At 45.2% G+C, this 144,179-nt stretch overlaps 1 protein-coding gene across 9 annotated transcripts; it reads left to right on the top strand.

Annotated features, from left to right (window-relative positions):
• The first annotated feature begins 47,867 nt into the window (after window positions 1-47,867).
• Window positions 47,868-142,407, top strand: scel (sciellin). Of its 9 annotated transcripts, none has more exons than XM_070891378.1 (27): window positions 47,869-48,050; window positions 75,921-76,045; window positions 77,682-77,781; window positions 79,224-79,295; window positions 80,679-80,738; window positions 86,146-86,220; window positions 87,870-87,926; window positions 89,248-89,319; window positions 96,349-96,414; window positions 105,873-105,908; window positions 106,786-106,833; window positions 107,238-107,297; window positions 109,034-109,123; window positions 116,533-116,598; window positions 117,865-117,942; window positions 120,252-120,329; window positions 120,819-120,896; window positions 121,808-121,879; window positions 122,560-122,640; window positions 124,428-124,505; window positions 125,863-125,949; window positions 126,792-126,869; window positions 130,316-130,402; window positions 131,482-131,553; window positions 134,461-134,569; window positions 136,620-136,722; window positions 140,388-142,407. In XM_070891378.1, the coding sequence occupies exons 2-27, from the start codon at window positions 75,982-75,984 to the stop codon at window positions 140,402-140,404; spliced, it is 1,884 nt and encodes a 627-aa protein (XP_070747479.1). In that variant the 5' UTR covers window positions 47,869-48,050; window positions 75,921-75,981; the 3' UTR covers window positions 140,405-142,407. The 9 variants fall into 9 exon arrangements, with proteins under 9 accessions (XP_070747484.1, XP_070747479.1, XP_070747478.1 ...); XM_070891377.1 differs by having other exon boundaries at window positions 89,245-89,319; XM_070891383.1 differs by lacking the exon at window positions 109,034-109,123 and having other exon boundaries at window positions 47,868-48,050; window positions 89,245-89,319.
• The last annotated feature ends 1,772 nt before the right edge of the window (window positions 142,408-144,179 follow it).

Genomic DNA, 144,179 nt, shown 5'->3' with positions numbered 1-144,179 from the left:
ACTTCGATGGGGAGGCCCTCACACAAAGGGTGATGGCCATGCACTCATCATAGGTGTAAAGTCCTGTCCCTGCAGTACAGATTCACACGAGGCACATACTGAAGTCAAGGTCACTCAGGTCCTGCACCTTTATTACACAGCTCTCGAATGCCACACTTGCCTGAGACCTGTCCTTATATACCTGTCTGGGACAGGTATCCAATGTCTCCTGCAAGTGCACCCCTGGTGGTAAGGTAAGATTGTGGTTACAGGTCATCTCTAGTTACAGTCATGTACAGCATGGTAAGATACAGTTATGTACAGTAGTGTGAGATACATGACATCACCCTCCCCCAAGGTCTTATTGTCTTTATAGGTTCAGTCTCTCAGGTGGTCTACGCTCTCGCGTGGAGCGTCTTAGTTGTGGTTCAGTTGTTTGCCTTGGTGCCTGTTTTTCTTTCGGTGTGATTGCTGGTATCTCGCCTGGGCTGTCTGTTACGTTCAGTATGATTGTTGGTGTCTCACCTGGGCTGTCTGTTGGGATTGCCCTTTCCTCAGGTTGTTCCCTCTGTCTGTCCACCAGGTGTGGTGTGAGTTCCACATTGTAGTCTGCCTCTGGTTCAGCAGTGTTGTTGGTAAATCTACTTTTGACTTGGTCTACATGCCTCCGGCAGGTTTGGCCATTGTCCATTTGTACAACCAGTAGCCTGTTTCCTTCCTTGCCTGTTACTGTTCCTGCAAGCCATTTGGGACCCGTGCCATAGTTTAGCACAAACACTTTGTCCCCTATCTCATTTCACCTCCCCCTCGAATTTCGGTCATGGTTCTCAGTTAGCTTACGGCGCTTTGCCTCAATGATTTCATGCATGTCTAGCAGGATTAATGAAAGCCTTGTCTTTAAGGTCTGTTTCATTAATAGTTATGCGGGGGGAACTCCAGTCAATGAATGCGGACGAGATCTGTATGCCAGCAGCAGTCGCGACAGACGGCTCTGCAGCGTGCGACCTTGGCTTTTAAGCATGCCTTGTTTAATGATCAGCACTGCTCGCTCCGCCTGGCCATTGGAGGCCGGCTTGAACGGTGCCGTCTTAACGTGATTTATGCCGTGGTCACTTATAAAATCTTGGAATTCTGTGCTGGTGAAGCACAGACCATTATCACTGACCAATATGTCAGGAATGCCATGCGTTGCGAACATGGTTCCAAGGCTCTCCACAGTGGTGGAGGTGGTGCTCGAGTTTAAAATGGTGCATTCGATCCACTTAGAAAATGCATCTACAACTACGAGGAACATTTTGCCCATGAATGGGCCCGCATAGTCTACGTGCACCACGACCACGGTTTGGTGGGCCAGGGCCAGGGACTCAGGGGGGCCTCCCTGGGGGCATTACTGAGTTGGGCACAAATGGTGCACCGTCGGACGCAGAGCTCCAAGTCCGCGTCAATGCCAGGCCACCAGACGTGGGATCTGGCTATGGCCTTCATGAGAACGATCCCCGGTTGCTCGCGGTGGAGCTCCCGGACAAATGCCTCTCTGCCTCGCAGAGGCATAACTACTCGGCTGCCCCACATCAGGCAGTCTGCTTGTAATGACAGCTCATGCATGCGCCTATGGAAAGGTTTGATCTCCTCGGGGCAGGCATCGCGAGCCTCTGCCCAGTCACCAGTTAAGACACGTCTTTTTACTAGGGATAACGTGGGGTCGCTAGTTGTCCAGGCTCTGATTTGGCGAGCCATCATGGGCGAACCTGTGGACTCAAAGGCATTGATTGCCATGACTATCTCACAGTCCTGTTCGTCAGACCATTCCATGGTCGCCAGGAGTAGCCTGCTAAGCACGTCGGCACAGTTGTCTGTGCCTGGTCTGTGCCTTATGGTGTAATCGTAAGACGCCAGCATGAGTGCCCACCGTTGAATGCGCGCCGAGGCGTTGGCATTTATTGCCTTGCTCTCGGATAGGAGGGACTTGAGAGGCTTGTGGTTGGTTTCTAACGCGAACTTGGCCCGAAAAGGTATTGGTGCATCTTTGTGACACCGTACACGCACACGAGCGCCTCCTTCTCCACCATACCGTACCCGCGCTCCGCCCGCGAAAGTGACCTGGAGGCATAAGCTATGGGTTGTAATTTACCCACACTATTGACATGTTGTAAAACGCACCCGACCCCGTACGCTGACGCATCACATGTAAGAACTAAATTTTTACCTGGATCAAAGAAAGCCAAAACACTGTTGAAACACAGAAGGTTGCATGCCTTATTGAAGGCGCGTTCCTGCGCGTCCCCCCAAAACCAATCGCACCCCTTTCTGAGTAGCACGTGGAGAGGCTCCAGCAGCGTGCTTATGTTCTGCATAAAGCTCCCAAAGTAATTGAGTAGCCCGAGAAAGGCGCGCAGTTCTGAGACATTCTGGGGCCTGGGTGCCAGGCGAATTGCTTCGGTTTTGGACTCTGTTGGGCGGATTCCATCAGCGGCAATCCCAAAAATTCAACCTCGGGCGCGAGAAACAGACTTGGATTTCTTAACTCTTTGGCCTACCCGATCCAACCGCTTTAGTACTTCCTCCAAATTGCGGAGATGGGAGTCGGTGTCCCTGCCCGTGATAAGTATGTCGTCTTGAAATACAACTGTCCCCGGGATGGTCTTGAGCAGACTCTCCATGTTGCGCTGGAATATGGCAGCTGCCGACCTGATGCCGATGGGCATCGATTGTACATGAAAAGGCCTCGATGTGTGTTGATGGTGGTGAGTAGCTTGGACTCGTCGGTCAATTCTTGCGTCATATACGCGGATGTGAGATCTAGTTTTGAGAAAAGTTTTCCTCCAGCCAATGTGGCAAATAAGTCCTCCGCTCTGGGCAGCGGGTATTGGTCCTGTAGGGAGACTCTGTTTATGGTAGATTTGTAGTCCCCACAGATTCGTACGGATCCATCAGACTTCATAACTGGGATGATGGGACTTGCCCAGTCGCTAAATTCCACGGGTGAGATAATGCCTTCCTGCACAAGCCTGTCCAGTTCATGTTCAATCTTTTCCTTCATCACATAGGGCACAGCTCTAGCCTTGTGATGGACCGGTCTAGCACCCTGTGTGATGTAGATTTTGACTTTAGCCCCTTTGAGGGTGCCCACACCTGGCTGAAAGAGATGTTCAAATCACTTTAGAACTGTTGAGCAGGAGGTTCGTTCCTCTGACGACATGGCATGAACATCATCCCATTTCCAGTTTAGTTTTGCCAGCCAGCTTCTCCCCAGCGGTGTTGGGAGATCTCCGGGGACAATCCACAGGGGAAGTCGGTTCACTGTCCCTTTGTGTGTGACTGAGAGCATGGTGCTGCCGAGGACTGGTACGATTTCTTTGGTATAGGTCCTTAGTTTGGTATCGATCCTTGTGAGTTTTGGTCTGTCTCTTTTGTGCGGCCACAGCTGTTCAAATTGTTGAGCGCTCATGAGAGATTGACTCGCTCCCGTATCCAGCTCCATGTTGACGGGTATCCCGTTGAGTAGGACCCTCATCATTATTGGAGGCGTCTTGTTGTAGGAGCAGTGGCCATTGATCGTGTTGACCCGCTGTACATCGGTGTCCCGGGTACTGTCCCCTCCGCTTTCCGACCCTTCCGATTCGTATACCAGCCAAGCTGCTGTTTTCCTGCACATGCGGGCTAGATGCCCTGTATAATTGCAGTTTCTGCAAACAGCATGCTGAAATCGACACCCCCTTGATGAGTGCCTTCCCCCACATCTCCAGCACAGAAGATGGGCTCTTCCCTTGTCTGCCTTATCGTCGCCTGGCCAGTCTTTGGTTCCAAAGCTTTGCTGGAGCCTTTCTATAAAGTCCTCCCAATTATCTCCAGCATTGTATTTTTCATCTGAGCTGTTGGTCGCCATTCTGTGGATTCTGTAATCCCGTAACTCATCGCCACTGTATAGGCCTGTCCCTGCAGTACAGATTCACACGAGGCACATACTGAAGTCAAAGTCACTCAGGACCTGCACCTTTATTACACAGCTCTCGAATGCCACACTTGCCTGAGACCTGTCCTTATATACCTGTCTGGGACAGGTATCCAGTGTCTCCTGCAAGTGCACCCCTGGTGGTAAGGTAAGCTTGTGGTTACAGGTCATCTCTAGTTACAGTCATGTATAGCATGGTAAGATACAGTTATGTACAGTAGTGTGAGATACATGACAATAGGTGCAATTATAAGGGTGCCCGAGAGCCTCTTGGCAGTGGTAAGGAGCATGAAGGAGTCCGTCTCCCACATTATACACAGCTCTGCACACACCATGGAGCCCATCATTTCCAGTGTGCAGACAATGGTGGACTCACAGAGAGACCGTGCGGATCCAGACCTCGTGACGCGATGTGGCAGCTTCCTTTGCAATATAGACAGTAGCAACTCAACGTCTAAGTGCTGTAATGCAGATATTGCTTGGTGGCATGGAAGCTCAGACTCATCTCATGCAGTCTCAGCTTGATGCCACGCAATGCCTTGGGACTGTCATGCAGTCAATGACTGCTGGCATCAAGTCTCAGACTGCTCTCACGCAGTCTCAGCTGGATGCCCGCATGCTGTGACTGCTGCCATCGTCACTGGGTCCACCACAGTCCACCGGGGATCTCACGGTGTCGCAGCAGACCACCAATCTGTGCTCCAGCGGACTGGTGGGAATGCTGAGGTGCTGCCCTGGGGGAGTGGCAGTGGAGTCGGACATTCCTGAGCCCACCACTGCCATTCCGTCATTGCGTTTGTCAGCCAGCCCAGACTGCCGCTGCCCAGCCTGAGGTAGTGCAGTCTACAGCCGGGCTTTCCAGGCCCAGAGCTGTTCGAGGGCGTCCTGCAAGACCATCTGTAGTCTCTGGCCCTGACACACAGCAGCTTCCACCAGCCGTGCTGCAGCCACAGGGGACACACTGTGGAGGAGCACTAGATTAGTTAAAGCAAAGAGGGGATAGAAGGAAATGCACAAGGGTGATTCTTAAATACATTATGAAGGCATTTTTTTGGTGTGATATAAATTTGGGGAATGTTGAATCTGCAAAGTCTTTACTCAATGGCACAAAACCCACACGAGGCACATTTTATGGACAAGGTCACTCTATGACCTGAACCTTTATTCACAGGACCAAGAAGTGATGATCCTGCGTGGGACCTCCCTTTATATACCTGGATGACCAGGTAAGGAGTGTCTCCCACAAGTTCACTCCCTGTGGTCAAGGTGTGCATTGCTTAAGTATATACAGTATTGCAGTGGTGTTAGATGGAGGTTACATACATGACATCGCTTCCCCCCCAAAATCTTATTGGGATCATAGGTTAAGTCTTTCAGGTGGTCTACGCTCCCTTGTGGAGCGCCGCAGTTGGGGCTCTGGTTGTTGAGCCTTGGCGTGAGTGTCTGTCACCTGTGGTGATTCCGGCCTATCCGGGCTGACCGCTGGGACTGTGCATGCTGCTGAATGTTCTTGTTGCTCGTTCACTGGCGGTGGTGTGAGTACCATCTCATGATCTTCCTTGGGTTCCTCAGTGTCTATGCTGAACCTTTTCTTTTACTTGGTCCAGATGCTTACGGCATATCTTCCCATTGTTAAGTTTAACCATGATGACCCTGTTCCCCTCTTTGTCTATTACAGTACCCTCAAGCCATTTGGGCCCCACGGTGTGATTGAGGACAAATACGGTGTTATTTATTTCTATACATCTCCCCCTTGAGTTTCGGTCATGTACTCGTTTTGGGACTGGCACTTGCACTCAACTATGTCGGTCAGGACTGGGTGAATGAGGGACAACCGAGTTTTGAGTGTTCATTTCATGAGTAGCTCAGCGGGCGGGACCCCCGTGAGCGAGTGCGGTCAGGACCTATAGGCCAGCAGGAGGCGCGATAGGCAGCATTGAAGGGAGGGTCCTTGAATCCTGAGTATGCCTTGTTTAATGATTTGGACCGCACGTTCCTCCTGGCCATTGGAGGCCGGCTTGAATGGTGCTGTCCTGACATGGTTGATGCCATTGCCCGACACGAACTCCCAGAATTCGTAGCTCGTGAAACATGGGCCATTATCGCTAACAAGGATGTCCGGCAAGCCGTGGGTTGCAAAGACCGCACGTCGACTTTCCACAGTAGTGGATGTCGTGCACAAATTCAAAATGATGCACTCGATCCATTTCGAGTACGCATCTACCACAATGAGAAACATTTTTCCTATGAACGGGCCCGCGTAGTCTACATGAATACGTGACCATGGCCTGGTGGGCCAGGGCCACAGGCTGAGTGGGGCCTCCCTGGGGGCATTACCCAGCTGGGCACATGTCGTGCACCTGCGAACACAGTGTTCCAGGTCTGAATCAATTCCCGGCCGCCAAACATGTGACTGGGCAATGGCCTTCATCAGAACGATGCCAGGATGCTCACTGTAGAGTTCTCTGATGAATGCCTCCCTGCTCCTCTGGGGCATGACTATCCGGCTGCCCCATAGTAGGCAGTCAGCTTGGATGGAGAGCTCATCCATCCGCCTGTTAAACGGTCTGACCTCCTCAGGGCATGCTCCGTGTGCGGGCACCCAATCCCCAGTCAGGACACATTTCTTAATCAGAGATAGGAGGGGATCTCTGTTTGTCTAGATTTTGATCTGGTGGGCTGTGATGGGGGAGCCTGCGCTGTCAAAGGCATCAACGGCCATGACCATCTCAGCACTTTGCTCCGCTGCCCCCTCAGTGGTGGCCAGTGGAAGCCTGCTGAGCGCATCAACGCAGTTTTCGATGCCAGGCCGGTGCCGGATGGAGTAGTCATAAGCAGCCAGTGTGAGAGCCCATCGCTGTATGCGAGCTGACACATTGGCATTGACAGCCTTGCTGTCTGACGACAGGGATGTTAACGGCTTGTGGTCCATTTCTAATTCGAACCTCCTGCCAAAAAGATACTGATGCATTTTTTTTACTCCATTGACACAAGCGAGTGCCTCTTTCTCAACCATCCCATATCCCCGTTCTGCTTGAGAGAGCGACCTGGAAGCATAAGCCGCAGGTTGTAGTTGGCCCTCAGCATTACTCTGCTGCAACATGCACCCGACCCCAGAGGATGATGCATCACATGTCAGAACCAATTTCTTACAGGGGTTGTACAGGGTCAATAACTTAGTTGAACAAAATAGGTTCCACGCCTGATTGAAAGCCTGTTCTTGACAGTCCCCCCAAAACCAATCACAACTCTTATGCAGAAGCACGTGAAGCGGTTCCAACAACGTGCTTAAGTTCGGCAGAAAGTTCCAGAAATAGTTCAAGAGTCCCAGATATGAACGCAACTCCGATGTGTTGCCGGGCCTGGGCGCTCGTCGAATTGCCTCTATTTTGGATTCGGTGGGCCGAAACCCATCTGCAGCAACCCTCCTGTCCAGGAACTCAACCTCAGGAGCCAAAAACACACATTTAGACTTCTTGAGTCGCAGGCCTTCCCGGTCCAGTCGGCGTAGCACCTCCTCCAGGTTGTGGAGATGTTCCTCGGTGTCACAACCCGTGATGAGGATGTCACCCTGAAATACGATTGTTCTAGGAATGGATTTGAGCAGGCTTTCCATGTTTCCTTGAAAATTTGCGGCCGCTGATCGAATGCCAAACGGGCACCTGTTGGAAACGAACAGTCCCTTGTGCGTAGTGTTGGTGGTCAGTAGTTTAGATTTGTCGGCCAGTTCCTGGGTCATATAGGCTGAAGTGAGGTCCAATTTGGTAAACAGCTTTCCGCCTGCCAGCGTGGCGAAAAGATCCTCCGCTCTCAGGAGCGGGTATTGGTCTTGTCGGGACACCCGATTGTTAGTGGCCTTGTAGTCGCCACAGATCCTGACAGAACCATCTGCTTTTAGGACGGAAACGATGGGGTTCGCCCAGTCACTGAATTCAATGGACAAGATGATGTCCTCCCTCAGCAAACGGTCCAATTCGCTCTCAATTTTCTCCCGCATCACATACGGCACAGCTCTGGCTTTGTGGTGCACTGGTCTGGTGTCCGGGGTGATGCGTATTACTACTTTGGTACTTTTGAACGTCCTGACGCCAGGTTGTAATAGTGACTCAAATTGTTGTAGGACTTGTGAGCACGAGCTTCGCTCCACAGATGACATTGCGTGCACATCCCCCCATTTCCAGTTCATCTCAGCTTACCACTCCTTCCCAACAGTGCGGGACCATTGCCCGGGACAATCCAGAGCGGCAGCTGGTTCACCGATCCATTGTGTGTGACCGCCAACATTGCACTGCCTAGTACTGGAATGATTTCTTTGGTATACGTCCGAGGTTGTGTCTCAATGCATTCTAGTTTGGGTCTACTGGCTTTGTGTGACCATAGCTTTTCGAATTGTTGAATGCTCATGAGTGACTGCCTGGCCCCCGTGTCCAGCTCCATGCGTACAGGGATGCCATTTAATAAAACCTTCATCATCATTGGTGGCGTTTTGGTATATGAGCTGTGAATGTTTTGCCACATGAATCCGCTGAACTTCAGCATCCATTGATTTGCCCCAAGAGTCATCCTGCATCACAGACCCCTCTTCTGGTCCATCCGCCTCGTAAATTAGCCTGATTACAGGCTTCCTGCACATTCGAGCTAAATGGCCACTGAGGTTGCAATTTCTCCAGACAAATTGTTGAAACCTGCAAGTCCTGGCAGTGTTTGCTCTCACACCTCCAGCATGAGCTGAGATTCCCATTGTTGTGAACAAAGGAGCTATGACCCGGCATTCCTTGCTGATTGTCCCTTTGACTGCCCTTGAGTACCCTGTTAGTGGGTGTCAATGGTCCCATCCCGGACCGCATTGTCCACTGTGATGGCGTAAATGTCCGTTCAGCCTGCATTGTTCTGTTGAAAACCTACTCTGGGGTCTATTGCTGCCTGGGGTGTGTCGAACTGCCTTTGCCTGCCTGCGGGGCTCTGAGTCGCATTTATGATATTGACTCCCTGATCCCCCGCCGCATTGGAGGCAGAATTGCATGCGTATATTATTCTGGTTTCCTCATCCCCCGCCATGAAAGTCTGAACCATCAACGCCGCCGCTTTCAAAGTCAAGTCCTTGGTCTCAATTAACTTTCGGAAAATCCCCGCATGACCGATGCCCTCAATAAAGAAATCCCTTAACATCTCCCCCCTGCAGGCGTCTGTGAATTTACAGAGGCTAGCCAAGCACCAGAGGTCCGCAACGAAGTCCGGTATGCTCTGTCCTTCACGACGTTGGTGGGTATAGAATCTGTGTCGGGCCATGTGTATGCTGGTCGCCGGTTTGAGGTGCTCAATGATTAGTTTGCTGAGCTCTTCAAAGGTTTTGTCCGCTGGCTTTTCGGGTGCTGGTAGGTCCTTCATGAGCACGTAAGTCTTAGGTCCGCAGCTGGTCAGCAGATGGGCCCTTCGCTTGTCGGCCGCTGCATCTCCCAGCCATTCTTTCGTGACAAAGTTTTGTTGGAGCCTCTCAATGAAATTGTCCCAGTCCTCACCAACACAGTACCGTTCCTCTGTGCTACCGGTGGCCATTCTCGTGGGTTGTTGATTCCCGTTTCTCGTCGCCAATGTAAAGTCCTTACTCAATGGCACAAAACCCACATGAGGCACATTTTATGGACAAGGTCACTCTATGACCTGAACCTTTATTCACAGGACCAAGAAGTGATGATCCTGCGTGGGACCTCCCTTTATATATCTGGGTGACCAGGTAAGGAGTGTCTCCCACAAGTTCACTCCCTGTGGTCAATGTTGCGTTGCTTAAGTATATACAGTATTGCAGTGTTGTTACATAGAGGTTACATACATGACAGAATCTTTGCTGCTGTGTCTCATTTCAGTTATTGGGCTTTGGTAGGGAAAGAAAAATATATATGATGATGGGGACGTCCAGAGGATGGAATGGAATTCACTGGAACCTAGCTCTGATGAGACGGTCGCGGGCCGCCCTTGCAGAATTGCGATAGACTCGATGCCTCCTCTGTCGCTGCTGTTGCTACTGCTGCTCCTCATCCTCCTCCTCCTCCTGCTCCTGCTCCTCCTCTTGCTCCTGCTCCTGCTCCTGCGGCTATGCCGGGTGGCAATGGCTGTGCCCTCATGATGGCCAAGTTGTGCAGCATGCAGCAGACAATGATGAATAGACACCACACTCAGGCGATTACTGGAGAACTCCTCCTGAGCGGTCCAGGCAGCGGAACCATTGCTTCAGCACTCCGTTGGCCCGCTCAATGATGTTCCTGGTGGCGGCATGGCTCTCATTGCATGAGTGCTGGTCAGGAGTGTTGGGGTGATGGAGGGGAGTCCTGAGCCAGCAGGAGAGCGGATAACCCTTGTCTCTGAGCAGTCAGCCGCGAGCTTGATGTGACGGCTGGAAGAGAGTTGGCACACCTGGTGCAGGATAACGGCATCATGGCTGTTACCAAGATGGCGGGCATTCATGGTGAGGATTCTGCATGTGTGGTCGCACACCAGCTGCTCATTCAGTGAGAGGAAGCCTTTGTGGTTATGGAAGCCCACTATCTTGACAAAGCCACATGCACGCTTCAGCTGCTTCTGTCTGGTCATGGGGAAGGAAATCTTGTCCCTTCTCATTCTGAAGAGAGCATCTGCGACCTTACAGATGGGGAAATGGACGGCAAACTGGGAGATGTTGGAGATGTCTCCTGTCGTTCACTGGAAAGATCCATTGAGAGCAATGGTGACCTTGACTGCCACTGAGAGAGTCGCCCTCATCCTGGTCTGAGGCACGAGGTCTGTTTGCAGCAGATGGCAGCGCTCTGTGACCACATCCTTGCTGAAGCGCAGCCTTCGAACACACTGCTCCTCAGTGAAACTGATGTAGGACAACTGCTGCCGGAATACCCTGGGAGGGCAAAGTATCCTGTTGCCAGTCCCATTGGGCCTCCTTCCTTGGCCACCTCTTGCTGTGCCTTTCTCTCCGCCTTTATCCCTGCCTAAGTAGCCCCCGCAGGAGGTCGAGTGCCAACTCAGCCCCAATGAAACAAGATCAATGTTGTGGTTCTAAATCTGCCCTCAATGATACAAGGGAATCGTTAGGAAGAAGAACAGTCCTTGAAGTCAAAATCACTGCAATCTGTCCACCAGCCAATCTGCCTGTGTGTTTGCAAGTTGCAAAGAGTAATGGCTGCCAAAAATTGTTTTTCAAGGTGGCGCCTAAAAATAGCACTCCTCCAGTCGACTCCTGATTCCAACTTGACAGCTGAAGTTGTCGTTGTCATTGATACGTCCTTACTATACAGTATAAATGCACACGAGGCCCATGCTTGAGAGAAGGTCAGTCTGTGACCTGTCCTTTATTCCTTAGCACTCAAGTGCAGGAAGTGGGTGGAGCTTCCCCTTTTATATCTGAAGGTCTAGGTTACGAGTGTCTCCCACAAGTTCACCATCTAGTGGTCATTGTTCTCAGTGTACAACTTAGGTCGGATTATACATGGGTTATAATGCTGGTTGAATACATGACATCACCTCCCCCCCAAAGTCTTATTGGGATCACAGGTTGAGTCTCTCTGGTGGTTTACGCTCTCTTGTAGAGCGCCTGAGTTGGGGCTTCGGTTGTTGGGCGCTGGCCTGAGTGTCTGCTGTTTGCGGTGCCTCAGGCCTATACGGACTGCCCACAGTGACTGGGCTCTCCTCCCTTTGGTCCCTATGTTCGGTCACCTGTGAAGGAGTGAACTCTATATTGTGTTCTTCCTCTGCTTCTTCTATGGGGTTGCTGAACCTCCTTTTTGTTTGATCGACATGTTTGCGCAGATTTGTCCATTGGTAAGTTTAACTACCAGAATCCTATTTCCCTCTTTGGCAATCACAGTGCCTGCGAGCCATTTGTGCCCTGCAGCGTAGTTGAGGACAAAAACAGGGTCATTGACATCAATACATCGCGCCCTCGCATTCCTGTCATGGCAGTCATATTGTGACTGGCGCCTGCTCTCGACAATTTCTTTTATGGTGGGGTATATAAGGGATAACCGTGTTTTGAGCATCCTTTTCATTAGCAGCTCTGCGGGTGGAACCCCTGTGAGCGAGTGTGGTCGGGATCTGTAGGCCAACAGGAAGTGTGATAAGCGGCATTGTAGGGAACCCCCTTGGATTCTGAGCATCCCCTGTTTGATTATCTGCACTGCTCATTCTGCCTGGCCGTTTGAGGCCGGCTTGAACGGTGCCGTTCTGACATGGTTAATTCCATTGCCTGCCATGAAGTCCTGGAATTCAGTGCTTGTGAAGCACGGGCTGTTGTCGATGACCAAGATGTCCGGTAGACCGTGGGCGGCGAACATTGCCCGTAGACTTTCTACCGTGGCAGAGGATGTGCTTAAATTTAAAATGTCACACTCGATCCATTTGGAGTAGGCGTCTACTGCAACCAAAAATATTTTTCCCATGAATGGACCTGCGTAGTCCACATGGATGCGTGACCAACGCTTGGCGGACCATGGCTAGGGGCTAAGGGGGGCTTCCCTGGGTGCATTGCCCAGCTGGGCACACGTGTTGCACCTGTGAACACAAAGTTCCAGATCTGCGTCTATCCCTGGCCATCAAACTTGTTACCTGGCAATTGCCTTCATTATGACAATGCCCGGGTGCTCATTGTGGAGTTCTCTGATGAACACCTCTCTGCCCATCTGGTGCATGACTACGCGGTTTCCCCACAGTAGGCAATCGGCCTGAATCGAGAGTTCATCCCTGCGCCTGTGAAATGGTTTAAATTCCTCAGGGCATGCCCTGTATATGGCTGCCCAGTCCCCATTCAGGACACATTTCTTGACTAGAGACAATAGCGGGTCTCTATTTGTCCAGACTTTAATCTGACGGGCTGTCACGGGTGAGCCTTCGCTTCCGAAAGCTTCAACAGCCATGACCATCTCAGCAGTATGCTCGGTAGCCCCCTCAGTGGTGGCTAGTGGGAGCCTGCTTAGTGCATCAGTGCAGTTTTCGGTGCACGGTCTGTGCCGAATTGTATAGTCATAGGCGGCTAACGTGAGTGCCCACCTCTGTATGCGGGCCGATGCGTTTGCATTTATGCCTTGTTGTCGGCCAAAAGGGACGTTAGGGGTTTGTGATCTGTCTCCAGCTCAAATTTCCTGCCAAACAGGTACTGGTGCATTTTCTTTACCGCATATACACATGCGAGCGCCTCCTTTTCTACCATCCCGTAGCCCCTTTCTGCCTGGGACAGACTTCTGGAGGCATAAGCTACCATCTGTAACTGACCCTTGGCATTGACATGCTGCAACACACACCCGACACCATAGGACGACGCATCGCACGTTAACACAAGTTTCTTACATGGGTCATATAGCGTTAACAGATTGTTGGAACATAACAAATTGCACACTCTATTAAAAGCCCTTTTCTGGCTGTCCCCCCAGACCCATTCGCGACCTTTGTGTAGGAGCACATATAGCGGCTCTAGCAGCGTGCTCAATTTGGGAAGAAAGTTACCAAAATAGTTCAGGAGCCCCAGGAACGAACGCAGCTCTGTCGTGTTACGGGGTCTGGGTGCTCTCTGGATCGCTTCTGTCTTGGACTCAGTAGGGCTGATCCCATCTGCTGCTACCCTCATCCCCAGGAATTCTACCTCTGGAGCTAGGAAGATGCACTTCGCCTTTTTCAGTCGCAGCCCTACCCGGTCCAGTCTGCGTAGCACCTCCTCCACGTTGTGGAGGTGTTCTTCAGTATCGTAACCCGTGATGAGGATGTTGTCCTGAAAAACTACCGTCCTTGGATTTGACTTGAGGAGGCTTTCCATATTTCGTTGGAAGATCGCCATGGGACCCGAACGGACATCTGTTGTACTCAAACAACCCCTTGTGTGTCGTGATGGTGGTCAGCTTCTTCAACTCACTCGCCAGCTCCTGGGTCATGTAAGCTGAGGTCAGGTCCAATTTTGAAAAAGGTTTGCCACCGGATAGCGTTGCAAAGAGGTCCTCCACTCTCGGTAGCGGGTACTGGTCTTGGAGTGACACCCGATTGATGGTGGGGCTTGTAATCCCCACATATCCTGACCGACCCATCCGCCTTGAGCACCGGCACAATCGGGCTCGCCCAGTCACTGAATTCGACTGGCGAGATGATGCCTTCCCTCAGCAGGTGGTCCAATTCGCCTTCTATCTTTTCCCGCATCACGTACGGCACCACTCTGGCCTTGTGGTGTACTGGCCTGGCATCCGGGTTTATGCAAATCACTACCTTGGACCCTATGAAAATGCCAATGCCGGGTTGAAATAATGAGTCAAATTTGTCCAGGATCTGTGAGCATGATACTCGCTCCACAGGAGAAATTGCATTGACATCGCCCCATTTCCAGTTCATGACAGCAAGCCAACTCCTCCCCAGTAGTGCGGGACTGTCCCCGGGACAACCCAGAGTGGCAACCTGTTCTCCGAATCTTTGTGGGTCACGACTACCGTGGCGCTCCCGAACACCAGAATGTTCTCCTTTGTGTATGTCTGTAGCTGTGCGTCAATCGATGATAATTTTGGCCTCCTGGCCTTGGACGCCCACAACTTTTCGAACTGTTTGATACCCATCAGGGACTGGCTGGCCCCCGTGTCTAGCTCTATTGATACTGGGATGCCATTGAGGAGCACTTTCATCATTATTGGTGGCGTTCTGGTGTATGAATTGTATACGTGTTCCACATGAACTCGTTGAACTTCAGCTTCCAGCGATTTCCCTCAGCGTTCATTTCTGCAATTTCTGCAGGTATTTTGCTCATCTCTGCAAACTCCGGCTGAGTGTGTGCCTCCACGCCTCCAACATGAGCTGCTGTTGGAAACAAAAGGTCCCTTGCCAGTCGATCGTCCCTGACTGCCCCTGTTATTGTCCTTGAGTGCGCCATTAACAGGTGTTGATAGCCCCATTACTGGTCGCATTGTCCCTTGCAATGGCGTGAATCGCCGTTCAGCTTGCCATTGTCTCTGTCGAACTCCCCCTCTGGGTTCGACTACATGTTGGGGCATGCCCGACTGCCCTTGTCTGTCTGGAGAACTGTATGCTGCTATAATAATGTTGAATCTCTGTCCCAACCATTCCTTAACACAGTACCTCTCGTCTGTTCTGCTAGTGGCCATGCTCGCGTGGTTTAAATCCCATCATCGTTGCCATTGATACGCCCTTACTACACAGTATAAATGCACACGAGGCCCATGCTTGAGAGAAGGTCAGTCTGTGACCTGTCCTTTATTCCTCAGCACTCAAGTGCAGGAAGTGGGTGAAGCTTCCCCTTTTATATCTGAAGGTCCAAGTTAGGAGTGTCTCCCACAAGTTCACCACCTAGTGGTCATTGTTCTCACAGTGTACAACTTAGGTCAGATTATACATGGGTTACATTGCTGGTTGAATACATGACAGTCACCACCAGGCGAATTTCACTTCTGGGGCGGTAACATGGCATTGCACACGGTGCTGACATCATCATCGCCGGATGCTCCCGGCAGGAGCGAGGCTTTACCTAGCAGCGTCTCCGCAAAACGCACACCCAATTCCGCGAAGGCGCTGTTCTCACCGAGCCCAGGCGAAAAAACCGGAGGCGCTAACGGCAGGTGCACAAGAGTCCAATTTCGGCACCCAGGTCTTTCTACTCGAAACATTTCTAACCACCATGACCCAAACATTGCAGAAAGTCAACCCATAGAAACCCCAAACTATTTAAAATGTCGAAGTCTTTGAATACCAGACACCACCTATTATTATTGTGGGCTATTGGAGGGTGTTTCTTGTTCAAAATCCACATGTGTAGCTCAGAATCAGTAGAAATAAAACTGCAAATACTTAGTTGTCACTCTTTCAGTCTTTTTATGCACACAGAATGAAGGTCCTGTTCGTGCCTCCTCCCATCTCATTCTTTTCATTTTTCACCTGTTTGTCGCAAGGACAACATTGTTAATTTAAAAGGCACACCTTCATAACTTGTAGTGCTCATGGTTAAATAGGGAAGTGGTGAGGTATTCAAACAAGAAGGAGGGGGCCTGGAATCATCTAATAATGAAGAGAGAAATAGTTGAGGATAATATTCATGCAGAAAACATGAGGGATATAGAGTAGAGGAATAAAATCAAATGGACCAGTTGTAAATGGGGAAAAGGCCAGTGTAATGTAGACAAAAAGGAACAGGAGTGATGTTAAAAAAAAGGTTAATGTGCTTGTACACCTGTATTGCAATGCACCAAGTGTGGGAAATAAACTGTGGGAATGGGAAGCAATTATTTTTCATAAAGATCTAGACTTAATAGTATTAGCAGAAATATGATTCAACTGGACATGAATGGAAAATAAATAGGCTATAATATATTTAGGACAGCTAGAGAAGATAAGGAGGTGAAGTTTAACAAAAGATTTGTCGGATGTGGGCGTTGCTGGCAAGGTCGGCATTTATTGCCCATCCCTAGTTGCTCTGCACAACTTACTTGGCCACTTCAGAGTCAACTCCGTCGATGTAGGTCAGAAGGGACAAGGATAGCCGTTGAGTGCATTAGTGGGATTTTACAACAATCTGACAACTTCATAGTTACTTTTACTGATACTAGCTTTTTTCCCCCCAGATTTAACAGAATCCAAACGGCCAGGGTGGGATTTGAGCTCACGTTCTCGGGACTATTAGTTTAGGCCTCTGGATTACTAATCCAGTGACATCATCATCCATCATAGGCAGTCCCTCAGAATCGAGGAAGATTTTCTTCCACTCTAAAAATGAGTCCTTCGGTGACTGAACAGTCCAATACGAGAACCACAGTCCCTGTCACAGGTGGGACAGATAGCCATTGAGGGAAGGAGTGGCTGGGACTGGTTTGCCACACGCTCTTTCCGCTGCCTGCGCATGATTTCTGCATACTCTCAGCGATGAGACTCGAGGAGCTCAGCGCCCTCCCGGATGCACTTCCTCCACTTAGGGCGGTCTTTGGCCAGGGACTCCCAGGTGTCAGTGGGGATGTTGCACTTTTTCAGGGAGGCTTTGAGGTTGTTCTTGTAGCATTTCCTCTGCTCACCTTTGACTCGTTTGCCGTGAAGGATACTGTGAGCTCAAAGTAAAGTGTGACCTTATTCTTTTATTGCAGGTCTCCAGAGTGCCTCTCTCCAGCCTGTGAGGCCTCGGGATGCTCCCAAGGGATTGTGGGATCCCTTGGGACTCCAGGGGATGAGCCCCCTGGTGGCTACACAAGGTATTTACAGGTTTGCATGTATAACAGTTACCACTTGCCAACCCTCCAGGCTTGGCCTGGAGTCTCCAGAATTTGAAAATTAATCTGCAGGACACTGCCACAAGCTATCCAGGAGGAAAACAATCATAGGGGCATTAAAAAAAAGTGTATTTTATTTTCTCTGCACACTTCTGTTTATTAGTTATAAAATATTTGAGATGGGAAAAAAGTCTGTTTGATTGACAATCACAAATCATCCATCCAATCGAATAAAGAAGAGTCCTTTTGCTTTCCAATTGACGCGAGAAGGCGGAGGTTCCATGAGGATGGACAGCTGGGCGACCAATGGCGGGAGTGTGGTGGCCAGGAGGTCATGTGATGAAATCCTAGCTTGGGAACATGGGGGGGGTGGTGGGCAGAGCCTGAAGTAGCAGCGGCGCAAATTATTTTTATTTTTTGCAACTCAGCTTGGAGAACCAACACTTCTGGCTTGACAGCTTCCACTGAACAGAAGGCCCACAGTGGAGGGCCCAAGGTAGAGTGCCCATGGCGGAGGGCCCACAGCGGAGGGCCTGCAGTGGAGGGTTGCCCAGTAGGCTACGAAAATGTCTTCAGAGGCCTCACTATATAATAGAATCCTGATTAGCATAAATTCATGAGGCTCCCGCTCAAGTCAAAGATAGTCGCAAGCTGGAAAAAGAATGGTTAGTGGACCGCTTTGATTTTAACTCCAGTACTACCTGGTTTCTGCTGGGTGGAGGGAGTTAAAATCTCCCCTTGCATTCCAGGGCTCCAGTGAATGTGGATGTATGCCAGAGGACTGGAGAGTGGCTGATGCAGTACCCATTGTTTTAAAAAAGGAAAACGTCGCTAAGCTGGATAATTAGAGCCCAGTTAGCTTAACATCTGTGGTAGGAAGGCAATTTAGAGTTTATAATGAAGGATAACATTGCCACATATCTCGGTAAAGAGAAAATAGTTAGCAGTATCCAACACATGCTTCACAAACCTCAGAATTCATTGAAGAGGTAACAGACATGGTGGATGAGGGAAATACAGTGGATGTAGTGTACATCATCATTGTCATCTTCAAAGACTCCATCCCGCAGCATGCTACCCGTCACCACCTCAGTAAGACCCCAACACTGCACGAGGTAGAAAAAGCCATAAGACAGTTTAAAAACAACAAGACTACGGGTGCAGATGGAATCTCTGTTGAGGCACTGAAGTATGGCGGAGAGGCACTGCTGGCACGAACACACGACCTCATCTCTCTCACCTGGAGGGAGGAGAGCATGCCGGGGGATCTCAGAGCTGCAGTAATCATGATCATCTTTAAAAAAGGGGACAAGTCCGACCTGCAACAACAGAGGAATCTCCCTGCTATCAGCCACTGGGAAAGTCGTCGCTAGAGTCCTCTTCAACCGTCTTCTTCCTGTGGCCGAGGAACTCCTCCCGGAGTCACAGTGCGGATTTTGTCCCCTATGGGGCACAACAGACATGTTTTTTGCATCGCGGCAGCTACAGGAAAAATGCAGGGAACAGCGCCAGCCCTTATGCATGGCCTTCTTCGACCTTACAAAGGTCTTTGACACTGTCAACCACGAGGGTCTATGGAGCGTCCTCCTCCATTTCGGATGCCTCCAAAAGCTCGTCACCATCCTCCGCCTGCTCCATGACGACATGCAGGCCGTGATCCTTACCAACGGATTCATCACAGATCCAATCCACATCTGGACCAAGGTCAAACAGGGCTGCATCATCGCCTCAACTATTGTGTTCCTAACTCAGATGAGACTGCACACAGGGAGGTTAAAGTAACAGTGACCTCAGTTTTTATTAAGACACTCCAGAGTGAGTAACAGGCCTTAGGGGCTGGCTTATATACAGTGCTCCCAAGAGATGCTGGGATCCCTTGAGACTTCAGGGGATGCACTTCCTGGTGGCGGAACATGGGAGTGCATGATTTACAGATACACAACATCACTCCCCGCTCAAAGTCAAAGTGAAAACTATTTACAAGGTGAGGCGGTCGGGAGCCTTTCTTTCCCTGGTGGACCGCCTCGGTACAAATGTCTGTTCTGGTGTGTTGGCTGTGCCCTCGCTGGGCTGGCGTGTTGTTGGCCCTGCAGGGCTGCTGGGTGAGCCTGGCTTTGCTGGGTTGTTGAGCGTGATGGGTTCGATTTCCTGGTCCAGGGTGGTATCGTTGATCCTTTGGGTGTGTGTTGTGGGCACGGAAATGGTGGTGTCTGCTGTGGGTTGTTCAGGGCAGTCTGTGAACCGCAGCCTCGTTTGGTCCAGGTGCTTTCTGCAAATGTGTCCATTGTCTAGTTTGACTACAAACATCCTACTCGCTTCTTTAGCTATCACCGTGCCCACGATCCACTTGGTACCATGTCCATAGTTTAGCACATACACAGGGTCATTCTGATCAATATCCCGTGAGACAGTGGCGCGACCATCGTTTACATTTTGTTGCTGCCGCCTGCTCTCTACCTGATCATGCAGGTTGGGGTGAACCAGCGAGAGTCTGGTTTTAAGTGTCCTTTTCATGAGTAGCTTAGCCGGGGGCACCGCAGTGAGTGAGTGGGGTCTCATGCGGGAGCTGAGCAGTACTCAGGACAGGCGGATTTGGAGTGAGCCTTCTGTGACTTGTTTGAGACTCTGTTTGATAGTTTGTACTGCCCACTCTGCCTGCCCATTGGAGGCTGGTTTAAACAGGGCTGAGGTGACATGTTTGATCCCATTGCAGGTCATGAATTCTTTAAATTCGGCACTGGTGAAACATGGCCCGTTGTCACTGACCAGTATGACAGGCAGGCCGTTGGTGGCAAACATGGCCCTCAGGCTTTCAATGGTGGTGGTGGCAGTGCTTCCCGACATTATTTCACATTCAATCCATTTTGAAAAAGCATCCACCACCACCAGGAACATTTTACCGAGAAACGGTCCCACATAGTCGACATGGATCCTCGACCATGATCTGGAGGGCCAGGACCACAAACTTAGTGGTGTCTCTCTGGGCGCGTTGCTCAACTGAGCACACACGCTGCATTGCCGTACACAGGACTCTAAGTCAGATTCGATACCGGGCCACCACACGTGGGATCTGGCTATCGCTTTCATCATTACTATACCCGGGTGTGTGCTATGGAGATCCGAGATGAACGTCTCCCTGCCCTTTTTTGGTAGCACTACGCGGTTATCCCACAACAGGCAGTCTGCCTGAATGGACAGCTCATCCTTTCGCCGCCGCTCTTGCATTTCAACGGGGATGCTGGCCCAGCTCCCATGCAGTACACAGTTTTTTACTAGGGACAGCAGAGGATCTAAGTCCTAATCTGGCGGGCCGTGAAAGGAGATTTATCATTGAAACGCTTCCATGACCATCAACAAGTCTGCGGGCTGCGCCACCATCAACAAGTTTGCAGGCTGCACCATTTCCACACACGTGGTGGGCAAAGGTAGCTGACTGAGAGCATCCACACAGTTCTCGGTGCCTGGCCTGTGGCGGATGGTATAGTTATACGCTGAGAGCATGAGTGCCCACCTTTGTATGTGGGCTGAGGCATTAGTATTTATTCCCTTGTTTTTAGCGAACAGGGATGTGAGGGGCTTGTGATTGGTTTCCAGCTCAAATTTTAGGCCAAACAGATACTGATGCATTTTCTTTACCCCGAACACACACACTAATGCCTCTTTCTCAATCATGCTGTAGGCCCTCTCAGCTTTAGACAAGCTCCAGGAGGCATAGGCGACAGATTGCAACTTCCCCGCAATGTTAGCTTATTGTCATACACACCCGACTCCGTACAACGATGCATCACATGCTAGCACATGTCTTTTACACGGTTTGTACAATACAAGCAGCTTGTTGGAGCATAAAATGTTTCTGGTTTTCTCAAAAGCAAATACTTGTTTTTTTCCCCATACCCAGTTCTCACCTTTACGCAATAACACATGTAGGGGCTCTAAGAGGGTGCTTAACCCCGGTCGGAAGTTACCAAAATAGTTGAGGAGTCCCAGAAACGACTGCAGCTCCATGACGTTCTGTGGCCTGGGCGTGTTCCTGATAGCCTCTGTCTTGGCGTCTGTGAGCCGAATGCCGTCCGCCGCGATCTTTCTCCCCAAAAACTCCACTTCTGTTGCCATGAAGATGCATTTCGACCTCTTCAGCCACAGCCCTACGCAATCCAGTCGCTGGAGGATCTCCTCCAGGTTTTGTAGATGCTCGATGGTGTCCCGACCCGTGACCAATATGTCGTCCTGAAAAACCACCGTGCGTGGTACCGACTTGAGTAGGCTCTCCATGTTTCTCTGGAAGATTGCTGCAGCCGACCGAATTCCAAACGGGCATCTGTTGCAGATGAACAGTCCCTTGTGTGTGTTGATGCAGGTGAGGCCCTGTGAAGACTCCTCCAGCTCCTGCGTCATGTAGGCCGAAGTCAGGTCGAGCTTGGTGATCGTCTTGCCTCCTGCCAGCATCGCAAATAGGTGGTCTGCCTTACGTAGCGGATATTGGTCCTGTAGCGAGAAACGATTAATAGTTACTTTATAATTGCCACAAATTCTGACCGTGCTATCACTTTTGAGTACTGGAACAATTGGGCTGGCCCACTCGCTGAATTCCACTGGGGAGATGATGCCCTCGCGTTGCAGCGTGTCCAGCTCGATTTCCACTCTCTCCCTCATCATGTGAGTCACCGCTCGCGCCTTGTGGTGAATAGGTCGTGCCTCTGGGACCAAGTGGATCCGCACCTTCACCCCGGAAAAGTTTCCAATGCCTGGCTCAACAAGAGAAGGAAATTTGTTAAGAACCTGATTACATGAGGCCTCATCAACATGTGATAGCGCTCGGATGTCATCCCAGTTCGAACGGATTTTGCCCAGCCAGCTCCTTCCAAGCAATGTGGGGCTATCGCCTGGGACAATCCAGATGGCAGTTCGTGCACCGTGCCCTCGTAGCTGACCTTGACCATGGCGCTGCCCAGGCCAGTGATAAGCTCTTTGGTGTATGTTCTCAGTTTCGTGTGGATGGGGCTCAGGGCTGGTCTGAGTGCCTTGTTGCACCACACTCTCTCAAACATCTTCTTATTCATGATGGATTGGCTAGCGCCAGTGTCCAGTTCCATAGCTACGGGTAAGCCATTCAGTTTTACATTTAGCATTATAGGTGGACATTTCATCGAAAATGTGTGCACCCCGTGTACTTCAGCATCTGCCTCCTCTCTCTGAGGCTCGAAATTGCTTTGATCCACCATGGACCAATCTTCCTCTGCCACGGGGTGGTTAGCAGGTTTTGCAGAGCTTGCAGCAAGCTTGTTGGAGGTGCCCCATTGTTCCACAGCTCTTGCAAACTTACCCTTTGAAGTGGCATGAATAGGCTGAATGGAAGGCTCCACAACGCCAACAAGGTGTGAATTGCCTTGCATTCATCCTTTGTTGCGGACTCTGAGTCATCTGGGTCACCTGAGGCCTGCTGGCAGTTGCAGACTCGTGGTTTCTGCCCTATACATTTCTGCTCGCAAACACAGTTCCAGTTAATTTATGAAAATTGCTAGCACTTGTGTGCTGAGAGATTTGTTTGGTGTTATCACTGGTGATCATAAATGCCTGTGCTATCGCAATGGCCTTACTGAGGGTCGGTGTCTCTAAAGTCAAAAGTTTTCGTAGGATGGTCTTGTGGCCCATGCCCAGTACAAAAAAGCCTCTGAGCATTTGCTCAGGTAGCCATCAATCTCACATTGTCCTGCAAGTTGCCTTAGCTCGGCTACGTAGCTTACCACTTCCTGACCTTCAGATCACTGGCACGTGTAATACCTCGCCATCAGCACTCTCTCCCTCGGGTTAAGGTGCTCCCGAACCAGTGTACACAGCTCCTCATACGACTTATCTGTGGGTTTCACCAGAGCCAGAAGATTCTTCATGAGGCTATAGGTCGGTGCCCCATAGACCGCGAGGAGGACCGCTCTCCTTTTTGCAGCGCTTCCTTCTCCGTCCAGCTTGTTGGCTACAAAGTACTGGTCTAGCCGTTCAACACAGACTTCCCAGTCCTCACCCTCCGAGAACTTCTCCAGGATGCCCACAGTTTGCTACATATTTGCGTTGGATTCGTATACTCATCGCCAGTTATTGTGTTCCTAACACAGATGAGACTGCACACAGGGAGGTTAAAGTAACAGTGACCTCAGTCTTTATTAAGACACCCCAGAGTGAGGAACAGGCCTTAGGGGCGGCTTATATACAGTGCTCCCAAGGGACGCTGGGATCCCTTGGAACTTCAGGGGATGCGCTCCCTGTTGGCGGAACATGGGAGTGCATGCTTTACAGATACACAATACCAATCCTCTTCTCCAAAGACACTGGTTTGCCGCACGCTCTTTCCGCTGCCTGTGCTTGATTTCTGCATGCTCCCGGCGATGAGACTCAAGGTGCTCAATGCCCTCCTGATTCACTTCCTCCACTTAGGGCAGTCTTTAGCCAGGTGTCAGTGGGGACGTTGCACTTTATCAGGGAGGTTTTGAGGGTGTCCTTGTAACGTTTCCTCTGCCCACCTTTAGCTCGTTTGCCGTGAAGGAGTTCTGAGTAGAGCGCTTGCTTTGTGAGTCTTGTGTCTGGCATGTGAACAATGTGGTCTTCCCAGCGGAGCTGATCAAGTGTGGTCAGTGCTTCAATGCTGGGGATGTTGGCCTGGTCGCTGGCACTAATGTTGGTGCGTCTGTCCTCCCAGGGGATTTGTAGGATCTTGCGGAGACATCGTTGGTGGTATTTCTCCAGCGACTTGAGGTGTCTACTGTGCATGGTCCATGTCTCTGAGCCATACAGGAGGTTGGGTATTACTACAGTCCTGTAGACCATGAGCTTGATGGCAGTTTTGAGGGCCTGCTCTTCAACACGCTTTTCCTCTTTTCCTCAGGCGGCCGAAGGCTGCACTGGTGCACTGGTTGAATCTTGTCGTCAATGTCTGCTCTTGTTGATAAGAGGCTTCCGAGGTATGGGAAATGGTCGAGGTATGGGAAATGAGGGAAATACAGTGGATGTAGTGTACATAGACTGCATGAAAGCCTTTGACAAGGTACCGCATGCAAGATTAAGGGATATGGAAAGGGGGGATGATAGCTATCAGGATTAAAACTTGATTAGAATGTAGAAAGCATAGGTTCAGTTCACTGTGCACACCAATAACTTAGATATAGGCTTAGGATGTGTGGAATCAAAATTTGCAGATGATACCAAAACACAAGGTATAGTTAATTTTTAGAAGACCAAAGGAAGCTGCGAAGTGATAGCGATAAGATAAAGCGATGGGTTAAAAAGTGACAAATGGAATTTAATATCAGTCGGTGTGAGGTGATGCACTTTGGTTTAAAAAAACAAGAGCAGCAACTATACTTTGAATAGAAGTAGACTCAATGCTGTGGAAGAGTACAGGACATTAAAGCCCTCAGTTGATAAGTCGTAAAAAGCTGATGGAATTCTCGGCTTTATTACAAGAGGTATAGCATATAAAAGTCAAGAGGTAATGATAAGCCTTGATAAGATCTCAGTTAGAGTACTGTGCACAGTATTGCGCTCCACACTATAGGGGGGATATTGAGGCTTCAGAGAGACGACAACACTGATTCACTTGGAGGCTTCCAGCTTTGAGGAAATACAAATGTGAGGAAAGTCTTGAAAAATTGGGTCTCTTTCATGAGATAAATGCAGATTGCACGGCGATATGACAGAACTTAAAATGATAAAAGTACGGGGTAATTAGGGTAGAATCAGATTGTTTCCAATATTTGAGGGGTCAAGAACGAGTTGCCGTGGATACAAGGCAACAGATTTAGAACAAAAAGCAGGAGAAACCTCTTTAGCCAGAGAGTTGCGAGGCTATGGAATTCTCTTCCAGGGTTAGTGGTTGAGGCTGAAGCTAAATCAACACTGAAGATTAGATTGGATCGGTGGATGAAGTACAAGGGATTAAAGCGATATGGGAACAGGGTAGGCAAAGGTGATGAGAACTATTTGCTCATGTGGAGGGTGATGGACTCGGTGGGCCGAATGGCCTGTTTCAACGTTGCAACTTTGATATACGAGTTCAAATGTGCAACACAACCTGAAGGCATAGCAACTAACACGATGTGCTAAACTTAACACTTAAAACCATAAAAAAAGTAAGAAGCAAAAACTATAAATCCCATCCAACTCACCCAGTCATAAAAGACCTTTCTTCAAGACACTCATAAACCATCTTTATCTTTCTATCACTATCTTTATGGCAAATTTATATTCCTCCACTCGCTATTATATCAGGAATCTGATCTTATTAAATGTTAACTTTCATCGCACTGGGCAGCAGTCCACTCGATATGTGAAATTATATTTAGGTTCCTGATAGAGCGAGGAGGCAGAGCAGCATTGGTGAGGCCTACAAAAGGCCAACGGGGAGTCCGGGGACCAGCGTGGTGAGTCAGGAGGCGGAACATTGTTGGTGAGGCCTACAAAAGGCCAGCAGGGAGTCCGGGGACCAGCACGGTGAGCCGGGAGGTGGAACATCGTTGGTGAGGCCTACAAAAGGCCAGCAGGGAGTCCGAGGACCAGCGCGGTGAGTTGGGAGGTGGAACATCGTTGGTGAGGCCTACAAAAGGCCAGCAGGGAGTACGGGAACCAGCGTGGTGAGTCGGGAGGCAGAGCAGCATTGGTGAGGCCTACAAAAGGCCAGCCGGTGCAGCTACAGCAGGGAGAGAAGGCAAAAAATAAGTAGAAAGAAATCGAAAGGTGACGTCACAGCCAAGGGGGTAAGTGATTGGCTGGTGATTGGAAGTAGTTTTTCTTTTTCTTTTCTTTATCAGTAAGTAACCTTTAGCATTGTTGTTGCCAAATTAAGTTTATCTAGGGGTTAAGTCATAGCAGGAGTGCTCGTTCACGTGTTATGCTCCTCCTGTACTATGTGGGAAGTCAGGGACGCTTCAGGTGTCCCTGACGACTACGTGTGCGGAAAGTGTATCCGGCTGCAGCTCCTGACGGACTGCATTGCAGCACTGGAGCTGCGGATGGATTCACTCTGGAGCATGCACGATGCTGAGAATGATGTGAATAGCAGGTTTAGTGAGTTGGTCATACCGCAGGTAAAGTGTACACAACCAGATAGGGTATGGTTGACCAACAGGAAGAGCAGTGCAAGGAAGGTAGTGCAGGGGTCCCCTGCGGTCATCCCCCTGCAAAACAGATACACCGCTTTGGGTACGGCTGGGGGGGAATGACTCACCAGGGAGGGCAGCAGCAGCCAAGTTCATGGCACTGTGGGTGGCTCTGCTGCACAGGAGGGCAGGAAAAAGAGTGGGAGAGCTATAGTGATAGGGGATTCAATTGTAAGGGGAACAGATAGACGTTTCTGCGGCCGCAATCGAGACTCCAGGATGGTATGTTGCCTCCCTGGTGCAAGAGTCAAGGATGTCTCGGAGTGGGTGCAGGGCATTCTGAAAAGGGAGGGTGAACAGCCAGTTGTCGTGGTGCATATAGGTACCAATGTTGTCGGTAAAAATTGGGATGAGGTCCTACAAGACGAATTTAGGGAGCGAGGAGCTAAATTAAAAAGTGGGACCTCAAAAATAGTAATCCCAGGATTGCTACCAGTGCTACGTGCTAGTCAGAGTAGGAATCGCAGGATAGCACAGATGAATATGTGGCTTGAGGAGTGGTGCAGAAGGGAGGGATTCATATTCCTGGGACATTGGAACCGATTCTGGGGGAGGTGGGACCAGTACCAACTGGACAGTCTGCACCTGGGCAGGACCGGAACCAATGTCTTTGGGGGAGAGTTTGCTAGTGCTTTTGGGGAGGAGTTAAACTAATATGGCAGGGGTGTGGGAACTTATGCAGGGGGACAGAGGAAAGTAGAATGGGAGCAGAAGCAAAAGATAGAAAGAAGAAAAGTAAAAGTGGAAGGCAGAGTAACCTAAGGCAAAAAGCAAAAAGGGCCACATTACAGCAAAATTCTAAAGGGGCAAAGTGGTTAAAAAGACAAGCCTGAAGGCTCTGTGCCTCAATGCGAGGAGTATTCAAAATAAGGTGGACGAATTAACTGCGAAGATAGCAGTTAACGGATATGATGTAATTGGCATCGCGGAGACATGGCTCCAGGGTGACCAAGGCTGGGAACTCAACATCCGGCGGTATTCAACATTTAGGAAGGATAGACAGAAAGGAAAAGGAGGCAGGGTGGCATTGCTGGTTAAAGAGGAAATTATTGCAATAGTAAGAAAGGACATGAGCTTGGATGATGTGGAATTGGTATGGGTGGAGCTACGGAATACCAAGGGGCAGAAAACGTTAGTGGGAGTTGTGTCCAGACCACCAAACAGTAGTAGTGAAGTTGGGGACAGCATCAAACAAGAAATTAGGGATGCATGCAATAAAGGTACAGCAGTTATCATGTGACTTTAATCTACATATTGATTGGGCTAACAAAACTGGAAACAATATGGTGGAGGAGGATTTCCTCGAGTGTATTAGAGATGGTTTTCTAGACCAAGATGTTGAGGAACCAATCAGGGAACTGGGTGATGTGTAATGAGAAAGGACTAATTAGCAATCTTGTTGTGCGAGACCCGTTGGGGAAGAGTGACCATAATATGGTAGAATTCTTTATTAGGATGGAGAGTGACACAGTTAATTCAGAAACTAGGGCCCTGAACTTAAGGAAAGGTAACTTCGATGGTTTGAGGCGTGAATTGGCTAGAATAGACTGACAAAGGATACTCAAAGGGTTGACGGTGGATAGGCAATGGCAAACATTTAAAGATCACATGGATGAACTTCAGTAATTGTACATCCCTGTCTGGAGTAAAAATAAAACGGGGAAGGTGACTCAACCGTGACTAACAAGGGAAATTAAGGATAATGTTAAATCCAATGAAGAGGGATATAAATTGGCCAGAAGAAGCAGCAAACCTGAGGACTGCGAGAAATTTAGAATTCAGCTGAGGAGGACAAAGGGTTTACTTAAGAGGGGGAAAATAGAGTACGAGAAGAAGCTTGCCGGGAACATAAAACTGACTCAAAAGCTTCTATAGATATGTGAAGAGAAAAAGATTAGTGAAGACAAACATAGGTCCCTTGCAGTCGGATTCTCGTGAATTTATAATGGGGAATTAAGAAATGGCAGACCAATTGAACAAATACTTTGGTTCTGTCCTCACGAAGGAAGACACAAATAACCTTCCGTTAGTACTAGGGGACCGAGGGTCTAGTGAGAAGGAGAAACTGAAAGGATATCCTTATTAAGCGGGAAATTGTGTTAGGGAAATTGATGGGATTGAAGGCCAATAAATGAAGGCCTGATAGTCTGCATCCCAGAGTACTTAAGGAAGTGGCCCTAGAAATAGTGGATGCATTGGTGATCATTTTCGAACAGTCTATCGACTCTGGATCAGTTCCAATGGACTGGAGGGTAGCTAATGTAACACCACTTTTTAAAAAGGGAGGGAGAGAGAAAACGGGTAATTATAGACTGGTTAGCCTAACATCAGTAGTGGGGAAAATGTTGGAATCAATTATTAAGGATGAATTAGCAGCGCATTTGGAAAGCAGTGACAGGATCGGTCCAAGTCAACATAGATTTATGAAGGGGATATCATGCTTGACAAATCTTCTAGAATTTTTTGAGGAAGTAACTAGTAGAGTGGACAAAGGAAAACCAGTGAATGTGGTGTATTTGGACTTTCAAAAGGCTTTTGACAAGGTCCCACACAAGAGATTGGTGTGCAAAATCAAAGCACATGGTATTGGGGGTAATGTACTATCGTGGATAGAGAACTGGTTGGCAGACAGGAAGCAGAGAGTCGGGATAAACGGGTCCTTTTCAGAATGGCAGGCAGTGCCGCAGGGCTCAGTGCTGGGACCCCAGCTCTTTACAATATACATCATTGATTTGGATGAAGGAATTGAGTGTAATATCTCCAAGTTTGCAGATGACACTAAACTGGGTGGCAGTGTGAGCTGTGAAGGGACGCTAAGAGGCTGCAGGGTGACTTGGACAAGTTAGGTGAGTGGGCAAATGCATGGCAGATGCAGTATAATGTGGATAAATGTGAGGTTATCCACTTTGGGGGCAAAAACGCGAAGACGGATTATTATCTGAATGGTGGCAGATTAGGGAAAGGGGAGGTGCAACGAGACCTGGGTATCATGGTTCATCAGTCATTGAAAGTTGGCATACAGGTACAGCAGGCGGTAAAGAAGGCAAATGGTATGTTGACCTACATAGCTAGGGGATTTGAGTATAGGAGCAGGGAGGTCTTACTGCAGTTGTACAGGGCCTTGGTAAGGTCTCACCTGGAATATTGTGTTCATTTTTGGTCTCCTAATCTGAGGAAGAACATTCTTGCTATTGAGGGAGTACAGCGAAGGTTCACCAGACTGATTACAGGGATGGCTAGACTGACATATGAGGAGAGACTGGATCAACTGGGCCTTTATACATTGGAGTTTAGAAGGATGAGAGGGGCTCTTGTAGAAGCATTCAAGATTCTGAGGTTAGATGCGGGTAGAATGTTCCCGATGTTGGGGAAGTCCAGAACCAGGGGACACAGTCTTAGGATAAGGGGTAGGCCATTTAGGACTGAGATGAGGCGAAACTTCTTCACTCAGAGAGTTGTTAACCTGTGGAATTCCCTGCCGCATAGAGTTGTTGGTGCCAGTTCATTGGATATATTCAAGAGGGAGTTAGATATGGCCCTTACGGCTAAGGGGATCAAGGGGTATGGAGAGAAAGCAGGAAAAGGGTACTGAGGGAATGATCAGCCATGATCTTATTGAATGGTGGTGCAGGCTCGAAGGGCCGAATGGTCTACTCCTACACCTATTTTCTATGTTTATGTTTCTATGGTGTAAGCATCACATATTGGCCCCAGTATTGCTCTCCGTAACACCTGAGGATTGCTCATTTCTCAGTTGCCATGGAGGGTACACAGCTGTCATATCGGGTCTCTGCCCTCCTTGCTCTGCCAAAAATGTCTGAGCAGACCTGGGACTGTGCCTACAATCGGTGCAGATCAAACATTCCCCTGGAAAGGAGACGAGAGGGGTATTCCTGTCCCTCCCTCCTCACTTTCCTCTTACTAAAACCGAAGGGCATCCAGAAGCGGGGTGCCCAAAGAATGAGAGTTCACAAAGTTACATACCTGGAAATAGACTGGTTAGCCCAGCCCAGTGTTGGTATTGATCCAAGGATTTCAGATTATTTCTTCGTGCATTTTCTCGATTCCTCTGTTGAATTCTTGTTTTATTGGAATCTGAGTGAGTAATCAATTAGCTATCTGTAATGATAAATGCTAAAAAAATGTGAAAATTCACACACCCTCTGCAAAATAAATCGCACAACTGCTACACTGAATTTTCAAAAGGAACAATTCAGCTGAATGTGTGCCCTGCTAGAGTCATGAAAAACTTAGTAAACACTGAAAGAGCTGCAAGATCGCGTGAATAGGGAAGCAATTAAAGTGTAACAGGTTTATAGGCAGCATGTTGGGACATGCGACCTTTGGCCAACTGTTTGATACCGAGCACTGTTTCTTCATGTCTCCCATCTTCTTATGCATTTGTTTCCAAGTCCTACAATCATTGGAGACAGAATTGACTTTTGCTGTCATTAGCTCCTGGGTGTTCTGCATTGGAAAGTGGTCCACATTGTCCAAGGCTGCGCTGTGGATTTTGATGACTGGGGGGCAGTGCTGTGTAGCGGGGTCAGGATGGTGGAGGACTTTTGTCTTATGGATGTTTAGTGTAAGGCCCATGCTTTCGTACGCCTCAGTGATGATGTTGACGATGGCTTGGAGTTCAGCCTCTGAATGTGCGCAGACGCAAGCGTCGTCTGCGTACTGTAGTTCGACGATAGAGGATGGGACGGTCTTGGATTTAGCCTGGGGTCGATGAAGGTTCAACAGGTTCCCACTGATTTTATAGTTTAGTTCTACTCCAGCGGGGAACTTGTTGAGTGTGAGATGGAGCATTGCAGCGTGGAAGATCGAAAAGAGGGTTGGTGCGATGACGCAGCCCTGCTTGACCCCGGTCCGGATGTGGATTGTGTCTGTGGTAGATCCATTGGTCAGGATCACGGCTTGCATGTCGTCGTGGAGCAGGCGGAGGATGGTGACAAACTTTTAGAATGGAAGCAAGTCTTCCTCGATTTCGACGGACTACCTATGATGATGATGGCCTGCATTCCTGTCCTCTGGGGAGGTTGTCCTGGTGTGCATAAAAAAGGGATCTTTCTTGCATTCACATCATGCAACAGCAATTCCACTTTGCATCTGTAAATCTGGGTGTTCTTGTGCTAGAGCGCTCTGTAACATTTCCAGAAACTCACTGTACTGCTATAGAAAGTTAGATCCAGTTGTCTATATTTCTGTTTAAATAGCTGCAGCAGCACCTTCACTTCTACCTCCATGTACGTGAGCTCCTAAAGGTGCAGCTGGAAATCATATCTTACTATGCTTAATTAATTGGGAATGATCCTGAAGTTCAGTTGAAAACAGCTGTCCATAAGCACTCAGTTGGATGTCCATGCTGTGCACTGTTCCCGCCTCAGAATTTATACCTTATAGGATCTAGTCAAAAATAGATTATCTGGTCATTATCACAGAACTTGCTGTGCGCAGATTGGCTGGTGCGTTTCCCACATTACAACCGTGACTACACTCCAAAAGTATTTCATTGGCTGTGAAACGCTTTGAGATATAAGAACATAAGATAAGAAATAGGAGTAGGATTAGGCCCTATGGCCCTTTGAGCCTGCTCCACTATTCAATAAGATCATGGATGATCATCGACCTCAACTCCATTTTCCCGCCCGATCCCCATGTCCCTTGATTCCCCTAAACTCCAAAAATCTATCTATCTCAGCCTTGAATATATTCAGAGACTCAGCATCCACAGCCCTCTGGGGCAGAGAATTCCAAAGATTCACAACCCTCTGAGTGAAGAAATTCCTCCTCATCTCTGTCTTAAATGGCCGACCCCTTATCCTGAGACTGTGCCCCCTAGTTCTAGACACTCCAGCCCAGGGGAAACAACCTCTCAGCATGTGCCTGTCAATCCCCTTCAGAATCTTGCATGTTTCAATGAGATCACCTCTCATTCTTCTAAACTCCAGAGAGTATAGGCCCATTCTACACAATCTCTCATCATAAGACAGGCCTCTCATTCCAGGAATCAATCAAGTGAATCTCCATTGTACGCCTCCAAGGCAAGTATATCCTTCCTTAGAGTGCACCAAGGCCCTGTACAATTGTAGTAAGACTTCCTTACTCTTATACTCCAACCCCCCTGCAATAAAAGACAACATGCCATTTGTCTTCCTTATTGCTTGCTGTACCTGCATGGTTGCTTTCATTGTTTCTTGCACGAGGACACTCAAATCTTTCTGAACACCAACATTTAAAAGTTTCTCACCATTTAAAAAATATTCTGTTTTTCTATTTTTCCTATCTTACATTTCCCTACATTATATATCAAGTAGTTGTGAAAGGCGCTATATAAATGCAATTTTTTTTTCTTTTTAGTCCTCCATGACATGACATTTGACATTGCTTATCTCAACTCCATAGTCCAGCAACATGAGACTGTCCTTGCGTGATTTCATGCTTATCTGTCCCAATACAGCCAGCACATCTCCATCACTGGCTTTTCCTTCTGCCCCAACATGGCCACTTTTAAAGTTCCCCAATTATCAATTCTGGAGACCTTCCTTTCCTATTACTTACTCGGGATGAACCGAACTGTGGACAACTTTGGCATTCTGTGTGGCCAGAGCTGAGCTTGAAACTCATCTTATCCTTATGTCTACTTCCACCTTTGCAACATCGACAATCTCTGCTGTACCTTTATCTGCTATCACTGCAACCTTATCCAAGCCTTCATCATCTGTACACAAGGGCCTAGAAATTAATTTGCGCCGGCAGGCTCGATCCCTGCACTTGAACGGGTAGGCCCAAGGTGCACCCGATATTAGGCCTCTGGCCTCATTTAAATGAGACCAGTGAACTGTGGACACCTGCTGCGTATCCCCAGGCAGCTTGCTGGAAAAGAGGCTTTGGGTGATTCAGTGGCCCTCGGGTAGCTTGTTTAAAGGGGAAGAGGATGTGATTGGAAGTGGGTGACCAGGAAATGGAGGGCAGTGGAAGGGGGTGGGGTGACCAGGAGAAGTTCAATGGGGTGACCAGAACGGTGGGCGATCAGGACATTGCGATGGGGTTGAGATGGCAATCAGGAGTGGGAGAGACGGAGGGGATGAGCGGTGGTTGGCACAGGACTGCAGTGTTACTGTGGGGTCAGGAGGAGCATTCTGACCCCACATTAGTCCTTGGACACTTATTTTTTTGCCAATACCAATATAGTGGCCATTGCACTTCTGGCTCGTAATGAGCACGTACTACCTACCCACCATATTGGAGGCCACGGCGCCCATTTAGCGCCCGAAAAATGGGTGTGGCACCATCAAATTTATCGGCAATAATTTCTCTAATGCATTCCTGCTGGTTTTCCACCTTTCCAACCTCCAAAAGCCGCAACTTGTCCAAGACTTTGCCACTTGCATCCTATTGTGCTCCATCACTCATTAGGTTATCGCCTGCACCATCACAGACCTACACCGACTCCATGCCTGAATGCATTGAATTTAAAATCCTCTTTCTCACCCGACCCGTACAACCTCCTCCAGCCCTATTTGTTGCCTTCTGACCTCCCCGCCTGCTGCCCCCCAGCCCCCCGCAACCAACCCCTCTCTCTGCTCCACCGTTGGTGTCAGAGCATTCAGCTGCCTTGGACCTACACTCTGGGGTTTCCTCCTTGAACCGTTTCTCTCTGTCTCTTTCTTCACCATTAAGAGACTTCTCAAAGCACATCCATTCAGTCAAGCTTTCAGTCACTTTTCTGAACTCTTCTGCTTTGTTTCTCTGCGAGATGCTTTGTGATGATTTCTATGCCAGAGATGTTGTGTAAATACAGATCAATATTGTTGCTGGTATAGTTGGGCAGGTCACTGTTTACAAGTACCTGCTATTTGGCTATGATGCATGATTCAGGAATTTAGCAGTGGGGTTGGTAATGTTACTATTGTCAGTGTGAACTGCCTAGAGGATTACAGGGCAAATTATTATGGTCAAAGCATGCTCACTCTCAAATTGTTAATTAAAGTGCATTTGCATACAGTCACTGCGGAGCATGGCACTTGAGTTTGATCTTTTGTTTGTGAATGCGGGTTCAAAGAAACCAATGTACTTTATAACTCTTTTAAATACTGGTGATTTGCCAATTGAATTCAAACTTGCGCCCCCTTGTCAAAGGGGCATAATCACCACAACCCGCAATTTAGCAAAAAACATTTAAAGGAACCTTAATATATCAAATTAAAATGTTGTTCCCTGTTGTGATGATGCACTCCAGTCCCTCCAGTGCCCACCAGCCGCGGAAGGCCTCGAACGTGCCATCTCCAGGGACACCAAGGTGCGAACACTGATGGAGGCAGTCGGGTTGAATGACACTGTCGACCGCCCGCTGCCTGGACCTGTTAATGGTCACCTTGGCTGGGCAGAGGAGCAGTCCCATGAGGAGGCCCTCCGACCTGCCCGCTTCCCTCCCCCCCGCACTGGGTGCCCAAAGATCAGGGCCGTGAGACTGAAGTGCAGCCAGAAATTGCGGAGCAGCCCTTCAAATAGTGGCAGAGGGGCTGCAACCTCACACACCCTAAATAAACATGGAACACTGACTCCTCCAAGCCGCAGAAAATGCGGGCGCCAATGTACTTTGCATCTGCCTTAATGATTGCGGCAGATTCCCATCTCCTTGAATACTGTGTTGGGTTCTGGTCACAGAGGAAGATTCAGGTGCTGTGGTCAGTGCAGAGAAGAACCATAAAGCTGTTCCCCTAATGTCAGTGGCCAGAGTTGTGAGGAAAGGCAGAATAAACGCATGGGTCCAATTTCTGTACGTCCACCGTTCCGCTTATGCTGGAAAATAGGACAACAGGTAAACAAAAATTCCCAAAAGTATAGTCCCACCTATTAAGCGCCCGAGGCCCACCCGAAATAGGTGGCCAGCACTCCCGCCTGAAACAAACGGAAGTCTCATTTCAATATGTCAATCGGGCGTTGGACACAAATAACCTTCCGGAAATACTAGGGGTCCGAGGGGCTAGCGAGAAGGAGGAACTGAAGGGAATCCTTATTAGTCAGGAAATTGTGTTAGGGAAATTGATGGGACTGAAGGCCGATAAATCCCTAGGGCCTGATAGTCTACATCCCAGAGTACTTAAGGAAGTGGCCCTAGAAATAGTGGTGATCATTTTCCAACTGTCTATCGACTCTGGATCAGTTCCTATGGACTGGAGGGTAGCTAATGTAACACCGCTTTTTGAAAAAGGAGGGAGAGAGAAAACAGGTAATTATAGACTGGTTAGCCTGACATCGGTGGTGGGGAAAATGTTGGAATCAATTATTAAAGATGAATTAGCAGCGCATTTGGAAAGCAGTGACAGGATCGGTCCAAGTCAACATGGATTTATGAAAGGGAAATCATGCTTGACAAATCTTCTAGAATTTTTTGAGGATGTAACTAGTAGAGTGGACAAGAGAGAACCAGTGGATGTGGTGTATTTGGACTTTCAAAAGGCTTTTGACAATGTCCCATACAAGAGATTGGTGTGCAAAATTAAAGCACATGGTATTGGGGGTAATGTATTGACGTGGATAGAGAACTGGTTGGCAGACGGAAGCAGAGAGTCGGAATAAATGGGTCCTTTTCAGAATGGCAGGCAGTGACTAGTGGGGTGCCGCAGGGTTCAGTGCTGGGACCCCAGCTATTTACAATATACATCAATGATTTAGATGAAGGAATTGACTGTAATATATCCAAGTTTGCAGATGACACTAAGCTGGGTGGCGGTGTGAGCTGTGAGGAGGATGCTAAGAGTCTGCAAGGTGACTTGGACAGGTTAGGTGAGTGGGCAAATGCATGGCAGATGCAATATAATGTGGATAAATGTGAGGTTATCCACTTTGGGGGCAAAAACAGGAAGGCGGAATATTATCTGAATGGCGGAGATTAGGAAAAGGGGAGGTGCAACGAGACCTGGGTGCCATGGTACATCAGTTATTGAAATTTGGCATGCAGGTACAGCAGGCGGTGAAGAAGGTAAATGGCATGTTGGCATTCATAGCTAGAAGATTTGAGTATAGGAGCAGGGAGGTCTTACTGCAGTTGTACAGGGCTTTGGTGAGGCCACACCTGGAATATTGTGTTCATTTTTGGTCTCCTAATCTGAGGAAGGACGTTCTTGCTATTGAGGGAGTTCAGCGAAGGTTCACCAGACTGATTCCTGGGATGGCAGGTCTGACATATGAGGAGAGACTGGATCGACTGGGCTTGTATTCACTGGAGTTTAGAAGAATGAGAGTGGATCTCATAGAAACATATAAAATTCTGACGGGTTTAGACAGGTTAGATGCAGGAAGAATGTTCCCGATGTTGGGGAAGTCCAGAACCAGGGGTCACAGTCTAAGGATAAGGGGTAAGCCATTTAGGACCGAGATGAGGAGAAACTTCTTCACTCAGAGAGTTGTGAACCTGTGGAATTCTCTACCACGGAAAGTTGTTGAGGCCAGTTTGTTAGATATATTCAAAAGGGAGTTAGATATGGCCCTTACGACTAAAGGGATCAAAGGGTATGGAGAGAAAGCAGGAAAGGTGTACTGAGGTTGAATGACCAGCCATGATCTTATTGCGGGTCGAAGGGCCGAATGGCCTACTCCTGCACCTAATTTCTATGTTTTTATGTTTATGTGCTAATGTGCCACGCAGACCCCATCCATTGGTCCCCGGTGTGGAGCAACCTAACGCCGGTGTGCAGCAGTCCTTAAAGGGCCAAAATAAGCCCACATTTTTCTTTCTTTCATTCTTGTGGGGCCAGGAAGGGCAGGAGTCCTCCCACTGTGCCCCACAAATATAATCCGGCCCGTTGCTGGTCCCTGTATAACCCCCTGTAGGGGGAGAAAAGATAGGGGTTTTCGACTTTTGTCTACCATAAATTATATTTGCATATAAAGGTAAAAGAAAGCAAGAACTTGCATTTATATAGCACCTTTCACATCCTCAGGATGTCTCAAAGTGCTTCAAAGCCAATTAATTGCTTGTTTGAAGTGCTGCCACTGTTTTGTAGGCAAACATGACAAAGTGCACACATCAAAGTTGCACAAACAGCAAATGAGGTGAATGACCAGTTAATATGTTTTGGTGGTGGTGATTGAAGGATGATACTTGCCAGAGTATCAGAAAACTCATTGCTTTTCCTTGAAAACACATTATGGGATCATTTACACCCACCAGAACAGCCAGGCAGGACCTCCAACTTAAAAGTCAGCACCTCCAACAATGTAGCACTCCTTCAGTACTGCACTGAGGTCTCAGCCTAGATTATCTGTACAAGTCTTGGAGTGCGGCTTGAAGCCACAACTTTCCGATTTGGCACCAAGAGTGTTATCGCTGGGGCAAGCTGACACTTAAACAGTTATTTTGCTTGAATCTGAGTCTGAGTTATTTTATAGCCTTCAATTTGATGGTGATCAGTATAATTTGAGGGGATTTGTTGACATTTAATACAACGCTATTTCACGGTGTGGCGATGCTTATTAATGGCACCAATTGGTGATTATGGATTATGTTAATGTTGTTAATGAGAAGAAATTATAGGGATCATTTTCAAACTTTGCAGCAGTGGCTGGCAGTCTTGACCACCGAGAGCACATATCGGAAATTGCTCCGTGTGTGACTGTCAAACCATTCATTTCAATGGTCACAGCACGAAGTTCAAATGTGCGCTGCTGGTGGGAAACACTCCATCAGGAGCAGGAAGTTGGAAAATTACTGCTATTATCCCATCTTCGAATTACGAGCATTTTTTTGAAAAAACAAGAGCTGTGCTCTGAACCCTTTATATAATAGTCCTGGTTTTACACTCAGATTATTTTTACACATCACTTAATGAGCATAAATTAGCAGAATGTATGAAATACTGAAATCTATTAATGCAGCATTTTGGGGGCAGAATAAGATGAGCTTTACTCTAATTTTGTTCGATTTGGGCGTACTCTATGTTGACATGTGCTCAAATTGGAATGTTTTGACAACATGGGAATGTACTGCCACCTCTTTCTACCAATAAGTCAAAGAGTGGGCAGTCTTGTAATGTATTAAAACTCTTGCCATATATCACTATAATATATTAAACTCCTGCGTTTAATGTGGAAATAGAAAGCTTGTCTCAGTAAAAGTGATCATGCGGATGTCAGATTGTCATAAAAATCCAACTGGTTCACTAATATCATTTAGTGAAGGAAGTCTGTCGCCTTACCTGATCTGGCCAATATGCGATTCCAGTCCCACACCAATGTGGTTGACTGTCAAACTGCTAGAGAGAATCAACAGAGGCTCAAGAAGGTGGCCCACCACCACTTTCTCAGAGGAACTAGGGATGTTCAAGGAATACCAGCCTTGCCAATGACGCCCACATTCCGAGAATGAATAATAACATGGATGGCAAACCAAAGAAGGATATATTTGGTGGGTGGTCAAAAAGGTAGGTTTTAAGGAGTACAGTGGAGAGGCGGAGGGGTTTAGGTAGGAAATTCACAGCAGGGGACCAAGGCAGCTGAAGACATGGTCCTCAATGCCGGGCAAAGGGAGAAAGGGAAGGAGCGGCGGTAGAGGGATGTGATCGGGGCCCAGGAGAGGCGTGAGTTCAGGACCAAGGGCCCAGGGGCAGCACGGGCCAGCCCACACTGTGATATGTGTGCGCACTAGGTCTGTGCAGCAGAGCTGGTCTCCAGTCGTCTTGGGAAATCCTTGCCACTGAACCAAGACCTAGCTGTGTCAAACCCATGTGGTGACTAGTGTGCAATGGACACCACACGTTAAAAAAAATCCACACACAGGCATCTTCCACCCTTCAGTATGTAGTTCAGGTCCTTCACTGAAACACCTGTGAACCCATCCTTTTTTGGCGTGGAAACAAGTCATCTTCGTTTTGAGGGACTGCCTATGATGATGAAAGGGAGAAAGGGATGTATTAGAGGCCAGAATCAGAGGAATAGAGAGTTTGGGGCAGGAGGGAAATGATTGTAGTACTGGAGAAGGTTACAGCAATAGGGGCGGGTGAGGACGAGAAGGGATTTAAGCACAAGGATGAGAATTTTAAAATTGAGGCTTTAGGGGACTCGGAGTCAATGTAGGTCAGTGAGGACAGGGTTGATGGATGAGCAGGACTTGATGCAGGATTGAGTAAGGGCAGATTCATAATACATTCAAAATATACCTTCATAGGAGTCCTTTGACACCCAATCGGTCAATATAATATATGGTGTGAGTTATGCAGATCAGGAAGGTTTCAACTATGAACTGCAATACATGCTGAACTAGATGTTCACATCCAGGACAATGATAGGAGTATACAATTAACTTCAGTGTCTTCCAGCTAAGGAAGCGAACAAAATCAGTCAAGGTTTCCATTCCAATCCATTGACCACTGCTGGAAAGTGGGGCATTTATATAAAACCAAGCAAAAGGTGCAGATTTTGTGTAGGATGTTAGTTAATGCAATTCTGAGCATCCCATTATTCAAAGAATATTAGAGTTATGGAAAGGTATAAAATAGTAAGAGGTTTTGGCATAGGAGAGCAAGGCCCAATAGTGCTTGATGTTGTCCAGCTATATCTGGTGATGAATGGCTATACCAGTTGTGGATAATTTAAAAAGTCTGCGGGCATTAGGCTTGTAGGAGCAATGACAGAGCCATACCAGAGGGAGACAACAAGAGTGGGAGAGAGCTGGGGACAAGGACATCAAAGGTGGAGGTGAGGGAGCAGTTGTAAGTGACTTAAGGGAGAGTTTTTTGTAGAGGTGGAAGGAAGTGAGTTGTGAGGGAAACAAGTAAATGATTGGAGATGCCCTTGTGTTTGAGAGAGAGGATCGGAATAGAGAGGCCACGTGAGATGGGAAAGTCAAGGAGTGGCCGTGACTACGTGTAGGAGAGTTTATATGGTGTGAGGTTAAAGTAGGATAGGAGAGCAGTAAAATTAAAGGAGAGAGGGCAAGGCATGTTGAGATCGATCACCGAGGATGAGAGGTTAATCAGTGTAGAGGCTGAGGGAGGACAGGTATGAGGACATCTCGGTGAGAAATTCAGGGTGGAGCTTAGAGATGTGAATTTTAAAGGATAGCGAAAGGGGTGGAATAAGGTGAGGTGCTCAATGAAAGAGAAAGTGCCAGAGGAATAGGGAGACAGATCAAGGTGTGATTTGGTGATAAGGACTATACTGTCACCGTGGCTTTTAAGGTGGGATAGAAAGTATATCCAGGTGAGGAAGCTTCAATAAGTGACAAGGTGATATAAGTTTCCGTCAAACTCATGATGTCGGGTTGTAGATGGCTAGGGCCTTGTTTGTGAGTGATCAGACATTCTAGAGGGAAATGTAGAGAGAGCTGGTGATTGTTGATCTGTTGGCAAAATCCAAGGGGGCAGTGGTGCGTGGGCTGAGCAGGACAGGGAAGAGGTTGCTGAGATTAGCCCCCAGCGGGCATGATGGATGGGAATGTCAAATGAGAGAGGAGGATGGGGCAGTTGGGGTTGCTGTTCATGAGGAGGCAGCAATGGGTACATTTGAAGAATGCTGAGAGACACTAAAGGTAACTGTAGGCCTATCCAAGGGGCAATGATGGTGATAGGAGGCAGAGGACCAGTGATAGGTTGGGGTAGAGATTGGGGGTGGGTGGGGGGTGGAGGATAAAGTACCCGAGAAGAGATAAATTAAAGTAGGTGTGACATGGGTGATTGGAAGGGGAGGAGGCAGGAGAGAAGGACCCAAGAAGGCTTAAGGGAAGAACAAAAAGGAGTAACCGACTTGGGTGCAGAGGGATTTCAGGTTACATAGCTATTTAAAAGACTTGAATAGTCATGTCCTGATTGTAAACAAAGGATATGGAAGAGCTGGAATGCATAGAAAACTCCTGGCTTCTTTTCACCACTACCAACCGTCTCCTTAAACCCCTCTCCCTTGTCCCCGCCACCCATATCTCCAACAACAAGTGTGAGGAGCTCATGAACTTATTTATCACTAAGATTGAGACCATCTATTCAGCTGCCTCTGCTACATGTCCCCTTCCCCTTATTGACCAACACATTTCCTCCAAGGTATCCCCATGCACTAGCTTGGAACCTGTGTCTTTCTTTAGTTTCTTTCCTATTTCCCCTCATGTCCTCTCTGAGCAAATCCTATTCATGAGACCATAGTCCTACTCTCTTTACCCCATTCCCACTAAACTGCTTATCACCCAACTTCTCTTCCTGGACAAAATTATGGCTGCATTGTAAATGGTTCCTTCTCCTCAGGCACTATCTCCTCCCTTTTAAAGCTGCAGTTATCACCTTCTCCTCAAAAAACACACCTTTGACCCCTCTGTCCTTGCAAACTACCGTCATGTCTCCAAACTCCCTTTCCTTTCCAAAGTCCATGAACATATGGTCACCTCCCAAATCCATGCCCACCTTTCCTGCAACTCCATGCTTGGATCTCTCTAACCACGTTTCCGCCCCTGCTACAACACGGTCCTAATCAATGTCATCCTCTGTGACTGTGCCCATGGCACACTCTCCCGCCTCGTCTTTTTTAACTTCCTTGCAGCTTTTGACATGTTAACCACACTAACCTCCTCCTTCGTTGCCCAGCTGAGTGGGACTACCGTTGCTTGATTCCACTCTTACCTATTCAATCGTAGCCAGAGCATCTCCAGCCATGGCTTATCATCTTTCCTCTCACACAGTTATCTCTGGAATCCCCTAATGGTCTATCCTTGGATCCCTCTTCTTCCTCATCTCCATGCTGCCCCTCAGTAACATCACCTGAATGCATGGCATCAGATTCCACATGTATGCTGAAGACATCCAGCTTTACCTCTCCATCACCTCTCGCGACCCCTCCACTGCCTCTGTGTTGTCAAACTTCCTGTTTGATATCCAGTCCTAGATGAGTTGCAATTTCCTTCAGTTAAACATTGGGAAGACTAAAGCCATATCGTCTTTTGTCTACGCCATAAACTACGTACCCTCACCACCAATTCCATTCCCCCTGTCTCAGGTAGGAATAGACTTTTCACAACCTAGATGTCCTATTGGAGACTGAGCTGAAATTCTGACGTTAGAATGGTCCTAAATTTGCCCCTGGTCGGCCCAACGAATGAAAGAAGGGAATCCCCATTCGTGCTTATGGGGATTCCATATCTACATATACATATACACATCAAATAAATAAAAAACATTACATTTTAAAATGAATGAAAATGCCATTTAATTAAATATTTTTTAAAAAAATTAAATTTTTTGAAAATAATTTTAAATGTTTTAAAGGGGCTAAAATTACCTTGTCTTATTGCACATTTTTTTAAATGTTTAAATCATTGGAAAAAAATGATTTTGATGTTTTTTTTAAACTCTTAGGCTGGTAAAAGCAAGCCTTACACCCTGCTGTTTCCAGGCATAAAACTTCCACGGGCAGTCGCTGGGCAGAAGTTGGACAAATAGCCCAAATCTTCACTTGCAGATGTCACTTTTCCCGGGGTTGAGTTTGACAGATCGCAAGTCCCGGGTTTTTGCGCATGTGCTTTGCGAGCGAAAACCCTGAACTTAGGCGGCCCTTACGAGCACCTGCGCACCTCGTATGTACCACAAAATACCGGCCATTAATGGCCCACAAAATACGGGCCATTATCTCCATCACAAAGATTGCCTAATCCCAGTCTTTACGAGAGAGGACACTAACAATATTCCGACAGTCTAGGAGCTATGGGGGGGAGGAACCTAACACAATCACAATCACTAAGAAGGTGGTACTCAGTAAGATAATGGGACTAAAGGCAGATAAATCCCCATGATCTGATGGCTTGCATCCTAGGGTCTTAAGAGATTGATTGTAATTTACCAAAATCCCTGCATTCTGGGGAGGTCCCAACAGATTGGAAAACTGCAAATATAATGCCCCTATTTAAAAAAGGAGGCAGACAAAAAGCAGGAAACTATAGACCAGTTAGCCTAACATCTGTTGTTGGGAAAATGTTGGAGTCCATTATTAAAGAAACAGTAGTAGGACATTTGGAAAAGCAAAATTTGGTCAGGCAGAGTCAGCATGGATTTACGAAGGGGAAAAGTCATGTTTGACAAATTTGCTGGAGTTCTTTGAGGATGTAATGAACAGGGTGGATAAGGGGGAACCAGTGGATGTGGTATATTTGGATTTCCAGAAGGCATTTGACAAGGTGCCACATAAAAGGTTACTGCACAAGATAAAAGTTCACGGGGTTGGGGGTAATATATTAGAATGGATAGAGGATTGGCTAATAGAGAACAGAGAGTCAGGATAAATGGTTCATTCTCTGATTGGCAACCAGTAACTAGTGGGGTTCCGCAGGGATCAGTGCTGTGAGCCCAACTATTTACAATCTATATTAACATCTTGGAAGAAGGGACTGAGTGTAACGTAGCCAAGTTTGCTGATGATACAAAGATGGGAGCAAAAGCAATGTGTGAGGAGGACACAAAAAATCTGCAATGGACATAGGCTAAGTGAGCGGGCAAAAATTTGGCAGATGGAGTACAATGTTGGAAAGTGTGAGGTCATGCACTTTGGCAGAAAAATGGAGAAAGATTGCAAAGTGCCGCAGTACAGCGGGACCTGGAGGTACTTGTGCATGAAACACAAAAGGATGGCATGAAACACAAAAACAAGTGATCAGGAAGGCCAATGGTATCTTGGCCTTTATTGCAAAGGGGATGGAGCATAAAAGCAGGGAAGTCTTACTACAGCTATATAAGGTATTGGTGAGGCCACACCTGGAATATTGCGTGCAGTTTTGGTTTCCATATTTATGAAAGGATATACTTGCTTTGGAGGCAGTTCAGAGAAGGTTCACTAGGTTGATTCCAGGGATGAGGGGGTTGACTTATGAGGAAAGGTTGAGTAGGTTGGGCCTCTACTCATTGGAATTCAGAAGAATGAGAGGTGATCTTATCGAAATGTACAAGATTATGAGGGGGCTTGACAAGGTGAATGCAGAGAGGATGTTTCCACTGATGAGGGAGACTAGAACTAGAGGGCACGACCTTAGAATAAGGGGCCTCCCATTTAAAACAGAGATGAGGAGAAATTTCTGCCTTCAGGGGGTTGTAAATCTGTGGAATTCGCTGCCTCAGGGAGCTGTGGAAGCTGGGACATTGAATAAATTTAAAACAGAAATAGACAATTTCTTAAATGATAAAAGGATAAGGGGATATGGGGAGTAGGCGGGGAAGTGGAGCTGAGTCCATGATCAGATCAGCCATTGAATGGCGGAGCAGGCTCGAGGGGCGTATGGTCTACTTCTATTCCTATTTCTTATGTTCTTATCTCAATAACATCGCCCACCTCCATCTCTGTTTCTGCCCATCTGCTGCTAAAACCCTCATCCATGCCTTTGTCACCTCCATACTCAATTATTTCAATGCTCTCTGGCCTCCCATCATTCACCCTCCATAAACCAGCTCATCCAAAACTCTGCAGTCCCTATCCTATCCAACAATAAGTTCCATTGACCCTCTGTGCTGAGTGATCTACATTGGCTCCACTTAGGGCAGTCTTTGGCCAGGGACTCCCAGGTGTCGGTGGGGATGTTGCACTTTATCAAGGAAGCTTTGAGGGTGTCCTTGAAACGTTTCCTCTGCCCACCTGGGGCTTGCTTGCCATGTAGGAGTTCCGAGTAGAGTGATTGCTTTGGGAGTCTTGTGTCAGGCATGAGAACAATGTGACCCACCCAACGAAGCTGGTCGAGTGTGGTCAGTGCTTCGATGCTGGGGATGTTGGCCTGATCAAGAACAGTGACATTGTTGTGTCTGTCCTCCCAGGGAATTTGCAGGATCTTGTGGAGACATCGTTGGTGGTATTTCTCCAGCGATTTGAGGTGTCGACTGTATATGGTCCATTTCTCTGAGCCATATAGGAGGGTGGGTATCATTACTGCCCTGTCTGCCCTTGCTGATAGTAGGCTCCCGAGGTATGGAAAGTGGTCCACATTGTCCAAGGCCGCGCCATGGATTTTGATGACCGGGAGGCAATACTGTGTGGCGGGGTCAGGTTGGTGGAGAATCTTTGTCTTACAGATGTTTAGTATAAGGTTCATGCTTTCGTATGTCTCCACCAATACCTGGGAATCCCTGGCCAAAGACCGCCCTAAGTGGAGGAAGAACATCTGGGAGGATGCTGAGCACCTCGAATCTCGTCGCCGAGAGCATGCAGAAAACAAGCACAGGCAGCGGAAGGAGCGTGCGGCAAACCAGGCTCCTCGCCCACCCTTTCCTTCCGCGACTGTCTGTCCCACCTGTGACAGAGACTGTAATTACCGTATTGGACTGTTCAGTCACCTAAGAACTCACTTTTAGAGTGGAAGCAAGTCTTCCTCGATTTCGAGCGACTGCCTATGATGATGGACAGTGGCTCCCCTCCCCAAAGCCTCTAACGTAAAATGTCATCCTAATGTTCAAATCACACCATGCCCTTGCCCTTCCCCACCTCTGTAGCCTCCTCCAGCCCTACAACCCTCCAAGAACTCTGAGTTGCTCCAACTTTAGCCTTGTGCATACCCCAGACCCTTCACACCATCATTGGCAGCTGTACCTTCAGCTGTACAGGCCCTAAGCTCTGGAATTCCCTCCATAAACCTCTCTGCCTCTCCAACCTCCTTCTACATTAAGGAGCCAAAATTGCCCCTTTATTGTGCCCCGTTAGTGCTCTCAGGAGTCGCAATTGCCTTCTTGCCTGGGGGCGGGTAGCGATTGCGCCTGATGTGAAATTGCCCCTGAGATTTTGGGGTCGATTTGAAGTTAGCACCGCGTCCCGCGTTTGTGCCCCAGGCCAGCGTGCACCCGACGATGATGACATCTGCCCATGACGGCCCTTAAAGGGGAGGCCGTGTGTGCCCTGGGCCGTCATTTTTTTTGTTGGCCAACTCTTCCGTCAGCTCGACAATGGCGGCCCTCATCACAACTGAGCCGCCATCATGCAGCCTAACACTCCTCTTTGTGTGCCGGGCCGTTGGCCCGGTCGGGATTGTTCCTGGTGGCCCAGTGGTGGACACCAAAGGGCCTGCAGAGTTCTCAGTGGCCCTTCCCTTTAACTGTAGGGATGAGGCGCTGTGGCGCGTTAAGCTACATGGAGCTTCTGCATAGCGCTAGCCTCTTCAGGGTGGTGCTGACGTCTCAGGAGCGCCCCTCCAACGCAATGGAGAGTTTGAGGGCCGCAAAGAGCAATTCCATGCCAGAAGCAGGACTTGCCGCCCAAACGATAACTGATTTGGGTCCGAAAGTTTACCGCCATCGGATGGGTCGTGGGGCAATTTTGACCTCTAGGACTTTTCTTAAAACCCACCTTTTTGACCAAGTTTTTAGTCACCCCTCCTAATATCTCCTTATTCTGTTCGGCACCAACTTTTGTCTGATCACATATCCATTAAGCCCCTTGGGATATTTTCATACATTAAAATCACTATATAAATATAATTTGTCATCATTGTTGTACAGCAAAAATTCACTAGAATAGCGCTGGGACTGATAGCCATAGTTATGAAGAAATGAGTCTATTTACTGAAATGAGTCGATTTAGTGGGACCTCATAGAAGTTTTCAAATCTCGGAAAGGTTTTGAGTTGTTAAACAGTGAAATATTGTAGCCTCGAAATTAACTTGAGCCACGGTTGGGCCTACTCCTATTTGGGCCTCCTCCGACTCCGCTTGATTGACCTGGCAGGAAAACCACTGCAGCTTCCCTGCTCAGGTCCACGGTCAAAATAACAGCTAGGCCTCGATAATATAATTGGAGACCGTTGTGCGCTTTTAAAGAAGAATCTCGCAGGTGTCCTTCTCACCTGTTCAGAAGAGCAAGTTGAAATGGTAAGCTGAGGGACGTTGGTGATTTTAAAATCACACCTTGTTTCTACTGCGTGGCAAATCAGTAACAACGGGATATAGGTTCAGGATCACCATGGATGAATGAAGGGGCAGTTAGGAGACATTTTTTCATACAAGAGGCCATTAAGACATAGAATGCTTTAGCATAAATGATTAATGAATCAGAGACTATAACAATTTAAAATGGAAATGGATCGGCAGTTGAAAAGGAAAGATATTAAAGTATATGGGGAAAGCGCAGGGAAATAGAATAAATAGCTCCAGTTGAAAAACTGGCACTGGCACCATGGTGATAGATGTTTTTATTAAAACATATTCTAAAATAATCAAAAGTTTGTAAACTCATTTTAGGATTTAGGTGCCTGTTATAAACTGTTTACACCGTGCTCTTTTGGTCTCTGACTTGTAATCAATCTTGGATATGCATTATTCTCTATTCTTTTTTGAAAGGTGACAATGAAAGGGCTCGGTCTTGAACAGGTTGATTTCCCCTGTACCTCGCAGACAGGTGCATCCGATAGCTATATTACAAATATGCTTGGGTGGTGGAATCTGCTCAGGTGCCGTTGCACTGATATGGAAGGAATGCAGTTTAGTTCAGCTGGGAGGGAGTGGCGGAATGTGGAAACTCTACTGCCTCTCTAATTCTTTTTTGAAATGCTTTCTGCTTGTCATGGATTGCAATGTACCCTCCCTTTTCTCCACCCAGAGGGAGTGAGAGTGTGAGTCAGTGCCACTGGGGTGGAAACCGATCACTACAGGAACAAATAAGCTGGGAGCTAGCTCCGACAGCAGAACCTTCACCATTACTCTTGTCAGCTCGCTGGAACTCACACCACGGCAAAGAGTATTCCGTACTTCGCACTGGAAGCAGAGTAGAAACTCCGAAGGAATTCCTGTTGAAAAAAATCAGATAGGTGAGTAACAGAGCATTTCACATTTGTATTTCCTTTAATCAATCTGACACTTCGGTACTTTCGAGAGGATTTGATCAAAGTTCAACCAGCAACTGATTTGCACCCTTTTGGTTTTGAATACGTAGCAGACTAAATGAAATCTTAGCGCCTTTAAAATGGCTCAAAGGACAATATTGTTGATCTGGCAGAGGAAACTTTCTTTTGAATTTGTCGGGTATTGTCAGCATTAATCCAGCAAGGTGGAAGGCTGCTTCTGGTGATAGATTCTGTATTTTGCAGCACAAAAGGAGTTTTTCCCTTCTTAAATGCCATTGTTATATCTCAAATTTTAAGATAAACTTGAATGCTGTGTAATCAAGTGAAGGAATTCCCAGCCAGCACCGTGTTAGACATTATGCTAAACATATATTTGATGCGGATATTGCCAGTAGACTTGTCAAGGCTCAATCATTAGGAGTGAAATGTAATTCATTCTTTGTGATTGTATTTCTTTGACATTGGTGTGGGGAGCCCTAGGATGAGGTACTTACTTATTTAGTACAACAGTATGACTATAATTATGTTTGAAATAAGTCACTACATTGAATGCCTCTGTCTTTACTTTGGTATATTTTTTAATCATTTTGGACAACTGAGGAAATAATTAACAAACAGGTAAATAATGGCAATGGTTGTGAAATAGTCACAAACCCAAGGGTGGTGTTTATGTTCAGGTGTGTCTGCGGTCGGGAAGGCAGAAACAAAAATGTGTTTGAAAAAAGGGTGTTTTTCGCTGATGATTAATCATGGGGATGCATAAAATAGCTCAGGCAGAGATGATTTTGTCAGCCAGGGGTCGAACATGCATTGACATTCATCCCCATGTTTAAGAGCCTCCAAAGCAATTTGCTGAGAACTCTCCACGTAAGTCCAATTTTTGTTTGCCCGATAGGGAGTGAACACCCTTTTTATTTAGTGGCGTACCTCACATACCTCTGTTCAGAGAATGTAGGCACAGTTGACAAGAGACAAAGCTAAAGAAGCCTCGAGTGCACATCAAAGGCACTATTGGAGTTTAACCATCTAAAATCACACAGACTTGCTGCTGCTAAATTTTGTCCAGATTGCCCATCTAGGACCACCATGCCCGTTTTGGAGTTAGCTTACAGGGTTATTTGGGCCAGAAGGGGAAGAATCCCAGCCCCAGTAACAGGTCTACCCCTCCAGGTCCCATCATTGAGCTTGGCTGGTTGGTCGATCATTAAAAGTAGCCTGAAGAGCTGCCTTCCTATCTCATTCAGGTTTTGGATGACTGAGTCTGCCATGAGTAACAAATTGGTTGCAATCTTCCATCGCCAGTCACGCCAACTTGATCTCAAAGAAACCCCATTTCCATCCTCTTTAAGGAAGATGGTCACTGGTTGGTCATTCGACTTGTGACAAATGGGGGCTTAAACCCTTGTTGGACATACAGCAGGTACTAGGAGCTCCTTCCAAGCAACATGCTGATCCGAACCAAAGTATGAACTCATTACATAACCTGCTGAATGGAGGTTCCAGTAGTTGGAAATGTGAAACATTAGCATCAATCAAATATCAAACCCTGGATACATGAGCGTGGGTTCACACACTTAGACTCCAATAATGCCGTCATGCAGCTGGGTCCCAAGCCTCAGAGTTTCCTCATCAGTTAGTTGTTGGAGATCTACCTTCAGCAATGTGAAAGGACCTATGTGGGACAGTTCGTGACATGCCAGCCACCTTGATGTTCTAGATGTCCAAGTCCAGAGGCATGTACCAGGTTTTCTCATCATCAACTGGCCAGTTGATGTCCTTATGGAAGTGGCTTTGATGAGGAATATTTCTGCCATGAGATTGATAACCCTCTAGAGTACGGAGAGACAGATCCGTGTAAATCAGAACCTTTCCTCTCTGCAACAATTTTCAGTTTTGGCCATAAGTTCACTTCACAGCTTGCTCCTGTAGATTGAAAGAGTTAATTGTAGGTCTGGGGTCACTGGGATTGAGGAGGTGAAACAGAGATCCAATTTTTAAAAATAAATGTATAATTTATGAAAACTGACTGCATGTGCCCATTGACTTCTTCCTTATCTTTTCATTTGGAAATGCTATTTTTGCAGTCTACTCCTGACAAGGATTCTACGTACATTTTTTAGTTTAGAAAAAATCTCAGTGTTATCACTGTTAATGAGATGTGATGTGAAACAAAGTTAAAAATAACTTCGGTTCAGATTCTCTGGAAGAACAGCTTTGGACTTTAGAAGGGTGGAGTTTAACACCTCCACCTAATGAGAAGAACATAACATGAAATGGACAACTTGGGGGCAGTGCAGTTGTTCAGTGAGTTGGATCCTATTGGATATAAATCCATAGCAAACCTACCCAAACTTCGCCACAGAGGGAAGAGTGTCTATTGCCATTGTCAGGCACTGAGTTGGAGGCGGGGTGGAATTTACGGCCGACAGGACTTACAACCAAGCAGTCTATTTTACAGCAAAAAAAGTCGATGTAAACAGAGTTTCTATGAATTGCAGCAAACAGAACTCCTGCGTAAAATCAATTCCAGCCACTTAATGCAGTGTTTACAGCGGGCGTGATTGACGGGGAATTACCCAATCATCTCCATTCTGGCTGCGAACCGTGGTGACACTATATACAGCCCACAGAGGGGCACCTAATTGGCAATCGTACTCAGAGAGATAATAAGGATGGCTGGTGTGAGAACTAAAAGGTGTTGCATTATGCAGACTACCACTGAATAATGAGATGGAGGAGTGATATCCTCCATTTCACTGGGTGTCTGATCTTAGTCACCTTACAAGGAAGTGCTAAATGACACCAGGCACCTTTTCCCTTTGATGAAAAATTGCATCAGGCACCTTAATCATGCTGTTCCTATGGGAATTCTGATGGTGGCGTGTATACCTCTAAGAGACTGCTGGTAGACTGGACTCTTGTGAGGCCACTAGTCATCATCAGAGAAAGATATAGCTCCAAATTGTAAAAAGGATGAGAGATAGACAGACGGAGATAGATTATGTGGGGAATAGAGTAGCATAAGCGTGAATCCTTAGTCAGATTGATGGAATGCTGCTCGCTTTCTCCTGTTGACTAGAAGGGTCCTATGTGACACGATTATGGGCAGTTTTTCGACGGACGTATACCAACAGATCCTGCCCATAATTTTCCATACAATGGCACTAAGTTGCAGCCTTACGCAGAGATACAATAAGCATGGTAGGTGTGGGAAATGGAAAATGTGGCACTGGTGCAGGAAGTGCTGTGCTGAGTTTGGAGGCTAAGGCCTGTGTACTGAAGAGAGTGTAGAATTCTACTTTGTGCCTGGAACTACACTTGGCTCGAGTGCAGCATAAACGCCAGCATGGACTGATTGGGTTGAATGGCCTGTTTCTGTGCTGTATATTCTATGTAATCCTATGTAACTACTATACCTGCCAATTGATACTAACACTGAGTGTCCAAAGTAGAAAACTATTCCATTAATCTAGTATGGATATCCCTTAAAGAAAGAACTAACATTTAGATAGTACATTTCATGACCTCAGGATGGCCGAAAGACATTTTGAAGTGTGGTTACTTTCTAATGCAGGAAATGCAACAGCAAATTTGCGTTCAGCATTTATCTCTTCCCTGTTTGCGCCCACAAGCAGCAATGAGATAAATGGACAAATAATCTATTTTTGGTGTTGATGGTTGAGGGATAAATATTTCCTGGGACATCAGGAGAGTTCTCCCGCTTCTTTCAATAGTGCATGGGCTCTTTTACATCCACCTGAGAGGGCAGAAGGGATGGCAGTTTAACATCTCATCTGAAAGACAACACCTCTGACCGTGCAGTACTCCCTCAGTACTGCATTAAAATATCAGCCTAGATTTAGTCTCTGGAGTAGGACTTCAACCCACAACCTTCTGACTCAGAGAACATAAGAAATAAGAGCAGGAGTAGGCCATACGGCCCCTCGAGCCTGCTCCGCCATTTAATATGGTCATGGCTGATCTGATCATGGACTCAGCTCCACTTCCCTGCCCGCTCCCCATAACCCCTTATCCCCGACAGTGCTACCTCTGAACCAAGGTTGACACACAATACACAAAAGCAGTCAAATAGAAATAAGTGTCCCAATATTCATGGACAACCACCCCAAATGGAGTTCCAAGTTAGATGCAAAAGTCTTTAGCTCCTGGTCATAAAAGTGTTTTTCTCCCCTTCACGGCTGATGAAGATGACCATATTTAGGTGATAGAGTAAATGAAAACTTTGCATTGGTTATTAAAATAAGGTGCACCACGTGAATCTTAGTGCCATTCCTGAGTGGATACAGCCCCACCCAAAACTTGCACAACTGGTTTGATTATTTGCAAACACACACACCCACACTCACACACAAATTCCTTGTTTAAGCTTGATTTTAAAGAATCAGCTTCTCTCCACCCAGATAAGTTAACTGCACAGTAATTCAGATTGACTGGATACGTAAGTTCAAATTCTGAATTTGTTGTCACTGGCTGGAAGGGATTTCAGATGGAACCGGTCCTGCATTCAATGCAGGGCTGGTGAGCAGATCAGTGTATTTCAGTGTGATGGATGTCGGGGTAGCAGCTCCCTCGGGAGCTCCCCTGCTAATCAGATCCTTGGCCCTCAACCTCCCCCCTCCCACTGCCTAAACTTCCCCAAGCCCTAGCCCTAATAGATTCCAATAGGGAGTCTTAAAAACTTAAATCCCCACCCTAACCACTAACCCCTAACCCCAACCCCGCGATTCCCAAAAGTTCGGGTCTATCTCAGGCCTTCCGCCACACCACACATCGGTGTTTCCCGGCTGGACCTCCTGCTGACTCGACACGACCTGGACCTCCCGGCTGGACCTCCTGCGGTGACTGGATGACTCGACGCGACCTGAACCTCCCGGCTGGACCTCTTGCTGACTCAATGCAACCTGGGCCTCCCGGCTGGACCTCCTGCTGACTCGACGCGACCTGGACCTCCCGGCTGGGCCTCCTGCTGACCCGACGCGACCTGAACCTCCCGGCTGGACCTCCTGCTGACTCGACGCGACCTGGGCCTCCCGGCTGGACCTCCTGCTGACTCGACGCAACCTGAACCTCGCGGCTGGACCTCCTGCGGCGACTAGATGACTCGACACGACCTGGGCCTCTCGGCTGGACCTCCTGCCGACTCTACATGACCTGGACCTCCCGGCTGGACCTCCTGCGGCGAGTGGGAGGCTGGACCTGGCTATCGGGCCTCCACCTCCTCCCCCTGGACCTCTCCTTTCCCACTGATGGCCTGGTCTCCTCTCCTCCTCCAGCATGTGGTGAGTACAATGGCTGTGACCCCCCTGCCTCCCATTCTGAACCCCAGTGCACCACTGGCCCCCCCCAATGCCTGCCCCCAACCAAGCCTTGGACCTCCTACCACCTGCGGCCAACACCTCGCCGGAGGCAATTAGGCCTATATAGCAGTGCCTGGTCTCCAGTCGTCCTAGACCCCCTTGCCACTGGACCAAGACCTCACTCAGCTAAGCCCGTGTGCAACGGCCACCCCATGTTAAAAGAAATCATGCCCAGGCATCTTCCACTCCTCTAACATGAAGTTCGGGACCTGGAACGTCAGGACCCTCATGGACAACCCCAACAGCGACAGACCGGAACCCGCACCGCCATAATTGCTCGGGAACTTAGACGCTTTGATATCGACATCGCAGCCCTAAGCGAGATCCAACGGGCAGGGAAAGACCAGCTCAAGGAACAAGGTGGAGGTTACACCTTCTTCTGGAAAGGGAAACCAGAGGCAGAACATCGCCTCCACGGAGTCGGCTTCGCCGTCAAAAACGAGCTGGTCGACCGCCTCAAAGACTCCCTCTGAGGGGCTAACGAACGCCTCATGTCGCTTCGACTCTCCCTATCCCGGAACCAGTGCGCCACAGTCATCAGTGCTTACGCCCCAACACTCGATGCAACAGATGAGGCCAAAGAGGGTTTTTACTCCAACCTTGAAAAATCCCTGACCTGTGTCCCTGCGGGCGACAAACTAATCCTCCTCGGCGATTTCAACGCCAGGGTTGGCAGGGTCACAGACCTCTTATGAGGCATGATTGGCAGAGAGGGGGTAGGGAAAGCCAACTCCAGGGGTACCCTACTCCTGACAAAATGTCTAGAGCATGAACTTCTCATCACCAACACCTTGTTCCGCCGGAGAGACAAATAGAAGGCATCGTGGCAACACCCTCGTTCCAAGCACTGGCACCTGCTCGACTATGTTATCATCCGAACCAGGGATCGCAAGGATGTGTGCATCACCCATGCCATGACAGGAGCTGATGACTGCTGGACGAACCACCGCCTAATCAGATCCATCATTGACATCAACATAGCCCCAAAGCAAAGGGGGCAGCAGAAGCAGTGTTGCAAAAAAGTCAATGCCAGGGCACATAAGGAGAGCCCTTTACAGTCAATATCTCACAGCTAACCTGGCATGCCTTGATGACCCCGAGACGCAGAATGCCCACAGCGCTTGGCCTGCCCTCCAGGCCTCCATAACCAGTGTCTGCAAGGAGACGCTCGGTCACTCAACCAGGAAACACCAGGACTTGTTTGATGAGAATGATCAGGAGATTCAAGAACTAATAGACTGCAGCGCAGGGCATTTCTGAGCTTTAAACAGCAACCCAACTCGGGAGCAGCAAAGCAGCATTACAGACGGCTAAAGGCTAAGGTCCAACAAAAAACCCAGGACCTAAAGAACAGGCGGTAGATGGAGAAAGCACAGGAGATACAGCAGCTGGCCGACAGCCATGATGTGCGAGGATTCTTCACCGCAGTCAAGGCCACATACGGACCAAACTCCCAAGGCCCCATCCCACTTCTGGCCAAGAACAGGGAAACACTCATCAAGGACACCGAGGCAGTCAGGGCCCGCTGGAAGGAACACTTCAAAGATCTCCTCAACCGAGACTCTGCCTTTGACTCGAGTGTTCTCGACTCCATCCCGCAGCATGCTACCCGCCACTACCTCAGCGAGACCCCAACACTGCATGAGGTAAAAAAGGCCATAAGACAGCTAAAAAACAACAAGGCTACGGGAGCGGATGAAATCCCTGCTGAGACACTGAAGTATGGCGGAGAGGCACTGCTGGTGCGAATACATGACCTCATCTCTCTCATCTGGAGGGAGGTGAGCATGCCGGGAGATCTTAGAGATGCAGTGATCGTGACCATCCTTAAAAAGGGGACAAGTCCGACTGCAGCAACTACAGAGGAATCACCCTGCTATCAACCACTGGGAAAGTCGTCGTTAGAGTCCTCCTCAATCGTCTTCTCCCCATGGCCGAGTAGCTCCTCCCGGAGTCGCAGTATAGATTTCGTCCCCTCCGGGGCACAACGGACATGATATTTGCAGCGCAACAGCTGCAGGAAAAATGCAGGGAGCAACGCCAGCCCTTATACATGGCCTTCTTCAATCTTACAAAGGCCTTTGACACTGTCAACCGCAAGGGCCTATGGAGCGTCCTCCTCCGTTTCGGATGCCCCCAAAAGTATGTCACCATTCTCTGCCTGCTCCACGACGACATGCAAGCCGTGATCCTTACCCAACGGATCCATCACAGACCCAATTTATGTCCGGACCAGGGTGCATCATCGCCCCAACCCTCTTCTCAATCTTCCTCGCTGCCATGCTCCACCTCACAGTTGATAAGCTCCCCGCTAGAGTGGAACTAAACCACAGAACCAGTGGGAATCTGTTCAACCTTCGCCGCCTCCAGGCCAGGTCCAAGACCACTCCAACCTCTGTCGTCGAGCTACAGTACGCGGACGACGCCTGCGTCTGTGCACACACAGAGGCTGAACTCCAGGACATAGTCGACGTATTTACCGAGGCGTATGAAAGCATGGGCCTTACGCTAAACATTAGTAAGACAAAAGTTCTACACCAGCCTGTCCTCGCTGCACAGCACTGCCCCCCCAAACATCACGGTCCACGGCATGGCCCTGGACAACGTGGACCACTTCCCCTATCTCGGGAGTCTCCTATCAACAAGAGCAGGCATTGATGATGAGATCCAACACTGCCTCCAGTGCGCCAGTGCAGCCTTCGGCCGTCTGAGGAAAAGAGTATTTGAAGATCAGTTGCTCAAAACTGTCACCAAGCTCATGGTCTACAGGGCCGTAGTAATACCCGCCCTCCTGTATGGCTCAGAGACATGGACCATGTACAGTAGACACCTCAAGTCGCTGGAGAAATACCACCAGCGATGTCTCCACAAGATCCTGCAAATCCCCTGGGAGGACAGATGCACAAACATTAGCGTCCTCGTCCATTCCAACATCCCCAGCATCGAAGCACTGACAACACTTGATCAGCTCCGCTGGACAGGCCACATAGTTCGCATGCCAGACACGAGACTCCCAAAGCAAGCGCTCTACTCGGAACTCGTCCACGGCAAACGAGCCAAAGGTGGGCAGAGGAAACGTTACAAGTACACCTTCAAAGCCTCCCTGATAAAGTGCGACATCCCACTGACAGCTGGGAGTCCCTGACCATAGACCGCCCTAAGTGGAGGAAGTGCAAGCGCGAGGGTGCTGAGCTCCTCGAGTCTCGTCGCCGAGAGCATGCAGAAATCAAGCGCAGGCAGCAGAAGGAGCGTGCGGCAAACCAGGCTCCCTGCCCACCCTTTCCCTCAAAGATTATCTGTCCCACCTGTGACAGAAACTGTGGTTCTCGTATTGGACTGTACAGCCACCTAAGAACTCATGTAAAGAGTGGAAGCAAGTCTTCCTCGATCCCGAGGGACTGCCTATGATGATGATTAACGAATGGCCCTTTTCTACTGATAAGCTCGAAGAGAATGGCTTTCAAGTGGAGATTTGTAACTCCTCAGTACAGTACCACTTCTAGTGCTTTTGTGTGCCTTTGGCCCTCATTTTAGGGCCAGTTGAAGGAGACTTATGTTTTCTAGGCTTCTCATTCCACTTTTGGGGTTCATGAAAAGTTAGGTCCTTCGTGTCATTGGAAGTGCAGTTCTTCTGCATCTTATAAAGCACTGACCACACTCGACCAGCTCCATTGGGCGGGCCACATTGTTCACATGCCTGACACAAGACTCTGAAAGCAAACGCTCTACTCGGAACTCCGGCACGGCAAGTGAGCCCCAGGTGGGCAGAGGAAACGTTTCAAGGACACCCTCAAAATCACCTTGATAAAGTGCAACAGCCCCACTGACACCTGGGAGTCCCTGGCCAAACACCGCCCTAAGTGAAGAGCATCTGGGAGGGCACTGAGCACCTCAAGTCTCATCGCCGAGAGCATGCAGAAAACAAGCGCAGGCAGCGGAAGGAGCATGCGGCAAACCAGACTCCCCACCCACCCCTTCCTTCAACGACTGTCCGTCCCACCTGTGACAGAGACTGTAATTCCCATATTGGACTGTATTGGACTGAGAACTCACTTTTAGAGTGGAAGCAAGTCTTCCTTGATTTCGAGGGACTGCCTATGATGATGCCTAGAGGTTACTGGGGCTTAGGAAATTTTAAATTATTTCTCATGAGAAGTAAAGAAATCTGTATTCCACTCCTTGCCCTAGTTTTGGATTTGACAAAAGGGGGCAAACCAATTTTTAACCTAAAGGTAGGGGGATAAATTGTAGCTATAATGGTTCATGTTCACCAGTCTAGTGAAATCGCGAAAGTATGTTTTATGTCTCAGTTCTCTTCTGCAATGTCTTCAATGAGAAACACTTTTAGCAGCAGGAACAAATAGGTAGTGTTGCTGAAATTCCAACCACTGTATTAAACTGGGACAAGAAAGGAGAAAAGATAATCCTGAGAACATATTACATTTCAGATTACTGCTAGGCATACAGGTAAACTCCCATCAGATCCCACCACATAAAAGGTTACCGCACAAGATAAAAGTTCACGGGGTTGGGGGTAATATATTAGACTGGATAGAGGATTCGCTAACTAACAGAGAACAGAGAGTCAGGATAAATGGTTCATTCTCTGGTTGGCAACCAGTAACTAGTGGGGTGCCGCAGGGATCAGTGCTGGGACCCCAACTATTTACAATCTATATTAACGACTTGGAAGAAGGGACTGAGTGTCATGTAGCCAAGTTTGCTGATGATACAAAGATGGGAGGAAAAGCAATGTGTGAGGAGAACACACAAAATCTGCAAAAGGACATAGGCAGGCTAAGTGAGCGGGCAAAAATTTGGCAGATGGAGTATAATGTTGGAAAATGTGAGGTCATGCATTTTGGCAGAAAAAAATCAAAGAACAAGTTATTATTTAAATGGAGAAAGATTGCAAAGTGCTGCAGTACAGCGGGACCTGGGGGGTACTTGTGCATAAAACAGAAAAGGATAGTATGCAGGTACAGCAAGTGATCAGGAAGGCCAATGGTATCTTGGCCTTTATTGCAAAAGGGATGGAGTATAAAATCAGGGAATTCTTGCTACAGCTATACAGTGTATTGGTGAGGCCATACCTGGAATACTGTGTGCAGTTTTGGTTTCCATATTTACGAAAGGATATAATTGCTTTGGAGGCAGTTCAGAGAAGGTTCACTAGGTTGTTTCTGGGGATGAGGGGATTGCCTTATGAGGAAAATTTGAGTAGGTTGGGCCTCTACTCATTGGAATTCAGAAGAATGAGAGGTGACCTTATCGAAACGTATAAGATTATGAGGGGGCTTGACAAGGTGGATACAAAGAGGATGTTTCCACTGATGGGGGAGACTAGAACTAGAGGGCATGATCTTAGAATAAGGGGCCGCCCATTTAAAACAGAGATGAGGAGAAATTTCTTCTCTCAGAGAGTTGTAAATCTGTGGAATTCACTGCTTCAGAGAGCTGTGGAGCTGGGACATTGAATAAATTTAAGACAGAAATAGACAGTTTCTTAAATGACAAGGGGATAAGGGGTTATGGGGAGTGGGTGGGAAAGTGGAGCTGAGTCCATGATCAGATCAGCCATGATCTTATTGAATGGCGTAGCAGGCTCAATGGGCCGTATGACCTACTCCTGTTCCTATTTCTTATGTTCTTATGTTCTTATCCTTGGTATTATCAATCAAGAATAATCTGAAATAAAACAAAAGAAATGGATCATAGGATTGAACAATTTTCAATTGATGTATTTAATTTTCATATTCAGTAATTGTTTTCCTAAACATGTACTGCTGAATCCGCTTCACTCATTACTGATGTTGAGCAGAAAGAAAAAGTGACAATTGCGGCTTTTATATGGTGGTTGCATCATTATGTTTCTTGTGTACTGAAGTAATATCTGCAACTGATGTTAAGTTTTTTTTTGTGAGTTGCATATGTATCTTTTAGCTATTTGAATAAGATTGTATGCATTCAACTAGAGGTCACAAGCTTGAGCAGGAGGAGAGAAAAGATTTTTCTCTTCATAGAGTATGGATACTCCCAGCAAAACTGATGCTGAGATGATTAACTTATTTGAATGGGAAGCTAGATAAATATCTCTCTGGGAATGTGATAGTCATAAAATCAGTATAAAAGCAGAGAAGTCCTGCTACATCTGTACAGGGTATTGATGAGGCCACACCTGGAGTACTGCGTACAGTTTTGGTCTCCGTATTTAAGGAAGGATATACTTGCATTGGAGGCTGTTCAGAGAAGGTTCACTAGGTTGATTCCGGAGATGAGAGGGTTGACTTATGAGGATAGGTTGAGTAGGTTGGGACTATACTCATTGGAATTCAGAAGAATGAGAGGTGATCTTATTGAAGCGTATAAGATAATGAGGGGGCTCGACTAGGTGGATGCAGAGAGGATATTTCCACTCATAGGGGAAATTAAAACTAGGGGGCATGGGACCGCCCATTTAAAACTGAGATGAGAAATTTCTTCTCTCAGAGGGTTGTAAATCTATGGAATTCTCTGCCCCAGAGAGCTGTGGAGGCTGGGTCATTGAATATATTTAAGGTAGAGATAGACAGACTTTTGAGCGATAAGGGAGTAAAGGGTTATGAGGAGCAGGCAGGGAAGCGGAGCTGAGTCCATGATCAGATCAGCCATGATCTTATTGAATGGCAGAGCAGGCTCGCGGTGCCAAATAGCCTTCTCCTGCTTCTATTTCTTAAGCTTTTATGTTCTTATAAGGATAGTTAAAAACTGAGATAATCAAATATTTCACAGGACAGCAAGGGGTCGATTTTAAGTCAAAGAGTGATCGGTGTGTGGGGAGGCCTGAAGTGTGTGACATAATCTGAAAGTTGGGAAGGAAGTAAGGTCTTGCTGATTTCAATGGCAAGGCCTTATTTTGAATTTTTGCACCTCTCTCCCAACCGAATCTGTCGGGAATGATGTCCAGGCCGGTAGTGGTGTGATGTATTTGCTTCCTGGGTTCTTTGCTTAAGAATTCATAGCAACACATTGCTAGTAAGAACTAGTTGGTTTATTAACAAAGGTTTAACAATCACACTACATATTATCAGTTCATCCATGAGGTTCACAACTGCATACCTCATCGTGGATGACCTAGCCCCAACTGAATGGGGTTTTATTAAGTCTTGTGAACATCACATGACTGGCTAAGCCACTCACAATGCAACAGCTCTACAACTCTTTTGTTAAAATTGCAGTTAGCAGAGGATAGTTTCGATCCATTAACCTCTGGGTTATGGGCCCAGCATACTTCCGCTGCGCCACTCTGTTGCTAGTACAACTCTTTTGGGGGAGGGAACAACTGCCCCTTTTTTTAATAAATGTTTTTTTTTTTGTTTGTTTTTTTGTGGGGTTTTTTGTGATTTTTTTGGGGGGCATTAAAACCATATATTTTACAAGTGTCCCCTTTCAAAGGGGAGGGGGACACTAAAACTGTTGCTAGTACAACTCTTTTGGGGTAAACAAAATTAAACATTAAATCAAGTGCCCCCCGATCTGGGGGACACTCCAAACACTTTACACGTGCCCTTTTTTTTTTGTTTTTGTTTTTTTTGGTGATTTTTGTGTTTTTTGGGGGGGTTTTTGGGCACTAAAATCAAAAATTTTCAAGTGCCCCCTATAAAAGGGGAGGGGGACACTAAAACTGTTGTTAGTACAAACCTGTGAGCATCCTCACAGGTGCATACAATACAGGTGGAAGCCGGCATATGGTAGCGGGGTGGGGAGGTGAGTGAGGGTGGTTACACAGCTGATATCAGTCGGGGGAGGGAGAGAAAAGATTGTTGCAGGAGAGGCCCAAGGACTCCTTGCAGGGTCCGAAGGAGCGTTCCTGATCATCCTGGCCCCCAAGGAATCCTGCCCATATTTAAAAGATTGAACCTACCATGGCTCTTCTGGCCACTCTTGTGCCTCCCACTAAGTTTCTCTGGCGGGTTTGCCACCAGGTGGGCCTCCCCCACCTCCACGAGTTCCAGTAAAAGTAGCATTGAGGTGCCAGTGATGTCATCAGACCATGACCACTGTGCTGCAGCATCTGGAGAGAGTGGGGCCTTCTCTGTGGAGAGCAGAAGGCGAAAGTCAGAAAAAATGGAAACGTGAGATTGGTTAAATATTCTGTTGTTTTACTCATTCACCTGTATGGATGAGGGAGTATGAACTGGTTAAATGGGTAGAAATGATTCATGATCAGATAGTGAGTTCTTGGGGGCAGGCTTAATGGACCTTTAATGTTATATCTGTAATGTACTTATGAATGACTCCACGAGGCAATGTGTTGTACTCAAACTGTAGTGACCTTGGTCCTTTATTCCAAACTCCAGAGTGAGGCACAAGCATGGTGTGCAGCCTTTTATACTGAGCCCTGCCACCAGGGCAGGAAACCCCAGTTGCACCCTCTAGTGGTGCCAGCATGTATATACACAGTGTAAACCTTATTGATCGTACATCAGGTAAACAAGTCTCCATCTTATGCAACCACACAGTGACTACACAGAGAGTACATCCATAGTCTGCATATACAACATTTACAAATTCCATTCTTTCAGGGAGACTTGCCGTGCCTCAAGCTGAACAGCTATTTGTGGTTTTGGGAGGGAACGGTCTGAATTTCCAGCTGGGTAATCGGCCACTGCTGATTTTGCAAATTACTTTACTTTGCCTCCACCAACACTGCCTTTTATGTTCAGAGTGGTGGCATTGCCTTCCTGCCAATGTGGACAGGCTATACCAATAAGGAACAGGGCGGTAGAAATTGCTCACTGTTTTATCCATTAAGAACATGTGCAGTGAATAGCCTGGGTTTCACTTTAAATCACGACGCTGGCCACATTTTCATTTCACCTTTTCCTTTTGTGCATAGACATGGCTACTCAGTTGATTCATCAGTGGAGCAGGATGAGTAGAGTTGCGTATTTGCATAGTTGAAGGAAGTGGCTGATGAAAATATTTAATAGTTCTTCATCCAGTCTGATCTAACGCAAGTTAAATTGAAAAACAAAAATACAGCAAAATGCATTATTGTTGGAACATTAAGATAGCTGTGCTGGAGTGCAACTATTGCTGCCATTTCACCAAAAATCAAGAGATCATAACCACTGATTTGACTTTAAAGTAAAGTCAATGCATTCACAACAACAACAACAATGACAACAACAACTTGTATTTATATAGCGCCTTTAATGCAGTGAAACGTCCCAAGACGCTTCACAGGAATATTATGAGACAGAAAATTTGATACCGAGCCACATCAGGAGAAATTAGGGTAGGTGACCATAGAGGTAGGTTTTAAGGAGCATCTTAAAGAAGGAAAGAGAAGTAGAGAGGTGGAGAGGTTTAGGCAGGGAATTCCAGAGCTTGGGGCCTAGGACACAGAAGGCACGGCCACCAATGGTTGAGCGATTATAATCAGGGATGCTCAGGAGGGCAGAATTAGAGGAGCGCCGATATCTCAGGCGGTTGTGGGGCTGGATGAGATTACAGAGATAGGGAGGGCGAGGCCATGGAGGGATTTGAAAACAAGGATGACAATTTTGAAATCGAGACGTTGCTTAACTGGGGGCCTATGTAGGTCAGTGAACACAGGGTGATGGGTGAGTGGGACTTGGTGCAGGTTAATGAATGGGTGATCCACTCTGCCAGGTTATGGCCCAGGTAGTGAAAACAAAAACATTTCCCCATGGTCCTTATACCAGTACAGGAAGAATAGCTGAACGCCTTTGGTTTCAATGAAATCCTGTGCAAATAGTGTTAAGTCGCGTTCGATTTGAAAGCTCTCCCGGAGAGTCCACACGAATGGCTGCCGGGCAAAGTGGAAAATATCATACTGGGGCTGGGTTTCAGAGACATTGTGGGAGAGGGATCGTTACTCTGCATTTAACCTGTGCTCACCTGATGGTGCTTGATGCTGACACCGAATACTCCATACGGAAAAAGCATGTTGTTCTTCAGCACTGGCAATCCTCGATTCGACCAACACACAACATGCCAAACAAAACATCAATTCACAGAAAGAAGTCTCTGGCTTAATTTTTTTGTTTGGCAAACATTTAATTGAGATAACCTCATTCGCATGAAATGTGGTCAACATGCATGCATGTGAACGTCTCTGTGATTGCCAATGCTTTCCTTCAAAGCTCAGCTATGAATAGTTGACATTTTGGGAGAGGCACTGGAGATGGCTGTTGGCTCCGCAGGACCATTTGCAGCAAGAATCTCTTGCTTCATTATAGAGAGGAAGAAAATTGAAGAAGATAAATCGCAGGATGGATAAACAGACAACCCTGTTTTATTACCAATGCAATGAACTTGTGTTTTTGTTGCAGCAGATCCTGCAGTAGAATGTGCCAAATCGAGTCTAATTCCCCTGGGTCTCGATCTTACTGCTACTGGGCTAGTAACTCAGAGGCCTGGACTAATAATCTAGAGACACGGGTTCAAATCCCACCATGGCAGCTGGGAAATTTAAATTCAGTCAGATAAATCTGGAATAAAAAAGCTCGTATCAGTAATGGTGACCATGAAACGGATTGTCGTAAAAACCCATCTGGTTCACTAATATCCTTTAGGGAAGGAAATCTGCCATCCTTACCCGGCCTGGCCTATATGTGACTCCAGATCCACAGCAATGTGGTTGACTCTTAACTGCCCTCTGAAATGGCCCAGCAAGACACTCAAGGGCGATTAGGGACAGGCAATAAATGCTGGCCTTGCCAACGGCACCCAATTCCCCTGAACGAATAAAATAAAAAGGATGCTGTATCATTCATCAGTGAATTACTGAAAGTAACATCCCATGTAGACAAACATCAATTCATTGTTGTGCAAAAAGTGGTGCAGAATTGTGTCTATAACAGTGGCAGTTACTGCTAAACTGCTTTATTTGGATGTCGACCATTTATACACTCTAAATTGGATTGTTGGTCCAAAGTTTGCTGTAGCGGGGAATCTCATGGCATGTGGCATTAGTTAGACTCTTTCCTGCACCCTTCAGCACGATTATGAGTTGCGTCGTAACTGGCTGGAACTATGAGCTGATAACAGAGCGGCAAGGACAGTGAGGCATCTGGAACTATAGTCAACGATGGGACCTGCAGTCCATCTCCTTAACCTTAATGGACTGAGAAATAAACAGAAATGACAGAGAAGGAAATAAGGGTGACTTAGAGTCGAATGAGGCACAGAAGGATAAATAAAGGGAGCAAAATCTCTAAGAAAAGTTTGCGACATGCAGGAACAAGAATCAAGAGTTTAAATTGGTCCCTTTCTAGACTAGAGAGATTGATTGGCATTGCATTAAAAATGATCACCTCGTTCAAAGGGTACATACGCTGTTAATTAGAAGCCCTAACCATCTGCGTCGAGCTTAATGGACAATTAATGTGCAAATCCAGCAAGTCCTTATAAATAACAGGGATTCTGAGGGCGAGATTCCGTTTGTGCGAAGCAAACAGCAGAGCGTTTTAAATCGACCAGCAAGTTCTGGAGATTAGCAACTCATGGTATATCTCTTAATCCTCTGTACTTGCTGGTCGATTTGCGCATTAATAATGGCGTGCGCCGTGAACTCGCCATTACCTTTCCCAGGAAAATTTTACCCAATATAGTTGTGAAAAAACGTTTCAAATCCAGATCAAGGAGTTTATTGGAGCCACCAAGGTGAGCCTTTGATTGTCTTCCAATTTCCCTGAGCAGTGGAATGCAGTTATGACAGGGTGCATGTGTAAATGACCCCCACCTAGAAACTCCTCGTTTAATCAACCTGTTCTACAGGAATAGCATCTGAATTACTGCACTAACTGGTTTAGATACTTTAGCTAATATCATATGACTCAAATCTTTTCACTTTGTTTTATGGGAATAAAAAACAATGCTGGCAACAGGACAATTACGGGGTGAAATTTAGCTTGGATGGTAATGCAAATCGAGCGATAGTGCCTCGGCAATCCTTTTCACATTGAATGGAGAAGAAAATTGGGCAGAGTATAAAACGGGCTGCCCGTGCGCTGTAGCCCATTTTGCATTAATGCCCAGCGACAATTGAGAAACGGGATACATGTTCAAGTCAGGATGGTGTGTGACTTGTATGGGAACTTGGAGGTGGTGGTGTTCCCACGTATCTACTACCCTTGTCCTTCTAGGTAGTGGAGGTATTGGGTTTGGGAGGTGCTGCCGAAGAAGCCTTGGCGAGTGGCTGCAGTGCAACCTGTAGACAGTACACACTGTAGGCACAGTATGCCGATGGTGGAGGGAATGGATATAAAAGCCAGCAGTTGCAGTGCCAATCAAGCAGACTGTTTTGTTCCGGATGGTGTCAAGCTTCTTGAATGCTGTTGGAGCTGCACTCATCCAGGCATGTGGAGAGTATTCCATTACACTCCTGACCTGTGCCTTGTAGATGGTAGAGAGGCTTTGGGAAGTCAGGAGGTGGGACACTCGCCACAGAATAGCTATCCTCTGACGTGCTCTAGTAGCCATGATATTTATGTGGCTGGTACAGTTCAGATTCTAGTCAATGGTGACTACCAGGATGTTGATGGACCTGAAGCCATAAGACCTCACAAGGTCCACAGTCAGTGTTGAGGACTCCCACCCGACTGTATACCACTGTGACCCCACCTTTAATGAGTCTGCCCAGCTAGTGTGACAAGACATACCCAAGGATGATGATGGAGGAGTCTGGGACGTTTGGCTGATGGGTATAATTCTGTAAGTATGACAATGTCAGGCTATTACTTGACTAGTCATTGAGACAGTTCTCCCAACTTAGCGACCAGTCTCCAGATGTTAGTGAGGGGGACTTTGCAGAGTTGACTGGGCTGGGTGTGTCGTTATCGTGTCCTGATTCGATGTCTAGGTAGCAGCTGAGAGATCCATCTGGTTTTATTCTTATTTTTCTATCTACCAGTTTGATACAACTGAGTGGCTTACTCAGCCATTTCAGAGGGCAGTCAAGCGTCAACCATATTGGGGTGAGATTGGAGCCACGTTTAGGCCAGGCCTGGTAAGGACAGCAGCTTTCCTTCCCTAAGGGACATTAGTGAACCATTTGGGTTTTTAATATGAATCATCCAGTTTGTTAAACAAATGAACCACTCCTTTTGTAGTTGATTCTAACTCTTGACTCTGCCCCCGAGCCTGTTCCACTAAGACTATCACCATTTACATAGGGTAGATCAAGAAGCAGAACAAATGTTTTCAGTTGTTATATTTGGAAGTGTGAACCTGGAATTTTGTGCTGTGCGTGATAGCTTGTTACATGAAGTGTCATTACAAATGTACAGTGTTTCTACTGACTGTCAGTTTGTCATTATTCAGCTACTGTGCCCAGCAGGAAAGAAAGAAACTCACGCAATTTTTTTAGCCCCTTAGATCTGTTACTAGAACATCTTTTATTGACTGTCTTCAAATACATTGGAATAAAGTGCTGTATCTATTCCTCCCCTGCTCTGTCCGTTGCAACATTAAAATACTACACTGATCAAGCTGTCCTGGAAGAAGGAGGGTGTCTTAATAGGGAATGAGGACTTTAATCAATTCCTTTTCAACATTTATTTTAGTTAAAGTAAGATTGCTTTTAACTGTAACACTGCCACAGGAGTAGGCCCAGCTGTAGCAGTGATGCTGTAATATTAACGAGGTAATGCTAACGTCTCCAGTGGTATGGAGCTCATTTGAGGAGGTTCTTTTTTACATGCAGTGCAGGTTACAAATTTAAAATGAGCGCCATTATCACTACTGATGATACTTGCTGCCGTACCTCTGGCCTGTATGGACCATCCTCTGACATCGGGAGGCTTCTCCCTCTGACATTGCGGCATATCCCTGGTCAGGATATTAGAGTCACAAATGCAATTTCTGAACAGTTGCCCATGTGATATCTAGCAGATGACTGTTGTTTGCCCCTGGCCACAAGTTCCCTGAATCCCACCCTGCCACATAAGGGGACAATTTCAGAGCACCAAGAGCCATAATTCGGGCTTCAAATAGAATAAGTCCATCCTTGCGATGAATCAACTGGAATAGGCTCTACGAGATATTAATCTTGGTCTTTAGTTCTGATAGCAATAGTGGCCTAGAAATTGATCTCAGGCGGTGGCGCTAAACAGGCAGTATCGGATCGGCCCCTCGTTCCACGCAACACCTGAGATTCAGTTCCGTTGCAGTTAAAGGAACTGAATATCAGTCGCTGCATATAACAGGCATCTGATCCGATAATGCCTGCTTTGTGCCACCGCCCCAGACGAATTTCTAGTCCAGTGTGTTTGACTTTCTAGCGTGGCTGGCAGCAGAAAATACCTGGCAAAATTGCCCTTTTTTATTGCCCCATTACCGCCTCCGGGGGCACTAATGGAGCACAATGAGGTTATCACCGGGGGAAGGGGTTGATAGCACTCTTGGAGACATTGTCCCAGAGGTTTGGGAGGCGTTGAGCGTCCGCGTAGCGCTGACGTTGCCGGTGCTGTGAGCAGCGCCGTACTCCCGCCCCGGGAGCGCCCCTCCGTGGATGCGGAGTGCCTCCGATATCACTCCACCTCCGTTGAGGGATGGAAGGGCCGAATTCCGCACCGGGGACGGAATGTCCGGACCGGGCGATAAATGTCCTGGTCCCGGAAAGTTACCGCCTCCGAACGGGGCGCGGGGCAATATTACCCTCTTCATTTCTTTACTGAGGGAGGTGAGCAGCACATGTTACCGTACCACAGGGGATATCCTCATCCAGGCCTGATCATGCTCAACTGAGTTTGGAAGTGCAGCAGTTAGCTCATCAGAAATCTGCATGTTGTGCCTTCGGGATTGAAGCTCCATTATTGGCCTGTCAGCAAAAGAATTATCACCAACAAAGAAAAAACAGGAAATAAAAGGGGAAAAACATGTTTTACAAACTGTTTCTTTTTATTTGAAAAGTGAGGAGAGTCAGACAAGCCATGTCTCATTTTGGTCTTGATAATGTCATGCACAAGAGATGTGTTCTGCTGAGACTTACACCCATGTTTTGTGCACTTGGAAACAAATTAAAAAGGTTTGCTAGAAACATTTCGCACGATGCCTCTAGTTTAATGAAAGATAAATCAGCTAGCATGGGTAAATATTTGTGTGAATATCTGAGGTATGGAGTTACAACAGCATTGTTCCAATACGTGCTATATTATCGATTTTAAAATTAACCTGTAAGCTCTGATTTTCTATAGCTTTGCAGAAATATCTTCTTTTGTTTGTGCTTAGAATATTTTTTCTGTAACGCTAAACATTAAACAGTTTTTCACAAAACCGAAAGAGTGAATATATGGATAACATCTGAGCCCTCTACTGTAAAGGTACATAATTTTGGAACCGGGAGTTATAATTGTGTACCAGTCAACCAACATTATAACCTGCAATGTGTAATTTGATATACAGAGATAGTTGCCAACGTATAGGTAAATCCACAGGTAAATCCCCGGAGTTCACAAAACATATATAACACCCACAGTTCAGACAAAACACAGTGCTAACATTATCCCCATTTCAGACACACACACAGCTCTAACGCTCCTCACAGTTCAAACAACGCACAACATAGAACACCCAGAGCTCAGGCAACGGACAGTGCTAACACTTCTCAGAGTTTTACAATGCACAGGACTAGCAGCCTCAACAGTTTGGACAATGCACAGTGCTAATTTTGGAGGTGGCAACTCACAATGGTAACAGTAGAGGCGCTAACACTGCGCTAATGCTAGCACGCAGCTGGTCACCAGAAGCAAGTATCGAGTCTGAGTCCTGGCCACATTTGATCGTGGCTCCAAGAACTATCGCCTGTGTTGCCAAAAGACCTGTGCACTGTCTGCAGTAGCTTTTAAAAGAAATCATGGCAGTGACAGAAAAGTTGACTAGTTGTTCACAATGGTACAGCAGAGATATATGACCAGCACTGCTACTGTTGATTCTGAAGTCATTGAAGGTTGGAATTCAGGTAGAGCAGGTGGTTAAGAAAGCAAATGGCATGTTGGGCTTCATAGCAAGGGGATTTGAGTACAGGGGCAGGGAGGTGTTACTACAGTTGTACAGAGCCTTGGTGAGGCCACACCTGGAGTATTGTGTACAGTGTTGGTCTCCTAACTTGAGGAAGGACATTCTTGCTATTGAGGGAGTGCAGCGAAGGTTCACCAGACTGATTCCCGGGATGGCGGGACTGACCTATCAAGAAAGATTGGATCAATTGGGCTTGTATTCACTGGAGTTCAGAAGAATGAGAGGGGACCTCATAGAAACGTTTAAAATTCTGACGGGTTTAGACAGGTTAGATGCAGAAAGAATGTTCCCAATGTTGGGGAAGTCCAGAACCAGGGGTCACAGTCTGAGGATAAGGGGTAAGCCATTTAGGACCGAGATGAGGAGAAACTTCTTCACCCAGAGAGTGGTGAACCTGTGGAATTCTCTACCACAGAAAGTAGTTGAGGCCAATTCACTAAATATATTCAAAAGGGAGTTAGATGAAGTCCTTACTACTCGGGGGATCAAGGGTTATGGCGAGAAAGCAGGAAGGGGGTACTGAAGTTTCATGTTCAGCCATGAACTCATTGAATGGCGGTGCAGGCTAGAAGGGCTGAATGGCCTGCTCCTGCACCTATTTTCTATGTTTCTATGTTTCTATGTAAATTTTGATCTCACGTCTTGTGGGACCCATCAAACATGAAACCTAAACTGGGAACTGATTCACCCTTGGGAGGTATCACTTGAAGAATGTATCATTGCGTCGCTCATGGCTTAACGCCCGGCCACAGGGATTTAATGGCGCCCGGAAACTTTGGTTGACTTTTACTGATGGAGCTAACAGTTATGGCCTCGCCATTTAACGACAGCCAGATCATGATGTCAGTACGCATACAACGTCCCGCTAGTGGCCCGGATGTGAACCTCGGTTTGTGCGCCTCACTTACCGACAGCTGCTGAACATCAAGCAGTCTCAGCTCCCTTGGGCGATACCAGGAGGGTAATTAAAGGGATGAGCAACAGGGTTACTCAGAGTTCACGGGGAGTGCTACAGTGCGTGCATCTCTGGGATTGCTGAGGCAGATTGTCTTCAAAGTTGCAGTTAAGTCGTGATTTTAGGTGTGCATTTAAATGGGTGCAGTGCTAGCATGTCACCTTCGCCTCCTGCAAGCAACTAGTAGGTGACGTCTACAGAGAAGGGAGATTGGAAATGTGGGGTCATGATTGAGGAGACCCTGGGGCAGGAGGCCTTCCACCCCCTTCCACCCCACGGGTTTATCGGGAGCACGTCTCATACCTAGACAGGTCTGAGGAGCAGTGCGTTTAAAGGCTGAGGTTCCACAAGGAGGCAGTCACCGAGCTATGCCATCTCCTGCAGCCAGACCTAGAGGCTGATATCGGGACCAGGACCTCGCTGTCCGTCGCACCGTGGTGCTCAGTTTCTATGCCTCCGGCTCCTTCCAGACTACAGCAGGGGACATCTGCAGTGTTTCTCGCAATTTGCTGCTCATTGCTGCATCCGCAAGGTCAACCGATGCTCTCTGCCGCAGGAGAATGGACTACATAAAGTTTCCAATGACGAGGAAGAAACAGGAGGAACGGTCATGTGGGTTCACCAGGATAGCGGGCTTTTCGATGATGCGGGGCGCCATTGATTGCACCGACGTGGCATTGCGTGCACCACACCAGAATGCGGAGGTGTTTCCCAACCGCAAGGGCTACCACTCTCTCAATGTACAGTCGGTGTGCGACCACACACAGCACATCCTCGCGGTGAATGCCCGCTATCCTGGCAGAGCAGGATAGCACCGTGATAGTGGGAGAGCACTGTGCCTCGACTCTTCCAACCGCCACATGAAGGTCGCGGCTGGCTGCTCGGCGACAAAGGCTCTGGCCTAACCACCTGGCTCATGACAGCCCTCCGCAGCCCCAACACCCGTGCTGGGCATCGGTGCAGCGAGAGTCATGTGGCCACCCGGAACCTCAAAGAGCAGACTATCGGGGTACTAAAGCAGTGCTTTTGATGCCTTGACCGCTCAGAAGGCAGCCTTTGGTACTCCCCTGATCAAGTCTTGCTCGTCAATGTGGTCTGCTGCATGCTGCACAACATGGCCATCATGAGGGGAGAGGAGAAGGAGGCAGAGGAAGAGGAGCATGACGATGCGCAACATGGCGAGGCAGACGAGGAGGAGATCAACAGCCACAGAAGAGGCACTGTGCCAATGCTGCCGCTGCAAGGGTCGCACTTCAGGGCCTCATCCTGCATCGATTCCGATGAATCAACGACCAGATGATGACTGGGCCTTTTGGTCACATCGTTATGTGCTGGGCTCATGGCACAGCTCCGTGAATTTCTCCATTCATACACATGATGGCAAGGCAAATGGTCAAATCAACATTTTATTATCTCTAACAAGAGTGTGCCCTCAAGCAGCACACCAGCAACTAATAAAGAATGCACCAAATGAGCCTTGAAACAGCATCACACACAAGCAACTTCATGATTATATATACAAATGCCTCTCCCACCTGAAATGCAAGACTGGCTCCCACAAGCCATATTATGTCAAGACCCTCCCACGAATAACAGTCATCAAACGTCAGCAACAAAATATTGGATAAATACTTGAAAATGAAAAATTTGCTGGGTAATGGGGAAAGATTGGCGGGAGGGGGAGGTGGAGTGGAACTAATTGGATAATTCTACCAAAGAGCTGGCACTGGTACGATGGGCCGAATGGCCTCCTTCTGTGATCTGTGATTAAAACAAGAGAAGCTGAACCAAAGTGGATGACGTTTGTCCGGAAGCTAAACTCTTCGCGGGGACCGATTTGAATCAAATTCAATCCACCGGTATTATATTTGCAAGATGTGGGCATCTGGCCATGGTAGGCCATGTCATTATTGTGACTTACTCTCATATTTCCCACCCCTTCCCCTTTCCCCCCTTCCCACGCCTAGCGCCCCTCCTTAATGTGTCTGTGGTGCCTGCAGCAAGGCTGCTTGAGGGCTGCTGTGTCTGTGAGGCTGAGACTGCAGATTTCCTACCAGGATGCCTTGGCCCAGCTCTGGGCGGGAAGGCCCAGCTGTGGACTGCACCACCTCGGCATGGGCGGCAGCAGTTTGGGATAGGTGGGGTGCAGATCGCGGCAGGCGTAAAAGCGGAGTGGCAGTGGTGGGAGCCGGAATGCTGTCATCGTGATAGGGGACAGCAACTTCCATTTCCATCGACATGCTGCCACTTCCCCAGTGCAGAGCCTCAGCATACAGAGCAATCGGCCCGGACACAGATCGCTGGCCTGCTTCAACACTGTGAGCTCCCCCTTGGACTGTGGGGGCTCCGGAGAGGGTGGCAGCAGTCAGTGCTTGCGTCTGAGTCTGCATGAGAGCAGACTGAGTCTGCAACACAGCAGACTGAGAGTTGATGCCACCCACCAACCAGTGACTGCATCACATCACGAAGGCCTTGAGTCGCTTCGGCCTGTGCTGTGATAGCTGCTGCCATGTCAGCCATGGCACACACCATCACCTCTGGGTCCCCGTGGTTGCTCGTCGACTCCAACAGCCTTTGGTACTTGCCAAGATGGGCTCGATGGTCTGCTCAGAGTCACGGGCAATGCTTGAGGCGGCCTCCCCCAACCTCACAGCGAGTGCATCCATGCACTGTGGGCCCCTTGCCAATGCAACCATAAGCTCACTGTGCATCCCCTGAGACTCTCGCCACACCCTCCAAATCCAGGTCCTCATCTGAGCCAGGCTCCGCAGGACTCAGGCACCGACTCACCCTCTGGGTAGCTGGCCTCCGAGCTTCCCTTCCCGCTGGGCGTTGCTGCAGGTCACTGGGTCGAGGAACTTCAGGTTTGTCAAACCCCAGGAAGATCGGCTCGTCCATCGAGGTGGTGTCCCCACTGTCTGGAGCAGATAGATCCTGCAGGAGTGGCAGAGAGCTGTCGCCCCCTTCCTGCTCGTCTCCCCCGTCGTTGGAGGTGGACACCTCAAGGACAGGCTGTTGCGCTTCTGGCTCATTATCTCTAAGCACAAAGCGACGGAAGTGGGGTGAGCAACAGGATAGGTAGGGAAGAAGGAGGTTCCATTGGGCATTTATATGTAAAGTGGCCAATGCATGTGGTTTTAGGGGTAAATGGTCTCATTTAAGAGGGAAAGGGGATGAACATACCGTCAGTGTCCCCAGGGGGCTCGGCTTCCCCGACCTCTACCGCACCCACTTGTGCACGCATGAGGGCGGCCGCTTGCTTGTCCACCTCCGTGAGGGCCTGGAGCTCAGGCTCCCCACCTCCGGTCCGCGTTTGTTGTCGCCTGTTGTGAGCGCGTTTCGCCTGCAGTAACAAACAGAAGAAGGTTGATGGAAAGGATACTCACCCTGACGACCCGCGTGAGGTCATTCAACTTCTTGCGACATTGTGTCGCAGTTCTGGGTACCGTGTTCCTTGCAGGCATGCGCTGTGCCACCGACCTCCACAAACACTGAAAACCACTTGGTGGTGACCTCCTGCCACTCTCTGGCTGCAGGACATTTGTTCACCTCTCAACAGCCTCCATCAAAGCCTCCAAGGCCGTGTTGGAAAACCAATGGGCACGCTGGCGAGCTCCAGCCTCAGCCATGCCGCAACACTGACCAGACTGCGATGGTGAACCTGCGCCTGTGCAGAGTCATCTTGCATCCCCTTTAAGACCATCGCCTCATCCACATTTGCTCTGGCAATTTATCGCAATGATTTTTGACTTCCCCGCTCCAAGAGAATTGTGCAATGACTGATTTACCGATCCATTTCCCTCTTGGGGTGCTGAAGCCAAATTTTGCGGTAGACTGTGTTAAATTTCATAAGGCGCTACAGTTGCCGCAAAACCGGGATTAACGCCTCAAAATGGACAATACCAAAGTTCTATCCCTTTGTTCTTACACATCATTAAAATGTTGCAAGCATATAATATGCAATTATTCCATAATCAATTTGGTTGGCCAGAACTTAGGTGTGCAGAAAGTCTGCACTGGATTAGAATGGGATGGTCTTATAGGTGAAAATTCTACCACTGACAGTCCTTTATTCCCATAAACAATTCAATTGGTAAATCTAAACATGTTTTTGCAAGGAGGTTAGCATTGTTTGTATGTCTTCTTAGAATATACAGTTATATTATTCAGGAACACAGTGAAGGCATGCAGAACAGTTATTGGTAGTCAAGGATCATATGCTAAATACTGTGATCTACCAAAATGTTCAAGGTGCAGAGAAATAGACAGCTTAGTATAATTTTAAGGAAAACAATTCCTTTACAATGTGTTGCTACCAGATTTTTTTTCTACAACCAATATATATATAATAATTTACAGGTGAAGAGATAGTTTACTTTTGAACTTGATTTTGTTGACATTCTTGTCTCTAATATTTTTGATTTGAAATAAGACTCCCACATCTCCTTCATTGCTGTTGTGAAATTTCCTCCATAATGCCTAACCTTTCCTCTTCCTCTGGCCTTCATGTAAAAGGGGATGGAGTATAAAAGCAGGGAAGTCGTGCTACAGTTATACAGGGCATTGGTGAGGCCACACCTGGAATACTGCGTGCAGTTTTGGTTTCCATATTTAAGAAAGGATATACTTGCTTTGGAGGCAGTTCAGAGAAGGTTCACTAGGTTGATTCCGGAGATGAGGGGGTTGACTTATGAGGAAATGTTGAGTAGGTTGGGCCTCTACTCATTGGAATTCAGAAGAATGAGAGGTGATCGTATTGAAACATATACGATTATGAGGGGGCTTGACAAGGTGGATGCAGAGAGGATGTTTCCACTGAGGGGGGAGACTAGAACTGGAGGGCATGATCTTAGAATAAGGGGCCACCCATTTAAAACAGAGATGAGGAAGTATTTCTTCTCTCAGAGGGTTGTAAATCTGTGGAATTCTCTGCCTCAGAGAGCTGTGGAAGCTGGGACATTGAATAAATTTAAAACAGAGATAGACAGTTTCTTAACCGATAAGGAAATAAGGGGTTATGGGGAGTGGGCAGGAGTCTGGACCTGAGTCCATGATCAGCCATGATCGTATTAAATGGCAGAGCAGGATCGAGGGGCCATATGGCCTACTCCTGCTCCTATTTCTTATGTTCTTATGTTCTCGTCCCTTTAACAATTCTTAACTGTCTATAAACCCAAACCTATCTCACACCTGATTCATGATCCCATATTTAGGAATGTGTTCTCTCACACTCACAGATAGGAAACAAAGAAAAACTGGACTGCTACACAAAGCTAGTCTCACTGATAATTTCCCATCTCTGTGGCTGTTGCAAACTTTTGGGTTTTTCTCTGTTTTGTCATTTGCTCATTTGCTTTGTGCAAACGCGTTCCTCCAAAGCTCTAACCTGTATCCCGGGGTTGATAGAAATGAAAAATTGAACAGATGATGAACGAGGAACTTTGACTAAACTTTGTTCCCTTTTGCTTGTAGGTGAGCTTGTTGCAGAATTTATCTCCATTGAAGAAGAGGCAGCAAGTTCTAATCTTTGAAAATGTCGCTATTTAAAAAATTAACAGAGACATTCGCAGATAGAAAAAACCCAAATTCGAAAGCAGGTTTGTAATTTTTGCATTTTTGCCGGGATTTATACATTCATGAACTATCCTTTTATTTTTGGGTCCAATTGTAAATATGAGAAGCTGAATATATTTTCACTATTGTCTTCTAATTAATGCCAGTCGGGATGTCATTGAATGATCAAGCAATGTCACGAAGCATCTGGAGAGTGATAGTAAACAAGGGGGCACCAGCTAATGGATAGTGTGAGCATTGAGGCACCAGGCAGCCTTTGCCATCCTTCCATTCGTGTGTTCTTAGTTATACCCTGGCCAGGGTTAGGCCAAGGGTAGATCTAACAAATACTGACGATATGCAAGTGAGGAATACTTTGAATATAAATTAGATCAAAATCATCTCTTTTATTTTAGTTGATCTATCTTCCATGACAGCTTTTGCCCATTGGCACAGTGTAAAATTCAACCCAAAGTAATCACAAAGTGACCAAAATGATTACAGTTCCTGTTTCAGTGGAGTCACCACCCAAACAAATACCTTTCAGTAACTAGCACTTTCATAGTGCTGGGATAAAGTGATCAAGACTCGTAAGGAGCAGGTGATGTTTGTATTAATAATAGTAACAAAAAGAGGTCCCAGTATTGCACGTGGGAAAATGTCACCTTCTATAACCACTGACAAGATTCAGTTTATTTTAATTTCTTATGAGAAAGGGATAAATAACCATTGCAACACTTTATTGACCCCATTGCGCTTTGCCAGGATATCCTGGGGCTTCTCTATGAGAGGGAACTTGGCCTAAATTATTGAAGTGCAATGGGACATTCCTGGCTTTCCACCTCACTTTCCTTAGACTCTGCTCATTGGGCACCTCAGTACAGAAGCGCCCATTAAAAGCTAGCGCTATGTCCTCTCCCTGGGCACTTTGCTAACTGTGGGGGGTCTGCAGGGATCCCGGTGCAGGCCAAAGACTCTCCACGCAAGTAAAATCATTTATTTTTAGCCCCTCGAGGAAACATGGAGGCACTTGGTGGCCTCGTGGCTGCTAGGAAGACCCAATCTTGGATCCTGATATGTAGATGCAGACCTGCTCCGGGAATACCTAGGTCATTTGTGTGGACTGAGGCAGGAAAAGATATGTCTAGCTGCCTCCTCACAAGTGTACTTGACGGATGCCCAGAAAGGAAAAGCTACCCTGCTGACGCAGCTGAAGCATTGAAAACTAAATCGTACAGATTCCTTTTCGAGCAGAAATAAAAAGGCAAATGGAATGCTGACCTATCTCAAGAGGGCTGGAACACAAAGGGGTGGAGGTTATGTTACAGCTGTACAGAGCTTTGGTTGGACCCCATCTGGAGCACTGCATTTGGTTCAGGACACCGCACCCCAGGAAGGTTATATTGGCCTTGGAGGGGATGCAGTTCAGATTCACCAGGTTCTGGATAGTCTCCTCCTGTTCCATTGTTCCTATGAGAGTGGAGGACTTGCACATTACAGAATAGAAAAAGGATAGAGATTAAAATGGCTGGTGTAACAGCGGAACTAAATGATGGGTGAGTCTGATAAGTTGATTGGCCGTTTCCTTTTCCTACATTGCTACTTTCTGATCGACTTTTGCCTTCATCAGAGATATCTATTCATCATAATTGTTGAAAAATCGTAAAAATGTAATTTCAGCTGATGAGAGGGACGAGGTCCTTCAGGAAACTAAGAAGCGGGCTCGCTTACTAAAAGATGGCGACTGGATTAGAAATAGACAACCTACAGAGGAATCTCCGTAAGTGTTGAACAATATCTTTAAAATTATGGTTAAAAAGTAAAAGGGACCATTACATCAACACGTGCCACTTTTAATTCATTATTGTGCTTGAAATGAGCCTCAATAAATTATATTTATTGATTAAATTGATACGAAATTCTGTATTTTTAGAACAAAAAAAGAAAGATGTATATGCCATTGTTTAGACGCACAAGGGCCAAAATTGCCCCTTCCCTTAAGGCTTCTTACCGCCGGAATTCGGCGGCCTCACTGCAGAGTGCAATGGCCGCCGATTTTTCATGGAATTGCTGCCATTTTGAAAGTTCTGCTCCTGCGGTATCCCGGTGACCCGCTCCCCCCCCTACTACCGCTCCACTGCTGCCGATCCGTCCAAAATGCATCATCAGTGCGCACCGCCGGTGTGCCTCCCCGCCCCCTCGCCACTCCCCGAAGGCGAAATTCCACCGAGAAAATCTTGCTGCCGCCGTTCAGTGCCACCGGATAACTTTTTCTGCCGGTGCACTGGGCTTGGAGAACTTGCAAAATGGCGGCGCAGCTGCCATTAAAGGGGAAGACCTACTGCCGCGGTTTCCATCTTTTTTTTTTTGTCGGCCGACTGCCATGTCAGGCCGACAATTATGCCCCCGGGTGCCAGGCCGCTGGCCCAGCCGGCACCCTCCCTGGTGGCCCCAAATGGACCGAACTTGAAAGAATCGCACCGATCTCCTCTTTAAGTGAAAGGTGAGAGCCGTGGTGACTGACAGTGGCGGGCAACCCACCCGGCCCCAACTTCCGCCCTTCTGGTGTGCGACCTTCCTCTCACCCCCGCACATCCGCCCCCATTATGACCGACTTCCGGTTTGCTGAAAAATAGCCATAGAGCGGAATTTCGCTCAAGATGCCATCGCATCAACCACGTTGGTAAAAACAGTCGAAACTGGGTTGGTGCGCCGTGTTTGGCCTCGGGAAAACCAACTTAAGTTCATGTACTTCGCATAAAGAGCTTTAGAAGGGCAGCTGTGAGCGCTGAGAACGAAGTTGAAGAATTTAGGGTGGGAGAATCTCCTTAGCACATTCAAGGAGACAGGATTTTAGGAAGCATTTGAAGGCAGGGAGGGGGACAGTGGAGCTAAAATTGTTTGGGAAGAGAATTCCAGAAGACATGGCTGAAAGATTCACCTCCAATGGTGGCATGCAGGTGGTGGAAGCAAGCAATAATCTAGAGCTGGAGGTACCGAAAGTGTAGGGCTGGAGAATATTTCACAAGCAGAATGGGGGGCTAGTTAACAGAGGCGGCTGAAGGCACAGCCGGCAATGGTAGAGCGAAGGAAGCAGGGGGTGCATAAAAGGCCAAAGTTCCTGAAGGGTTGTAATGCATCAGTACATCAATGTGGATGCTAATCAACTTTAAAGGATAAGAATTCACCTCAATAAATTAAAACTGTTTTTTTTATTAACAGAAATTTGCCAACTGATGTCAACTATGGTCGAACTGCACTCAACCGAGTGAAATCTGATGAAAGCCTGAACAGGTAGAAATATTCGGCTGCTTGAAATTCTGGATCTGAATTCCGATACAGAAAAGTGATGCTCATTTCCTGTGGAGCAGCTTAATGGTTCTGCAATTGCAACTGATTCACGTGTGTGAATCTTTATAATTCTCCAGATTTCTGTAAATCGCCATTTTTTTTCTCAATCTGTTTTTTTTCCTTTCTGGAAGCTAATCAGAAACTGCTTCAGATGACCTTTGGCTTTCCTGCTGATTGGCTTGAGCTAGCATTAGAACAGGCTGCTGCACAATTGCTTCTAGGTGTACCATACACGTCTGGTAGAAAATCCTTTAAAAAACTGACCTTGGTGCATGTATTATGCTATTGGCTCATGAAACCAACACTATCTATGAGAGAGTTATGAAATATTGTGGCATCTGCATCTTTCATTAATGCAATACTAATAAATCTCAAGAGTAATTTAGCAGAGTCACTCTCATACTGTTTGTATACTGCATCTTTAGCTAAGCGAAGGAATTTAGTACATCGATCTCAAAAGTGTGATATAGAACTGCTTGCTCCAACTAGCATTGACAAAAGTGAGACTATCTCACAGATGCATAGGGTCGTTTTTGCTTTGCATTAGTTTGAATGGCTGTAGTGTACGGTCTGCTTTTGATTCATTCATTATTAATTGATTTAGTAATTCTTTTAACATTGATACTATCATTTTACTTTAACTAATGGAAGGACCTCACTGAGGCATCAGTGCTTTTATATTAAATACAAATATCACTGGCCCATGGAGGATGGTAAGCAGAGCTCCATGCAGCCACTGGAGGGTGCAATCATGGAGTTCTGTCTTGTCCACCCCGTAGCAAGACAAGAGGACAGACTGTAAAAAGGTAGGTACTGTTAATAAACGTGACTGCTTGCTTTACTTCACTTTGATAACTTTGCTATTTTGTCTGGTGCAGTACAACAGTAGCGGGCTTTTTTCTTTTAGCTATACAGAATAGCAAAAGAGAAAATATATACAGAATAAATTGTTGCTTTATTTAATAAAATGCAAATGCATATATATCTTGAATCCATCTAGCAGAAGCAGAAGGAAATATTTGTTTAATGAAAATAACTTTTACTTCTTTCTGTTCTTTTCTTTCTACTTTTGGTTTAACAGCATGACCCCAATAACATACAACTTTACAAAAGTTACATCCACTATGTCCCTAATTAAAAACGCTGATCTCATTGTGATGTCAAAATGAATAGATGTGTCTCTTAAATCGTCAGTCTGATTATGCATTTTAAATGCATTCTTTTTCAGTGAACCCTTTTTGCTTTGCTAAATGGTGTGAAGTACATTGGTTGAATCACATTACTCTTGGCTTTTTCTGAGCCTGCCTTTTATCTTGTTTAATACAGCGATCCGACTGGCAAGCTGAAGTCACCGACAAAGTACGATTCTATCGATGGAAGGAGAAGGTGTCACTTTTTTGGAAGTTTTTATAGTACCGTACAATATATATTGGTGTGTTTAAAAAAACGTTATTATGTGAGGGTGGTTCATCAATTTAAATGTCAATCAACAAGGACATTAGCGTAAGAGCCAGGGCTATTGTCTCAGGAACTCACTTGCTCGAACTGTGTGAGTTTCTGCAGAATTCCAGATGGAGTTCCAAAATTTGTCATTCCCACATTGACAAATGGAATGAATCCCACCTTCCCTGCTGGAACCATGACTCCTGCTGGACAGATGTAGAACAACATTAATACTAACGTAATGAGAAGTCTGTGGCCTGGAATATCTTATCCTCCTTAAGCAAGAAGAATGAGTGAGCAGTGAAGGAAATCAATCTGGCAATTTTTCTACATTAGCACATTGATGCAGGTCATTTTTATGAATGCTGCAGCACACAGCACTCAGGAAATCTTCCCAGATGTCAGTTACAGTACTAATGTTCATTCCCACGCCCTAACCCGCACACTCCCGACCTGCGGTGGTGTTCTCTCGCAGGTCGGGGTGGCCCGTGGTGTTCCGGGGGCCCGCGCTCCAGCCCTTTGGGCTCCCTACCTGAGGTAGTGTTCTCTCGCAGGTCGGGGTGGCGGGGGAGCACCGCCACAGGTCGGGAGTGTGGGGGGGCTGGGGCATGGGCCCTGGGGCATTGTGGCCCGCCCCGGCCTGTGGGGGCACCGCCGTAGGTCAAGAGTATAAATAGCTGGAGCACGCCACTACAACTTCCAGCGCGAGTCGTCCCAAGTGTGTGATGACTTCGAGGTGGGTGACTGGGTGACATCATCAAAACCCAGGCCGCCGTTTGGAGCGTGGGCAGGAACATCGGCGCAGCTCAGGCACAACGGAGGAGCGGGAAGGTCGGGGCGGATGAGCGGCAAGAGATCGTGGCGGAGGTGCGGCGAATGATTGAGGCGGAGGAACGGTGAGAGATCGTGGCTGAGACAAGAGATGAGTGGTGAGAGATCGTGGTGGAGGTGCGGCAAATGTTTGGTGTGGTGAGAGATCGTGGCGGAAGTGCGGCGAATGTTTTGTGGTGGAGGAGCGGCGAGGGAGCGTGGCGGAGGAACAGTTAGAAATCAGCGGCGAGAAATCATGGCGGAGGAGCAGTGAGAGATCAGCGGCGAGATACCCTGGCGGAGGTGCGGCAAACCAAGCTGCGGGGCCCAGAAGAGCCGAGGGCCCAGGGGCAGCACGGGCCTGCCCACACTGCGATATGTGTGCACACTAGGTCCGTGCAGTGGAGCAGGTCTCCAGTCATCCTGGTTAACTCTTGCCACTGGATAAAGGCCTAGCTCTGTCAAGCCCGTGTGGTGGCTGATGTGCAACGGTCACCACACGTTAAAAAAATCCATGCATCTTCCACCCCTGGAGTTCAGGACTGGAATATCGGGTCCTCCATTAAAACATCTGTGAACTCATTCCTTTTGGTGTGGAAGCAAATCATCCTCGTTCGAGGGACCGCCTATGATGATGATGATGATGTTCATTGTTGTTTTAACAAAGTTGAATATATATTCCGATACCCCACATGACATAAGCTACAAAGACAATGGGCCTGGATTTGCTGGGTGAATGCCTCCAAACTGCAAGAAAAATACAAACCTGCCTGATGGTCTTGTTGGTTCGAACACTCGCGCTCTTGTGTGTGCAGGCGTACGTGTGCGTAAAGGCCCAAGTATCCCAGGGAGCACGCGGTTCGCAAGTGCCCCTGGGGTCACGTGGGCGGTCCAACCAATTAGAAAGGGGCATGCACATTATGCTTACGAGGATTCCATTTACGTATGGAATCCCCATAAGCATAATAGGAATCCTCTAAAAAACACAAATTTCACAACATTGAAATAAAATGAAATCCTTACATGTTCAAAATTAGTGAAAATATAATTTAAAAAATTAAACATTTAAAACAAATGTAATCTTTTGAAAAATAAACTTAAATGTTTTAAAGGGGCTAAAAATAACCGATAACTAATTCAAAAGTTTTTTTATGTTTAAATAATTAAAAAAATATTTTGATATTTATTTATTTAAACTTTTACACTGGTAAGAGTTTTGCAGGCATTCGCTGGGCAGTAGTTAGGTGAATGCCCAATGACTGGGGATGTGGAAGATCAGTCAAGCTTAAACTTGACAGAGCGCAAGTTCTGGGTTTCCGTCCATGCGCAGCGCACACAGGAACCTGGAACTTGCGACGCACTTACGGCCGCATATGCACTGCGCAGGGTCTTGGCCCCGGGAAATCCGGGCCAATATTTAACATTAACCTTACATTTGTGGCTCTTTGGCTAGTCCAGTGAGATGGAATAAAAGATCTCTCCTTGCACTGAAAGTCTAAGTAAGAGTTGGGATAATTCAATTCCCAGTAGACATGAGTCAACAGCAACCAAACTATCAATTCCAATAAGTGGTAAGGAGGAGCAAGAAAAATAATTGGCAATTTTGCTACCTTAACACTAGGGGAAGTTTGCATACTATGAGGTCTGATCGATCCCAACTATACAGTGATCTCAAGTCCAGGCCTGCAAGCAACACTGTAGAAACAACCTGGTAGATGCAATCACATGTCAATGGTTATTTATTGCCTAACATGTCCAATTTGAAATTCAGCTGTGGCGAAATAGATCTGGGACTCAGGCCCAGGTGCACTGAATTATTAAACCAATTTAAACAGGTTTTAGGGGGAAGGTCGGGCAGCCTCTATTGAGAATGTGGACAAGTTAACATCTCAGGATGTGAACCCTTCCTCAAAACTGTTGCTTTGCTGCATTCGGTGAAACAAATTGGTTGAAAAGAATCTGTTCTATTTGCTGTTTTGCGGAACAGCACGCATTTGCCATGCTAACATGTTTGATCTCACCATAGATGTTGGTTTCATAAGAAAATATGGGGTTTGGAGATTTAACAGGTGTGGTGAGTAGAGGGTGGTTTCAATGGCAACCAATCATATTAAAGCAAAGTCTGGAACAACAGGTTCGACAAAATAAGGAAGAAACAAGCTAGTATGTTTCATGTGCAGCAGGTTTTTCCAAACTTCTGAAGGTAATTTTAAAGGGAATTGTTATCCAATTGAGAAGGTTTCTAAAGCCCAGATACTGGTGCAGCCAGCCTAAGCTGTAAAAGATGGTATAATGGCCCTTGAGGAAGATATAATGCTGCTCTTTTAAGAACTTTCTTCAAGTTATTTCCATAAAAGACTGCAAATTCATATTTGTAAAATGCAGCTTGCCTCACACAAAACGTAATAAAGCTAGCTTACACTTAGTATCATTTATTTGCTTTCGACAAATCCTTGTAATTTTTCCCCTTTTAAGTCGGAACTTTAATGAAGGCCAAAGTGTGGCAAAGCTCTCATTAAATAAGGGGTGCCAGCAGCAATGCACATCAAAGTCACTTTAAATGATAGTTATATTGGTTTCTTATTTTGTGGAAAAGGGAAAGAAAATACAGGTTCGAAGTCCAAAATCCGGAGTTCCGGAATCCAGAATGTCCTGGAATCCGGACACCGGGCCGATCCTTGGCGGGGCAGTCCGGAAACCGGAAAATGTTCTGCTATCAAGTGGTCTATGTAGTAGGACATAGATTGAATGTTGTCAGAATGCTCCCCGATCAGAACTGTGCCATTTTGACTTATGTCTGAGGCTGTGGCATTTGTCTCTTGCTGGGAGCGGGTGCAGGGAGCAAAGGAAAAAGGGAAGAGTTGGACAATGTAGTTCATCGTGCGCAGCACCTCCTATGCCCTGATAGCTGGCTAATGAGACATTGGTGAATGTCCTCGAGCAGAATACCATCCATCCTCTTGGCATCAAAAAGCATTTAATCCAAGCAAATTAAAGAACAGGGATCAACTTAACGTGGGACAAAAACTGAGCAATTATAATGTTTTTTTTTAAATTGGATCCGGGTGATTATATTTCACTGTAAATTATCCCATCTTTGCACTAAACTGTCCAGAACAAAATCAGCAAATATCTCCACAATATAGCTTCACACCATTGAGAGGATGGAGAAGACGGTTTTCTGCAAATGAACAATTGTAATGCATACCCTTTTAAAACATGGTTGAATTCTTCTTCAATACCAAAAATCACTGTTGTAAGGAAGAAGTGGTGAAGAATGACCCAAATATATAGTATGAAACATAGAAACATAGAAAATAGGTGCAGGAGTAGACCATTCGGCCCTTCGAGCCTGCACCACCATTCAATAAGATCATGTCTGATCATTCACCTCGGTACCCCTTTCCTGCTTTCTCTCCATACCCCTTGATCCCTTTAGCCGTAGGGACCATATCTAACTCCCTCTTGAATATATCCAATGAACTGGCATCAACAACTCTCTGTGGCAGGGAATTCCACAGGTTAACAACTCTCTGAGTGAAAAAGTTTCTCCTCATCTCAGTCCTAAATGGCCTACCCCTTATCCTAAGACTGTGTCCCCTGGTTCTGGACTTCCCCAACATCGGGAACATTCTTCCCGCACCTAACCTGTCCAATCCCATCAGAATCTTATACGTTTCTATGAGATCCCCTCTCATCCTTCTAAACTCTAGTTAATGACACCCAATGATTTTGTATGAAGGCATGATAGGGCATATATATTAGATATAAATAATTTGTTTAAAAGAATTGTGCTTTATGCAGTCCAGCGCAGTGATGATTAGAGCTCCAGGCTAAACATCGTAACAGGACATTATTGGAGAATATTAAATAGTTGGAGAACTACTCATTAAATTGTGATTGTTCTACTGGTTTTGAAAAAAATATTTCTCCTTTCCAATGTGAAGATAACTAAAATGGAGAGAGTTCAACTCCATTCGCATTACATTTCTGTGACTGGGATGACTGGGGTTAAACTACAAGTCTGGGTAATGATTACCATGAGGCTTTAACTTCCCCACCCCCTCTCCCTATCTCAGGTACGATAGCTAATTGGAGCGTGCTTGCAGCCACCCGGCTTGAGATCAGTGAATTCATCCAGCAGGGGGATCAAATCTGGGATCTTCCTGTCCCTGCGCTGTTCCACCCTGATCGGTGCATTTATCAATGAAACCATCGGAGCAGTTCCTTCCCAATATTTGAATATAGTGAAATGACTATCACTGTTGAGACTTTTCTTTTGTTTAGGCTTTAGAGATACTTCTAGTGGAAAGAGCCACTACAAAAAAATGATAAAATAGTTTTAAGTGTTGTGCTATTGTTGTTTTATTAAACAGAGTGGTTGCTGGCAACGACTATATGCTGCTCGGTGGTTTTCTGCACAGCGCATGCGCAGCACGCTTCCGGTCGTTGTCAGGAGTTGCATCCTTCTACCAAATGTGACCCGGGGACCTTTTTATTAATAAAACGCATTTTAAGGTAGAACTGTTCTCTTTATCAGCAGCACTTGGTTAATTAATGGCGGCCGCAACAAAGTTGCACTCAACCGATTCAGATCTGAAGAATTCCTGTCCAGGTAGAAATGCTGGTGCTGGCCAGTCGTCTCTGGCCGTAATACCACTGACCTCCACTTGAAGTGACGGTGATGCACGTGAATTCCTGAAATGATCCTGGCTTTCCCAATCACCTTCAATCAGCTTAATTTCATCGGATGATTGCTTACAGATCAGAATTTACTTAGAAACGATCAGTTTCTAGCCATGCTTTCAAATGATGCATGCTTGTTGATTTGGACAATTTCCTTAAATATACTTTGAACATAAAAGGCATAATTAATGCGCTTTAAATGAATGACCTGAAGAATAAATACAAATTTCTGAAAAGTTTGTAACATGAAGGTCTCTGGATCACAGCGTTTCGTTGTAATGCCACTGGAGCAATCTGCTTTTATTTTTGTGAGAATAGGGTTTAGGTAAACAAAATGTTCTTGTAGCTGTCTCTCTCATGTCCCACTTTGGAATATTTGGAGACGACTATATTTGAAGTAATGGAACTTTGTTTTTCTTTGTTAAATTAAAGAACCCTTATAAATATTTACCTCAGTATCCCAAAACCAAAAACTCCCATCATACTTAAAAATATTTTGTCATTATAACACCACTCCAACTTAAGCATCTGATTTTCCATTGGTCTCTGTCGGTGACTATAGTTGAACAGTTAAAGAATAAAGGGGCTGAAATGCTGTAGCCATTCTGGTAAGCAGGTGTGAGCACAGCAGGAATGTGCTGGAATGGCCAGAAATGAGCTCAGACCCAAATATATAATATTCCCTGGCCTTTCCTGCTAGTTTCTGTGGGTCCTTGTTTGGGACAGATCTTTGCCTGCCCCAAACATCTATACCGGGGGAGTGGGGGCGGGGGGCATGGCTGGGAGCATAGGACTCTCAAGCTGGAGTATCCTCACTCCAGCCTGACAATCTGCTGGAAGACTGGTATTTCCAGTGAAAGTAGGTTTACCTGCCCAAGAACCAGCATGACTGGGGCCTGACTTTGGGCCCAATGGTCTGGACCCCTACTTTCTTGACACCCAATAAATAGGGCCAATGATCCATGTTGACAATGTTTCTGGGATCTTCCATCCCCCCACCCACCGCTTCTCGGAGCATTCATCCATCTTTGGAATTCCTGACCTCCCTTGACTGGCTGGCACCTGGGATGTGCCCCTAGTGGCCTGGTACTCGCTGACTACTTTCAACTGAGGTGACCTTTTCTTGACCCCACATATTTTGGTAGAGTCAGTAGTGGAGCTCACCAGGTACTTCCACCGGAATCAAAATCCCGCAGAATTCGCCGGCCAGAATGTATCGTAGACCAAAATAAAAACCCCTCAAAAATATTGATTTTGGAGTTGGTGCATATAACGAAGTGAAAACAGTGACGGGACTGTTTAAATCGTTATGTCAAGGTTAAGATTGTCTTGATAAAAAGAAAAATGCTGGGAATCTGAAATAATGCATGAAATGTAAAGTCGGACATTCAACAGATGAAAGGGAAAGATAGGCGATGAAGAGTTACACCTGAAATGATAGAATCCACTGTGTATTTCCAATTTTTAACACTTTGCTGTAGGCTGCAAAGGAATCCAACTGATTAATTAATATGTAAACTGTGCTAACAGTAGTATCTCTTTTTTAATGCCGACAGTTTTATGTCTTTTTTCACGCAGTGGTACTGCTGATCTCAGCAAGACACAACGCAGTTCAACTTTGGATAGACCTGCAAGGTGAGACCACAACAACAACTGTAATAATAGCTACCAGGTACAGACAAATGGAGGTTACATTATGAAGCCCCAAGGGACATGGGTTATATCCTGCAGTATTTGACTCACCCAATAACTCATGACTGAAAGGTTGCAAGTGAGTTATGGCCAGTGCCACATCTGGATTATGTAGAGATAAATGGCAGGCTCTGTGCTTTATGCGAGGTAGACAACCAGGCACAACATTTATGATAACCCCCGGGAGGTATGAGTGGTTTACTCTTTATACACCATCACTCCTGGATTTTTGTTCTATTTTGACAACATAAATTATTGTTTTAAAAACAAATAATCATTGCAATTTAAATTAACTTTTGCCATTGTAGATTTAGCATGAAGCGGTGGAGAAGCATTGTGGGGGACATCACGTAAATAGGTTAAAAGTACAAAAATGTTAACTCTTCAAACTTGAAATTTGCCAATTGAAATTTCTACTCTCACATGTCCGGGGCTATTGAGGGAAAATAATACCGAATTTATTTAGCAATTCTGTAACTGTACTGGTTCTTTCACTGATGCAACCACGCGGTTTATGCTGCAAAGTGGATATAACAACAACGGAACAACTGTGCATTTCTAAAAGTTGCACATGTGCAGTTTGTGCCTTCACCATTCTGGTTGAGACCTTCTCCATTTATTTCTGTGAGATGGACTGTATCGGCCAGATATAGATGACGATTGCGACACTGGCAACCACCACCTGAGCTGCAATGATCATCCTCCATATGATCAGATGCATGAAATTATTCCCTCCTTACATCTCTCCTGTCCACCTCCCTCTCTTCCTTTAAGACTCTTCTGAAAACCCACCTCTTTCACCAAGCTTTTAGTCACCCCACTCCCCCAATATCTTCTTCGGCCTGGAGTCGATTTTTGTCTGATTACTCTTCCATGAAGTGCCTTGGGTTGTTTTTCTATGTTAACGGCACTATATAAATGCAAGTTGTTGTTCTGCAGGCAAGTTAAAAGCCAAAATGGCAGATCCAACCAAGGAGCCAGCATCAATGCTGATAACATGCTGGATGCCTATTTTACATGGTTGCCTCTAACATTCTAACCAGTGAAGGCAATCTGGTAACATAATTGAGTATGAGGGAAGTTTTGCTAATGCCTGGTTTTCAATTACTGTTAATACAGTTTTGCATTATGCAGATTGGAGTTTTTTTTTACAGTGGTGGAACAAAGCACTATGATACCGTTGTGCTATGTGAGATCAGAATCATTGAATAAATGTGTTCAGCTTTGTCTATTTCAGGTATAGAACTGTTCTTTTTGTTAGCAGCTCAGAGGCAGCTCATGGGCTCCATAATAAAGTTGAGCTCAACCGATACAGATCTGAAGAATTCCTGAACAGGTAGAAATGTCAGTTGTGATACTGGTCAGCTCCAGCTGAGCTGCAGTGTGGCTGCTGCACAGGATTGAATGCAAGAAATTGTCCCAGCATTTTTAAATGGAGACTACTTGTTGGGACTGATGGAAACATGCTGCTCATTACATGAGTGACATGGGCCTGATTATACAGAATCTAATAGTTGCACATGAATCAGGTACACCCACATCAATGGATAATAAACAGCATGTTATTCCCATTCCCAACAAAAGGTAATTGATACAACTGGTGCTTTTCGAAAGGTATATTTTTAAAGGTGTTTTCTTTACATAAATTCTTGTTGAATTTTAACACTGAACTCTGTTGCATTGAGGCATACCTACTTCATTCTGGAGCTTCTGCACTGCTTCAGTAGCACACTAGGCAGTTACTTTACCCATTAAGGCAATAAGGGAGCTGGATGCATTGTGGAAGATGCGTGAGGTATTACTGCACTGGATTTTAAGGTCTCAGAGCTCATTTTGGAATCCTGGGCCCACATGCTTCAAACACCAGTGCCAATGTAGAAGCCGAACACAATTTTCTGCAATTGTGATTCCGTATCTTTACATGCCCTTTTTAGATTGGCTGGTATGTCTTGTAAGTGTGAAAATGGAGGGCGAGAGAATAGAAATAGGCAACAGTGCAACGATACTGGGGGCTTGTGAGAGGACCTTTACTATTATTTTGTTGACTGGCACATTAAGTTGCCAACTGTAGTGAAGACAAAGGTTCCAAGCCTTTGTACTACTTCCCGTTTTTGGTGTGTTTCCTTTGTTAAATTTGCATACTGACAATATGTGGGTGGATTCAGGAGGTGGCATTCATTTCAGCTAGGTTTCCTACATGTGGACCCACAGTGCTGTTAGAAAGAAAGAAAGAAAAATTTGGATTTATATAGCGCCTTTCACAACCACCTAACATCTTAAAGCACTTTACAGTCAATGAACTACTTTAGGAGAGTGGTCACTGTTGTAATGTGGGAAACGCAGCAGCCAATTTGCACACAAGCAAGCTCCCACAAATAGCAATGTGATAATGACCAGATAATCTGTTTTTATAATGTTGATTGAGGGATAAATATCAGCCAAGACACTGGGAATAACTCCGCTGCTCTTCTTCGAAAGAATGTCATGGGATCTTTTACGTCCACTTAAGAGAGCAGATGGAACCTCGGTTTAACATCTGATCCAAAAGACGGCACCTCCAACAATGCAGCATTCCCTCAGCACTTCACTGGAGTGTCAGCCTAGGAGTGGGACTTGAACCCACAACCTTCTGACTCAGAGGCGAGAGTGCTATCCACTGAGCTACAGCTGACACATTAGGGGAGATGGCGACACATATTTTAAGGTCTCGAGTTAGTGCCCCCTTAACCACAGAGCAGTGTGAAAGGTTATCTGTGCAACTATTAGTTTTAGGGGATTCATAGTATGCTCATGCCTACGGCACTTCAGAAAGATAAGGGTTAGTAGACAGTGTGTTACCTCGACTGTCCTCATCAGCCATTGAATTTTTTTCCGGCACAAATCTGCAGTTCTGCAGATATGAGGGGGACACTTAATGTCACTGCCACCTTCCTCCACGTGGCACAGGAGACATTTCCTCCCATGGGCACCCGTCAGTCCTTCTCTCCATTGCTTCATTTTGCCCAGGGGTATCTGAAATTGAAATTTGCGTGCTGCACTTTTCTGCCTCCTTGCAATGTCTTGATCACTTCTTTGGATGCCTCTGCCAGTTTCTCCACCTGAAGTCATGCCTTAAAAGTGGCTCAAGATCAAACATGAACCATCCGTTACAGCTAACTGATGGTCACTTCACCGTCCCAAACAATTTCCTCCTTATCTGCTGCTCCCCCAGCTTGCTGCAACCTGCAGCCAATATTAGCTTTTTAAAGCCTACTCTCCTAATTTCCAGGTGGAACCTGTCCCATGTTGCACTGAAGCTGTGCTACGGAACTGCCAAGCGATGTTTAAATGAGTTGACTATGTAATTTATGACAGGGTCAGTGTTGGGCTGTATCTGTGGGCAGAAGTTCTGGCTCAGAGTGCACCACTGATGGAAATGGCCACATGGAATCTTAGGGCCTCAATTTTAATGTTACCGCAAATTGGGATACATTTCTTATCACATTGGAATACACTGAGGTCAAAGAGTTTTCTAATACAAACACCAGTTGTATGAATTAAAGTAATTTGATCACTGATTGATTGTAAATCAGAATTTGATTTTTTTTTTGCCAATTATTTATTTGAAATATAAGATAAGTGATATTTACTTGCTGATTTGACCAAATTTGTACCTGATCAGCCTGCTACCAAATTTCTTTCCTTCTAACAGGTATATGCATGACATTAACTGATGATGTGTGTCGATGTGCTTGTTGAAGTAAGAGCACGGGATGGGGAGTAGGCCAGTTGGCCCTTCAGCATGATCTGCCACCTGTGTTAGCTATGGGAGCTTTATCGTTTAATCCCATGTCTCTGCTTTTTCTCCACATTCATTAATACCATCACTTCGCAAGTGAATATCTCTCTTTTAAACCGTTCAATTGACTTGGCATCTGTGGCTTGATTTGTAACCATCTTTGAACTATAAGATTATGTCCGTATGAAAGTAGTAAGTCATGGTAGCAGTAACTCTGAAATATCCTGAGGAACTGGGCAGATTTATTGATGCGTGCGCTTCAACAAACACGTTAGCATGATGAAATGTTGATGTTGTTGCCTAACACATCTCCCGTAGGGACAGTGCTGATAGTATCAGTGATATCCAGCAGAAACAAACTTGTTAAACTATGGTTACACCTCAAGGAAGTTTAAACAATGATATCATGTGAACAGCCCAAGCCAAAGAACTTGTCAACACTGAGCAAATGTTGACTAGCTTTAACTACTTGTTTGACATTTGGAAGTGAGACAATAACGAGGAGGATATACTTGCAATGTTAAAATTTCCAGCGCATCGACACAGACCTCCATACCTTGCAATGTCTTGTAAACATCTGCAGCTGTATCAATAATTCATTTTTTATTTAACTTAATTCTGAGTGATGACTAAATATAGTTTCAAATTGAAAATTCTCTTAACAAATAGGATCTATCTATACCTGTTACTGCAACAATCCATTTTCCTTTTAGTGGAGAACCCAGGTATTACATTTCTGTAGACATTGATAGCTGACAGTCATCAATTTGGGAACGTTTTATAATTATTGTTTTAAACACCTGTCTTAGAGAGTAAACTTACTTTTTTAACTTTTCTCTTCCGTTCCCATTGAAGAATTAGTTTTTATATCCTTAAATACAAACTGTCAGTGTGGTTTGGATATAACAACAAAATATGTCCCTCTTGACCTCAAGGCGGTATACAGCAGTTAAGCTTGCTATAATTTTGTGTGGATCAACAATGCCAAAAAGTGAATGAAAAGGACAATAGAAGTTAATGCAGACCCACAATAAAACAGTCCTCAGAAAGTACACATGCTGGGGTCTGGACATGCACTGTGAAATTTTTCGTTTGTGGCTGCAGTACAGCTTCAATTTCAGGCCCACTTTTCTTTTGATCAGTTGGGTGTCTTTACAAACATAGAAACCCAACATCATGTTTTGAGAATCTCCAAACCACACAACTGAGAAATCTACAAACAACAACAAAAACAACTTGTATTTATATAGCACCTTTAATGTAGTAAAACATCCCAAGGTGCTTCACAGGAGCGTTGTCAAACAAAATTGGACACTGAGCCACACAAGGAGATATTAGGGCAGATGACCAAAAGCTCGGTCAAAATGAGAGGTGTTAAGGAGCGTCTTAAAGGAGGAAGTGGTGGTAGAGAGGTGGCGAGGTTTTGGAAGGGAATTACAGAGCTTGGGGCCTTGGCAGCTGAAGGCACGGCCACCAATGGTGGAGCGATTAAAATTGGGGATATTCAAGAGGGCAGAATTGGAGGTGCAGGGTTGTAGGGATGGAGGCGATTACAGAGATAGGGCGGGGCGAGGCCATGGAGGGGTGAGGCCATGGAGGGATTTGAAAGCAAGGATGAGAATTTTAAGATTGAGGTGTTGCTTAATGTAGGTCAGCGAGTACAGGGATGTTGGGTGAATGGGACTTGGTACGAGTTATGACACGGGCAGCAGAGATTTGGATTAATTCAAGTTTACGGAGGGTAGAATGTGAGAGGTCGGCCAGGAGTGCATTGCAATAAGAACATAAGAATTAGGAACAGGAGTAGGCCAAATGGCCCTTTGAGCCTACTCCACCATTCAATAAGATCATGACTGATCTTCGACTTCAACTCCACTTTCCCACCCGATCTCCATATCCCTTCATTCCCCTAGAGTCCAAAAATCTATCAATCAACAGATTACTTGAATATAGTCAAGTCTGGAGATAACAAAGGCAGGGATGAGGATTTCAGCAGCAGATGAGCTGAGGCAAAGGGGGAAACGGACGATGTTACGGAGGTAGAAAGAGACAGTCTTAGTGATGACGTGGATATGTGGTTGGAAGCGCATCTTGCAGTCAAATGTGACAACAAGGTTGCGAACAGTCTGGTTCAGCCTCAGACAGTTGACAGGGAGAGCAAGGGTGTCGGTGGCTAAGGAACGGAGTTTGAGACTGGTTTAGAAGACAATGGCTTCGGTCTTCCCAATATTTAGTTTGAGGAAATTTCTGCTCATCCAGAACTGGAAGTCAGACCAAGGCAGAATTTCTCTCTGTATAGACTATATACACTCACTGTAGGGACACGCTCATCTTACCTAAGTCCAAAGATATTAAAGACAGATTTTTTAAGAGCCAATGCTTAGAGACTCTCATGTGTGTCAGGAAAATTGCTGGCATTTCTACAGATACAACTATGTAGTCTACCAGCACAGAATATGTTGTTTGTCCAGCCAGACCATCTTACAAACTGTAGCTTTTCCTGGAGCAGACTGTGAAGAATCCCAGTGCCCAGAATCAGGTCTACCCCTTCAAGTACCTTTAAGGAGCCAGGCTGGATGGGCAATTATCGACGGTCTCGAATATTGTGGACCACCCTGGCTCACGTATTGGAGACTTGGTTTCAATCTTCCAGGTGTGTTATTTTGGAGCTACTTGTGCTCCAAGTGCACCCCACTTAGCTCCTGGAAGAAGAATAGTAACTAGTTGATCATTAGACTACTGCCTGGTAGACTGCATGAGTGCATTGTCACCATTCCCCTGACCACATACCATATTGCATCGTTCCACCAGTTGGAGGTGCAAAGCTTCAGAAACATTTACTTGCTGCTCTACAGCCCAATCACGGTAGGAACCAATGTCCTAAATACTTGAGCACATGTTCCCATACTCAGCCTCCAGATAACTCTTTCCAGTGGTTCTCATTCCAAGTCCCATTGCCACTTCTTATACAAAGGTAAACATTTGGATTTGTTATTGTGTTATATTTGAGAAATTTATACATTTAGAAAGAAATTATTTTATTACAGTACTGGGTTTGCAGTAAGCTGACTTTTCAACCTTCAAGTTAATCTGGATGGTCCTAAATTAAAAATGTATATCCAATATCAACATCTACAAACATTTCATTCAGATTTTAAGAATATAATTTCAAATATTTATAAAAATGAATTATGTAATAAATTATTGCATTTAATAGTGCTAAAATGCAAGAAAAATATTACACTATTTTTCTCAAACCTCAGTTCTCTAAATCCTGACTGCTTCCAGATCCTAACCTTACATCAAGAATAACAATTTCCATTACTCCGAATTTGGGCATGGAAGCTTGCTCGAACAGAAAATCAGTGTTGAGGGAGGGGGTGGGGAGGGGGGGGGAACAGGCAGAGTTCAGTTCTCCCAACTTGTGATCATTCGTTCGAACAACTGGAAAATCTGGAATGCCATGAATTGAGTTCAATGATCTCCATGCCCAATTCTCTGATCCACATTCCCACTCCTAGTGTCAGCTGTGGCTCAGTGGGTAGCACACTCCCCTCTGAGTCAAAAGGCTATGGGTTTGAGTCCCACTCTAACGACTTGAACACATAAATCGAGGCTGAGACTCCTGTACAGTGCTGAGGGAGTGCTGCACTGTTGGAGGTGCCGTCTTTCAGATGAGACGTTAAACCGAGGCCCTATTAGCCCTCTCAGGTGGACTTCAAGATCCCATGGCACTATTTCGAAGAAGAGCAGGGAAATTATCCCCGGTGTCCTGGCCAATATTTATCCCTCAATCAACCCAACAAAAAAACAGATTATCTGGTCATTATCACATTGCTGTTTGTGGGAGCTTGCTGTGTGCAAGTTGGCAGCCACCTTTCCCACATTACAACAGTGGCTACACTCAAAAAATACTTCATTGATTGTAAAGTACTTTGAGATTTCCTGTGATTGTGAAAGGCGCTATATAAGTCTTTCTTTCAATGAACGAAACTCCATGTCAGGAGTAGAATCTCAGAAAGTTCACCTTTAAGTATAAGGTTACTGTAGCAGCAAAACTCTACACAACTTAATGCAAGCCCAGATCATGATAATTATGGATAAATAAGGCCATTTTGCCCGTTTTAATTCACCCATCCAAAAGGCTGCCCTTAATATCCTTCCATTGCAGCATCCAATAGTTCTTAACTAAATCTCAAATTTTTGCTCTATCTGGCAATCCAGTCCATGTATTGATCACTCTTTTCCTGAAAAAGAACTTCCTGTTATCAGTTCTAGTACTAGTTACTACCAATTACTATTTTCTATACCTCTATAGGATCACCTCTCAGATGCCTTCTTTCAACTCTGTAGAGCCTAGATTTTTCCAGTACAAAAGATTCTACCAAATCAGAAAAATCGACTACACTTAATCAATGGCGATACCTTTCTAATCAAGATGCCATCTAAATTTTACTTCTTAGAATTGTGCCTTGCAAATTTTTCTGAACATTGTTGAAAACTGTCATGTTTGTAGTGCTAAAAGAATATGGTCTTACTCTCATGTTATCGGAGACTCTCTGTAACTTTGGTTCTTTATTCACACAGAGATACGGGTAGCACTAACGTCACCAGCCCTGTAAACAAGTATTCAAGTTTGGACAGACAAACCAGGTATGATGGAAATCCCACAGTAGCATGCAACATATTTCCCCCTAAAAAAAGGTGCTTCTTCCTTTTCTATCACGTCATCTAATAACAAATATAATACTTTGGTCTTTGGAACAAATATGAAATCAATGGAGTTAATGGCTGGATAATTATTTAATGGTCTGTGCAATACTGTAGAGTAGATTTACAACATGGGGCCTTGGTGTAAAATTAGCATTGCAGAACAAGGCCCATTATTTTTTTTAAATGCCTGATTTTCTTTTCTATTGAATTCAATCGGCCTGAGCTTTAGCAATGTCTCCTTTGGCTAGCAAATGGGAAGAATGCTGTACCACCAGCCTGGACTACATTGACTTATTTGACTTATTTTCCATTGCCCTGCTGGGAGACGCTGCAGCCCATGTTGGGCATATCTCTCTGCTTGGCACTGGTCAGGTGGGAATCTAAGAAATATATAACAGTTTTCACAACCTTGTGATATCCTAAAACACTTCTTAACTAACGAATTACTTCTTTGAAATATAGTCACTCTTGATTTGTAGACAAATATAGCCGCCAATTTATGCAGATCAATGCCTCGCAAACAAGAGTGAGATAAATGAGCAGTTAGTTTGTTTTAATGACATTGGTTGAGGGAAGAATGTTGACCTGGACACCAGAGAATTATCTGCTGTTCTTCTGAAAATTGCCATGGGACCTTCCACAGCAGGCAGACAGGGCCTCAGTTTAACATCTTATCTGAAAGACAGCACCTCCAACAATGTCGCACTCCCTCAGTACTACATTGATCAAATGCTCAAATCCTAGAATGAAGCTTGAACTCACCATCTTCTGATTTAGATGCGAGTGCTAACAAATAAACTAAGGTGTCACGTCTAAGTAGAATACAGGATTGAATTTAAACCTTTTTCGATTCTTTGGCACTGAATATTAGTGCTCCAACAAGTGATAAGCATCCACATTATGAAAGCTGATATATCAGCATACAATGATCACAAGACCAGGTCTGTAAATAGCACTGTAGAAACAAATTTGAAGATAAAATCACTTGTCAATGAATGATTATGGAAAAATGTCCCATTCAAAATTCGCCATGCTAAAATAGATCAGGGTGTTTAGTCAGTAAAAGTGATCAAAACAGATAGATTGGATACAATAGGTACGCGGGCATACTCAGGATTTAGGAGAAGCTCCATTGTAATATCAGAGATTGCTTGAAATAATAAATTGGCTTATCAGCTTTCTCGAGGACCAGCAGAATAGATGAAGAAGACAGTGATGATTTCATAAGAACAAGTCCCACTACAGGAACTTGAACACATAAATCTAGGCTGACACTCCAGTGCAGTGCCGAGGGAGTGCTGCACTGTCGGAGGTTCTGTCTTTCAGATGAGATGTTAAACCGAGGCCTCGTCTGCCCTCTCAGGTGGACGTAAAAGATCCCCTGGCATATTTTGAAGAAGAGCAGTGGAGTTATCCCCGGTGTCCTGGCCAATATTTATCCCTCAATCAACATAACAAAAACAGATTATCTGGTCATTACCATATTGCTGTTTGTGGGAGCTTGCTGTGTGAAAATTGGCTGCCGCGTTTCCCACATTACAACAGTGACTACACTCCAAAAGTACTTAGTTGGCTGTAAAGCGCTTTGAGATCTCCGGTGGTTGTCAAAGCCGCTATATAAATACAAGTATTACTTTTAGGACATATGTGTTTGGAGTTTGGAGATTATTGGGAGCAGCAGATGCTTTCAATGATAGCCAGTTACAGTTAAGGAAAGTCTGGAAGAACAGTTTAAACAAAGTATTGGAACAGCACGGGTGGGAGTAATGTGAAAAATATGATAGAGTTGCAGCAAAAGATATATATTTTGTTAATCATCAAATTCGCCTGCTGCCTGCATTCCTTTGAACGGGCACGAGGTGATGGAATTTCTAGGCCCAGAACTTTAAATTCCTGTCTTGTATTACTTTAATATAGCTGTCAACCCATTCAAAAATAATGAGTAAACTATTGTATTATAATAGTGTAGAAGGAATTATAATGTAAATATGTTAACAAGTCAATGAAAAATTGAGAAGAGATTAACTCCTTAGTCTTCAGACATCACTCAGCCATCGAGTCAGGCTGCTGCATACTACCATGTATTAACTCGTTTTCTGTACCTTTAACCTCTAATATTATTGTTTAGAAGCTGCCCATTGCCAGTGAATTAACTAACAATAAAACTTACTGGGCTGTAATTTTAACTTTGAGCGATAGTGTAAAACGGGCGATGTCGGATCTGCCGCCTGTTTCATAGCTCCCGATTTTCATTTCCAACAATGTTGAGTGAGTTAACTCATCTAGCAATAGTAATGAATTATTATCTTCTGATATAATTAATTGTTGGCTATCGTTCCATAAAAGAGGGGCAAGCATAATAACTCACAGATCACCGTGGACTCCAGTTTGAAAACTTATAATGTAGTGTTAAAGCTAGCGAGATTAATTGAAGATCCTCTACAGACCTCTTAAAGTTATTAAAATTGGATGCAGTAGAACTATTAAACTCGTAACGATTAAACTAGCAATAATAAAGAATTATCATCCTCCATTGTCATTAAGTCTTGGATGTTGTCTGCACAAAATCAGTGAGAAAGCATTTTCCATTTTTTAACGTTAGTTTAGTTGAAAGTCTTACTGAAATCCATACTGAGCTCAGTGCTCATTATACTAGTAAGCTAATTACCCCTTAGGTTACATAAGTGAACCTGACTGCAGCAATTCAAGAAGCTGATCCACTCCGACATCAACAGTTCATGACCACAGCCATCAACCGCAGTCAAGCTTTGCAAAATCATGTGCCAGGTTCAAAGACTAAGACATTTGATCATAGATTTTTATAATTAATATTCCTGATGTTAAATGGAATCTGTCCACATATGGAAATAAATTTTATACATACATATGTATATATTATTTTTGTCATATTGCAATAGACAATGGGCAGGAAATTTCTCGGAGCTACTCCCAACCCAACATCATAACTTTGCCAGAAGTTTAAGGAAACCCCCGTTTAAGTGTGTAAGCCAGATACATGACATTCTCCCTGCAAAGTTGCAGTTGGAACAGCTCCGAGGAAATTTCTGGGCAATATTTTGTTTTATATTATTTTTGAACTGTAGAGCTTCGCAATGATGGTTAACTGGACTATTGTTGCTTTTTGAATCAATTCAAGGAATTATTCATCCAAAACGGAAGAAACGCCAACAATGCAAGTGCTTGGTTCGAACAAAAACTTGCACTTGTAGAGTTCCCTCACATGGAGAACATCTCAGATGTTCTTGACAAGGGGGAGAGGATGGTGGCAGCCAGGAGTCAGGAAAGCATTGAGGAGTGGGGTGCAGACCGAGGGCACAAATGAAAAAATAACATTTGAAGAAGGATTTTGAAGGAAGGGAAAGAGAAGGCAAGGTATAACAAAATAGTGTTGGGAGAGTTCCAAAGGATGGAACCCTAGTGACTAAAGAATTTCGCTCCCTTAGTGGAATGGGACAAGCTGTAATCTGGAGTTAGAGCAGTTGGGGTTGTGGGCTGCAAAAGGTGGTGTGAGACCATGGAAGGATTTGAAAATGACAATAAGGATTTTGAATTTGAGATGGTGAGGGACAGAGAACTAGTAAAGCTTGGCAAAGACAGGGAGGATGATTGTGAAGGACATTACATGAGAGAGGAATAAAATTGCAGAGTTTCAGATTAACTGAAGTTTGTGAAGTTGTGGAGAAGGGGAAGTTGCAAAGGAGAGCATTTGAGAACCTAGAGGTGAAAAAGTGTGGCTTAAAGTTTGGCATCAAGAGAGAGAGGTACAAGAGCAAGTGGGCAATGTGGTAGAGGTAGAAAGATACAGTGCTGATTGAGTAGCGGTGTGATAGGCAGGTAACCTTATGGTTGAGCAGAATATTAAATTGGCACACCACCTGAGTCAGCCCATGTAGATAATCAAGAAGGTTGGTAGAGCAGGTAGCAACAGCACATAGATGCTGGAAAAGCCCAAAGAGGATTTGCTGATGAAGATTGAACATCAGCAATAAAGGATTTGAGTATAAGAGTAAAAATGTCTTACTGCAATTATAAGAGTCCTAAACTTAAGGGTCCTGAACTTAAGGAAAGGTAACTTCGATGGTATGGGACGTCAATTGCTAACATAGACTGACAAATGATACTTAAAGGGTTGACGGTGGATAGGCAACGGCAAACATTTAAAGATCACATGGATGAACTTCAACAATTGTACATCCCTGTCTGGAGTAAAAATAAAACGGGGAAGGTGGTTCAAATGTGGCTAATAAGGGAAATTAAGGATAGTGTTAAATCCAAGGAAGAGGCTTATAAATTGGCCAGAAAAAGCAGCAAACCTGAGGACTGGAAGAAATTTAGAATTCAGCAGAGGAGGATAAAGGGTTTAATTAGGAGGGGGGAAATAGAGTATGAGAGGAAGCTTGCCGGGAACATAAAAACTGACTGCAAAAGCTTCTAAAGCTATGTGAAGAGAAAAAGATTACTGAAGACAAACGTAGGTCCCTTGCAGTCAGATTCAGGTGAACTTATAATGGGAACAAAGAAATGGCAGACCAGTTGAACAAATACTTTGGTTCTGTCTTCACGAAGGAAGACACAAATAAGTTTACGGAAATACTAGGGGACCGAGAGACAAGTGAGAAGGAGGAACTGAAGGAAACCCTTATTCGGTGGGAAATTGTGTTAGGGAAATTGATGGGATTGAAGGCCAATAAATCCTCAGGGCCTAATAGTCTGCATCCCAGAGTACTTAAGGAAGTGGCCCTAGAAATAGTGGATGCATTGGTGATCATTTTCCAACAGTCTATCGACTCTGGATCAGTTCCTATGGACTGGAGGGTAGCTAATGTAACACCACTGTTTAAAAAAGGAGGGAGAGAGAAAAGCTAATTATAGATCAGTTAGCCTGACATCAGTAGTGGGGAAAATGTTGGAATCAATTATTAAGGATGAACAAGCAGCGCATTTGGAAAGCAGTGACAGGATCGGTCCAAGTCAGCATGGATTTATGAAAGGGAAATCATGCTTGACAAATCTTCTAGAGTTTTTTGAGGATGTAACGTGTAGAGTGGACAAGGGAGAACCAATGGATGTGGTGCATTTGGACTTTCAAAAGGCTTTTGACAAGGTCCTGCACAAGAGATTGGTGTGCAAAATTAAAGCACAAGCTATTGGGGTAATGTACTGACATGGATAGAGAACTGATTGGCAGACAGGAAGCAGAGAGTCGGGTTAAACGGGTCCTTTTCAGAATGGCAGGCAGTGACCAGTGGGGTGCCACAGGGCTCAGTGCTGGGACCCCAGCTATTTACAATATACATTAATGATTTAGATGAAGGAATTGAGTGTAATAGCTCCAAGTTTGCAAATGAAACTAAGCTGGATGGCGGTGTGAGCTGTGAGGAAGACGCTAAGAGGCTGCAGGGTGACTTGGACAGGTTAGGTGAGTGCAAATGCATGGCAGATGCAGTATAATGTGGATAAATGTGAGGTTATCCACTTTGGGGTTAAAAACACGAAGGCAGAATATTATCTGAATGGCGGCAGATTAGGAAAAGGGGAGGTGCAACGAGACTTGGGTGTCATGGTACATCAGTCATTGAAAGTTGGCATGCAGGTACAGCAGGCGGTGAAGAAGACAAATGGTATGTTGGCCTTCATAGCTAGAGGATTTGAGATAGGAGCAGGAAGGTCTTACTGCAAAGTTATACAGGGCCTTGGTGAGGCCTCACCTGGAATATTGTATTCAGTTTTGGTCTCCTAATCTCAGGAAGAACGTTCTTGCTATTGAGGGAGTGCAGCGAAAGTTCACCAGACTGATTCCCAGGATGGCAGGATTGACATATGAGGAGAGACTGGATCGACTGGGCCTGTATTCACTGGAGTTTAGAAGGATGAGAGGGGATCTCATAGAAACATATAAAATTCTGACGGGACTGGACAGGTTAGATGCAGGAAGAATGTTCCCGATGTTGGGGAAATCCAGAACCAGGGGACACAGTCTAAAGATAAGGGATAAGCCATTTAGGACTGAGATGAGGAAAACCTCTTCACTCAGAGAGTTGTAACCTGTGGAATTACTCACCGCAGACTTTTTGTTGATGCCAGTTCATTGGATATATTCAAGAGGGTGTTAGATATGGCCTTGACGGCTAAAGGGATCAAGGGGTATGGAGAGAAAGCAGGAAAGAGGTACTGAGGTGAATGATCAGCCATGATCTTATTGAATGGTGGTGCAGGCTTGAAGGGCCGAATGGCGTGCTCCTGCACTTACTTTCTATGTTTCTATGTTTCTAAATAGGGCCCTGATGAGACTGCACCTGGAGTATTGTGTCCAGTTTTGGTCTCCTTACCTAAGGAAAAATATACTTACCATAGAGGGAGTGCAACAAAAGTTCATCAGACTGATTCCTGGGATGGGGGATTGTCCAATGAGGAGAGATTGAGGAGACTAGGCCTATATTCTCTAGAGTTTAGAAGAATGAGAGGTGATCTCATTGAAACATACAAAATTCTTACAGAGTTTAAAAAGGTAGATGCAGGGAGGATGTTTCCCCCGGGCTGGGGAGTCTAGAACCAGGGATCACAGTCTCAGAATAAGGGGTCGGGCATTTAGGACTGAGATGAGGAGAAATGTCTTCAGTCAGAAGGTGGTGAATCTTGGGAATTCTCTATCCCATAGGGCTGAGGATGCTCAGTCGTTGAGTATATTCAAGATTGAGATTGATAAATTTTTGAACACTAAGGGAATCAAGGGTTCGGGAGACAGGGCGAGAAAGTGGAGTTGAGGTAGAAGAAAAGCCGTGACTATATATTTTATTGAATGGTGGCACAGGCGCTAAGGGCTATATGGCCTATTCCTGCTCCAATTTCTTATGTTGTTCTTAGTAGCATTATACCTCCCTATATGAGTGTCACTGATTCTGAGAACTGATTAGAGCTGTTTGTAAAATGTATTTCTCGACATTATTTATTTATCTTATGCATAAATTACATCTTAACATTCAGCTGACACTGCCATTATGATGCCAGTCGCTATAAGTCACTCTTTTCCACTATCCGCCGCCAAGCCGCTGCCTGGTATCTTCCCTGTATCATGGACTGTAGTGAGAGACATAGCAAATGCATTAACCTTAGCTAAAGTAGATGAGAGGGATGGCACAAAGTACATTTTCACAATGAAAAATAGTGAAGAAATTGCTTTGCCTATTTTACCTTAATGTATTAAGAAGTTATAATCAACTTATTTTGGTGGATTGTCGCAGTTCTATCGATCCTACAAGTAAATCAGGCTTTGGAGAGACATAAGAACATAAGAAATAGAAGCAGGAGTAGGCCATACGGCCCCTCGAGCCAGCTCCGCCATTTAATATGGTCATGGTTGATCCGATCATGGACTCAGGTCCACTTCCCCACCCGCTCTCCATAACCCCTTATTCCCTTATCGGTTAAGAAACTGTCTATCTCTGTCTTACATTTATTCAATGACCCAGCTTCCACAGCTCTCTGAGGCAGCGAATTCCACAGATTTACAACCCTCTGAGAGAAGAAATTCCTTCTCATCTCAGTTTTAAATTGGCAGCCCCTTATTCTAAGATTATGCCCCCTAGTTCTAGTCTCCCCTATCAGTGGAAACATCCTCTCTGCATCCACCTTGTCAAGCCCCCTCATAATCTTATACGTTTCGATGAGATCACCTCTCATTCTTCTGAATTTCAATGAGGTGAGACAGGATGTGTTAGACACCTATATAGAATCAGATATAGTAATATTGTAGATATAAAGCCAAAAGATTAATTTGTACAAATTTTGGTTTGGTGAGTCAAAAATCTCCCAAACGCACAACCTCTACCACCTAGAAGGACGCATGGGAGCACCACCACCTCCAAGTTTTCCTCTCCCCCTTCCCCAAGTCACACACCATCCTGACTTAGAAATATATTGGTGTTTCTTCATCATCGCTGGGTAAAAATCCTGGAACACCCTCCCTAACAGCACTGTGGGAGTACATTCACCACACGGACTGCAGCGGTTCACGAAGTTGGCTCTTCTCAAGGGCAATTAGGGAGGGACAATAAATGCTGGCCTTGCCAGCGATGCCCACATCCCATGAACGAAAAAAAATAAGCACTAGCTTGCAACTGAGGTTGTCGAAATAAAGGATTGAAAGTATTGTAACTCAACTGTCGACACGCCCAGACCCAGCAAAGCACTGATTATACTGGACATTTCACCAATAAAACACCCAAACTACAGCATCTTCCTTCTCATCTACCGCCCAGCACAATACCAGCATGGCATTTCCATATTTTAACTTGAATATTTATTTTTACATCTAATCTGTGTTAGGTTGCCAAGTGGCTTTAAGAAGTCATAGATGTGAAAAGCCATTATGCAGTTCAGGTGTCCCTAATTCTCTATATAAGTTTACATTTATCCCTTGAAATCTGAACATAATCCTTAATGCAATGACTGGTGAGTCAAAAAATCTCCCAAACCCGTGACCTCCACCACCTAGAAGGACAAGGGCAGCAGACACATGGGAGCACCATCACCTCCAAATGTTCCCCCCACCCCGCCGACCCTCCCCCACCAAGTCACACGCCATCCTGGAAATGTATCGGTTTTTATTCATCGATGCTAGGTCAAAATCCTTGAACTCACTCCTTAACAGTTAACTGTGGAAGTACCTTCACCACACGGACTGCAGTGGTTCAAGATGCTCAGAATCCTAGTCATTATCAAGAGGGGAGATTTATAGTTATTTGGACTATACTGTAAAGGTCTGAGATTCCACTAGAGGGTGCTGCCTTCTGCACTATCAGGCGAAATTAATTTCAGTGTTTTCGTTTTGGAGTCTGGTACATTTTCAACCAAGCTTTCTTGTGCGTAGCATCAGTAGTTTGTTTTTCTGCTTTCATCACGACTTAAAAGATTTATTTCGCTGGAATAACTTGCTTCATGCAGACTTTACCATCAATTCCTATCCTCCAGCCACATAAAATTATCTGATGAACTGAGAGAATGTTATTTGATTAGTTATTAAATAAGAATCTGTAATATGAATAAAACATTCAAATAAAAGATCAGTCCTCTATTAAAACTGTAGTGAAGCCCTCAGATTATTCATTTAGCTACAGCTGCTGCTTGTAATTATAGAGCACTCATTGAACTACAGTTTAGCAACAGATATGCAAGATTCAGAGCTGAGCATTTGATAAAATGATCTCATGATTTAAAACTGAATGTATATCATTATTTATACTGTGTATAACAATAAACAATATCTTTGCCACTAACATTTAAGGTTGATTATCTAAATGCTACCTTTATGATTGAAATCAATAAAAATGTTTTGAAACCATTACCTGAAAGTTTGCTTCTTTCTGTACCAATTACAGGACCTCTCCATACAAGGCAGATGATTTGCCAAAGATGTGAGTGCATGACTCTTACACATAAGTTGAAAGACTTTGCCTCATTTAATGTTGACTTCCTGAGGACCTCATTGATATGTAATATTACCAGCCATTATGGCTTAGCTTTACTAATTTGCATTTCTATTCACTATGATCACACAGTAAAAAAATAGTCTGATCGTCTTGATGAGGCACAATAATCTCATGTTGAACCATGACCTTATATTTAACCCTTTAACCTCTACACTCACTGTTCCACACTAATTATTTTACTGGCTTGCAGCTGTCACCTATTGTCAGCACTACTTGTTTAATTCTTTTTGCACTATTCCTTATGTTTGCGCTGCCCCCTACTTTGATATCATCTGCAAACTTGCAGATTTAGCATATGATACTCTAACCAAGATATTAATTTATATCTTAAAAATAGCAAGCCAATATTCTCTCCACAATTTACTTTTTATAGGAACATAAGAACAGAAGTCGGCCATTCAGCTCCTTGAGCCTGTCCTGCTATTCAAGTAGATCATGGCTGATTGGCACCGCAACTTCATTTACCCGTCCTTGATCCATATCCCTTGATACCCTTACCGAACAAAAATCTATCTATCTCAAGTGTTGAAAGATTCAATTGACCGGGCATCCACAGCCATTTGGGGGAGACATTCCAGATTTCTGCTGCACTTTGTGTGAAGAAATGCTCCCTGATTTCACTGCTGAAGGGTCTTGCTCTAATTTTAAGATTATTCCCCCTTGTTCTCGATAAAGAAGTGTTATTTAATTATTCCTTTCCATAGCCATTATTTGCTTATTTTAAACTTTGCCAAGCACATTTTGAAAATTGAATTATAGCAATTTTGCAACTGCATTTTCTTTTACTTTATTTTTGTTACAGGACAATAATTACATCTGATTCAAAAATTGGGAGTCCGACCAATAAGAGGTAAGGCCCATGACTGTATATTTTCACACCACCCTTCATTTAGCTGAAGTTGCAGATAGCTTGAATTCTATTACATAATTATTCATTGTGGTAAAGTTAATGGAGCCTATATCCCAATTCTACTATTTATAGACAAAAATTACAGCACTTTAAATTGATGTGATAATCTTTTCTTTGGCTCACATACCTTAAAAATTAACTCAAGTCTTGTCAACTCATTCAACCGATAAATACTGGCATACTGTTAAATATCTTCCACACGGTTTAAGGCTCAGCATGAATTGTGGAATTAATGCTTTTATGGTCAGGGAATCAGAAGGTTCTTTGCAGTCAAGACCTAACCTAGAACCTGAATGTGTTTTACGCCTTGTTTCAAAGATAACTTTGTTTCTCTTCTTTCTTAGTTTACTGAGCAGGCCCACTCCTGATGGTCAAGTAACAACACAGGAAAAATCACCTTCAAAGTAAGTATCAGGTTCTGGGTATGTTATATCTTTTTTCATAAAACTTTAAATATATTCACATTTTTTTTTGGTATCTGTACTTTTGAACTTGAATTTCTTGTAGTAATATAAATGAAGCTTGGGACATTGTATAGATGTTTCTGCAGAAAGAGTTCTCTTTCATTCACTCGTTGTCATTGTTCCCTGGAGTTGCCATTTTTAGTGTCCTTGCACTGTTACAACAAATCCCCTGGGAGAACAGACGTACAAACATTAGCGTCCTCGACCAGGCCAACATCCCCAGCATTGAAGCACTGACCACACTTGATCAGCTCTGCTGGGCGGGCCATGTCGTTCGCAAGCCAGACACGAGACTCCCGAAACAAGCGCTTTACTCGGAACTCCTTCATGGCAAATGAGCCAAAGGTGGACAGAGGAAACGTTACAAGAGCACCCTCAAAGCCTCCCTGGTAAAGTGCGGCATCCCCACCGACTCCTGGGAGTCCCTGGCCGAAGACCACCCTGGGTGGAGGAGGTGGATCCGGGAGGGTGCTAAACAACTCGAGACTCGTCGGCGAGTGTATGCGGAAGACAAGCGCAGGCAGCGGAAGGAACGTGCGGCAAACTTGTCCCACCCTCTCTTACCCGCAGTGACTGTCTGTCCCACCTTTGGCAGGGACTGTGGCTCTCGCATTGGACTGTTCAGCCACCTAAGGACTCATTCTAAGAGTGGAAGCAAGTCTTCCTCGATCCCGAGGGACTGCCTATGATGATGATGACGCCAATGTCCCTGAGTAATTAGCCTCTTAACATAGAAACATAGAAACATAGAAAAATACGTGCAGGAGTAGGCCATTCGGCCCTTCGAGCCTGCACCGCCATTCAATAAGATCATGGCTGATCATTAAGACATGGGTAATGACACAAGCCCACATTTATCTCACCTCCCCGCTACCTAAAGTCATCACAGACTTGGTATGCTCTAAGGTAACGACTTGTCAACTTGTAACATTTAAAATTCCCAAAATATTCAGAGTTCTGGCCTGAAGATTTTTACTGGGCCTCTGAGCAGAGCTACTAATTCCCTAGACCAGAAGTGTCCAGGCGGTTTGTCTTCATGGAGCACATAGGTGCCTACCACAAAGCCTTGGGGCCCACAGAAGTACAAATCCATGTTCCACTCATTTTTACATGTCTCAAAGAGCTAATACGAACAGATTGATTTAGGATTTATCCACAAAAGTGCTAAGACCAGCCCTTTCCAAATCTCTAGGCCCATAAAACACAAACAGGATAAACCAACGAGTAAAAATGATAAGAATAAATAGAACTTTCTTCTCTCAGAGGGTTATAAATCTGTGGAATTTGCTGCCTCAGAGAGCTGTGGAAGCTGGGACATTGAATAAATTTAAGACCGAAATAGACAGTTTCTTAAACGATAAGGGGATAAGGGGTTATGGGGAGCGGGCGGGGAAGTGGAGCTGAGTCCATGACCAGATCAGCCATGATCTTATTGAATGGCGGAGCAGGCTCGAGGGGCCATATGGCCTACTCATAATTTAACCCTCTCTTCCCTGCCACCCTGCCACTTGCCCCTTGGAAAAAACTACAGTGAATTGGAAAGTTCACATATATTTTCAAATTTATGGTTGAAATTTTAAATAAACTTTATATAGTTTAAGATATTTTTAATTTGTATTTTTGAATTGATTTTAATCACGTTAAGAAAGTGACATGCGGACATTTCCATTTGACAGGCCGATTCTGAAATGGGGTAGCCAGAAAGATGAAACTTCAACAAGTGGCAATCTGCCAAGGCTCTCAACACTGGAGCGAAATAGTGCAAAGTGAGGAAACTGACAGTAAATTTAGTTCTGCCTTTTAGAAAAAGTTTGTATCATGCTGAATCTAAAGAATATTTTTCTTAATCCATGGTTTAATAACAGAAAACAAGATGGTGCTTTATTCAAGCACAGTCAGTGGAGGACAAGCTAGGAAAACAGGGAAATCATACTGACTTAAAGGAAAGTCTACAGGAGTGCTTCTTATTTAAAATATTCCCCCAATGGCTATGTAAAAAAAATATATATATATTGTTATGTCTATAATGTACTTATGAATGACTCCACAAGGCAATGTGTTGTACTCAAACTGTAGTGACGTTGATCCTTTATTCCAAACTCCAGAGTGCTGTACAAGCATGGTGTGCAGCCTTTTATACAGGGCCCTGCCACCAGGGCAGGAAACCCCCCGGTCTCCACCAGTTGCACCCTCTAGTGGTGCCAGCATTTATGTACACAGTGTAAAGCTTATTGATGGTACATCAGGTAAACCAGTCTCCATCTTATACACATAGAGTACATCCATAGTCTGCATATACAACATCACTCTCCCCCAAGTCCTTTGTGCCAATTAGCTTTGCACTATGTGCTCTGGCTTAGCTCTCCCCAGACTTAAGTGTCAATAGCCCTTGCACCTTGGCTGTGCTTTGGCTTGGCTCTCTCCCTGTTAACCCCCAAGTCCTTTTGCCACAACGTTAGGTAGTGGTCATTAGATTGGATGATCCGATAATGTGGTGGAGGTTCCAGTGGGTTCTGGGTGTGGTCCATGTGTGTGTCCATGGCTACATACATCCATTCCCCGGCCTCCCCCCCCCTCCCCCACACAGCGAGATTATGCAGCTGGCCCGTTACATTAACCTACAGGATCAGACACAGTGCAAGTACAAAGAAAGGAAGAAAAATATTTTTTTTACAGTTTGTATCGTGACACCTAGGTTCAGTGATTTATTCATTACGTTTTATGGTCGTGTGCCAGGATTGGGTAGATTGCATTCATGGTTTAGTCATGGTCAGTACTCAAGTAGCAGTACAGGTATGTGAGGACGCTAGTTCCAGTGCAACCGGACGAGGTCCTAGTCATCTGATGGCGGCGCTGCGCCCCCTACTAGCGGAGTGGGCTTGGTTCGCTCACCTAGCCAGGACTAGCCATTGCCTAGTGGAGGGCAGAGCCACAGATGTGTGTGCCCTCCCTGTCCTCCTTTGAGGGCTGCAGAATCTTCTGCCTGCTCTCTCACAGTGTTGAGAACCTGGCTGTTCCAGGTCACGTTTGGGGAACTCGTTGGTTCTGAACTTTCGCTCCCGCACATGGCTGAGGTAGTGACTGGGTCTGGGGGCTGCGCCGTCTCCACCTGGGTGGTGGGCAACGGCAGCCCACTGCGCGTATTGGTGGCGTTTTTGTTTCCAGGTCCATGGTGAATGGTGCCATCGGGTGCCTGTAGCGTGGGATAGACCTGGGGCAAGGTGTTAGGATCAGTGCCTTCACCCTCCTGAGGTCGTTGGCCTATAACTTGTGGGGACACCTGGGGCAGGGCATCAGGATCAGCGCCTTTAGCCTCCCGAATTCGCTCGCTTGCTACTCTTGAGGACACGCTATTCCCGACATCATGCAACAATATTTTGTTCATTACATTAGGATGGGTATCACCATCTCACAACAGCATTTTGTTCTTTACAGTACCGACATCTCACAACAACATCTTATTCACAATCTTAATCGGTTCGTTACATTGATTGCCATATATACAATGTCTCTTTAATTTCAGTTGGTTGCAGGTCTCCTTTAAGAGAACCCTGCTGGCTTTACCCCAATCAAATCCTTTGTTGGACACCACGTGTTGGCCCCTCAGCATTGTACCTCGTGATATTGCTGCGGCCATCTTTTTTTTCAGCCACGCTGCTCCTCACTACAGCAGGAACGCCATCTTGCCTCTGTCCTCGAGGTCAACTGCCTTGATCCTTCTCTCCGGCGATTCTGCCACAAACGCTGGAAGGGTACCTGTGAATTCGATCTTCCTCCCTAGGAGTCCTGCCACTGCAGCCAGGAAGGTATTTTTAGATCGTTCCAGTCAGATCATTGCCACGCAGTCGTGATGGACGGTCTGTGCCTCAGTTGCTGTGCTGGTCTGTTCTCTGGTGCTTGGCCCAAGTGAAGGTGAGGTTTTGCTCTGCCTCTGAGCACGGGGGACATCGATTGCTAGAATGAAGAGGTCTTCCCATTTCCACTGGATCTTCCCCATCCACCTTCAGAGTAGCATTGGACCATCACCTGCAACAATCCACAGAGGTAACTTATGCACCATGCCATTATGGATTACACTTACATCCCTACTACCAAGGACTGGGATCTGCTCCTTGGTGTAGGTGTACAACTTTTCCTGTACTTGAACCAGCTCGGATCATTTTTCATTCCATAGCCTCTCGAAGGCATCCGAACTCATCACTGACTGGCTCGCTCCCGTGTCCACTTCCATGAAGACTGGAACGCCGTTTATCTCGACTTCCATCTTCACTGGAGGACAATCGATGGTGCAGGTATACACTCCATACACTTCTTTTTGGGGATGAGCTGCCTCTCTGGCCAAATCCTCATACTCCCCGCTGGATTCAAAGTCATCTACCGACTCCTCTGCTAGACAGTGAGCTGTATTTCTTTTACACATGCGCTGGAGGTGGTCCTTCGTGTTACAGGCTTTGCATACATACTCAACAAACCAACACTGGTGAGCCCTATGGTTTCCTCCACAATGCCAGCATGGTGCTACTCGATAAGCACCCCTCGGCGGACTCTGAGTTCTGGAACCTTGAGGTCTGCCCTGGGCAGAGCCACATTCTACAGTCTTGCCTGTGAAAGGCAACATTCAGTGTGCAGTACTTGCCGGGTTTGAGTCCACAGGATGAATGATTTGCTTGGTGCTGCAGGTCGAGGTCATGAATGCCTGACTGATGCCGATGGATTTCTGCAGGTTGACTGTGGTGTCGGCAGATAATAGCTTGTGAAGGAGGCCCTCGTGGCCATTTCCTATAACGAAGATATCTCACAATGCTTCATTGAGGTGTGTTCCAAAATCACACAGTGCCGCAAGTCTCCTGAGGTCGGCAGCATAGTTTGCAATCTCCTGGCCCTGAGGTCTGCGGTGAGTGTAGAATCTGTGCCTGGCCGTGAGGATGCTCTCTTTTGGTTTAAGTTGGTCGCGAATTAGTTCAGTCAGCTCATCGTATGTCTTATCCTTGGCCTTCGTGGGTGCCAGCAAGTCCCTGATGAGGCGGTAGACCGCGGGCTCACAACTGGTCAGCAGTATAGCCTTGCGCTTCTCCGCCAATGTATCCGTCTCTCCTGCCAGGTCGTTTGCCACGAAATATTGCTTGAGCCTTTCCGTGAAGGCATTCCAATCATCACCCTCTGCAAAGTCTTTTAGTGTGCCAAAAGCAGCCATGATCGCGTGAAAGCCCTTATTCTCGTCGCCAGTTGTTATGTCTATAATGTACTTATGAATGATTCCACGGGCAATGTGTTGTACTCAAACTGTAGTGATCTTATACCAAACTCCAGAGTGCTGTACAAGCATGGTGTGCAGGCTTTTATACAGGGCCCTGCCACCGGGGCAGGAAATCCCCCGGTCTCCGCCATTGCACCCTCTAGTGGTGCCAGTATGTATGTACACAGTGTAAACCTTATTGATAGTACATCAGGTAAATCAGTCTCCATCTTATGCAATCACACAGTGACGACACAGAGAGTACATCCGTAATCTGCATATACAACATATATTCTGTCACAAAGTCTTGCACTTTCTGACACAATTATCTTCTTTATAATGCATTTCATAATGTGGAAGCACCTGATCTGTGATTGGTTAGATGTACAGCTAGTGGTCAAGGATGCAAGATAATTGTGGGTGAGAAAGATCTTCGGGCATCTTAGTTCATCCATCCTACAGCATCCTACAGTCTTCCTATTGCACTATCCAATCATTCCTTAAATGCATTCAGAGGTATTGCTTCCACCATTCTCCCAGGAAGTCCATTCCATGTGTTGATCTCTCTCTGTGTGAAGAAACGCTTCCTGATATTAGACCTAGAGTTACCTTTTACTGGTTTGAACCTGTGTCCTCTTTTGCTACTCTCACAATTTTATCCTTCTTGACCTGTCTACAGCCTATGACACAGTTGACCATTCCATTCTCCTCCAACTCCTCTCCACCGTCGTCCAGCTGGGCAGGATAGCACTTGCCTGGTTCCATTCTTATCTATCTAATTGTAACCTGCAATTGCTTCCCACACCATTACTTCTGATGTCCCCCAAGGATCTATCCTTGGCCCCCTCCTATTTCTCGTCTACATGCTGCCCCTTGTCAACGACGTCCGAAAACACAGCACCAGTTTCCACATGTACGCTGATGACACCCCAGTTCTACCTCACCACCACCTCTCTCGACCCCTCCACGGTCTCTAAATTGTCAGACTGCTTGTCTGACATCTAGTATTGGATGAGCAGAAATATCCTCCAACTAAATACTGGGAAAACTGAAGCGATTGTCTTCGGTCCCTGCCTCAAATTCCATTCCCTAGCCACTGACTCCATCCCATTCCCTGACAAATGTCTGAGGCTAAACCAGACTGTTCGCAACATTGGTGTCATATTTGACCCCGAGATGAGCTTCCGTCCACATATCCGCGCCATCACTAAGACCACCTATTTCTACCTCCGTAACATCGCCCGTCTCTGCCCCTGCCTCAGCTCATCTGCTTCTGGAACCCTCATCCATGCCTTTGCTACCTCTAGACTCGACTATTCCAACGCACTCCTGGCTGACCTTCCATGTTCTACCCTATGTAAACTTGAGCTTATCCAAAACTCTGCTGCCCATGTCCTAACTCACACCAAGTCCCGTTTACCCATCAGTCCTTTGCTCACTGACCTACATTGGCTCCGGGTAAAACCGCGCCTTACTTTAAAAATTCTCATCCTTGTTTTCAAATCCCCTCCATGGCCTCCCTATCTCTGTAATCTCTTCCAGCCCCACAACCCTCTGAGATATCTGTGCTCCTTTAATTCTGGCCTCGTGAGCATCCCTGATTTTTATTGCTCCACCATTGCTGACTGTGCCTAAGCCCCAAGCTCTGGAATTCCCTTCCTAAACCTCTCCACCTCTCTATCTCTCTTTCTTCCTTCAAGATGCTCCTTAAAACCTACCTCTTTATTCTCCTTAAGTGGCTCAGTGTCAAATTTTGGTTTGTAGTGCTCCTGTGAAGTGCCTTGTGATGTTTTACTACGTTAAAGGCGCTATATAAATACAAGTTGTTGTAAAATATTATTCCGGATTTACCTTTTCCATAGAATTTACTATCTTCGATTTCCCTATAGGATCAAATCTCAGCTGCTTCTTTCCAGGATGAAGATGCTCTGTAAATTAGAACTTAACTCAATAGGACAGATTTTGTAAATTTTTGTTCCTGGCACAGAGCCTCTCCCCCAGAGAGTGCAGATTAACGTCTTTCCTTATCATTCAGATCAGCCTTGTGGCTGTTCTCCACACTGCCTCCAGCCTTTGAATGTCTCCCTTGTGTTTCACCGACCAATACTGGGTTCAGTACTCAGTGTGGTCTGACCAAAGCACTGTGCAGTTTGATTATGACGTCCTCTGACGGTTTTGGCTACATAGTTAAAGATTCTGTTGGTTTTGTTATTGCTGCTTTCTGTTGTTCACATACTTTGAGCTGGGTAACAATTGCACGATACATTCTACTATAGAAGTTATTCACGGTATTAAAATATAATTTTAACATTTCAGTTTATCGGATATAGGAAATTCTAATCAGCAAGGGATACAATCTGTCACACAAATAATTCCTGCGACTCTCAATATTGTGTTAAGTTAGGAGCTGATGCCAAACGATGTAAGATTTAGGTTAAGGCTTCAAGGCAGATATGGATTGTAGTTTTCTGCCATTGTGGTTTGGAGCAAGCTTTCAGAAGAAGAATATTTGGGTATATTTTACAAGTTCATCCTCCTGATGTATAGCTTTGCCCACCAGGAATGTATAAACAGGAATCTCAGTGTAGAAGTCAGCAGACCCATCAGGATTTTTTGTCCATCAATTGTAATAGAAGGTATATCCCATGGGGCCACTGATATCTCTGTGCATGGTATAATGTAATTGCTTCAGGGGTTTGTTGCTTCAGAATTCATAGCAACACATTGCTATTAAGAATTAGTTGGTTGATTAACAAACATTTAACAATCACACTACACATTACCAGTTCATCCACTAGGCTCACAACTGCATACCTCATAGTGGATGACCTAGACCCAACTGACTGGGGTTTTATTGAGTCTTGTAAACATCACGTGACTGGCTAAGCCACTCACAATGCAACAGCTCTACAAACCTGTGAGCACGCTCACAGGTTCATACATTAAACCCGGATTCTGGAAATACACTCTCTGCCAGGAGCACACATATATACAATCTACCCCAGGGAGTTAAGTTCTGATTTACAGAGTTTCCTAGCTGCTTGGTCAGAAAGAACGAAAGGGGTTATTCCTCCTGTCAATAACCTTAGTGAAAAAGTGAGAAGCGAGATTTCCAGCTTTATTTTTTGCTAAAATTATTGATAAAGGAATTCCATCCCTAAATATTTTGTTCATTGTGACAAGCATGTGAATGGATTTTAGGACAAGGCTTTCTGAGCTCTGTACTGTAGTTCAACCAGTCCAATCACCATAGACGCTTCACAGAAATAGAGAACACAGAGCTGCAAATTTTCCAGTCTGGCAATGAGCCGGGAAAAGAATGTACTTCGAGATTCTATATGGGGCTCACTTAATCTGAAGCAACAATGTCAGTCATCCCATTTGTTGTTCTCACAATTCTGTCAGAACTGTACTCACCAAGAGAAATGAGATGATTGCTGTCTGGTGTATCACAAATCACAGGAAATGATTTTTCATCTATATTGACAGTCATTCCTACTGCCATTTCTTAGATTTCAAGATGTTGAGTATCACTTTTCCAGTTTCTCAGATTGTTTTTTTAATTGTAGCCAATTTTCTGCCCCGGCCTCCACTTCTTATGTCATTGAGTCTTTACTGGGACATGATTCCAGAGGATTGGCCATTATTCATGTGCGGTGTTTAACAGTGAATGTTAAACCACAGAGAGCACCCCAGCTGAGGTCAACCCTGTCCTCGGCAAAAGTCTTCATTTAAGCACTTCCAGCTGGGTCTGCTGAATAGTGATCAGGAACTGGGACTTTCCCTCTCTCTTCATTGAGAGCAACTAGGCTGACCATTACTCTTGTAGGGCTGAGCTACCCATTGGAGTCATCTGAGGAACCAGCTAGAGTAAGACTAATATAAACTTGCATTGTGGCAGAACTGTAGCTATAACTCAATCTGTTCTACTGTTTAAAGGACACCAACTAAGATTGAAGCTGGAGCTCTGATCGATCTGACACCTGATGAAAACACAAACAAGAGGTAAGGCCTGGCTAACATCTTGATGCTGGGTTATTATCAACATCATGCTTGGCAACATTACTCAGTTTCCCAGGCCAGAATTTTTGGTGCTTTCCTCTAAGTTATTTTGTTGCTCTCTAAACATACTCCTTCCTGTATACTGACTTTTAATTTCGATTGCAATACTTGATTAAGCTATCATCCTGTTGTAGAAAATATTATTTCTTCCACCCTCCAATTTTCTCTCTCCTTAAGGTGCTTACTATTGATGTGTCATGGTTCCAATGGCACTGCCCATCCTCTGGTACCTCACCTGAGTGTCAGCAGGTGCGTGGGAACACCACCACCTCCAAGTTCCCCCTCTAAGTCACACACCATCCTGACTTGCAAATATATCGGCGTTCCTTCATTGTCTCTGGGTCAAAATCCTGGCACTCCCTTCCTAGCAGCACTGTGGGAGCACCTTCACCACACGGAGCGCAGCAGTTCAAGGCAGCGGCTCACCACCACTTTCTCAAGGGCAATTAGCGATGGGCAAAAAATTCTGGCCTTGCCAGCGATGCCCACATCCATGAATTAATTTTTTTTAAGTCATGTGTGAATAGTATGAGTTGGCAGGCAATTCACCACAGGGATGTTATTTAAATATAAGCACGAGCGAATGCCATTTGGGCCATCTAGTTTTTCAAGTTTGTTGGGTCCCTGTTTAGAACACGCATCAGTTCTGTTTGAATAAGCAAATAATATACTATTGCGGAGAAAGAAGAATGTTTATATTCATATGGAATTTAACAAAATCAGTATTGCCCATTAAATCAGTCTGCAAAACAAACTGGGGTCACTGGGAACAGTTAAAATTGTAACCCAAATGTTTAAAATACAACATTGTATGAGTACAAGTGCGTCCCGAAAACTGGAATTGTTTGAAAACCGTACATTGTGCGCCATAGCTGATGGAGTCGTCCGTAATCCGGAGTTATTGCCCAAAGACTGGACATTTTTGAGACAAAATCCCAAAATCCGGCACCAATTCGGTCAAGTCTGAAATCCGGAATCCTCGACCAAATCCGTGCCGGATTTCGGGTTTTGCCAGATTTCGGACCTCGCTGCTCAAAACCCGTCACGGATTAGATCGAGGATTCTGGATTTCAGACTATTGATTTTCTTGTCTGAAATCCGGAAAAAAGCAAAAACCGAACGGACTCGGTCCCGAGGATTCCAGATTTCGGACGTTGTACCTGTACTGGTTTTATAAGGCTGTATCACAACTTTTTTTTCTGTTCAAAGAAATTCAGATTTTATGTCCAAGCTTGGAAGCAAAAGTCTAATTGATCTATCAATCACTCCCGAAAAACCGAGTCAAGGGTAAGATCATCACGGTGGTAAACAGGCTGGGTTACGTCATTGAACAGATTACAGTTGACAGAATTTTGCATTTCCCTTGGTTTTTGAAACTTTTTCTTGAGAAATTTCTAAATTCTTAGACATCTCCCATATGGCCTTCCCTTCTAAATGTTGTTGCAGTATTTGATTAAACTAGCTCCCTGAAGAGAAAATGCGACGTTATTTTGATTGTCATGATCCTGCTCCAGGCTTACAGTCAATCATCAAAAAGAAAGACTTGCATTTATATAGCATCTTTCATGACCAACAGACATCTCAAAGCGCTTTACAGCCAATTAAGTACTTTTGGAGTGTAGTCACTGTTGTAATGTAAGAAACACGGCAGCCAATTTGCGCACAAGCAAGCTCCCACAAACGGCAATGTGATAATGACCAGTTAATCTGTTTTTTTTAATGTTAATTGAGGGATAAATATTGGCCACTGCTCTTCTTCAAAATAGTGCCTTGGGATCTTTTACATCTACTTGCAAGAGCAGACGGGGCCTCGGTTTAAAAAGCACCTCCGATACTGCAGTGTTGCATCAGCCTAGATTTTTTTGTGCTCAAGTCCCTGGACTTGGACTTGGACTCCACAACCGTCTGACTCAAAGACAAGAGTGTTACCCACTGACACTTATATGAGTGGTGCTGAAATAGTGGCTTATATCTTGTGATGTCATGAAAATAACATGTTGATTCCCTTCTGTTTTCCATCAGATGATGCTATAAGTCTCATTTTGATGTATTATATTTGACTTGACTTGGAAACAGCTATTTTTATAGACAAAATAGCAATGGAATTGTTTGCCTTCTAACAATTATCGGGGCAAATTCCCTAATAGTACAAGGTAAATAGGGTTGGGGGAATTCACTTCCATTTTAAAATCCCGGGGATCTATCTGCACTGTACAACAGCTATGTATTTATTCTATTGGGTACAGTTGAAGTATGAAGGTTTGCCAATTGAGCTACAATTAGGGGCTACAATTATTTATTTCAAAATATTTTATGAGTATTACTGACAGAGAGTGAGAAAAGGTGACAAATGTTGTTCATGTTAATGGGCTATGCTGAAAAAATGCAACCAGATACTATGCATACATATGGGTGGTGATTGAGATATGATCCGGGGCTGAATTTTATTGCATATTGCTACCGGTCTAATTCCCAAACATCTAGGCTGGCACTCCAGTGCTACATGAGATGTGCGACCAGGTGCCTTGTCTCTCTGTGGTTGGATAGTGTCATGGGATTTTTAATGTCCATCTCAAAGAAGGGAAAGGAATTTTCCTAGTGCCCTGGTCAACCTTCCTTCTCCATTCTACACCACCAAAAACAAATGAACTTATCATGATTGCCACATTATCCACGTAATAACATGGCCTAATTGAGGGGTTTGAATAGTCTATATATGGAATAACGGATACCTGTGTGTGAGTTACAGGCTAGAATCTAATCAAGAGGTTTGGTTGGTTTACTTTTGAATAACAGACACCCGGGAGTGAGTTATAGGCTGGATCTAATCGAGGGATTCAGGTGGAGAATTTTACATATAAAATAACAATTGGCTTTATAAATAGAGGCATAGATTAAAAATGCACGGAAGTTATGGTAAACCTTTATAAATCACTGGTTAGACCTCAACAGAGTACTGTGTCCAATTCTGTCCACCACCCTTTAGCAAGGACGTCAAGACTTTGAAGACAGTGCAGAGGAAATTTACTAGAATGGTATGAGTGATGGATGAGAGGTTTGAGTTATCTGGGGAGACTTGAGAAGCTGGGATTGTTTTCCTTTAAAGTAGAGAAGATTAAGGAGAGATTTAAAGAAATTGTTCAAAGTTATCAAGGGCTTTGATAGAGTAGATAGGGAGAAACTGTTTCCAGTGGCAGGAGGCTCATTGACCAGTGGGTACAGATTTAAGGTAATTGGCAAAAAAGCCAGTGGGGAGATCAGGAGATTTGTTTACTGTTTGAATTATTATGATCTGGAATACATTGCCTGAGCAGATGCAATAGTAACTTTCAAAAGCAAATTGGATCAATATTTAAAATCCCCCAACAATGAAGGGCTGTGTGCTAATTGGTAGCTCTTTCAGATGAGCTAAATGGCCACCTTCTACGCTCTATGATTCTATGACCTGCACTTCACATCATTTCGTTATGTAGAAAGCATTTTGGGTCATTTCTGCAAAATGCAAGCTCCTTTACTTTTGTTATATAGAATAAGATTAATAGAAAGTTGCAGTGATATTGGCATTGTGACTTTACCCGATTTTCCTCTTGTTTAAGAATTCCGACTCCAACTATTCCGGGTAGAACTTCGAGTCTCGTTAATCTGTCACCACCCATTCCAGAAAAACCTCAGAGGTAAGTTTAGTGAGCCCTTGGTACAGCTGACATTTTGGGATGGGATCCGGTAGTTTGCACCATTATATAGTATCTCAAATTCAAAGCGTTTTAGTCATGTTCAAATTACTGGCCCTGTATCACTCTTTGCCGACACATTGCAGTGCCCCCAACACGACGATCTGTTCATATCCTTATTACTCTTGCAACAGCCCTGGATATAATGGCTGCCCTCCCTCCACAGGGTCTGTTTTTTTGGCGGAACTGAGGCAGTAATTGGATCTGAAACCTGCATCGCGGTGTACCTGCTTATTGTTACATTTCCTGATTCCCTGATGACAGGGACCATGAACTTACAACATGTCTGCCTATTTGTGGGCAGGCATGTTGCTAGCACATGCAGACTAGGGTACTGAGATAAATAATTAAAAGTAAATCATTATTTTTTAATAATCAATATACATTGCAGTGAAGCGTTTGAAACACTCTTTAATTTCATCTTTTTAACAGGACTAGTGGTGAGAGGGACAATATCAGCCCTTACACCACGGCAAGCACAAAGACAACCTATAACCCAAGACTCTCCAGGTATCACATAATACAACCATGTTCTTTAATACAAGCAATTCTTCCAAAATAAGTTAGCCATTTGCAAGAAAATAGCATTCACTTGTCAGAAAGGTACAGTGAAATAGTAATAAAACCTTTAAAAATCCCTTAGTTTCACAATTTCCTGCACATTTGTTTGGTGTTTTTTCTTTCTAATGTTTCTTTCCTCCCTCTTGAAGGCACCAATCTACTGGGTTCTGATTCTATGGACACTGATAGTACATTGAACCTCTCCTGAGTGCCTATTCTTCAAAAGGGAGCTTAGACCAAGATTGTCAGCTGGTTAGTCAGCTGTGGAGATGATCAAAGTTGAGCCCGATTTGGTTCTCACTGATGTCTTCACATGGGTCATTGACTAGTGATCAGAAGTGGGAACTCTGGTTGATTTTCCTCTCTCTCATCCAAAGGTTCTGAGGTCAACTTTAGCAATCCCAACTTCTTTCCTAGCTGATATTTTTTATGTACTTTTAACCGTTGGTGGGGCAAGGAAGTTCTTGTTTTTTTTTCAGTCTTCAAAGATACAGGAGTCATTTTTATGTCTTCTCCATATGGGCAGTAATCTAGCAAGTGGATCACCTGCCTGTTATGGAACCGGCTTGATTTTTATTTTTTGAAAGCAATGGAATGAAAATCAGGCGAGTTGTATAATGGGCTGGTGATCCACTTGCCAGATTACCGCTCATGTGAAAATAACTTCCCCGTGACCCTAGACCACTCTTGTTGTCCTCCTAAGCAGTGGGTCTCCAGTTAGTAATTTTGACCAGATAAAGGTGTGTGATGATGGGTGTTTTAAGTGCTTTAAGAGATGGAAAGATGGAGGAAAATAAAAGCAAATCGTTAATTTTTTTAAATCGCAGTGCGGTATTTGAAACACACTTTTTTCTTATTAGGAACAGTGGAGACTGGGACAATACCAACTCATACACCCCTACTACAACCACAAAAACAACCTATGACCCAAGGTACCGTGATACATGACAATATTCTTTAATACAGTTAGTTCCTGCCAAAAGAATTTGCTGTTTGTAACAAAATTTCATTTACTTGCCAAGATTTTTAAGTATTTAGCAAAAACATTTTATAGACCAATTGGTGCAATACTTTGAAGCTCCAAAACATTGTGCTAATTGATCGTAGAACCCGGAGCTTGCACCTGTGATTACCAATGTCCTGAATTCCTGACTGTAATATATGCACCTGTGAGTATGCTCACAGGTTTGTAGAGCTGTTGCATTGTGAGTGGCTTAGCCAGTCACATGATCTTTACTAGACTCATAAAACCCCAGTCAGTTGAGTTCAGGGGCTCCATGATGAGGTATGCAGTTGTGAGCCTGGTGAATGAACTGGTAATGTGTCGTGTGATTGTTAAAGCAAATACATTACACTGACCTCAGCTGTTACTTTGGGACTATAGCAGGCAAACATGTTCCCAAGAGGAGGGAAAATAGTTCAGCCCATCAGCCAAGCCTGATATTGTGAAGCTCCCAGGAAGCAAGTTTAGAGAGCATGATAACCCAAGGTGTAGAATTGCATGGCACTTGGTGACTGTAGGAAAGGGACTACATAACCTTCTTTAAGTTACTACCCTTTACAGTGTGCTGTTTGAAACACCATTTTAATTTTTACTTTCTCTTTTTGACAGCAACAATGGAGACTTGGACAATACTAGCTCGTACCCCACAAGCACCAAAACCACCTATGATCCATCTTCAAGAGACTCCAGGTATCACATAATAGAACCATGTTCTTTATTTCAATCACTTCTTCCTAAATAAATTAGCCATGCTTTAATATTGTCAATTCCTGAGTTTTGTGACAAAATGTAATTCAATTGTCAAGAACACACAGTGAAATGTTAGGACAGGGTTTCTGCTGTGTAACTTTCTGTACAATTTGACTTCAATGGAAATAAAAATCGGAGGAGATGTAACAAGGGCTGCCGATTCGCTATCACCCGTTTTACACTATTGCACCGTCAGAATTCCCCATTTGGACCTTTTCTAAATGTTTCTCTCCTCTTCTGAAGGCACTGAATTTAATGGAATATGGTTCCCTGGACATTAGCAGTTCATGATCTGGGGGACCATTTTCTTCATGGTTGAATCTAGACAGTGAGCATCTGATCATGGAGGGTGTCAAAGCCAAGTCCAATCCTGTCATCAAAACTTGTCCACTTTTCAGCAGAAGTTACTTGATAATACTCCAGACAAGGAGCCAATTCAGAGTACTGAATTTTTGGCTGACTTTCCCTCTCCCTAGCTCAAGGGCACTGGGCCAATTCTAGTCCTGAACTGCTCCCCTGACTGAGATACTCTGATGATTTTTAAAGTTAGTCTCCTCTGGAAACTTTAGCGGGGAAATTAAAAAAAAACTTGGCTTAGAAATATGTTTAGGCTGGTTCTCGAATGCCCTGAAGATAGACCCCCGAGGATCACGAGACATTAGTCCTTGGGCCTCATCTGAATAATTGCACCCGGCTGCTGGCACCTCTCGCGCCTCCCCAGGCAGCTCGTCCAACTAATGAATCAAATTTTGGCCGTCTGTCTCATCAGCAGTGGCCATCAGGCATTCATCAATGACCACCAGCACTGATCCCAGCTGAGTTTGCAATGTCAGTGAGAAGGCAACTAATTTACAGTGGACAGGCAGGCACAAGCACAGCTATGGGCACATATATGATGCCCGCCCATGTGACTGGAAAATCCAATGCCCCCCCTGTTATTTGGGGTGTGGTTACACAAGCACCCCTTCTGACCCCAACCATGATCCTCTCAGCTACCCATGTAAGAGGGGTAATCAGAATTGTTTTTCTTTTTCAAATCTTTCTCCAGGGATCCAGAGACTGCCTTGGTCTACTTTTTGCCCATCTAGAAGTCAGTTTGCCTCAGCTCACTTGGCGTATTTACTCCCAGAGATACGCTGGATCCCGATTGATTCAGGCTAGCAGGAACTCCTGGTGTAGGGATTCTCATCCAGGGCTTCACCCCTGACAATATTTGTCTTGTACAGTGCAACCAGGTCTCTGTTTATTTTCCAGGGTATTCTGTCAGTCTCCCACCAGAATTATGGCAGGGGGCCAGTAGAAACAGTTAATTTCTGGATCCAGTTTCTTTAACTATCTGGCAACCCCAGAGAACAACTACCATCTCGCTCTATTGTCACTATTGATTTCACTGTCTCCTCTGACTTCAAATTAAATTCCTACATTCTTGCTATCGAAAAATCTGCCTGCAAGAAGCTAAATTTCCACTTTTCGGGCTAAATTCCACTTTTCCCCCCAACAGTTTCTTAATTTTCTAAAAAGCACACTTCAGTCCAAAACCTCAATACCATTCCATATCTCAAGAGGCATCTCTGAACAACAAACTCTTTCTTCTCTCCAATCCAAGTAGAGGTGGTGTCAGAAGATTTTTTAGGAGCACAAAAACGGAGAATTAAAAAATATATATTTTACCATGGTTTATTCTACATTGTTTGAAATGCACTTTATACTTTGTCTCTTCTGTACAGGAGCAGTGGAGACTGGGAGAACACCAGCCCTTATACAAGCACAAAGACAAGCCCTGAAAGAATCTTGAAAAGCACCAGGTATTGTTTATATTTCACATTCTATACATTCACTACTCTAGCGACTGTTTCAAGCCCAACATTTAACGGTATAAAAAGGCCTGGCTAGAGTTATATTTATGACAGGAAACAGCATAAAATGAGCAGAAATCAGTGAACAATCAGAGCCCGAGGAAAGCATGGAGATTATGCCATGTTTCTTCTTTAGGTATGGAAATTTTAAGTTTGAAACCATCAAAATATCTTTCATGCACATGTTTAAGAACATACAATCATGGAAGCTTTCCATTTTTTTAATATAATTCATTCCGATGCCATAAAAAAGCATTTAAAGACAAAGGGCTAGAATTTCCTATCAGCCCACCAGCACCAGATTGTCACCCAAAAGATCGCTAAGACTGGGAAGATTATCGCCGGCGAAAACTTTCCTCCCAAAAATTTAAAAATCCGCCGAGCGAAAAACATGGGCCTTACACCCCCATCCTGGGCGAAAAAGTGCAATGTAGGGTCGATTGGGCAGTTCCTAAGCAAAATGGGCGATAAATTAAAAAATCAATAAAAATTTATCCTGAGGCTGCAGGTTGGGCCTAACAGCAGAAAAATAATAAAAATAATATTTCAAAAAAATTATCTAAAAAAAAATCAAAAAAACATTCCCAAGACTTTAAAACTAAATAACTACAAAAGATTTTTTAAATAATTAGCAAAAAAAACAATCACTAATCTTTCTCTTGGAGAGCTACGCACCAACTGCCGAGCTCCGCTGATCCTCGTCGGCATTTTTTAAACATACCTACAGGTCACCGCTCAGCCAAATATCGTGCCAGGACGATCTGAGGATGGTGCACGCCAATGGTCCGCTCCCCAGCGGTACCTCAAAGCCGTCGGCGTAACTCAGGTAAGCAAATTCTCGCTTACCTGATTACCGCCCACAATGGCCAAAATCACTCATAAACCGGGCGGTAAGCCATTGCAAGTTCCAGCCCAATGAAAATGCAATGTCAGTGTCAGTGAGGAGAAATTTTAAAAATACTTCAAAAAGCACCAAAAAACATCAGTCCTGCTGTGACTTAAATTTTAAGCATAAATTTACACTCATTCATAACTGGTGTAAATGCAGAAAACTCACAGTCTCTGGTCTTCTGCATGGGGCCAGAGTTATGTTGATAAGCGGCAGAGGGTTTTGGCAGCGGTGTCGTTGAATTGGTGCAAAAGATGAGACAAAATGGCGTCAAAATGGCATAAGTGACTTTTGTGCTGAAAATCAGCATTACGCCCAGCTTACAATGTAGTTGCAGCACAAATTTTCAGGAAATTCCAAATAAATTTCGTAAACAAAACTACAAAATAAATGACTAATTGTGGTTTTTAATCTTAGGTCCACGAGTGAACATGCTTTCCTCAATGATGAACCTCCAACCTACAAATCACCAACAACTTATACCAAACCAAGCAGGAACTCCAGGTACAGTGTGCCTCTATCAATGTTTCATTGGGGACCAACACTATCTACCGTTCCTTAATTTAAGCTCCAAAATTTACATGTGCTTTCAAGGACGAAGCTTGACAAAACGGGTAAAATCTGTACAGGCAAGAGATTAGTGGTAGTATGATTTGATGATAGCACACCGATCCGTGTTCTTTCATTTTGGGTGTTCTCCCATCAATACTTCCTCTCATGCTCAAAACTGCACTGAAGTTTGGACATTGGCAAATATAACACGAAGGTAAATGCCTCAGAGCCCTTCCTCAAGTATTCTAGAGTTGTCGTGGAAATAGGTCGGTCTCTGGTTGACCACTTGCATCGAGTGTACAGCAGAGAAACAGACCATTCGGCCCACATTACTTCAGGTGGCTCCTAGCTTGTTGAGTTTCAATCTTTTGGGTTTCTAAAATTGAACTGCAGTGCTATAGTGATTTGTAAAATATGGGGGTGGGATGGGATCGGACAAATACAAGTTCTTAATTCTGAAGTTATACTGTTATTGTAGTAGACTAGTTAATCACAGGAGGTAATTTTAATTTTGGGCGATAGTGTAAAATGGGTGAAATCGAGTAAGCCACCTATTATATGCCCTCAGTGTATTGAATTCAATGGAAAGAAAAATCTGGGTTGGTATATAATAAGCGGCTAATTTTCCTATCAGCGAAGGCTAAAATTACCTCTTAGTGTTGAGGTAAATCCGATAACAAATCACATAGACATTAACATAGTGCAATTTCATCAATTTATAATGGATGTGTTTGGTGAGAGGTATACATGCAGCTTAATGTGAATATATGTTCATGGATATTTGTCTGTTTCAGCTCTGGTTCACTTAGTGATAAAAGCCCAGTCACAGACGAAAATCTGTACAATTCTCGATCATCCTACAAGGAAAACAGGTATCTATATATCCCTCTCCTGTTTCTCTTTCCTTCTCTATGGCCTTCACCATTCTAGAGACTGGTAATCAATACAATCCATGGTCTCTGGTGGATCAATGGTTTCTACTGAGTCAGCAGATAGTAACTGAAGTGGTGAACACTGCATTGTCTCTGTGCTGGGGAAAAGAAAAGAAAAGTCTTGCTTGTATCTGATAGCCCCTGCTGTATGGGCTTCCTGCAGTCTAAGTCAGCATGGATTTATGAAAGTGAAATCATGCTTGACAAATCTTCTAGAATTTTTTGAGGATGTAACTAGTAGAGTGGACAAGGGAGAACAAGTGGATGTGGTGTATTTGGACTTTCAAAAGGCTTTTGACAAGGTCCCACGCAAGAGATTGGTGTGCAAAATTAAAGCACATGGTATTGGGGGTAATGTACTGATGTGAATAGAGAACTGGTTGACAGACAGGAAGCAGAGAGTCGGGATAAACGGGTCCTTTTCAGAATGGCAGGCAGTGACTAGTGGAGTGCCACAGGGCTCAGTGCTGGGACCCCAGCTATTTACAATATACATTAATGATTTGGATGAAGGAATTGAGTGTAATATCTCCAAGTTTGCAATGACACTAAGCTGGGTGGCGGTGTGAGTTGTGACGAGGACGCTAAGATGCTGCAGGGTGACTTGGACAGGTTAGGTGAGTGGGCAAATGCATGGCAGATACAGTATAATGCGGATAAATGTGAGGTTATCCACTTTGGGGGCAAAAACACGAATGGCGGCAGATTAGGAAAAGAGGAGGTGCAACGAGACCTGGGTGTCATGGTTCATCAGTCATTGAAAGTTGGCATTCAGGTACAGCAGGCAGTGCGGAAGGCAAATGGTATGTTGGCCTTCATAGCTAGGCGATTTGAGTGCAGGAGCAGGGATATCTTATTGCAGTTGTACAGGGCCTTGGTGAGGCCTCACCTGCAATATTGTGTTCAGTTTTGGTCTCCTAATCTGAGGAAGGACGTTCTTGCTGTTGAAGGAGTGCAGCGAAGGTTCACCAGACTGAATCCGGGATGGCAGGACTGACATATGAGGAGAGACTGGATCGATTGTGTCATGTATGTAACCACAATGTAACACCACTATATTACTGTACACATTCAACCTAGATGCACACCTTGACCACAAGGGGTGAACTTGTGGAAGACTGCCCATACCTGTTCACCTAGGTATATACAGGGAGGTCCCACGCAGGGTCATCACTTTTGGGAATCCTGTAAATAAAGAGCAGGCCATGGAGTGACCTTGTCCCCAGAATGTGCCCCGTGTGGTTTCATGCTGTAGTGTAAGGACTTTACAGACTGGGCCTGTATTCACTGGAGTTTAGAAGGATGAAAGGGGATCTCATAGAAACATATAAAATTATGACGAGACTGGACAGGTTAGATGCAGCAAAAATGCTCCCGATGTTAGGGAAGTCCAGAACCAGAGGACACAGTCTAAGGATAAGGGGTAAGCCATTTAGGACTGAGATGAGGAGAAACGTCTTCACTCAGAGAGTTGTTAACCTGTGGAATTCGCTACTCAGAGAGTTGTTGATGCCAGTTCATTGGATATATTCAAGAGGGAGTTAGATATGGCCCTTACGGCTAAAGGGATCAGCGGGTATGGAGAGAAAACAGGAAAGGGGTACTGAGGTGAATGATCAGCCATGATCTTATTGAATGGTGGTGCAGGCTTGAAGGGCCTGCACCACCTATGTTTCTATGTTTCTATCACTGTCTCGACTCACACATGAAGAATGACCATTGGCCTGCCAGTAAAATCCATAAAATGCTTTATTTCTTACAAGCCCCATTGCCTTTGGCCTAAGACATTGGGTTCCAATTAATATTTTATCACTGGTGAAATTTATGAATATAATTTTGGACTCATAACTTTCATGTTTGAAAATTCTGTTGAACATAAGAACATAAGAAATAGGAGCACGAGCCGGCCATTTGGCCCTTCAAGTCCGCTCCGCCATTCAATAAGATCATGGCAGATTTTCTACCTCAACTCCACCTTTTTACACTATCCCCATATCCCTTGATTCGCTTAATATCCAAAAATCTATCGATCTCTGTCTTGTATATACTCAATGACTGAGCATCCACAACCCTTTGGGGTAGAGAATTCCAAAGATTCACAACCCTTTGAATGAAGAAATTTCTCCTCATCATCCTAAATGGCTGACTCCTGATTCTGAAACTCTGACCCCTAGTTCTAGTCTGCCCAGCCAAGGGAAGTGTCCTCCCAGCATCTACCCTGTCAAGCCATGTAAGAATTTTATATATCCTGTATGTCAATTAGACCTCTCATTCTTCTAAATTCTAGGGCATATAGGCCTAGTCTCTTCAATCTCTCCTCATCAGAAAATCTTCCATGCCAGGAATCAGTCAGGTGAACCTTTGTTGTGCCCCCTCTAAGGCAAATATATCCTTCCTTAGGTAAGGAGACCAAGACTGTACACAATACTCCAGGTGTGGTCTCACTGAGGCCCTATATCAATATAATAAGATTTCTTTATTCTTATACTCTATTCCTTTTGTAAAAAAGGCTAACATACCAGTTGCTTTCCTAATCTAACTGTAAACATAACTCTTTATTCAGTGCTACTATAATGGCCAACAGGTTGGTCTTCATGGAGAGGGAAATGTTATACCATTTAGTTTTGCTGTTGCAGTCCTTCACAAAATGGATGCCCACAGCAGGAACTCGGGTCCAGAGGTTTCTTGACGTTGGTTATCATTTTGTACTGCTGCTGTTCAGAACACTAACGTGTACCAAGGAACATGTGGTGCACAAATCAATGACATGATCAGTAGCCCGATCCACATTTCTTAATGTAGATAAAAGTCCTGTATACCCTTTATAGTGTGGTTCTGCTAATGTGAAAGCACACGGGTAAGCAGTACAGGTACTACAATTGACGGATAAAGCAATGAATGGTGGAAAGAAAGCAATGAATAGGAGTGATGAACAGAAAACAATAAAGATGAAAGGTCAATGATAAGGATGCAATGTTAATACTGTAACAATCTTGTAGGGTTGCACTGAGAGAAGCTGTTGTTGTACACCCCAGGGTAAGAAGAGGTAGATATTAAGTATACAAGGCAAAATCCAGCCAGTTATGTGGCGAGAAAGAGAGCTGGAAGGTGACACACTGTTGCTGGCTCACATTATTATTATTGCTTACTATTAAATATACTATGTTCAATAAACATAACCATGTTTGAAGATTCGTCTGGAAGAAGTTGCAGATTATGTTATTGGTGCTTAGCAATAAGCAGATAAATATTAGGGAAGTGAGATTGGTCTTGTATAGGGCATGCATTAAAGGCACAAAGAAAAAATACAAAAAATAAGAAGATGAGACCTGAACCAACATATTTTACCTAGATGTAACAAATTGTGAATTGTGTTTTTATCCCAGCCCTCCGAGTGAGCAACTTTCTGATGATGATGAATCTTCAGCCGACCAATCACCAAATTATTTTCTGTCGAGAAACAAGAGCTCCAGGTACTGTCTGCCTCTTACAGCACTTTATTGGGGAGTCTCTACAACTTACACATCTAACTGCTTTAGAATCTGGAATTACTTTCCTTCAGGTCTGATCAAAAACAAAAAATGTGTTTTCAAGGCCACCGAGGAAGCTTGGCAAGGGGAGAATTGTCTGTACAGATTGGAGTTTGTAGTATAATTTGATGACAGCATGCAGAGGAATTTGTCTCAAATTAAAATTACCATAGTGATACTTCCCGTGATCCAAAACGTGATTTAAAATGAAATTTAGCACTGCTGTATTTTTTTGCGAAGTCGGCTCAGATCTTCGAGCACCAGTTGCTTCCCCATTACCCCTACCCCCGCCAAGGCCTGCAATTACCCCGCCCTCTCAAGGCCCATGATCCTTCACTTACCTTGGGTCACTGTGCCACGAGCAGCAGCCCGATTTTCCTTCTCTCTTCCCTGAGGGATCCTCCCGCAACATGGGGAATGAGATCCTAGGCCCAATATTCGGGGTTTCTCAGACTTCTCCATTCTGGCATGGGCTCCCAGATCTCTAGACCACTGACCTCTCGTGGCGGTGGAGGTGGTTAAGGGAGAGAATTCCAAAGGATGGGGCCCATGTGGCTGTATTTGCCTGTTTGTGCCTGTTTAATGGGTATAACAAGACCGAATTTCACAGGCCAACGCCCTGCTCCCCAAGGACCCCTGAAAAACATCCGAGCTGAAATTGGGTTGGGCCATTTTATCCACCCGGCCCTGCTCTTAAGCAGCAGCTGCCATCTGCCCTACCTGTGGTCCTCTCTAACCACTAACCACCCTGCCCCCTGAGACTTACCTTCTGGCTGCTGCTGGCGAGGCAAGCGGCCCGATATACGTGCTCCTCAAATGTATCAGCTACCTGCCGAGGCACGGCTGCCTTTGCCTAAAATGTTAACGGGGCCCGACGCCCGATTTCAGGCTGGCCGCGGATCTCGTGGTTGGGGTAGGTGCTTTTTGCACTGTGTCAGATCTCGGCCCAGAAAACATAGAATTTAAGAGATAATCACAAAAATTGAAAATAATCAATGCTGTTCTCTGTTTTTTTTCTGCAGGTCATCTCTTTCAGATGGCAAGGCTCCTGCAAAAGTGATAACTATAACTACTGGCTTCTCCAGTGCTGAACAGTAAGAACAAAATCCTTATTTTTGCATGATTCAGTTTAGTACCATAGAAATTTGCTTGACCTATTGACGTGCTTGTTTAATGTTCCTCACCTACTTCGCCATTTTTAAAAAGAATATAATTTACGGTCCAGTGCACAGCACAGTCACATCTGTTATAAACACAAGCAAAGGTAGTCAGAGTTCAACTTCTGGGAGTGAATATTTTGTGGAGGACTTCAGATTTTAATGGTTTTCTTAAAGAAAAGCAGAAAGACTTGCATTTCTGTAGCGCCTTTCACGACCACCGGATGTCTCAAAGCGTTTTACAGCCAAAAAGATGCTGTAGTTCCTTGGTTATGAAAATCATGAATAGCTCAATAATTAATGATCTTTTTGAGTTTCTCTGCCTATGATGTTGGCATTGGGAAGGGTAAGAGACAACGGCCCCTGGATTGGAGGCAACCACAGATAGGCTAGCATCAGCCTTTGAGTTTGTGCTAATGGAGCATAGACAGGACTAGTTGTCAGGCAGTGTCACCGGGTACCACATGCCAGTCTAATTAGTATCAAACTGCTTTGATGGTCCTTGGAATATTCTTGAACCAAAATGCACAATTGCAAGCAGTAGTTTAGTTTGTTTTCAGAGTGGTACAATCGGGAGATTGCAGTGAGTTAGATCAAAGTACTTTCATCTTGGGGACTTAGGTTTGAATCTAGTTCAGTCTAGCAGGATAAAAGCATCTAAATGAAATGAGGTTTTATCCAATTCCTAATATCAAACCACCTCTAATTTGGTACTAAATTGGTCATTTGATTAAGAATGGGCAGTGTGGGAAGGAGGAAAGTTCACACTGGTGGAGCAGGGAATGCCTTTCCGAGGCTTGGGGTAGGGCACATTGTGGGGTTCGAGCGGGGGATCTTTACATTGTATTTGACTTGGGAGTTGCTTGATACTGACGCTTTGTGGCTAAAGTGAATCAATGAAGGCCATCATAACCATGACGTTTCCCTCGTACTGACAACCCTGGCCTCATGAGCACATAAACTATCCACAAATGTGGCCTGAATCCATCAATCAGGGAGCAGCCTCTCCCACCAATAAGGTCTTTTTCAATCATCTGGGTCAGCTAGGTTCAAAATGATCACTCAGCAGTGGAGTAAATATACTTTAAGCGTACAAGGGTGAAACTCATAAATGCTGCTTTGCAAACTGAATAAGCAGTACCCTCAGGTGGGAGATAGTCCGCTGCGCCACAGTTAGAACATTCTCGGCCCAAAATTCCTCAAAGCCGATCCATTGCCGGAAGTGCAGCAGAGCAGGACTTCTATCTGTCGATCCGGCCCAGCGTTGACCCTGTCCCAAATCCCTGAGGTGGGGTCACATATAAAGGGTATGTGTGACCACGCCATTTACAATATTGCCTGTCAATCAAGCCCATAGCAAGACCAGGAATATTGAGCGGGGCTGTGGGCCCCACTTATGCCTCGCTGCCTGCATTATACATTGGCCACAGGAAAAGCAGCAATGGTGGGATTTCTGGCGAGGGAACAGAAACCCACCGATTGCACCTCTTTCAATGATGTCACGATGGAAGGGGGCCGGATGCCAGATGTTCCCAGCTGATTAGTCATCGTTTTGGCTTTCAGGCAGAAAGGAACAGAATTGCCCCCTCTAAGTTTGGTCCCCTGTCCCTGCACGTAGACTGGCACTGCCCTCCCAGACCTAGCAATTTGGGGGAATCCTCACTTAAAACTATTTGTGTTTATTTAGATACTGTCTAGAATAAGAATTTTAATCATACGGAATTATTTTTCTTTAAAAAAAATATTGAGCAAATAAAAAGCTGTTGCAAGCTCTGATTTAATGTTTAACAACATGAATGATTACTGATGTTGCTTAAAAGTGGTGCAATTGCATCGATCAGCACTTTCTCTTTATTATTATGTGGATAAATCTGTCCCCTTTTGTCTGGATTTTTTGAATACTCTTTTCTTTGTCTGCCTGAAATGATGCTTGCAATTGACAGGGTTGGCACATGATCAGAGAAGCCAGAGACTGCCCAAGCTTGATTGCCCCCACCCCCCTCCCCAACGCTTCCCCGCCCCCCAATGCCTCCCTCCCCCCCTCCCCAACGCTCTCCCCCCCTTCCCCAACACCTCCCCCACCTCCCCAATGCCCCCCCGCCCCCCCCCCCCATGATTTTCCTTTTATTTTGTTGGCAAATGCCGCAAGCTCTGCTTGGCACTTGCTCCCAGCTCGGAGTGGGCACTGCGGGAAGTAAGATTCAAACCTGTACCTCTTCCGTGGCAGTGGAAAATGTACGGTGCCCATCTGTGTGGATTTTGTTTTCGACAACATTTTAAATAAAGATGCTTTAGTTTGTTCGCTTTATCGCCCCTAGTCTTTTAAATGTGACACCACACAAATCAGCAACCATGATCAGAAAAAGATACAATTATTATTGTGCTTTGTTTTCCCTCCTCCTCCACTTTTCTGCCACCAGAAGCATAGATTTAAAGTAACTGGTAGGAGGTTTAGAGGGGATTTGAAGGGAAATTTCTTCACCCAGAGGGTGGCAGGGGTCTGGAACTCACCGCCTGAAAGGGTGGTAAAAGCAGAAACCCTCACCACGTTTAAAAAAGTACTTGGATGTGCACTTGAAGTGCCGTAACCTACAGGGCTACGGACCAAGAGCTGGAACGTGGGATCAGGCTGGATAGCTCTTTGTTGGTTGAAATGGCCTCCTTCTGTGCTGAAAATGTCTATGATTCTCTCCTCACTCCTCTTGTCTTGTAGCAGGTGGCTCACATTGAGTACAATAGCAGGGGATACTGATGATCCTCCAGTACCTTGCCATTAATTTTGAATAAATGTGCGGTATCAACATTTAATTGTCCTCATATTAAGCTCTGGTGTTTGGTTTGCAGGGCATCCATGGATAAAAATGTATGCAGCCAATGCTACAAACCCATTAACAAGGGTGCAAAAATGATCTTGGACGATTTGAACATTAACTGCCATGCAGCATGCTTTAAGGTATAAAATAGTGATGTGCGGTAATAAAACTGCCTATTATAGATTGGTGTATGGTAATAGCTAGCCCTTACAAACAAATAATATCATTTGAACTTTAACACTGTCTTCAGGTCATTTGCTAAGCAGTACACTGCAATATGGTTAATCGTTTCCACCTTTTCCCTCTGACCCTGTGGGGAAACGAAGAGATGTCTACTCAGCACCAATCTCTCCCTCAACAACTTGGCCAACATCAGGAAATAACCATGGGGTATAAATTGCCCCCCCGCCCAAAACGGGGCACTCCTACCCCGTTTCGATGGTTTTTACCGCAGCTGCAGTTCAGGTCGCCTCTTGAACGACATTCGGCTCTTTGGTTTATTTTCTCTCCGATTGGAATTCGATCATAATGGGGGTGGTGACCACACCTGAGGGGCGAATACGCGGCGGTGACAGCAACTGAGGGGCGGAAGTTGGGGAAATTATAACATTTCGGCCCGCTGGGTCACCAGGGAGGGTTTCGGCCGGCGTCCAAGAGTGGGTGCCAGGTTGCCTGTTAGCAGCCCGGCCGAACCTGGGGGCATAATTGTCAGCTCGACATGGCAGAAAGAACCATGACGACTGCAGCAGTGTGCTCCCCCTTTGAGGGAAGCCGGGAAAAAGCTTGTTTTGGCACCGCTGGACAGGCCGAAGATTTTCCGAGTGAAATGTCGCTGTCGAGAGGGTTAGCTCAGCCGTGCGCATGACGATGACGTGCATAAGACGGATCGGCAGCAGCAGAGTGGTGTGGGGGGTTTCATGGCACCGCCGGGAAACCTCGCAAGGGTAATTGGGCTATCAGCAGCCATTCCACCCAAAAGTCAGCACCCACTCCACTCTGCAGTGTGGCCGCCGATTTGCGATTGTAATAGGCCTTAAGGAGGGGGCAATTTTGGCCCCCACGTGTGGAGTCACAGGCCTAGGTGCGCAACCTAATACTCTGGGTAATTTTGATAGTATATCACGGACGGCTGAATTCATATTGCCTGTTTTACACTTCCACCTGAAGTCAAAATTACATCCCTCTATGCCAGTTTAATCATCTATATAAAAGAAAAAGAAAAAAAGACTTGGATTTATGTAGTGCCTTTCGCGATCACAGTACGTCTCAAAGCGCTTTACCGTCAATGAAGTACTTTTGGAGTGTAGTCACTGTTGTAATGTAGGAAATGCAGCAGACAATTTGCACACAGCAAGCTCCCACAAACAGCAATGTGATAATGACCAGATAATCTGTTTTTGTTATGTTGGTTGAGGGATAAATATTGGCCAGGACACCGCGGAGAACTCCCCTGCTCTTCTTTGAAGTAGTGCCATGGGATCTTTTACGTCCACCTGAGAGAGCAGACTCGGATAAATGTCTCATCCAAAAGACGGTATTTCCAAGAGTGCAGCGCTCCCTCAGCACGGCATTGGAGTGTCAGCCTAGATTTTTGTGCTCAAGTCGCTGGAGTGGTCCTCAAACCCGCAACCTTCTGAGTCAGAGGCGAGGGTGCTACCCACTGAGCCATGAGTCAAGTGCTGTGAGCCAAGCAAATATTCACCATACTTCAGACATTAAACTTCAGGTAGCATGGTTTAGAAAAATATCCCCTCCAAAAAAGAGAAACAAAGCCAGTTATTTCCTGACAGTTTTTCTCACCTCAATAATCTAATCACTTCCCAGCAGCAGGAATTGGGGATTTGCAAGCAGCTGCCAATCTAGAGAAACTCCTTGACCTAATTGACCTCAGGTTGTGCCTATTTAGAACACTCCTCCGTCCCCAGGGTGTACTTGAGCAGTGGCCCTAAAGAAACAGCTTAAACACAACGCCACCATTACAACTCAATACCACAACTATTCTTCAGACAACCTATGGCTTCTGAGTGACATCGTGGGAGATCATTTAGTTCCAGTCTGTGCCTCGCACCAGAAACAATGTGCTCATATTTAATTTGGCTTTGTTGGAAGGGTTTAGCTGATTGTCAAATGGTTTACTGCGGATCAGTAGATCCCCACACAATAATTATAAATCCTTTTAATTTGCTGCAGTGTCAAATTTGCAAGACGTCTCTCGAAAACCTGAATGCTGGAGACAACTTCTGGGTTCACCACCATATCGTGCACTGTGAACAGTGCTATGATAAAGTAAAGGGTAAGTGGCAGAGTTCGTTGCGGTTAATTAAAATATTAATTCATGTACTTTTAATAGTTGATGTTTCAGTAAAAACTCCCGTTGTTGTAGGACAGTCTGCAGAAGCTGGGTTCTATCTCAAATCACGATTACACAGAAGGAAGAAATTTACATAGGAACAGGAGTAGGCCATTCAGCCCCTCATGTCTGTTCTGCCAGACAGTAAGATCATGGCCCATCTGTATAAACTTGTATTTATATAACATCTAAGGAAGTCCAAAAGCACTTTACAGCCAACTAATTCTAATTTAAGGAATGCAACAACCAATTTACACACAACAAGCTCCCACAAACAGCAATGTGATAATGACCAGATAAACTCTTTTAGTGATGTTGGTTAAGAGATTGGCCGGAACACCGGGGATGACTCCCCTGCTCTCTTCAAAATAGTACCATAGGATCTTTTACGTCCATTTGAGAGGTCAGATGGGGCCTCGGCTTAACATCCGATCTGAAAGACGGCACCTCCGACAGCGCAGCACTCCCTCAGCACTGTAGCTGCAATTATTGGCCGCTTGCTGTGAGGGTGGATGTGTTGGATAACCAATGGCGGGAGCATGGGGGTGGGCTGATACAAGGCGGGACGTCATGTGATGAAACCTCCCCGAAACATATCCATACAGAGTGGCCAACCCTAGATGTTCGTAAGGTTGTCACCTTATCCCAAGTCTCGAAGTGGATGAGGCAGGAGTGGGACAAAGAGGTGGCACATGGGCTTGAGAACTAAGGGCCGATTTTAACTTCCGTTGGAGACGGAAACCTAGCAGTAATGATCAGCCGCCCATTATACACCCTGCCCGATTTTCCGTTCCATTGACGTTAACCGGGAAGTCGATCCCACCACTGTTCAACTTAAAATTGTCCCCTTGATGTTTGTTTTGCTGCTGGTGATAATTCTTGAAAACCTTAACATTAATAAGTAATGCCTCTGCATCTTAAAAATAAGACACGGGAGAGAAAAAAAATCATGTTTATTTTTAAAAACAAACCTTGCATGTTTTGAAATGTCTGGACAGCGTACTCAAAACAGGACCGTATTATTCAGAACCAGACATGTGGCAGCCCTGGACACCAGCTACATACATAGCCCAAATACACATTGGCCAAACATCCATATCTTTTTTTTAAAGCAAATTAAATCAACAGCCTACTTAGGGCTCCTGTTGTGCTGATACAAAAGCCCATTGATCTTTTTTGCAGGAACAGTTAGAAATTGTTTACAGTAATACCAGTTCTATATTGATGCTATTTGCATCAATGCCATTATCTGATATTGAAAAGGAAAAGCTGGGAAAATTCAGTGCTCTCCTGTTGAGGCTGCCCGATTCCAAATTTCAGAACGAATGTGCTAGTTCTCTTGGTAGAAATATTGGGCCCAAAATTGCCCAGGAGTTGCTCCGGTTTTTTTTGGAGCAACTTGATTCTTCTGGAGTTTCTTAAAAATTCCCATTTTGCACATTCAATTTGCGCCAGTGTAAGTGAGTTAGTTAGGATTTTTTTCGTTTCATTTCGTTTTGTTCAAAAGGGGGCATTACCAACCACCTACTCCCGTTTTGGCCATTTAAGCCAGTTTGGACAGCTAATAGTTGCTCCAAACTAACTTAGGCTAGTGTATGTGACCACTTGTGGCTGCACAGAAAACCCTTGCGGAGAGTTAAGAAATCAGCGCAGGTAGGTACTTAATGACTTGACTAAAGAATGTGAATAAGATCAAACAGATATACAGGACTGACAAACTTCGCAAAGTGAATTTACTGTACAACAGAAGCATTCATGGAAGCTTAAACTACAAAAATAAAAGAAGTAAAGAGACAAAACATATTTACATAATTTTTTCAAAATCGGCAAATAAAAAATAGAAGTACCTCCTGCTCATAGGAAAATATTTTCATCAACAGGGTTACGGAAAGTCTTGAGTAAGCTCATTAAAATTACTGGCTACAGTTATCACACCCTCCCCCCACCACCAGCCCCCATCAAAACTCTCCTCTCTTCCCCCCCCCATCAAAACTCTCCTCTCTTCGCCCCCCCGCATCAAAACTCTCCTTTCTTCCCCCCACCCCATCAAAACTTTCCTCCTTCTGCTCCCCCCATCAAAACTCTCCTCTCTTCCCCACCGCCCCATCAAAACTCTCCTCCTTCTGCTCCCCCCAATCAAAACTCTCCTCCTTCTGCTCCCCCCAATCAAAACTCTCCCCTCTCCTTCCCCCAGATCTAAACTCTCTTCCTTCTCCCACCCCCCATCAAAACTCTTCTCTCTCCTCCCCCCGGATCAAAACTCTCCTCCTCCCCCCCCCACCCCCCCATCAAAACTCTTCCCCCAACCCTCGATCAAAAGTCTCCCCCCACCAACCTGTTTCTTGTAGCCTCAGCGCGGGAAGGCAATGGACCGGCCTGTGCAGCAGGCCACTCGGCCCAGGATAGGGGCGGGACGCATCAGGTCCCCCGCTGCAGCACACATCATCATCATCATCATAGGAGGAGCTACTGCGCATGCGTGAATGCTCTACTGCGCATGCGGACAGCTGCCAGCACTCTTTTAGGCATAGGGCCCTAGCTCCGCCCCCCAATGGACTCGTCATGCCGCGCCAAGCCCCAGGAGAGTTGACAGAGGGGCCAGAATCCGGGGACCTCTTTTTGGCGCCGTCTTGATCCTAGGAAGTCGGTGCATCTCACATGAGTGCGCCGAAAAAAAGGGTGGGCCGAATTTGGGCCCATTATAACTGCTCTCATATTTACAGTTTACTTCAAGACCTGGGCCAAAAGCGATTCTGCATTGCCACACTGAACATTTCTCTGTTGTGCCAAGCTGGAATTCTGTATCATGTGAAGATATTGCTGACTGCTGCATGCAGAAAATAGAGAAATTGCAGTTGCTGCAGATATTAAAAGGCTTTCTATTGATCCAGTGTTATGATACCTTTGCAGCATAATTTAATAACAGGTCACTAAGTTCACAGAATAGATCTAAACCAAAAGTTACTCTTTCAATGTGATTTTTTTATACACAGTTTATCTTATTAAAGCCAAGATTCATTTTATAGTCCCCTATTCCAACTCATTTGAGTAGATCTCGACTTTATGTGATAGTGTACAACAGGTGATAGTGAATGGGCAGCCCATTTTACATCTCTCCCAGTTTTTATTTCCATTGAAGCCAATGGAAATAACAATGGGGAGAGGTGTAACACGGGAAGTTGACTTGCTATCACCCGAGTTACACTATCGCATAAAGTCAAGATGTACCCCATTCTTTCCCAGCGCTCAAAATTGTGGGACTCTTTACCACTCTGTCTTTCCTTCCTCTTACATTCTTCAAGGTTTTAAAATCCAAGTACGGTGCTACGTAACCATTACTTACTGATTTGTCCCCCACCTTCTTTTCCCCACTGTGGTCATTGTCGACCTGGGCCCTACAAATGCATTCTTAAAAAAAAAAACAAGGTTCAGTCTGCCTGTGTGAAAAGTAGGCCAGTTTGCAGTGATATTTTTATCTTATAAAAACTCTATCGGCTTATAAAATGTGCATGAATTATTATGTTTATCACTTAATACGAAATGTGTCTGCATAAAGGAATATTTTAATGGTTTTTTAAATCTGAAGAACATTTCTACATTTTTTGCAGCACAATGGTCGTACTAAATTGATTCTTGGATAAGAGTGTCAAATGAACAACGATGTTTCTACAATTTGAGATTTTTCGGGATAGGAGGACGTATTTACACTGCTTTTTTAAATTTTAGTAGATATCTCTTATACAAATTATAATTCCTTTCTCCAATTGTAATTTCTGGATTTATTTTAAAATAGAGGAATAGCCTTTCCTAAATACTCCTTGTATAATGTATTCTGGGGGCAACTTGCTACGAAGGACCTGCATCATGTGAAAGTGAAGTCACTGCTTAAAGAACAGCCATGGAATAACTTCTTTATTTGATCCATGTATATTTTGAAGAGGCATAATAAGATCTGATGTGGTTCATTTCTCAGAAAAATGTTCACCAGCTTATGTTATTGCAAATGGATAACTATTGTGTGTGTGTTTTTTAAGCAGTGTTCTACCTTTATCTAGAGAGTAGCATATGTTGCACAAATGATAAACGATATACAGATCAGATGACTAAGTAAAATGACATGTAGTAATAGAACTGAAATCTTCCATGTGTTACCTGTAACGCAAACATGTATTTTCAGTTTTCCAAGAAAGAATTATAGGACTGGAAAGTAAACAGTTACAGAATGTTAAAGGGACAGTGTCTGCATATTAGTGAGGGTTCAGGCCGGCTGAGGTCTTGAAGCAACATCCCTCACTACTGTGCTGCAGAAATGCTATGTTGGGCCCAACGACTAATTTGGCAATTTTATTTGAAAAAATTAGATGAACAATAGGATTGCTGCACAAAATTGCTACACAGTGACATCAGTACACTGATGATTGTGTCCTGCATCGTCCTAATTACTATGGCAACATTGTGCCTTTAAGAGGCTGGCACAGTTATGAATTAAATATGATGACGTTTCTGAATTTGAACTGTTAACTTTCAAGAAAACTGGAGATTTTTGCAACTCTTTCCAAGTGCAATTTAAAAAAAAAAGCCATAGTTCTTTAATAGCAAAGGGCAGGCATTCAAAAGCAACATCTAAGCTAATGCCACCTCTTTTATATCTTATATATATATATATATACGTACACAGGGTATATATATATATATATATATCATCCACGTTTCATTGGAAATAATTTCTTTGCTAAATCATAGTTTTAGGGAGGTTTATGTTTCTTATTAGTAAAGAAAATCTGTAGATGACATTAGCATTTTATTTTAATTATTACGTACATATATCTATGTGATAGTCAGGCCAGATTTTCCTATTGGTGAGTAATAGTTTTACAGCTGATTATACTGACAGAAAACCTTTCTCCTCACAGCACTGACAAGATTAGTCAAACACGCTCATGAAGGTGATTGTCTCGTGGGCATTGCAAGTTGTGGTGATGTTTGCACCATGTAATTTATAGAGATCATGCGGTTTGCAGAGAGGAGTAATCAGGTATTTTCCCACGACAGCTCAATAGCTGGGTAGCAGCCATGAAAGTGATTTTGGGTTAAGATCAGCTTCTGATGTCAGCAACAGCCAAAATCAAGAAAAATCACAGTTCTGCTGCTTGTAACACCACATCCGATCGCTGCCAGCAGGAAAATCAGGCCCAATCTCTTAACATTTCTAAAGATAGTTTATATTTACTGGAGAGTTAACCTTTGACATTGAGTTGTTATTTTTCACTCTATGGAAATGCTGGTTTCAAACTTGTGTCACAGAAATATATACAGTGAAAGTGAGGAATTAGCTTTAACAAAACCTTCGAAAGCTAAACTCGCTTTAAATTCTCAGCATTTCTAGTAATTGACAGTAAGTCTAAATTTAACCATAAACCTGAGAATAGGAGCATTACCAGGAAGCATACTCTGATGGATCTAACAGTCGTTTATCCGAAGCAATCAACAATCTGAACTTGCATATGAAATGAGATTTTGCAAAATATTAAGCTACCTATTAATGCATGAATATACAGCAAGAAAATATGTTGGTACAGACATATTTTGTTAACAAACTGTAATATTATGTTAATAAAAAGAAAGAACTGACCAAATTGGTAAACACTCTTGTTCTTAATTATGCATGTGTTCCATTCATTATTTGGAAATCATTGCTTTTATTTTTTTTACTTAAAAATTGAAACTTTTATGTTTTATTTGACATTAATATCCTTTCTAATATCTTACAGTGATACATACATAACATAATCTGTGTTCAATGTTATGGTTTGCACATCTTTCCCTTCCTTCTCCCCCTATATTTTTTTTTAATTCATCATCCAGTACTTTTTCACTTTAGCAAATGTTTCTGTGCGATTCATATCCAGTACCCCAAAAACCATTAGTTTTAATTTGTTTGGGGTTTTGCCCAAATTTCCAACTTATGCCCTTGGTGGGAGAGACTACTTGTAAAACTCTCCACTGGGGCAATGAAAATCATATTGGGAATCTTGTAATTCTGAAGAGACACACAGTTTCTTCATGTCGTTTGTAAATGTAACCAACACCAACCCTCTCATTAATGATGGCTCCATCCTCAGCCATCCTTCCTCAAGGGACATTATTGTTCTCACTGTGGGAGTGAAATTCCTTCTTTTAATAATTTTACTTGAAAATGTTTGATATTATCAACTCTGACCACAAATGGTACTCTCCCATCTCTTCTATTGTGAATGCTGCCTCCAAGAATTGCAGTTATTTCTTTTGTGCCAGTCACCTTTTTTTAACCTCAATACATGGTTCTTAAGACCAAGCCCATCGATTTGATTATTGCTCCCATATCTATGGAGGTTCTGCTAGCAACTCTTTTGTGTTGTTGGACAGAATGTCAGAAAAGGCTTCGGGGCTGAAATTGGTCGCCCGCCCATTTCTCTGCGGTGTGCCGGTGGTGTGTCGTTTTATATCGCCGGGTATCGCTGGGGCGGAGTGTGCGCGATTTTCGTCAGTTTTTTCTCGGCGGTATGCCGAGCGGAGTGCAGCCGGAGGTGTGCGGGTGGTGAGTCCTTTCCACTCGGGAATCTTCGGGTCCCGAGTTCTGCGCACACGGATGCTGCTGTGAAGCTCCGCCCCCTGAGAGGCACAGACCAGAATCGACAGAGACCGCTGGTCTGAGAGCACGGTGCAGGTATGTGGGGGGGGGGTGGGGGTGGGGGGGTGGCGGGGGTGGGGTGCACTTCTTGGGGAGAGATCGCTATTTGTGGGTGAGATCGCTACTTGGGGTGGAGATCGCCATGGAGGGGGTGGGAACAGATCGTTGTGGGGGGGGGGGGGAGAGACTGGGAGGTGGGAGAGACTGGGGGGAGGTGACAGATAAAAAAAAATTCACAGGTGAAGATGCTTACCGCCGAATGAAGATCGACTTAAAACCAACTTTTCCAGGGCGGTCTGCAGGGTCGGTGGTATGTCGGTGGTAAGTCATCAATTTGGCAATTTTGGACAGTATGTCCATGGTTGCATAGGCGGACGGTATGCATACCACCCCGGTGGTATGTCACTGATGAATTTCCCACCGGGTGGTATGTGGGCAGTATGTTGGTATTTTTCGATCAATTTCGTGATTTTGGGCAGTATGTCGGTGGTCCGCGGGCGGTATGTCCAGCAATTTCGAGCCCACGCTGTTTAATAAGCAAATCCTGTCAGCTCTAGCCTCCCCAAACTCACCACCTCAACCTTTCTTGTCTTTCACTGCTTCATTACGCCCCCCTGACCTGCAAGAAAGCAGCATCGGCAGGCGGGGGGTATAAGTATCAGAGCTCGCCACTGCAGGGAGCGGCGTGAACTGGCCCAAGAGTGTGTAAGGGGTTCTCGGGGAGTGTTGT

This window comes from Pristiophorus japonicus, chromosome 10 (genome assembly GCF_044704955.1).
Source record: "Pristiophorus japonicus isolate sPriJap1 chromosome 10, sPriJap1.hap1, whole genome shotgun sequence".
Classification (NCBI taxonomy): Eukaryota; Metazoa; Chordata; class Chondrichthyes; family Pristiophoridae; genus Pristiophorus; species Pristiophorus japonicus.
This window is presented reverse-complemented; position numbering and strand designations above follow the sequence as displayed.

Excerpts from the sequence above, each read along its gene's own strand:
- scel (XM_070891377.1), top strand. The coding sequence starts at position 75,982 with ATGTCGCTATTTAAAAAATTAACAGAGACATTCGCAGATAGAAAAAAC. Across the intron at positions 79,296-80,678 it reads TCTGATGAAAGCCTGAACAG|CGATCCGACTGGCAAGCTGA; the intron begins GTAGAAATATTC and ends TGTTTAATACAG. Across the intron at positions 134,570-136,619 it reads GCCATGCAGCATGCTTTAAG|TGTCAAATTTGCAAGACGTC; the intron begins GTATAAAATAGT and ends AATTTGCTGCAG.